The sequence below is a fragment of the Apteryx mantelli genome, chromosome 3, assembly GCF_036417845.1.
Source record: "Apteryx mantelli isolate bAptMan1 chromosome 3, bAptMan1.hap1, whole genome shotgun sequence".
NCBI lineage: Eukaryota > Metazoa > Chordata > Aves > Apterygiformes > Apterygidae > Apteryx > Apteryx mantelli.
Window position 1 is genome coordinate 67,838,381 of NC_089980.1, and position 144,179 is coordinate 67,982,559.

Below are 144,179 nucleotides of genomic sequence, written 5' to 3' on the forward strand. Positions count from 1 at the left end.
TAAAGACTGAAGCAAAGAAGGCATTCAGTAACTCTGCCTTCTCTGCATCCTTCGTCCCCAGGGCACCCACCCCATTCAGCAAAAGGCCCACATTTTCCCTAGTCTTCCTCTTGCTGCTGATGTATTTGAAGAAGCCCTTCTTGTTGTCCTTGACATCTCTAGCCAGATTTAATTCCAAACGGGCCTTAGCCTTCCTTGTCGCATCCCTGCATACTCTGACAACGTTCCTATATTCCTCCCAAGTGGCCTGTCCCCCTTTCCACTTTCTGTAGACTTCCTTCTTCTGGTTGAGTTTTGCCAGGAGCTCCTTGCTCATCCATGCAGGTCTCCTACCTCCTTTGCTTGACTTCCTACTCATAGGGATGCACCGCTCTTGAGCCTGGAGGAAGTGATGTTTGAATATTAACCAACTCTCTTGAACACTCCTTCCTTCCAGGGCCCTCACCCATGGGATTCCTCCAAGTAGGTCCCTGAAGAGGACAAAGTTTGCTCTCCTGAAGTCCAGGGTTGCAATCCTACTTGGTGCCCTGCTGCCTCCTCGCAGGATCCTGAACTCCACCATCTCATGGTCACTGCAGCCAAGGCAGCCCCTGACCTTCACATCTTCCACCAGTCCTTCTTTGTTTGTTAGTACGAGGTCCAGCAGCACACCTCTCCTTGTTGGCTCCTCCACCACCTGGGTCAAGAAGTTGTCACCAATGCTCTGCAGGAATCTCCAGGACTGTTTGTGCCTAGCTGTGTTGTCTCTCCAGCAGATATCGGGGTGGTTGAAGTCCCCCATGAGAACCAGGGCCTGGGATCGTGAGGCTACTTCCAGCTGTCTGTAGAAGGCCTCATCGACTTCCTCATCCTGATCAGGTGGCCTGTAGTAAACACCCACAACAGTGTCACCTCTATTAGCCTGCCCTTTGATCCTTAAACATGCTCCGCATTTCCGTGCATGTCACTGCATTCTCACCAGTGCAAAGAGTGAAACCAAGGGACAATTGGGAACATCAGAACATGTGCAATACTGGGGTAATGTAGTTACATGCCTTTTCGGATAGCCCCTGCTAGTTCAGAGCACAGGCAGAGAAATCGCAAGCCTGTCTTGAAAGAAAAAAGACTCTACAGTCATGCCTTTAGCTACAGCTACACTGAAGCCTTAAGAGCTACCTGAGGACTATGAAGACTGGTATTATAAGTAAACAGAATCTTCTGGACAATCGCTTACCAGTTAAGAAAGGATCAAACTATGGTACATTGGCTCAGGCCTGTTTTGAGTCATATCATATTTATATCACAAGAGTGTAGACTGGGGAACGTACTCCGGCAGACCCACAGTAGCAAATACCAAATTTCTAGGTTGCAATTTTTTGTTCTGTTTCATCATCATTTTGTAGGGAAATGAACTCTCCAGGGTGCAGAAAGATTTAATAAAACTTTTTTTGTGCTGTTGCGAAGTAGTTTTTTTCCTTTGTAGTTGTTCCCAGTGGTCATTGAGTAAGAGGACTTTTTCAGAGGTCAAGTCTACTGACTCAGAGAGTCTTAGCTTGAAAGATGGTGAACTATTCTTGAAAATATTCAAATCTGTCATCAGCATCGCAGGAAAAAGGTGATGGAAATCAAGAATTATTAAGCAGCAGAGTGTAGTAAAATTGTACAATGTTTTAAGATGACAAATTTTAAGTCACGCAGAGCACATAAAGACAAGCAAGTTATTGAGCATGTTCTGTAGTCCCTTACCTAAATTCTTCCTATTATCTCTCATATCTGCTGAATGTTATTCTATGTTTCTTGCACATTATTTAAATTTTGGCTTAAACAGAGATGCCACTTCTACTCTGAATTCTAAATGAGCTGAGGGTAATGGAGGTTTAATGCAAAAATGGTGCTGTTGCTTTTTTATCTTCCTCAGAGTTAATATTTATTATCTAAAAAACACATCCAGAGTAGAAGGACATTAAAAATTGAAGCAGAGAAATCTAGTTCTGTATAGCAATTTTGCAGCAGCTGATATGGCAAGGGATACTGCAGCATCTCTAGACCAAATTCATATACAGGATATACAGTGCCATTGAGGGCGTTTTATCAACGGAAAGAATCTGGTCCTTCACATTTTTCAGCAACACAAATACTGGCTTAACTTACAAAGATTTATGGGTCAGTTTCTTGCCCACAGCTTTGTATCTCAGTCCGGCACTGAGCTTCTTTCAGGGCCCTTAAGAGCAGGCTTGAGGAGAAGCCTTTGGATGTGCTTCTTGCTCTGTTAACTTTTAAAAAGATAGGCTAATCTTCTGGCCTTGAACAAGCCTTAAAAATGGTAACCAAAATACATGGTGTAACTTCTTTTAATTTCTAAACCTGCATATCTTTACTACCAAGTATACAACTGGCTTCTGGGAAACTGTGATATTGGTGGTGACCCATAAAGGAACACCATGCTTACACTTATACACCATTTTAAGGTTTGGATTTTTGAGCAGCTAATTTGCGTCGTATTGGATTAAACACTTCCCCAGCTACTGCAAGACACATAATAACAACAGTATGTATTTTCCTTGTAACACTAGGTTAGAATCCGAAAGGTAGTCCAGATTATTTCTAGTTTGTATGTTCTTTTCGAGAAATAAAGGGATGGCATGCATATTCTACTTTTTTTTCTTTCACCATTTTTGGCCACAAGTTTATATAAACTCACTGTTCAACAAATGTGCTTTCAGCATAGATCCCACAGTAATTTCTGTTAAATCCTGGCTAGAAGAAGATGGCATAGTGTTTCTCCTCTCCCCTTTTCTGAAGGGCTCTGAAGCAAAGAAAAAAGCAAGAAAAAAGGCTAAAATAGCTTTCGAGATTTTTTTTTTCTATACTTGAAAATATCATTTATGTTTTCCACATATTTTTAAAAGTTATCAACAAACAAATCTTTGAAAGTTGTGATTGAATAAAGTTAGAGATTTAAAAATAATGTTGAAGAAAGTATACATTCAAATATTGAAAATGGAACAAAGAATGTCATTTTCAAACTGCAAATCAAAAATAAACTCAAAATTTCAAAAATACTGGTACAACCTTCCTACTTTTGGCTAGCTCCTATCATAATAGTTTTTAGAGAATAAAAACAAGTATTTTATGCCTAACATACTTTGTATTAAGACTGAATAAATTAGCCGTGATTAAACACAATAGTTACATAGGCAGAAAACCCTGGAAATGAACAATTCTTTAATCTTATTCCCTGAAGTTACAAGTTGAGCTGGTTTATAATAAAGAATTTATGTGAATATGTCAATGTCAACATTCATGAATATTTTTGAACTTTCTGATTTTTATTTAATGATGAAATGATTCCTCTGGAAAAAAAATCTATTAATTTCAAATCCAAGAAACTAAAACGGATTGGCATGTAGGTGACAGCTTTCTCCTTCAAGCTTATAATTCTTCTAAACCCATATTAACTTATACACTTCACTTATTCAGGACAGACAGAAAAGCAACATCCTCCTCCTCACCACAAGCATTTTTTACCCTCTGGAGGCCCACTGCACAGCTTTCTCAAGTCACAGTTATTCCTTTCATTGATTTAATTTTTTGCACTTTGAGTGATACCTGTATACTCTAAAACACCACAAACATTTTTTTGCCTCATTAGCAGTGCCAAAAGTTTATCCTGGATTTATAACGTAAACTTCTGTTTTCATCAACTGCATATGTGATGAATAGATGATAGATTTGGGAGGGCTGTACAAGTAACCATCATCTACCTGCAGTAAGAAATTACTTCAAAGGGTGAACTCTGTCTCAGAAAGAAAAATGAGGAACTTTGTTACCTCTGATCTTTACTTGCTCTCAAAGGTGTTTGAGGCATGAGATGAGCCAGGTTTTATCATTAATAGACATCCTTTTTCATATTTTTTATTGATTTAAGTAAACTAGTTTAAAATACTACCAAATTAAAAAATTAAACCAGTACTGTTTCTTAAGTAGGCATGCCTTCACATTCTGAAAAGGGTTATTTCTTGTTTGGGCACCAAGCATCATAGAACATAAAATGCCATTTATTTGCCTTTATTTACTATGAGAAGGTATTTAGGTAGGAAAAGACGCAGTCCAGAATTTGGAGTCAGAAACTCCAGGCTGTATTTGTAACTGAGCCACTGCATGACCACGGACCAAGCATTTCATATCTCAGATGCTTTACAACACTCATCTCACTTGTGAAATTCTTTGCAATTTACAGGTAAGAAAACATTACACATGACTTAGGTATTGTTATGTTCTATTCTACACCTGGTTTATGTTCCAATAAGCCAAGATCGTTCTAAAAACTATCTCTGAAAAAAAAGGTTGTGTTGTCTATGGATTTGTTTTGTTTAGTGTGACCACTCAGAAAGAAAATTATCCAACCATCACCTTCAAGAAAAGCTCATGGAGTTCATGAATATTAGTTTTCTCCAGTCATATGTAGGCAAAGATGAACCTGCAGGTCAACGAGCTGCATCTCCCAGAAACCAAGCTGTTCATTGTGCAAAAGTAAGCATTAACTGCCTTACAAATCAGTATTTTTCAAAGTTATTATGATCTAGTACATTACAACAGCTTCTTTCTCTTTGAGTATTTCCAGAGGAAGGACTGCATATGCTTTAACTTCTTAAAAGATGCACAAGCAGTATCTTTGATTGTGGTTGCCAGAATTTATGAAATTGATATGCAAAATAATAATAGAAGACCTTTACTTTGCTTCAGTGTCAATATGTATGCTAGGACATCTGAAAGCATTTTAAAATTAGTCATATTCAAGAGTGGCAAGTAAACATAAATTGACGTGCTGAGTTACTGTCTATCGCAGAAACTCTGTGAAAACCTTGCTATAGTGAGGATAAAGGTGGTCTGTATGAACAATGAAAATCTTCCTCTTGATTTAAACTACCAGGGAAGAGAACCCTTCTTCTGCTGTGATATACAAAATAAAGCAAAAGAGTTGTCTTTATCCCATTGAGCAAGTCACCCTTCAGATTATAATCTACCTGCAAGAGTGGTGAGAAAACTTAAGGATATTATGAGTACTGACATGAAAATGTACTATGAGTATTAACATGGTATGAATATAAATAGAAATATTAAAAAGTGTATTCCTCAACTATTGCATGGTTAATTTATAACAAAGTGATGGGACTTTGGTACCTGTCTATGGCACCAAGACTTCCTGATATACACAGAGATTTGTAAACCTATCTTTATTTTGAAGTGTTTATAATGCACGAATTTCAAAAATGTATACAGCAAACCAACTACAAGTGGAGGGCTTCTGTGAACAGGATTTTAGTAAAACTGAAACACATTCTACGTATTTACTTTTGCACATTTTGGTACAGCGTGAGAGAGAGAGAACAATGAAGAGTTACAGAAAACATTTGGAAAAAATAACTAAAAGAAGAAAGTTATTTTTTACCTTTCCTTGCTTAGGTTTAATTTTGTTCTATTACGTCTAGTTTGCTTGTCAATAAAGACTGTCCAATACTATCAAAGTATGTAAGATACTTACCCTATAAAAACTTTTCTAGGCATTCATTTCTTCCGGCTTTTAATATCTGGGCAGGTTAAAAAAACAATGACAAATGTAAGACAGGAAGAGGGCTAATACTATAATGTTAAGTTAGCATTTGGTATATTTGGAGGACTAAAGCCTAGATTTATATTCAAAATGCAGCGATATCTATCAGTTTAAAAAATCTGATCTGTCAACTTCCCCATTTCCTAGTTTTTTTTGTTTTATTTTTGAAGATATCTCAGGGAATGGCAAAATATGGCAAAATATGGCAAAAGTTTTTCCTTGCTGGTTGGCCATAGTTTTTGGAGTGACAATTTGGTGTTGCTGGAGACGTCTCAAGATATTACAGTACCAGTCATATTCAGTATCTCACATTCCTTCCTTCTTTATGGAAGGAAGCTGAGCTTTGCATGAAACTTTTTAATTACAAAATGAACATATTCACAGTTGTGTGCAGCATCTTCACAAGACCATACTAATACCTCAACCTGATGGTAGAAGAAACACTAAATACATCAGATAAATTATTTGTCAAAAGTTGTATCCATCAGATCGCTGCAGACTGTTATTACTTTGGGTTTTGGGTACTATTTTACTTCATAAGGAGGGATCTGCTTCACAGGAGTCACCGTCACAACTGAGGGCAGGTGCAGCAGAGAGCCCGATGTGCTCGGAGGCAGACTGATGTCTCACCCACAGAGGAGGCCCTTCCAGGATAGGATTAAGGTATTTGGACTTGACAGCCTATAGAAATTTGTACAGCTGTGCCTCTGCCATGTCTGTGGTACAGATGAGGGATTTCAGTCTCCAGGTGGCCAAGATGGTAACTCTTTGAGGCCTTACATTTGTATATCACATACAAATAAAGAATCTATAACTGCTACTTAAGAGATGGGAGGAGATCAGAATAAATATTAACTGTCTGCTTTTCCAAAACTCTCTCTAAAATGTATGCTGTGAGCCTGTAAATCCTGCAGTATTCTTACTAATTTACTTACCATTAACATACAACATCTTACATTGCCTTTACCCTGCTGCATGAATTTTCCCTATTGGAGTTTACATCATGACCCATTACACAGTCACGATGTGCCGTAAAGAATGGTAGGGATGTGTGAGCAATGCACAGATTTTCTTGTTTTTGTACTGGCACCTGGATTTTTCATCTAGGGGCACATAAGTAAACGTATTGCAGAGAGTAAACATGTTATTCTGTTGCCTGGTTTAAGTATTTTTTAGGCAACATAGAGCTTTTTAATTTTAAAACATTATGTATATTTTTACAAGCAGCTGGTGTTTAAAGTGTGTTTGTAAGCAAATTACAATTGATGTCTTCCCTAGTAATTTGGTACCCTGGGACAATCTTGAAAATTAGATCTGCATATGACTAACAAAAACTTAGTTTACAGTGTAATTAACCCAACTGAGGTAGGCCATCATAAAATGACACTAAACATAAGAGGTAAGTCTCCAAGGTCTTGTGTCATAATGTTTGCTTTAAGATTCACGCCTGAGCAAGCAACCATTTAAGTCCCTTGCAGTAGTTTTCATCACTTTTGCAAAGGTGTACTGCGCACTCTGGTGGAAATAGACACAAATGCAGAAACCTGGAGTTTCAAGAAGTAATATTCTTGCCAGTGAAACACAGGCATAGCGGTGTGCACCATAAGTCTCTCAGTGAGACGTAGTAGCCATCCCAAAGCAATTCCCTTCCTGAAACATGTAAGGACTTCTGAGCTCAGACCTTCTGCCACACTCCTCCCAAGCAGTGACCTCCCTGTGCTGACCCACACAAGCAGCTCCTCCATGGCTCTCAAGGTTCAAACATACCACAGCATGTACACAGTTAATGCAAACAGCAGCTATGGACAGTCTGAACTGTATCCAAACACTGCAAGTATTTTTGATCAGAGCCAGTTCTGACCTTTGCAATGCTCTTGGCGGTGGATCCTGCTTTGGCTGAGAAAGCCAGAGTGACCAGGCCATTTAAAGCAATACCAGAGTCTATAAGTACAGTCCTGGTTGGGCTATAAGGTAGAATCAAATGCTACCAAACTACTTTTGCTTTTCAGCCACCAAAACCACTGGCAAACTGTTGTATTAGTTACTGACAGGCCTTAGTCCCGCACAAAGAGCTCTCCCAGGCCTTGCAGCCTTCCCCAGCTGACTTCCCAAACTCTTCCTGCACTCCCCAGACGTACCAGGGCTCACCCCTGCCCCAGATGTGCCACTGTCCTCTGCAGCTGCCTCCCCAGCCCTGTCCCCAGCCCCACAGTGGCCCCCATGCCGCCAGGCCAGCGGTGGGCACCACTGCCTCCACCAACGGCAGCAGCACCTCTGGCACCTCCAAAAAACTGTGTGGCGCTTAGGACGTGGGCAACTGGGGTACAGAGGGATGTGGGGGTTCCCTCGCTCGCCCCGGCTGCAGGCCCCATTAGCCCATCGGGCCCCCTTGGGGCCGTGGGGCTGGCCCCTCTGCTGCAGTTGGCCATGGGCTGCAGAGGACACCTCTCAGGCCCTTGTCCTCCCAGCGCTAAATCGACATCTACAGAGTAATCAGCAAACATGGGTCATTGTATTTTTTTCATGTCTTAATTTCTCAGAATATCTCCAAAGCCCTCAGCTTGCTGGAGTGCTGTGCTGAGGTACTCTGAATGCAGTACTGAATGCAAAAAGCAGAGCAACGCTAAACTTTAAGGGACAAACCCTCAGCTGTGAATCATCTCAATGGCTATTATAATCTACAAAAATGAATGTTGCTTTATTTGAACCTTTGACTATTTCTGTGTGTGCCTGCAGGCTCAAGTAGACCCTTGCTTTTATGTCATGAAAATCAGCTCTATGCTTTTCTCTCTCTCCCCCATATTCCTTCCAGAGGATAAACAACTCCACCAAGGTAACATTAAAATGCAGTGAGTCTGACATGCTGATTTGTTCATCCTCAGGTAGAAGACTCCCATTCCAGAAAACTCCCATCTCCGTAATTCCTCATTCTCCACTCCAATTTTTAAATATATTAGAGAGAATCTTTTCTATCATAGGAAATCTATTCCAGAATCATGCGTGTATCACAGAAACTGCCCATTCCTGTGTTCAGCTAATGGGATTTCAGACCAAGACACCAACTCCCCCCAGTCTCAGCAGAGTCAATGTTGGTATGAGGAAAGAAGTTGCCTCGTGTATCCTTGCTAAGCCTTTTAGATATTTGGCAATTCAGCACCTTCAGCTTCTGCCAGAAAACAGAGCTGGTTCACTCCATAGCAGTCACATACCTGTTCATTGAACGTAAGTAAGTGAATCAGAAACACTCATCAGGGCAAAGGTCCACTCCCCGCTCGCTCCAGAGGGGTGCTGCGCAAAGGGTGAGAAGCAATGGTTTTACGAGCCAGCTCTTTGCCCTTTGCCTGCAGCAGGCCTCTGCAGCTGCCTTGGAGTCACAGCTTCCCTCTCCACTTGTCACTGCTGGGGCACCAGGATGGCAAAAGAAATGTTATGTTTTTAGTGCAGCCAATCACTGTTTGAAGAAAGTATGTGTATTTACCAGCAGGATAAAGCTTTTAGAGAAGGAGCCTATATTTTATCAAGTGTAGTAAACAATTATATGTTCTACACAAATATTTTTGAAACAAATGTTAGAATCAGAGATTGAATACAAGGCTTGGGTTTTGTATGTTCAAGTACAGATTTAAAGCAATTAACCTTGATAATAGTAACTGGAAGGATAGCCATATTCAATGCTTACAAAACGGAAGTGGAGGAAATATATTCTTGATGAACTCAGCAAAAAGGAAGTTAATCAATCTGGCTTCACGCAGTGTTTCAAGAGCACCATCTTGTGGCTTTCCCTTTCCAGAACATATATTATTTTTTAAAATCTCTACGGTACAGCATCATTTCCTCAAAGGGGATGTCAGTCTTTGGCTTTAGGTGTGGATTTTTTGATAGGGGGAGGAAAATCTTTTCATAATCTTAATCTAGATTCCTCTTTTAAACTGTATCAGCCAGGGCAGATGGTACATTTTTATCATGAAAAATTCTGAGTTTTTTCAAGAGTAATAGCTGCCACAAATCTGCATTTTAAACTTCTTATCAAATAAGCTATTCTAACATTTTAGAATGTAGATTCTTTGTAATGGAGCCCTCAACTAGTGATAGTATCACTTGATATATACTGAAGTTTTGCCATGTGTCAGAAACAAGCCTCCTCGAAAAAAGTCAGATAGATTGTGTGCTGTGCTAAGGTGCCAAATGTTGCATAGTTCAAGCAAGACGTTGTTTTTCCTCTTTTGATTCTTCCTTGTCTCCTAGCTCTCACAGCACAAAAAGCTACTGCCAAAGGATAAATCACACTGCTAAGTACATACAAGCCTGTCCTTGTTTTTACCAGTGATTATATTATCAAATTAATCATCACCACCTGACACTTGTCTCCAGCTTTTCTGATTGCTGAGGTGGGACAGCTGAGATAGTTATCATCTTTAACAGTTTTCAAAAAGGTACAAGCACCTCTTTAAACTGTTCCGGTAGTAGCTAAACAGGGGTTTTCAAAATGGCATAAGTGCAAGAGAGAAGAAGACTTGCAAAATATTGATCTTTTGAGTCACTATTGATTTCAGAAAGTCACCTCAAGAGGTAAATCCCTGTCTTTGACTCCTTTACTAAGGTTGGGATAAAGTTATGGAGTAATCTGTCAGCAGAGAGTTTTTCAAAACAGGTCAAATGGCTGCTAGCCATGGCAATTTACAGAACAGAGAAATATCTCTTGCTTCCTACTCATGTAGAACCATGCTTAGAGATGACCCAGGGAACTACAGGCCAGTCAGCCTCACCTGCATCCCTGGAAAGGTGATGGAGCAGCTCATCCTGGAGGCCATCTCCAAGTATGTGGAGGAAAAGAAGGTGATCAGGAGTAGTCAGCATGGCTTCACCAAGGGGAAATCATGCCTAACCAATCTGATAGCCTTCTATGATGGAATGACTGGCTGGGTAGATGAGGGGAGAGCAGTGGATGTTGTCTGCCTTGACTTCAGAAAGGCTTTCGAGACTGTCTCCCATAACATCCTCATAGGGAAGCTCAGGAAGTGTGGGCTAGATGAGAGGACAGTGAGGTGGATTGAGAACTGGCTGAGTGGCAGAGCTCAGAGGGTTGTGATCAGTGGCACAGAGTCTAGTTGGAGGCTTGTAGCTAGCAGTGTCCCCCAGGGGTCAGTACTGGGTCCAGTCTTGTTCAGCTTCTTCATCAATGACCTGGATGAAGGCACAGAGGGCACCCTCAGCAAGTTTGCTGACGATACAAAACTGGGAGGAGTGGCCGATACGCCAGAGGGCTGTGCTGCCATTCAGAGAGACCTGGCCAGGCTGGAGAGGTGGGCAGAGAGGAACCTCATGAAATTCAACAAAGGGAAGTGCAGGGTCCTGCACCTGGGGAGGAATAACCCCATGCACCAGTACAGGTTGGGGGTTGACCTGCTGGAAAGCAGCTCTGCGGAGGAGGACCTGGGAGTGCTGGTGGACACCAAGTTAAGCATGAGGCAGCAATGTGCCCTTGTGGCCAAGAAGGCCAATGGGATCCTGGGGTGCATCAGGAAGAGTGTTGCCAGCAGGTCGAGGGAGGTGATTCTCCCCCTCTACTCAGCCCTGCTGAGGCCACATCTGGAGTACTGCGTCCAGTTCTGGGCTCCCCAGTACAAGAGGGATGTGGCACTACTGGAGCAAGTCCAGCGAAGGGCTACAAAGATGATTAGGGGACTGGAGCATCTCTCTTATGAGGAAAGACTGAGAGAGCTGGGCCTGTTTAGCCTGGAGAAGAGAAGGCTGAGAGGAGATCTTATCAATGTGTACAAGTATCTGAAGGGAGGGTGTCGAGAGGATGGGGCCAGACTCTTTTCAGTGGTGCCCAGTGACAGGACGCGAGGCAACGGGCACAAACTGAAACACAGACGCTTCCATGTGAACATGAGGAAAAACTTTTTCACTGTGAGGGCGACAGAGCACTGGAACAGGTTGCCCAGAGAGGTGGTGGAGTCTCCTTCTCTGGAGATATTCAAAACCCATCTGGACGCAATCCTGTGCAATGTGCTCTAGGTGACCCTGCTTGAGCAGGGGGGTTGGACTAGATGATCTCCAGAGGTCCCTTCCAACCTCAGCGATTCTGTGTGATTCTGTGTGATGAGCAAGTAACTGGGCAAATACTCTATTGCCCAGACCAGTTAGGCAACCCTGCCAGTCTGCATGTATTTATCACCCTTATCCTGTAACATCACTCTGGCTGCTGACGGGTGAGTCTGAAAGCTGTTTGACAACAGAGCTATAGCAATTGCGGATTACTTTTCTCTGTATAGAGACATATGTCTCTGCTATGCTATTGTCTTATGCTAGGTGGGACTCTCATGTTGGTTATACATGTAAGGCAGTTTGAAGATAGGTTCAGTACAGACCTTAACAATATTCTGCCTTTACTACTATGTTCCCACCTTCAAAACATAAACCCCTCTCCTAAGCATTGACCAGGGCACCAGCAAGTACTAACAAATAGCGCTCTCACTCTCTATAAAGAGCTGCCTTGTCCCTCAGCACTATATGCTGCCAGGCCCCAGGAGGGGACTGATTGCCCACTCCCTGTTTTTTTTTCAGCTGCCTACAATTCACCTGTTTGTTAGGAGCCCAGTATGACAGTAAAATGACTTTCAGGAAGATGCATACAGTTCATATACAGTTTCGATGCTAAGCATTGTTGGGCAACATTTCAACTGTTGGGCAAGATTACTATAAAGGAAGAAATACCTATCAACACAGATCCTCATGCTTCTTTTTAAAAATTTTCCATAAGAAAATTGTAAGCATAGGTAACAAGTCAGGGTCCTTAAGGAGCAGTCAGAAATGGACTACGCTGGTATAGGAAGTTCCCTATTTGCAGAATGAGCTAATTTAGGCTGAGAATTGCCTAGTTTGCAATAGGCCAGGAGTCACGTTTTACTTTTAATTCCTTTAAAACACAGGTTGTTATTCAAAGCAGTTTGCCCATAATTATTTTCCAGACTATCAGACCATGTTTTTGGGTTAGGATTCACAGAAGACTATTTCTTTCCAGTAGACTAACTATCTACCTGTTGAAGGTTGCAATCTTGAATGGCTGCCCTGATTATTAAGACTTTTAAGCAAGGCTAAGAATCAGGATAAGACAGACTCTAAAAATGGTTTGGCAAGAGAAAAGAAACGACCACAAAAGTTAGCAGAAGAGCCATTACAAATTGGCAAAAATATCATTAGAAGTAATCCAACCTTTACCACAAGGTTTGAAGCAGAAGATATAATAGAAAATCTGCCTTAGACTGCCTCCTATGCCTCAAAAGTTAATGGAAAATGTAACTACCTGTTTCTTCACATTGCTTGTCTCAATTCCATTGAACTTGTATAAGCTGATTCTTCCCCCTTGTTAGGAAAGATCAGTTTCTAAGGAGAGAAAAAAGCAGCTGTCTGTTGCTTTCTCTTTGTACAAATTGTTAGACCTACAAGTGAGTGGGAATAGTTTCCCTTAGTCTGAAACACAAAACAATAAATTTGTTAGTTTGGAATGCCCACATTTATCTCCAAAACAGGCACAGAAACTTTAATTCAAGATGTATAATATTCTACAACACTAGTCTAAGGCTGCATGCCTGTGCCACATTTCTAAAAAAACAATCTACAGGAAAGGGCAGGTCTATTGAACTTGCATTAGGATATCTGTGCTGTTCAGGACACAGGAATTTCAGTAGGCACAGAAAAAAACACCAACTTGTTCACAACATTTCTTACGTATTTGTTCTAGGCCTATGGCTTACTAACAGTCTGATCATAATTAGTAGTAAATCAAGTCACTGATCACTGGCTATTTTTCATATCTCACAGAAGATACTGGAGACCAATACCCAAGAACTGAGGGCTGTTATCCTCCATAAAACACCACTCTTCTTTTGGCCTATAGCATGGGACTGGTTACTGAAATTTTTGTGGCCTAATAAAACAAGGTATAACAGGATGGAAGACTTTTAGCTTTCACAATTGGATTTTGAGCATGTCCCATAAGTGGACTTAAACAGGCCACAGCTGCATGAAATGGAGGTTCTTCATAGTAGTTAGTCAGGTTCTTATTTTAAGTCTCAGATTTTAGTATATTATTAAGTTATCACCTAACTGCAAAATGTTAATGATTCCACACAACTGTTTCTACCACCAGTGTCATGAATGAAAAATTAACAAGTGCAGAAAAAGATGCAATGCAGCACTTGATAGTGCTCTACCAGAAGTTCAAGGAAGAAGTGACTACTCAAGTAGGACCTACTAGGCTGCCTTCTTCAGTCTGTTATCTGCTTACTCCTGACGTAAACAACAAAAACGAATGAAAAAAATCAGCAGTCATTTTTGACAACACAATCTGTGCTTTCCTTGAAAACTTGCCCTTCTTTGCCATGGAATACCAAGCACAAGTTTACTGTTAGTGGGTTGGTTCTACAATAGGACCATAAATTCAGTCCATAGAAAATTTTCCACTGAATGCTTGTTCAGAGACTACAGAAGTTTACTACTAAAAGCCTTTAGGTAAGCTGCAGGGTCACAGCATGAGAATGGTTTTACACAAAAACAGAAGAATCTGTCTTTGTTAGTCAACATTTTTAAGAATCACATACTGGGAAATAAGCATGAAGAGTAAACTTTTAAGATTATAAACAAAGTCCAGACTTATCAAGCTGTTGAAAACAGTAATTTATTTTCACATTTACAACACAAACACATGAAAATATTTAAAGTGGTATTTACAAATATATACAAATAGTTAAAATGTCTTATAATTCAGAAAAAATAGCAAACCAAAGGTTTTTTTTACCAGTATAGCCAAGATACAGTACTTTTTTCTTTCTCTTTTCTTTTTTTTTTTAATTGGAAAGGATAGGATCACAGTGGCTCTTGAATGAGTGAAGAATGAAGGCACAGCAACAGAAGATTCGCATAAGGCAAATCATCAGATAAAATGGTATTCTGAACTCTCACATTTTAAAATTAAGGCAAAGCTTCAAAAAATAGTAAAATCTAGAGTCCCCGCACAATTTTATGTTAAAACGGACCTCACCCACCTTACTTTAAATTTTCACTATAAAAGCTTTAAAAGACTTTTGCAACAACAAGAGCAAATACTTTTTTTAAAACAAAATTTATGCTTTCCCCTTTTGCTATTCAGAAATTGCTAATGTCACACATGGAAGGCTACTTGCCAAAGATGATTCTCTTTCTTTGTTCAATATTACTGTGGGCAATTTTTGAAGACTAGAACACTGCAGATAGAAATTGTCAAGACTATATTTAAAATGTTATTAGAATCTATATCCAGAGTTTTCTTTTACACATATTAATTGGTAAGACATTTTTAAATGGATATTTGTGAAAATTCTCAGGAATTTAAACAAGACCAAATATTAAATTACACAATTAACTTTTTTTGTTTTTTGAATATAGAATAGCAGGAAGCATTTTCATGTTTGGTATTCTTCTTGGGTAACTTTTATATCTGAAAGAACTTTTATGGCTTATCTGTCAACCTGTATTAGGATGGATCACAATCGCTGTAGATTCTGTTTGCTTTTCTTAGTCCCGGGAAGCGGCCCTAGCTTAGAGTTTGGTTTCACTGGTTTGCCACTCATACAGTCACTGGAGCTGTGGTAGTTGCACATGCACTTTGTGCAAAAGTCAAAGCCACAGCTTTCACGGTTGCATATTGCTCTGTGCAGATAGGAGTCATACTTCGCAGGTGATCCACAGCGATGGCAGACTTTAAGGCTTTCAGAATTTTTCAAGGTCTTGGCGGCCTATTGGAAAAGTATAAAGAAAGTTATGAGTGGAAGATAACATCAGCGAATGCTTGAGGTGTGCGTTTATTTAACTACCACAGAACACATTGTACATTTTAACTTTTTTCCCACTCTAGAGAAATAAATTACAGATTTAGTGTAATTGTTTTTATCAAATTCCAATGAGATTGAACAAGAATAATCAGTCTATAACTGCAGATATTTTCTATTGGATTAGAGGTAACCAATTTAAAATTATTACTGTTTGTACGGTTACAGATGACTGGATAGACAGATTAAATGCAAAGCAGTAAGAAAAGTAACCCAGATCTAACTGCTGAATTCTCCAGACCTCATCCAAGGATGGGGATTTAGTTAGCTGCTTTCATTTAAAAGGGGGGGGGGGGCGGGGGGAAATCAGTCTGAACTCTACTGAAATTACTGTCAACATTTTTGAAAAGTGATCAGTGAGTACAGAATTATCAGCTGTGGGGCACTGCCTGAGACACCAGAAATGGAAAAAATTCCTAAGCTTCTCAAATCCATTTTTGACACAAAAATGGATCTATCCAAAATTATTTGGCATTTGAAAATTATAGATCTTATATATAACAGCTTATATTACTTAATTGTTAAAAGCAAAATATTTTTATAATCTAAATGTGTGCATGGGCACGCACACACACACATATTTTCTTATCATGGCAAGCAAAAATTGAGACTGCTACTTTAGTTTACAGCTGTACTTTCAGATTCGTAATGCTACAAAGTACTGTATATTTGTTCTAGAACAGCTTGATCATACTTTCCTGTCTGATTGTCTCTCGTCTGTTTTATAAAGCTTGCTACAAAATGAAAGTCTGCAGCCACTTCTAAACTGACTTTGTATCTTTTATCTCACCAATTTGCAAAACAAGATTTTTGAGCTTGAGTGTAAGAACTGCTTTGCTAGTTGGAAATATACCTTCCTTATTAACAGTGACTTTCAACTGACATTTTAAAAAGTCTTGTAATACCCTTGCAACATAGAGCTGCACCTAGATGTGAAAAAATGCTTAAGAAAAATAACAAGGTGAAGGGAAATCCACACTTCCAGTGTTTCTACTTCTGTAAAGCAGTGCACCTTGCTGAAATCAGTTTGTAAACCTAATAACTTATCTGTGACAGTTGTGCCCATAGCACTTTGCTCTATAGGAAAGATTAGAAAATTATAAAGTCTTTGAATGACAAAGTCTCTATCTAAAAAATTAGTTATTAGCAGTTGTTGACTAAGCAACAATCTGAATTAAAACTCCAAATTTGGGACACATTTCAAATATGTAGTTAAAAAAGCTATTTCAATTTCAGAAATTAACTGAAAAAGCAGCATAACATGAACAGGGGGAATATTCATTTCAGTTTTCAAAACTAACTACTTAGTCTTTGCCCTTTTTTGAAAATAGAAATTGACCATCACTGTTGAAGCAAAATTGACAGCTTCTGGGGACTATATATCTGGAAAGCACCAGATTCATCATAAGCCTACGGAAACTAAGAGGAAATGACTAAACTTTTTCATGTCTGATCCATGCCAAAATTTAAGCACACACACACAAAAAAAAATCACTAAGCCATTTTGATGGTACCTAAGCACTCAGGAAAAAAAAGATATTGAACATCCCAGTGTATTAATATTCTCCAGTTAGTTTTTGACAATTTTCTAAAATTGGCTCAGTAAGAAAAAATCTGGTAGCCATACATATAAGAATTATAAGCATTTCAAGCTGAAGATACTACTTTTAGAAATATGTTTTACAAGCTGATCACATGCCTGACAACATGTGAGTAAAGATGAATGAAAACATCAGTTACCTCAGAAAACTCCATGAGCCTGCTGTGATTCTTGGATGCTTTGGATCTGGTGCCTTTTTTACTAAAGTTGTTTGGTGGGGTGGCTTTCTGAACAGAAGCTAAAGCTGCTCGGTAAAGAACATATTCCCTTGTTGCAGCATGTTCTGATGTTTTACTGCCATCCTAATAAAAAGAAAAACATGAATAAAATTAAGAGTCAGAGCTGTTAACTGTTTATAGAATATGAAATGACTTTTTGTTTAGTATGAGCTAACAACTTATCTTTAATTCCTCCTCTGGCTAGAAGGTTTCTAGTAATTAAGTGTCATAGCAGGTATTATGCTACCAATTTTACCTTAGCTTTCTCAGCAACTACTATTGTAAATGAAGAGAAAGGACCCCTGGTTCAGACCACCAAAACAATTATCTTCTATTATATAATGAAATTTGATTTCATATTAACACATCACAATTATTTAGACAGAGCATGCAATTTAGTCATTGCAGTGTTTTAAAGCACAAAGCAAAATTTCTGTTTCTTTATGGTGAACAGGAATGCTTACACCTTTTCCTTCTGAGTCAATTCCTTCCCTCCCCTGATATTCCAAGTTTGCACTTCAAGTTAAACAGAATGCACAGTGGCAGAGGGGAATCAAACTTGACAGGATGAATGTTCCTATCAGTGGTGTCCAGCTGTTCCATCCCAGACTAGCATCATAAAGCACTATAGAAAATTGAAGTTAGTAACCACATTCTGTGCAGATTCTCCATCTGGTTTCATTGTCTTTCCATCTCAGGAAAAAAAAACACTCCTAGTGTTTTAGAAGAGTCCTGCCTTGGTAAGCGTAATGCTAGTGTAGTTGGATCTTCTTTTATCATTTTATACAATAAAAATGCTGGGCATTAGGCGTGGCTTATATGAAAAGGCTTTTCAATTATCTGTAGCTGACATTGCACTTCAGAAACTGCTGCTGGAAAGCACAAGTAGAGGATCCAAATCTCATTGTTGGCTGGTTAGTTTCTCTTACTCTTTCTCTTTCTGGATGAGTAGCCATGCTGAAGTAAGCAAGCCATCTGCTGAGAGGGTCCATGGCTTACCCAACAGGCAGTGCTGGAGCTGATGCTCTTTTTCCTTTTTAATACAGGACATGTGGAAGCTCTTAAGAACATCTCCTTGGGTAACCTTTTCAGTCAACCATCTCTGAACTCCAAAAACAGTTATGGCACTAAAGATGAAGTGATTAATAATGCTTGAGATAGAGCATCCTAACAGGACAAATTCAAATACTCCAGTGAAACCAGAGATCTCTTTTGTGATTGCTTAAGGCTAGAAGTATTCCTGAAATAACAAAAAACCACCACTGATTTAGGCTTAAAATATCCAGCAAGTGCAGAAACTTACAGAAATGTTTTTCACAGCTTTACTATATGTTTGGAAAGCCCATTTATCTTCATGTAGAATCTTCTTCCATGTTGTGCTGACTTTGGCAACACTGTAATGAAAATACGGACATGTCAGTTACCGTCTAAGAGAGGGGAAAAAAGGTACTATTCAACAGTAGGAACAATTTTGCAGTTAGGTGATAACTTAATAATATACCAAACCATTGAGCAAATGTTCCAGGCCTCATATCTAAAATATTCTTAAGGCTTCTGATTAGGTTGTTTGCTTTCCCCCCAAAATACCTAGAAGATCAATATACTTACTTTATTAAATCCATCTCATTGAGGTGCCTTAATATGTTTGCTAATATATGCTTCAGGTTCTTTTGGAAGAGTTCAGCAAGAATGTCTATTCCATCTAACCCCATTTTCTTTCCAATCAGGTTATGAAGTTCAAACTTCCCCCTAAAAACAATCTTGTCTACTGCAGTCCAAGACTTGAGATTTCTTTTACCACTTTTTTTCAAAGTTGAGCAAATCATTTCTTCATAATGGATTACTGGCAACAGAGTCTTCTTTGAAAACTGTACTTGGTTTTGGGTCTTCATGAGACAGTGCTTTGGTGTGCCACAGAGATTTCCAGCCAAGGGTATACTATCCTCATGTTCTACTGGATCACTGTATTGATTGCTTAACATAGAGGAGTAACCACTGTCATCATTAAATTTACTATTTTCCAGTGCCTCCATTTCATAGACACCTTCATCAAGTCTCTGGGTTACTTGTTTGTTTTCTTTGTTATGTACAGGTCTTCCTTCATCTTCAAGATCTAAACTTCTGGGGACTGCATGGTATGATTCACTAAGGAATACTTCCTGATGCTCTTTGGCACAGTCTTTACAAAACCCTTCCTCATAACTCGAGGGGCAGGATTCTTCCAGTCTTGTTTTTTCCACAGCAGACTTTGACGGTGTGAAGCCAGTGTGAAGAGAGGTACAATTAAAATCACATTTCATTTTGAAAGAATGGTGAAGGTTTACTTTCATTATTTTGTTTGTATCCTGCAACAACAACAACAGCATTAATACAAGGCTACATAAACAGCATTACAGTCTTTTTTTTCCTTTTAAAGAAAGGATCGTGTCTTCCTTCTGCAAGTATGAATTTTAAGCTTTATCTAACTGACCCTCTAGTGCCTAAAACACAGACAACTAAGGATTTGAGTAGCCACGCACTAAACCTATGTGAGATCTTCTCAGAATAGGAGGTTTAGGCTGCATATAACTGGGCTGAGAAAACTGACTGGATCATTTACATCATCTCCATTCCCCTAAATATAGATTACTTTTAGACACACCATTGACTTTACTTTTTGCCGTAAACATAGTCAATATACCCAGGACATTTGCAGTCACTGCAAGGAGCACTGATAAAAGCCATTTCTGTGGCCCACGAATGATAGCAGAGTGCCCAGAAAGCTCATGTTGGGATGGCCAGGACAGAGCCACCAGAAGGATTTGTATCCAAGGCCAGAGGCAGTGTTACTGATGCAGCCAGATATCTTGCAATGGCAGGGGAGAGGGGGGTGGTGCAAGGAAATTGTATGCATGCTCACTCGTACATGTAAATTACAAGGGAAGGCAGGGACCATTAAACAATGATTAAGGTGAAATATAATAAAACAAGCATGTTTTTAAATGGGTGGGAGAAAAGGACCCCGGGACTGATATAAGGAAACAGTTTTTCTTGACCCATTTCTTTCCCCTCCCCCCAAATGTGGGGCTATCTATATTAACAATTGTGGGGGGATGGGAAAGCGCTGAAGAGGAAGAGGAAGCCATCTCTGTTGTATTAAATGTAAGGAAAAGTAATTTTCAACATGCCTTTGCAATCTGAATGCAAAATAAGCTTCCTCATTTGAGCAAGTATTTTAGGGGATTTAAGCATTTTCAATAGTGTTGGAAAAAGCAGAAGAGAAATGGAGGCATTTCATGAATGCTCCAGAGAAAAAGCCCCTTCTTACCGATACTGGATGGAATAATGGAGAAATATATTTAGCTTTTTGGGCACTGTGGGTAAGACACAGGGGAGAGGTATAACCCCTTCCTAAACCGCCTCCTTCTCCCCTTTCCCTCCTAGGACTTGGGAGCTGTGAGCAGGGGAGCTACTGGGCTGAATCCGCTTAGAATTAGAAATTAATCCCCCACCTCTACTCCATGTTTTTGAGGTACTGCAGTTACAGCAGAAGCCTCAGCCCCCTTTAGCGAAATTTACTGAGGTCCAGGGGCTTTGCGCTGTCAGGCTGCTCCCCGCCAGAGCTCACGATGGCCCGGGTCCGAGGCAGGTAGACAAGCTTCGGGGACCCTGCCAGCCCCGGGGCCGCCAGAAACCGCGCTCCGCGGCGGCGGGCTTTCCGCTTTCCCTCGCATTTGAGGCTTTCCCCCACATTTGAGGCTTTCCCCCCAAAATGGTGGCCGCGGGGCGGGCAGGAACGCGCCGGGGGGATGCCGCCCTCCCGGCGGCGTGGCCCGGCGGGCGGGAGACAGCGCTGCGCGCCGCCGCCTCGGCCGCCGCCCGCCGGCGGCATCGGCGCCCTCCGGCCACGGCGGCCCGGCCAGGCGGCCCCGGGGCAGGGGGCTGGTGGCGGGGCGGCCCCGGGGCGGGGGCTGGTGTGTGGGGGGTCGACCCCCATACGGCCCCGGCGGCGGGGCCGAGCGCTCCCCGCCGGCGCCCGTGCGCCACGGACCCGTCCCGCCGGCGGGATCGCTGCCGACCGCCCTCCCTCAGCCTCCCCCCGAGCCGCTCGCCTCCCCGCACGGCGCCGCCGGCAGCCACCCGCCGCCCCCAGCCCGCAACGGCCCCTTCCGCGGGGTCCCTCGCGCCGCACGGCCCTCCGCGCCCCCGCTGGGGCGGGCAGCCTGCGGCTGACGGGCCCCCCTGGCCTGACCTGGCCTGGCCTGGCCCGGCCCGGGCCGGCCAGGCCCGTTTCGGCTTGGCTCGGCTCGGCACCGCCGCCCGCTCTCACCTGCATGGCTCTAGCCGCCGCGGTCCGCGGGCAGTGAGTGCGCGGCCGCCCTCGCCGGGTACTTTTAAAAACTTTGAATTTGGTATCCAAAATCGCGGCGGCCAATGGGGCGCCGCCGGCGGGGGCGGCGCGGCCAATGGGAGGCGGGCAGGAGGCGGGGGCCAATCCGCGGCGCCGCGGGCGGAGCCGGCCCCGCTCACATTTTCCCTCCTCGGCCGGCGAGGAGCGAGGCGAGTGGCCGCGGCGGTGGCGCGCGCGCGCTCCGCGAGGGGGCGGAGCGCGGGAGACCGCGGGGGCGGGGCCTCTGCCGCCGCGGCGCCCGGCGCTGTCAGCGGCCGCCCGCGCCGGGACTGCTCCCGGCCCCCCGCCGCCCCGGGCTCTCCGGCCGCCCCTCGTCGCCGCGTCCTGTGGGGAGCCGCCCCGCACTTACCCCTGCGCCGGCTGCCCCGGCGCGGCAGCCCCATCCCGCGGCGGCGAGGCGCGTGCTGGCGGTCCTCCCCGGAGCAGTGCAGGCGCTACTGTAAAAGAAAAGAAGAAACCGCATTGCCCCCGCTGTCGTGGACCCGGCGCTGCCTCTTTGCAAACGCCCGCCCGCGTCCCTACGGCGGGCCCCAGCTATTTCACAAAGCTCCTCGGAACAGTGTGCGCGATCCTATTTATTCCTGTAACTGCATCTTGCCTGCGAAGCGCTCGGTGTCGGTGGAGAAATGGCTCACAGAGAATGCAGGTTTAATGGTGGAAAGTGGTAATAGGGCAGAAGAAACTTCTAAATTCACACTGAACGTATGTATGATCTGCCAGGCAGCTACTGGCAAGCAGTGCTAGTTTCTCATCCATTCCTGCACTGCCTTTTCCCATCTCTTTGTATATGATTAATCTCTTGCTGAGTTTATCTAAAAGAATGAATTGATTCTGCATTACTGGTATAAGACACGCAATTAGAGTGCTACCTGATGCCTACCTATACTTACGTTTATTTTCAGATTGATATGTTTGGGATAGACACATCATTTTTTGCACACTCAGTGTCAATACCACGAGGGGAAGAATTTGTTAAGTGTGGTGGTGGATCATGCATCTAGATTCCCTTCCATGGCTGGAAGGCAGTTCTGTTAATGCTTGCAAGAAATATATTTCTTTTTAAGTATAATCAACATTAATCCTTAGCAGATCAATTCTTCTGGAAGCTAAGCAAACTGAACCTAAGTGGAGGTATCCCATCACACCTGAAAATACAATCTTCTCGCAGTTCAAGAAGGCTCCGTTATTTGTGAAGTCACAGCTTTGTGAGAAAACAAATCTTTCATTAAAATGAATACAGAGCAAAAAAGAATCTTCAGGTCCTTAAGGAGTAAAGCTTACCAGGAGGTACTGTTAACTGTAAGGTCAAAGGGCTGCATTCACAGGACAACTTAAGGTAAAGAAGTCCACCTTGTACAACACTGTCAGATGACAGTTTTGGGATACCTCTGTCAGTCTCCTGCCAGAATCATGTGATGGTGTCTGGCTTTTCTCACACTGATCCAAGGGTGGCCACTTGCTAGGCAAGGAATCATCTAGTGTTTGTTTAAGGGACAAACAAGAACAGGGATGCGGTGAGCCAAGCAGAAGCCGGCCAGCAAGCCCACCAGTGAAACAATAGGCAATGTCTAGGGTGACAGAAACACTATTATGTTTTATGCAGTAGACGTTGGTGATGTCCCTTATTTGCTTAGGGGAATATAAAGCTAAAGTTAGACTGAAGACATCTCAAACTCCTTCCATCATCTAGTGTAAGATAAATTGGCTATTAGTAAAGTCAAGAAGAGTGTGAGAAGTGCTCTAACGTTTTCTGGTTACAGCACTGATCTGGCAGAGATGAAAACCTCAGTCCTAGCTTCTGCTCCAAAGAATATATAATTATTTTACACAAAATTCATCAGCATTTATTTTTATTTCCTGATGTGCCAGTTGGACTTGTAAACCTGCTAGTAAATCTACACCTAAGGTCTCACACCAACAGGATATATGTGTATCTCATTTTATGCATACGGGCACTCCTATGTCTTAATGTATGCATCTTTAATGTAAAGATTTGGAACTTAATCATAGTTACCATGCAGTATTTCCTAGAAAACGAAGCTGATAAAAGCAACAAATGATTCTATACATGCTCTTTTTTTTTTTTGCATGGACATTTGTTCCAAATACAGACTAAAATTTAAGAAGAGAAGATAATTATGAACCTGATAATAATCAGTTTTGTATTTGCATTCCTTACTGGATTTTATACAGGATTTTTAAATAATGCTATTCTATAAGTCACCTGTAGCACACCCTGTTGCATTTACTTTGTTTCTACTCTAATTTTTCCAATTGATTTTATTGATTTTAATTAAAGAGAAGTCTGAAAGTAAACTGTACTTGTGGTAAAGCTCTTCCTTTGGTTCTGAGTATTTATTGGTATTTATATTTTAAATATATTTTGGGTGTGCATATATACATGCATATGTAGCATGCATGATGGAATAGCGTGGCATGAAGGCTGCAGGGTTTGTACTACTATATATTTGGGATTGTAAAATACAGTCTAATATTAAAGTTAAAATTCTTATTTTTCCACTGATATAAACATGTACACATATATCAGTAGTTTAGAAACTCAAAAGTTTTACTTTGCTTTTACAGATCAATTGATTTAAGATGCTGTTAAATAGAAGAAAAGAGTCTACAACAATAAGATGTCATTCATATCATGTAACCTTTAGAAAACTAATAAACTGGACAGCCAACTAAAAATGTAAAGCAGAATTGAAAAACTGAAGCCAAATAGAGACTGAAATCATATCAGTCTTCAAGACAGCCAAACTATATTGTAATTTTTCTTTTCACTTTTGTCTCAAGAACAAAAATATTCTTTCCCAAAGTAATTCACATAACTTGTCCCTTGGCTTCAACAGCTTTTGTTGGAAAAGGGAATATTCCTAAAGAATTCTTCTTCGTGTTTTTAGTAAGTGCCACAGGGCCATGAAGACATGAAGGAGATATACTTTGAAGAACTCCCTCTCCCACGCCATGTGTGATACTAACATATGTTTTGTGAAATCTCTGGATCAGTACTAGAGTCACTCATTTATCATGTTCTTTCAATGATTCTAACAAAATAACTTTTTTTTGCTAACTCAGGTAAGCTATTTGCTACTGATGTCTAAACTATTGTCTGAATGAAACCTGGGACTAGAAATAGCTCAATTATTTCTGCCTACCTTTTGAGAGTGGCGTGTCAGTATCTTTTCAGTGGAGAAAGTAAAAACTGCAGGTACTTCTGGACCAGACACATTAACTTTTTAACTGTACTACTGCAGCAATATTGTCTCATATAAAGTCTTCTACTCAGCAAGTAAGAAAACTGTTTATCAATTATGAGGAAACAAGTTATGTTGTCTTTCATGATCTGAAAAGCAGTTCCATCTTCTGGATAGTGCTCCAACAAGCTCTTTGGTAGACAAGTACCTGTATCTGCTGTAATATGATCTGACAAAGAGCAAGGTTCAGGATGGATTTATTTTTTCACTTTCTGAAATAATTTCCATTAAAGATTCATAATCAGCGTATTCCCTCAGGGACTGTATCATTTCATCTAGCATGTCTTCCCCTAACATGAAACATTCAATATGATGCACGGATCTGCTTATCCTGTGATCAGTAATCCGGTCCTGCGGAAAGTTGTATGTTCTGATCTTCTCTGATCTTCCTTTAGTCCCAATCTATCAAACAAGAAGAAGCAGTTTATGATCACAGTTTTTTTATACAAAGGATGAAATATGGATTAAGCATCTGAATGCAATTTTTTCTCTTCCTCCCATAAATACACAAAATCTGTTATTTAGTACTAAGACGAGCTCACTAGTTACAGTAATTGTTTTTAAGTACCTAAAAGAACAATTTTACTATATCTTTCTCTAACACTGTTCTGGTTATTCAAGCTCTAATCCAGTTTGTTTCACTAGGCCTCTAGAATTTATATTCTGCTGACCTAGAAAGTAATTTTTGTTTCTTTGTCTCTCAGAAGTCCTTTTTGGACTCCTGTTCCACTACAGTTCCATTTCCTATTTGCAGTTCAACACAGGAGTTACCCCTTACACATATGCACATACAAAGTTATGTCTTTGCAAAGTAAAACTTACCTGAATCTTTCGGACACTGTTTCGCTTTTTGGTTTCTTCTTCCGTTTTGAGATTGTATAGTTTAGCACAAAGCATTTGCATAGCCTTCTCTTTGTTTCTTATTTGAGATCTTTCTTGTTGACATTCAGACACGATCCCTGCCAAAAATATCATGAGACTTAACACTTAACAGGAACACATATGAAAAGAGTTTCACAGTTTCTGTAAAATTTTTGTTATGTTAAAGATTAAAATAAACAGCTTCTTTCTTCAACACATATTTTGGAGATTGGGAATGTAAAAGTCCCAACTTATTAATATCTAATGATAGAGCTTGGAGGATAGGTGAGGGTTGAGTTGTACAGGTCTTGTAAGCCATAAGACAAGAAATTTAATTGGATATGTTGGACAACAGGTAAACAATGAAATAAAAGCTACGTGATGTGATCTGACTTATAGAAGATAGCTTTAACATCAGTAATTTTCGGTCACAATTTAAGTAAAATTAGGAGTTAAGGAGCAATATTATACACTAGATAATGAATATATGGAATATGATCAGACTATACAAAAGTTGGCAATTTGTTCCTCAGAGAAGGTGTGCTTTCTCCCTGCCAAAACCTACAATTCAAGTTAAGGCAAGAAGCAAACAGCCTAAGAAAACAATAGGAAAAAGAAATACAGCAAAAAGATAGCACAAGGTAAGTTGCTATTTGGATTTATTGCGAGTAACTCTGGTAAGCTTACAGTATACTAATATAAGTTTACATAATATGACTCTATGAAACAGTTGTTTACAGACAAGTTTTTCTGTCATAATGAAGGCCTGTGAACAGAGTTAATCTGAGAGAAATAGAAGAAGTAAAAGAACAGTTATATAGGAACGGAGATGAAGAGGAATGAACATGGGAAAAATGGAAAATGTCAAGAGACAAGGTGAGATGTAAAAGCCCTCTGAATCATTCCTAATGCATTAACACAAAATTTTTGCAGTGCATTTTAAGATTTCTATAACAAACACTAATAAGTGCCTTCAGCAAAAACTAAGATCATTTGGGATTTTTTTACAAACATGCAGACAGTCCAAAATTTTTGGAATCTAGAGTACTTCTGTGTCACCATATTTAAACAGAATTCTATCAGTTCCACTCTTTACTTTCTACTTTACTGAGGTGCTGCAACAAATGTAGAATAGATTATTGACTTCTACAAATATGAAGAAATGGGCGGCAAAAATCTGGATATGTGGAAACAAAGAGGACTCAAGATTACCTTGAGGTTGTAAAGCCTGACTAATATTTGTGATAGAGAAGAGGAAGATTTAAAAAGCAATGAAAGTCAGAGCAGTTGTGGTGGATTGCTCAAAAGGAAGTAAAAGGTTTAGAAATAGCAATAAAAAAGATATGATAGCTCAAATCAGGTAGCATTTGAGGGTATATCTTATACCACCTACATCTTCTAACCTGAACCCTGGGAATGGGCCTCCTAATTATGTCTGTAATCTATGGGAAAGGAGCCAGAAGACAAATAGAATACTGAAGAGACTCTGGGGTAGATAGTATTTAAAAAGAACATTTTAAGATGGAAATAGAGCAATCTCCCTTTCAGAGACTAATCAAGAGAAGGCAGGTCATCGGATTCTGATCTACTCTGTTTTTTCAGTTCCTTTTCCATTATTTAAAAGCTTAAATACAACTTTTTCATGGAAATTATTTGGATGCTTTTAGAGTGTAATGTTAAATGGCAAAATGAATAGCTTTCCTGCTGAAGTAGGTAGTAGTCACAGTCACAAATAAGGGGTGGGCACAGGACACTGCCATTAGAATACTATGAAAATTGTTTGCATGTATGAAAATTATCTGTTCTACTGTCATCCAGGTTTGAAAATAAAATAGTTGTATCAAAATAAAAAGCTGTTTTCTAGATAATAGAAAGCTCCAAAAACTGAGTATTGCAAATGTCCATTTTTTGGCTATTTTTATTTGTAGGAATAATTATTTTTGAGATTTTGGTTGATAATGAATAGGACACACCATTATCTTGACAGTCTCACCTAGAACTAAACACATAATCTTTTCTTTTGTGAAGTATTATAAAGATTAAAAAATGATAAATTGTAAAAGAAAGATTTGGAAACTATTTTTCTATACTTGATAGCTGTCCCAGGACTTTTCAGTCTTGATTTCACAGAATCACAGAATGGTTGAGGTTGGAAGGGACCTCTGGAGATCATCTAGTCCAACCCCCCTGCTCAGAGCAGGGTTACTTGGAGCATGTTGCACAAGATTGCGTCCAGATGGGTTTTGAATATCTCCAGAGAAGGAGACTCCACAGCCTCTCTGGGCAACCTGTTCCAGTGCTCTGTCGCCCTCACAGTGAAGAAGTTTTTCCTCATGTTCAGATGGAAGCGTCTGTGTTTCAGTTTGTGCCTGTTGCCTCGCGTCCTGTTGCTGGGCACCACTGAAAAGAGTCTGGCCCCATCCTCTCGACACCTTCCCTTCAGATACTTGTATGCATTGATAAGATCTCCTCTCAGCCTTCTCTTCTCCAGGCTAAACAGGCCCAGCTCTCTCAGCCTTTCCTCATAGGACAGATGCTCCAGTCCCCTAATGACCTTTGTAGCCCTCCGCTGGGCTCTCTGCAGTAGTTCCAGGTCTCTCTTGTCCTGGGGAGCCCAGAACTGGACACAGTACTCCAGATGTGGCCTTACCAGGGCTGAGGAGGGGGAGGATCACCTCCAACATTCAGTTAATTTTTTTGCATACTTAAGAAAAAAGAACTAGACAATTGTTCTCAAAATTTTGGTAGTTTCGTGACATGGAGATATAGTCACCATCATATACATTTATATACAGTTTAAAGACATTTTCAGAAGTGAACTGCTGGTTCATCTTACAGTGCACTTATTTTTGTATGGTAATTCTTATGAAGAAATTCAGAAAGTCAGAAACATAAAAAGATGTTTTTACTTTTTAGTTCTCTTGATAAACAAAATATTTCATTGTAATTATGACAGTAGTTCTAAAACGGAGATCGTGTACTAATGAAAAAATTAAGCTACCTGTTGGAATATGAATTATCCGTACAGCACTGTCTGTGGTATTGACATGCTGGCCGCCAGCTCCACTAGCTCGTTTAGTGTCTATTCGTAGATCTTTTGGATTAATTTTCAGCCTCATCTGTTGTGGGAGACAAAAAAAAAAGAACACATCTACGTTCCTTCTTTCTAGACAGATGTCAAATACACATACTTGCTTTATTTTATAAAGCCTACTCAGACAAAATCAAGCTCTTTTAAGTTTATGAGTGGTAGCTCAGACCCACTTACAACAAATAAAACAAAACTTTGTAACCAGATTGGAATGCAACAGGGTGAAAACAGGAAAGTCAAAGAGTAGTTTATGACATAACCATCCCTTAGTGACAATCTTTCCTCTCTTCTGAAAGCTCTGCACCTCCTCACAGGAGAGTTAACTAATATTTGAACTTGACCAGGTAGGTTTTAGCTAAAATGGAACATATTCCCTTGTCTGGACCCTGGAAAGGAGTGATGTTTTCTGGGAGGAAGAACTGAGACAACTTAGGGAGCGGAGGAAGGAATAACATATTCAGCAGTTTGTGAGGTTAAAAAGAGACAAAAGCCACAACAAAGCTCTGATTTCCAGTTGTTGTTAATCAAGCAAATAGGGTAAGAAAATATTATCAGCCATACATTTTGGAAGAGGAAAATGTGGATACTATAAAAATGGGAAAGAGGAGGTGTTAGAAAAAATCTCTATGAGCTCTCTAAACTAATTCAACCTTTGCTACTGTGTCAAAAACCTAAAGTTTTCTACAAAACATGCAAGGCAAAGTTACAGTGAATTTTTACGGTATAGTGAAGTTAATTGCCAGTGACTTTTTTTTGGAATTAGGATTTTGAGGAAATCAGAAGTTCCTTATCTCAATCCCCTAGACAAAAATGGATAGGAAACATTTTGTGTATCAGCAAAACGGCAGGTAAATTATTTTTCATGGTAAATCAGTTATAGTAAAACACAAATAGTACCTCAGTGGGTTGGGGTAATATTGCGACAGTCATTGTGCTGGTGTGAATGCGTCCTTGTTTTTCTGTCTTTGGTACCCGCTGAACACGATGCACTCCTCCTTCAAATTTCATATACTTGTAAGCCTCAAGACCTGCAATACTGGCAACTGCATGTCTTAGGCCACCTTAAATACGAAAGAAAAACAGTTGTAGAGCTGTAAAAAACTGTTGGTGCTATGCTAATTCTAGCGTTGTATGTAGACATCACTGTCATTTGTTTCTTAAATGAAATTAGGAATTCGCCATTTAAATGCTTAGTCAGAATTATATCCAAAACGCAAGAAAACTCTAAACAAAAACAGACACACATACTTGTACAGTTTCTCAAACAAAGTACTGTCAAATTCATTTAACAGAGGCAAATTCAACTTATTTATATACATAAAAAGATTGTTTATGAGCCATGAAACTTTGTATGTACACATACAATCATCCAACCATAGCAGAACTCTCACTAACACCAGCAAGAAGTTTACAGAAAGATCAAATTTTGAAAGCCACCTTCAAAAACTATATCAAATTTGTTTACTGTTAGTTCAGAACCTTATCACACCTGATAACATTAAGACCTTTCAAAAGTTCAGAACATTCAAAAATTTTAACTTAAGGATGACTATTATTTATACTCTTCACTCTTCCCCATTCTCCTCTCTTGTCTTTGCTCTTCATTTTAGTCTGTTGCTCTTTCAGAATGAGCAAAACTCCAACTTCTACCCCTTATGCATACATTCAGCAAAACACTTGACAGCGATACAGTAAAACCTAGCAGTAAGCTGTCAGAATTGGAACTTGGAAGTAAAACTCAATATAACTGTAGTTTCTTGACAGAAAAGAGTATGATGCGACACGAGTTTATAGTATTCTTGCTCTACCTTTTGTGCTGGTGTGCAAACCCTTCTTCATTTGTGCTAGTATAACTGTTTGAGGGATTAGAGAACTGATAGGACTTTAAATCAATGTAGTTTTTTTGCCTCTTTTGTTTTTTAAGCCAGATAATTCCTTGAACCAGTACTCAGTACAAGGGATGGTGTGCCATGAGAACAATCAAAGAGGAGATAAAATACCTTGAAAGAGTATTGCCATTGAACTCTTGCAACATGAAACTACAGCTGAGGAAAACAGGGGGCACATATTTCTCAGAAGTTTTAGGCTATCTCCAGACTAAGTAAAGCACCACAGCATCAACAACCTTGTGCCATAGGGACAAGATAACAGCTGTTTAAAACTGAAAGTGAAGACAACACAAAATCTGAAAAAGCCATCCAGAGCACAAGAAAAATCATCAGTCAGGATGCAGGCCAGGTTTTTCACCTCTACTGAGCAGGTTTGCAAATGTTTTTGTTCTACTTAAACTTAATACTCCCCATAACTTTACTAAAGCATGTTTCCTTTTAAAGTCAAGTTTCTGGAAAACAGCCTGTATTGCTTCTTACTTCCTCTTTCATCTCATTTTTGATCTTGTGATTTTTAAAATTTTGCTCCTGCTTGTACAAATCTGTACCACTTTGATTCAAAAGCAATGCTCAACATACCTACTGCTTCAATGATTTCATTTATAGCCATTGTCTACTACTAATTCTGTAAGATTAATCTATCCTATTTAGAATAAATATGACCATAAAGCAGGTATTTTAACAAGTAGGAATATCTGCCAATATCTGCAGTTTAAATCAGTAAGTTTCATTCTGAGAGGTACTGTAAAATCTTTCTACTATTATACAAATACCATTCCAATGAACAAAAGGATTCTTCTTTACACTGAAAGAATCTTATATAACCTAAAATAATTTATGTAGTTGACTACAATGCTGGTATTGAAATATAATTACTCCTTTACATATAAAAGCAAGTACTAAAAAACCATAATAAGCAACCTCTGCACATGAGGAAGAAGCTAGGCAATGTCAGAGTAAAAATAATTTCAAAGTCGGCAATGCTATGGCACTACTGACAAGTATTAATTATGTAATAAGCAGTTCATAGCAACAGCTAATGTTCTGTCTTTTCTCTCTCACTTATCCTGGCATTGACATATATATCATGGGTACAGTCTGTCTTTTGAGCTGCAGCCAAATCTGTGACATGTTTGAGAGAATTTAAATTTGTAGTGATTATAGTGTGTTTGTAGCACTGTGGTGCTTAGCATGAGATGCCCAAGAAATTGGTTTAGAAGACATATAGTTAGGCCATATTGTTTCAGATATGCGATTACCAGCATATACGGTAAACTCATCATTAGTATGAAATGCAGTCAAATCCAATGAAATTTACATAAACCTTTCACTAAAAGGTTTTTACAGGGCAGACACATCATAGGCTTTTCAAACATATTTTTTTAGCTGCTGCCAAGTGTATGTTTGCCTCTTTCAATTAAAATGTTCCTCTCTATCCTGAAAAGCTGATGTGCACAGAGCAAGGTGTGAGTTTGCACTTTCAGTTTTTTCATGCGACAGCTTATACCCGGACTGAGACAAAGTTCCACATCTATGGCTCTGCATGCCACTATAGGGCTGGAAGTAGTGGATAAATAGTGATGTAGGTTTGTGTTTAACGTGCATCTTAAATCTTGAATGTGTTACTTTGCACAAAGACATTCTTTGGGGTAGGGTAATAATGTCACTTAAATGTGGATCCAAACTGATTCTTATTTACAGCTTTGCTTCACATCCACCTTGGCTACACACGTTCACATTCAGCTTTTAGTTGAATTCTGGAGATCTCTGAAGTGAGGGAGCTTGACATTTTAATGTAGGACCATGCTTTTGCTCATGCAGTTCATAAAAAATTGACCGTGGATGGGACACAACAGCCTAGCATCACCAGCAAATATCCTTAACTCAGTTTTTCCTAAACACAGCAAAGACACTTTGAACCTGAGGGCTCAGCCTGGAAAACATGTCTTTCAGTGGCAGTGCTTCCTATAGTCCTGTTAGAGAATATCAGACTGAAGCTGTCTAGAATTAATTGCTTAGCATAACTTGCTTAGCATTAGTAGCTAAATTTGCTGAAGCCTTAGGCCTCAGGCTGTGAACTTTTACTTGGATAAGTAAAAGGGGGTCCCAGAGCCGGTTCAAGCTGGAGGGATAAAGAAGTTACACAGACAGCAAGAGTAGCCAACCTTGAAGATAAGAAGCAGCCTGCCTAGAGACAATGAAGGGGCCCAGTGAAGAAGGGGAAGAACCCAGACCTAGCTATTACTATTGGTCCAAACTATTGCTTAAGGGGTGGGGAATTTAGATTGTAAGGGTATAATTGCCCAGGGATTTCTTTGTTCGGGGTCCCTCTTCGGAGGCACCCAGCTCGAGCTGCAATTACCGCACGTGTATCATTAAATTTTATTTCTCTCCAATCTGACTTCGAACTTCTGCCTCAGCAGGAACCTAGGGTCGGACCCTGTTATGGAGGCTGGCGAGCCTGATTTTCCATAACAGTCCCCCTACCTCTCAACTTACTCCCAGACCCTCAGTTTTTGATAATATGTAGTCATGCAAGTGAGTAAGATCAGAAAATACACTGCAGGGGGCATACAAAGGATAGAGCTGCCTTTATTTTCCTCTAAATTGACATCCTAGCTTCCTAAAAGTTCATCTCATTGCACAGGCAAGCCGTCAGCAAGACAAAACAGTTTACAATAAATATATATCCATTCAGAAACCAACAGTTTCAAAAAGAAAATACGGCAGGATGTTAACTAGGTTAACGTATTACTCGAATTTCCAATTTAAGGTATTAAATGCCTCGAAGGGTGTGGGTTCATTGTCCATCTAAGAATGAGCTTCCACCAAAAGGGTAGTCAAACACCACACCCTTTCTCTTGCAATCACAGATCTGCAAGTTGAGTCAGATCTGACTTAAAACTATCAATAACAATAGATAGATTTTAAGCCAAATCAGCTGATTGATCCAATTAGCGCTGTGGTCTCAAAATCACTAGAGCTGAAAGGAACATAAGGCTGGCAACTGGAGGGAAGGTGAAACTGCCCTTGTTTAAGCTGACTGTGAAACTATGCTCTGAAGCTGAAGTTGTACGTGAGAGCTCTGTTCATCTGATCTAAAGTTTGCCACCCCTGGAAAAGGTAGCTCTCCTTTCCTCTCCACACCCCCTTCTTGGGCATATGAAATGGAGAGGACTCAGCCTCTTCCTCATAAACCGTTTAAGCTTATCTAACCTTATTATGTTAATTCAATTTGCTAAAAAGTTAATAGACTTCTGCAGGCTTAGTAGGTTGAATTGGCTCAGGTTCTGCACGTGTTTGTCTAGTCATAAGTAAGAATAAATACGACTTTCCCCTTTCAGCAGTGAGCTGTGCTGTAACTTCATCTTGTCTCTATCTTCACTTAAACTGTGCAAAGTTTACTTAAATGACCTCTTGACCATAAAAAAAGTTTACTAGTGATAACGAGTCTACATAATAGATGATAGTAAATTCAAGACTCACGAAATTTAAAAATGTATTAATTGAATTAACAGCAGCCACTGTAGAAGGAGATTCTGAAATGGTGAAATACAGAGCTCTGATTCAAAAAGTTGAACTTGGAATAAGTTACCTGCTAAGAAGAAATCTAAAGAAGGTTACTGTTTAAACAAATTTTATACACTTGCATATATAACTTTTTTATTAGATTCTATTATGAGTTTTAAAAACCCAGAAGTGTAAGTGAAATCCATATTAAAATAAAATCAGTAACTCTATCTTAATTATAATCACTGAAAAGTAAGCCAGTTGGCTTGACAAAAGCATGTCTGTATACATAACAGGTAAAGAAAGGGGCCTCCCTTTTCTGAAGTGTGAATATAGAGAGCAAATCAAGCCTGTACTTAAATTTTCAAGTTCCCAATTTGTGATATACTACTGTATTGCCCCATACATACCAATTTTTGAACGTTCTCCTAATCCTCAGTATGTAACAATGAATCCACTTATGTCAAGAAAGGTCTTAAAGCATGGGACTGAAAGATCCTCACTAGAAGTGGACAAGTAGCTCAATGATAAGAGAAGTTTTGTTAGAAAAGTTGTGGGTATTTATTTTTGTGAATTTCTACAGGATAGAAATAGAAAAGATTCAGAATACTTGAGAGCACCATTAAGTCCAAAATATGGCATAAGCAAACAGATGAGGTGTTAGATGTTTCCTATTTCTCCAAGTTTTCTAAAATCTCTCTGCAACTATGTTAATACCATTAAGTGAAAAGAGATTTGAGTTTTTCTGAAAGATTACACATACTAACAACTTAGCTTTTCCAATTTCACCTTTGACAAAATTTCACAGGCAAATTGTTTTCCAAAAATAAGTCATTTTTTAAATTATTACTTCTCACATTACCAATTAGGTGAATTCAAATTACATTTCATCGATACCTATTCATTAGAAGTATTAAGAATCAAAGCATTAACTCTTATTAAAACTAAAAATGAACTATCCATCAATATAAAAAAGAAAAAAAGATGCTGATGAAAGTACAAATGCAGTTAAAGTTTCCTAACCAGTCTGAGGTAGGAGCAGTAAACTGGACAAGTGCCCATTTACTCATCCATACCTATTATAATACGTGTATTCCTCCACAGGAAAATGTAGGTTAGCATAATGTGCCAGCTTTACTAATGAAAACATGGATATCAGCAAGCATGCAGATGTGTTAACACACACAGACTCAGCAAATCTAGCCTGTTAAGAACCAGAGCTGAATATTCAATTTGTCAGTCAGAGCCTGAAACCCCTGTCACCTCATCTTCACTGCCATGACTTGGATTGAAGTTTCACAGTTGGTTATAGCTGATCAAAGACTCTTGCTGCTGGAAGAAGAGGTCCTGATTTTCTCACTGTCACCACTAGCAGCCATAAATTTCAGCCTCCATTGCCCCCCCATGAGCATTTCTCCTCTTCTCTTGTGCTGGATCACCTGAAAACTAATCACATGTTTTTGTGTGCTGTTTTCCAGTCAGATTAACTTGGTGATTGACACTCTACATAGCCACACAATCACAAGTGCGAATGCAAAGGAGTCAGAGGAACACAGCAACAGGACAGCAGCCTGATCTTTGTGAAACAACCTTGCAAGCTAGCTTGATTAAGCTACAATTAGTATGTTAACATGTGCCATTACCAGACTTTCATTTGTTATGTAAACCTACCAAAACTCATCTTTGTAAAGATACAGTTTCATGAGGTGCAGTAAACTAACAACAGCTCATCATCACAAAAAGACCCAATTTTTCACCTCTTGCATCCATCCATATGTTGCTGCTTATCTTATGCTAGCTCTAGCACTCATGAGAACTGACTTGCCTTATTAACCAGGCAAAAAACTATCCCAGGCATAAAAAGAATAATCTTTGCCAGTCTAAGTGAAAGGACATCAGAACAGATAAAAGAAAAAATGGTAGGACTCTTCAGACAGGTGCAGAGGAAGTAAGGAAGAGGGGAGAAATGAAAAAAAAACCCTCCTTTCTACGCTGAGAATAGTTTTAATTATAGTTTTCCTCTCTCTGCCAAGGAACCCATAATAATGAACAGACATTCAGCCTGCCACCAGACTGATCCATAAGCACCAGAAATATCAAGTAACTAAAGAGAACAACATATGTGCATCTAATCTGTATTTGTGAAAAGATAAAGCTAAAACATATTCACCTCACTTTCTTAACTTCCTCAATCCAAACACTTAATTTCATTTCTACTTTTCTGAAGCTACTGAAAAACAATTTTATTTTTTTGTACTTCAGTATTTAGCAGTACTTTTCAAATGAAATTTCATTCTGAAATACAAGAACTGAGGAAAATTGTGTTCATACATTCAAATAATCTTTGATTCTAAAATCAAATTAGGGCAAATTAGTTTCCTGCAGTCAGGAAACTCAAGTGTCATATCAGTAAAATGTTTCAACTGAAATTAAAGTCACAAATATTAAGTATTTTCATTACTGACCTATTTCACTGGGAAAGTATTCTAGTATTTCAAATCTCCACTTCCTATAGGCAGCATATCGTTGATACATATCAAATATCTCTGAGGTGAACAACATGGCTTCCTGTCCTCCAACTCCAGCAGTTACTTCCATAACAAGATCATTGTTGTCTGCTTCTTCTGAAGGAATCAAAAGCAATACTATCTGTGAATACAAAAATACTCATCTAAGATTTCACTCTGACACCACAATCCACCACTGAGATGAAAAGCCATGTAATGCCATCCAAGTCTGTAATCATTCAGTGTGGCATTCTGCATTAACTCATTGATTCTCCAGAGGACTGGGTTCCCAGTGCTTTCTGATGCCCCTTGCATTAATACAGTCTCAGGAGGAGGGAGGAAAGATGCTGCTTGCTGTGTCTCTTTGCGGTAATGGAAGTTTTCATTCAAGACCTACAAAACTTTACAGAACTTTTCATTATTCAGGAGCACTGTACCATGTTGTACACCACAGGACACACCGATGCTTGCAGAAAAATGGAATGTCTCCCTTCACATCAGATTTCCTTTTAACCCAGTCTCAGCTTAGGAATGAAGAAGGTGTGTGTATATATACATGTATGTGTATATATATAGATGTATATATATATATATATACACACACACACACACACACGCACACTCAGTATATTCCTTCAACAAGAATTCAGCTGTAATTATTTTCTTTTTAAATGAGAGCTGGTCTTATATTGATCTGCAGAACTGAAAGATCCACCAGAATATTAGAACCAAAAAAAACCTGTATAATAATTTTACAGGCTGCATTTAATTTTGGATGATTTGTAAATGTTTTCACCCATCTTTCTTTACTAGCATTAGGTGAAATCTCTTTGTACAGACTTCTCTTTCTTCTTTTGGTAAATTTTTATTATAAACATTTACAAAAATGCTTATAAAATGACTGTTGTACTGTTGCTAAATTGAATAAAGTATGTGAAAATACCAGCTTCTACTTCACCAGCAAATTTAGGAATCTGTAACAATGTGTTTATGTAAAGAGAATTATTCTGACACAAAATACCATAGATACTATGTACAGCCTATATAAGCTAGCAGGTCTGAAATAGGTACATAGTTTTAAAAAGTCTGTTTCGAAACCAATCGTGTGTGATACAAGTTTAATGTTACCAGTAGCCGAAAGGTAGGCATCTACAAACATACACTAAGACAAGACAAACTACTGAACTTGCTTATCAAGTTTTATTGATTCAAAGAATTTCAGGTACAAGTAGGCATTTGCAGACTGTCTATATGGTCTGCATTTTTCATTTTCCTTAGACAATGGACACTGGTTAAGGACTACAGTTGGGAAAGGGAGGAGAGGGAGGAAAGGGAGAAGAGGTTTACATGCACAATCATATACATCTTATTTTGATGAGAAGACAATTTAGCTTTGCAAATTTAAGACTGGCAAGGAAACAAAGGCTTTTCAAAGGACTCTAACCTGGTGTTTCAGATCAGCTATCTCTTCTTGACAGGAAATGATTTCCTGTTCTGCAAGCTTCCGCAAATCTTCACTCTCATCTGGAATATTTGAGTATGATTAATCATCAGACTTTAAAATCTCAGAAAACTCTCAGAAAACCTGCTGAAAAATATTGTATGAACAACCTACTCTGCTTACCAAATAAAAAATACACTAAATCTCTCAGAAAAAAAGATTAATAATATGATCTGTAAAAGAAGATGAACAATATTTGTTAAGAGTGTTTTCTGATGTTGTTCAGGTACCAGATATGGAAATGTCTGAATACAGGAAATTCCTGTTAAACATAAGAAAAAAACTCTTTTTTAGTGTGAGGGTGGTTGAACACTGGCACAGGTTGCCCAGAGAGGTTATGGAGTTTCCATCCTTAGAGGTATTGAAAACCTGACTGGACATGGTGCTGAGCAACCTGCTCTAGCTGACACTGCTCTGAGCAGGGGGGTTGGAGAATCTCCAGAGGTCCCTTCCCACCTCAGCCATACTCTGATTCTATGAAGTTACTTTCTGTTTTCCAATGTGGTAGGAACATCAAAGGTTTAAAGAGCACAGAAGCCCCACAACTGACACTCTTCATTAAAAGGACTATACCCCATCATATGTAAAACCCCAGTAATTTCAAGTATTTTTATCTCTGTCAAGTTAAGCCAGAACAGCTGCAAAACTTCTAATGATATCTCATCACTAAAAACAAAGGTATGAAAAACCTCTTGCAATAATAAGAGGAGTATGATATTTTTGAAGCATTACTTGACTGATCAACACTAACGCTTTATGATTACAGCTGTTTTTCTATGCTACAGTTTTAATATGTTAAACTGTTCCTTTTTTCTGGTCACTTCATGGCTCTGTTACAGCTTTGAACAACAACAAAAAACGGCATTCCTTATAGTGAGGCTGTGGGTCGACATACATCCTCCAGTTACAGCATCAGCTTAAGCTGTCTCCTATCTGCACTGATTCAGCTTTTCCCAGAAGATATTTCCCAGAAGAAAAACTAACCTCCAAAAGGAGAAAATGGTACAAAGAAAGCGACACAACTGCACAGTCAGCAGCAAGAGAGCTAGACATCTCCCTTTTGGGTACAGCAAACTTCTATGAGTTCAGCTGAGACTGAAGGTTCAGTCTCAGAGTAGACACATACCTTTTCAGTACTCTAACTGCAACTAGTTACTAATACAATTTTAAAGAAAACTTTGACTTTACAGATCAGGTTTAATATTGGTGAATTAACCAATATTTTTTCAGCTAATTCTAGAAGAAGGAAACTGAAAACATAACTGTGTGTAAATTGGCTTAATCACAAACATGCTTTACTTATAGCAGGCTAAGAGCATGCACAGTTGACTAGCTGTAACACTGTAAGCATGCAAATTTGGTCATCTGCAACTCTGCCTATATTTTTAGAATAACCAGTGACTGATCAAGGGCTAGTCATTAATATAAGGCCGATAGCAAGAAGGATAAAAATTAAGGAATTACAAATTTAATAGTCAAACTACATATCTATGATGTAATTTTTAAGAAATAATCCATTTAATTGCAATTGCCTATTTTAAAGTGTAAACATAACATATTTTAAATCAGTTAATACATTAAAAACATTTTAAAGGATAAACTACAGAAGTGCTCAAAGTTACTACTGACCAAGCACTTGTAATCACTTTGCTGAAGTTCTAAATCAGGTGGGACTAGCTTCTTCAGCAAGTTCTGAAAGGAGAAAAAAACCCCTTCATTCCATTTTATTTAGATCAATTTATTATCAGGTCAATGATTAGGTTTTTTTCCAAAGGAAGTGTTTCTCCTGCTTCAGTCTGAGGTGGGAGACAATGAGAAGAATAACAAAAAAAAGATTTACTTTCAGATGTTGTTTGCCTTCTGAATCAGCTGAAATAACTAACTACTGTTAATTCTTCTTTATTTAACCAATATTTAATGAAGCAATAAGTATTAAATGATCTAGTAAATATTTAATGATCTAGGGAATGCTTACTGGTCTGTGTTGTTTTACCACATTTTGATTTCTATGCAACTATCAAAATGCAGCTTGATACAAAGTAAAAAATATTCACTGTGTACTAGAAGCGTGTTGCTAGTATCACAATACGAAGTTAAATCACGGTGGGGATGTAGCACAAATATTTGCTAAATTTTATGACTTCTTAAATGAATGACCACAGGTGTAGTGGTCTTTCTTCACAGCAGCAAGTAAAGAAAAAATCTGCAACAAGAATCAATTAAAAAAAAAAAAAAAGGATTTTAAAAGTTTTATATCCTAATAGGATTATCCCAATTTTATGCAAAATCGATGGTATCACGCTGCTCTTCCTTCAAATGTCAGTGGTTTCCATCTGTCTCCACAACATCTTTTATATCTGTAGATGAATCTTACCCACTCACCCTAGTTCACACTTATTTGCATCTTTTCCTCTGCTTATGAGGTTTGCTTGCTTTTGTCAAGGGAATGTAAGAGGAAACTGTTCTGAATTTTCCTAGCTTTTCTCATCTCCCTAAGAAGCAACAGCCTTCCAAAGAAGGTGAAAAGACCACTTAGAGAATTCAGTCTTGTTCGGATGCAGTAGCAAAAACGGTTCAGCTACGGGAACAGGTTACCAGCACCCCAGCTTCCAGCCACTGCGGGCCACAGACAGGCCGCGCACAGCAGTGAAAAACGGCAGCGCCGCCACGCACTGCGCTTCGGCTGTGCTCCTGGTTCTCACCTCGCACCGGGGAGAAGGAGCAAAAATGCGTGCTTCTAGGGAACATCACTAAAGACCTTACAGGCAAGTATTAAGCTCCCTACATTTAACCGTCATTGCACCTGTAACGTACTCTGCAGGGCGCGCGCCGCCACAGCCCCACCCCGCGCGGCGCCCCACCTCTCCCCCCCCCCCCCCGCGCACGCGCAGCGGCGCTGCCAGCCCCGTACAGGTGCGCGGCGCCACGTGGCCGCCTACGCCCCTCCCCCGGGCACTCCTCCAATCACGCCCGGCCTATGTAAATCACCCCCTCCCCTCTCCCTCGCCACCGCCACCCGCCTGGAGGAGGCTCCGCGCCAGCGCGGGTCCCCTGCTTCCACCCCCCCTTCCGCCCCCCAACCAACGCCGGGCCGGAGCGGGGCGGCCGCGCAGGCGGGGCCGGGCCGGCTCACCTTGCCGCGCCAGCTCCTGCGTGTCACGCAGCTCCTGCTCCTTGTCGCGCAGCCGCTGGATCCGCGCCGCTAGCTCCGGCCCCGCCCCGGCTCCGCCCCGCGCCCTCTCCTCCAGGAGGCGGTGTAAGGAGGGGGCGGCAAACAGCTCGTCTAAGCAAGGCCGGGCGCTGAGCGGGCGCCGCGGCTGCGGCCGGCATGGCCCCGCTGCGCTGCCCTCCGCTGGCGCTGCTCGGTAGCTACGAGGGGGAAGCGCGGCTGCCCGGCACCCTTGGGCCGCGCGGAGAGCCCGCGAGAGCAGCCGCATGCCGCAGCTGGGGCAGCAGCGCAAAGGCTCGCGTCGTCCTTCCCTCGCCAGCCTCCGCCGCGCCGGAGGTAGCCGAACGCGGTCGCCTCCCTCCCCCGCGCTTCCGGAAACTTCCGAAGAGGCTCGGCGCTGGTTTCGAAGCAGCCGGAAGGGATCGGGGCTCCGCCGGCCGCTTCCGGAAACAGACGAAGGAGTTCGGCTCCCCTGCGCCTCTGCCGCGGGAAGGGCAGTTGGCGGGCCGGGGGCGGGCGGCACTCTGATTGGCCGGCCGCAGCGGGGCGGGACCGAGGGGGTGGGCCTGGCGCGCGGGGAGCGCGGTGCGTGAGGGGAGGTGGGCGGTGGCGGCGGCCGCTAGACCCTTTCGGCGGGGTGTCTGCGCTGTATCGAGGGTCGTCGCTCCCTTCGCCTGTCCGGCGCGGGCTGTGCTGGCCCTCGGGGGCCTCAGCCAGGCCTGCGCAGAGCAGCTTCCCCCGGCAGCGGGGCAGGCGGCAGGCAGTGCTCTGACGTCCCCGTCGTCTCGTGGGAGACTGAACTCGACACAGAAATTGAGTGTTTTTTTTTTTTTTTTAATTCTAACCAGAGCGGGGCGGGGGGAAAGCCCTCCCCAGATCCTTCATGCAATGTCACAAGTTTAAAAAGGCTCCCTGGGATAAGAGCCCACAAGGGTGCTGAGATTTTAACTTGTACCGTTAAGTATCTTCTTCTTCCGTAGCCCGCCTTCGAGGCAGTTTGTGCAGAAGCACGTGTGAACAGCTTCCCTCTGTGGTCCGGATGCCAAGTTAATACCACAGTGCTTTTCCTCTCCCTCTGGAAGAAGTTCTTGGGACTAAACTGCTGTGAGGTGGTGAAGGAAGTTGCAAATACTTGTGAAAGCATATTTTCATATGCATGCTACACTGAAAGCAGATGAAAAAAATAAGAATTTAGAGGAAAAAAATAGAATTAAATGTGTTGTCAGAAGTAAAAAAAAAAAAAAGGCAATTCACAGAGCCTTTAAATCAGAGATTAGTAATTAGGCTGAAAGACTACCTATTTCTGAAATACAAGTCATCTGAGTACAATTTCTGGTGTCAAAATTTTGAGCTGGAATGGAATGAAGATGGAGTCATTTATTTAATAAAGGTGATGTGATAAATACTGTAGGATAGTCTTGACAAATCATCTCTGGTGTCCAAACAGCCTGACATATTGGCTTTCTTTTAGATAGTGTCAATAGTAAGATTCTTGGCTAAACTCAAAACATAGTTTAAAAATATACTTTATAAAAATGTACAGCTATCCATAAAACTGTATTAAGCAATATTTTATAGTACAATCATTCAAGGAATTAGGTGTTCGCTGTTCTTCTTTTCTTGTTCGTGTCTTAACAGAACCAGATAATAATACTTTACGACTAAATTAACATACACTGATGGAATAACAGTAACTTCTCCCATATGTTACATTAGCAAATTGTCAGTTTCATAAGTGGCATGTCAAAAGTCAGGGTAATGCTTATGCATCTAAGTTGTTTGAATAGTTGGAAATTAAACCTTTGGATTTCCAAAATGGAACAAAACTTGCAAGTTATTATGTTCAACATGAGAATATGTTATTTGAAGTACTGAATATTAAAATGAATGTTTGATTAAAAAGATTTTCTAAACATTGCAGGTGCACCACTTTGGGCAAGATTCATTGACAAAAACCACTGTAACAATAAATTAAAATTACACTTGAGGGTCTATGTGGAGATTATACTGTTTTTGCAGCTAGTCTGGCATTGATAAACAGCCTAGAGCATTGTTTATGAAATCTTACTCCCTGAAAGTTTCCCTTAAACTCACTGCTACCTACCTGTCCATGAAGCTCCCTAAAGTGTGATGGATAATGTAACACAACACATCTTTTTTTCAAAATGGTAGAAAAAACTGATCAAATTTACACTGACTGATTGTCAGCCTTTGAATCACCTGAATTGTATCACTGTCTTAAATTGGAAGGATGGATTTGCACAGTGATAGTTCATGGTTAAAGGAAGGGGCAAAATCTGGCCTTTGGCATAAAGTTAATGTAATTATTTCCCCCAAATGCAGACAGTGCTAATGCCAGCTGGTTTTGGCAGCATTATTGCATTGTTCTTTCATCCCACTTAGGTCACTACTTCTGCTGGCAGAAGTATTCAGGACACGTGTGAATGGAACTGAAGTTTTGTCACTGCAAACATACTCGATATGGGTGAATGGGATGAGAGTGTTGTCGTTGCAGCCATGTCCTAGGATGCTCTAAAGCCCTGCTCTTGGATGCCTCTTTGAATGCCTCCAAAAAGCAGCAACATTAGGGGTTGAGAAAAATCTTGTTTTGAGGATGATAGTCAGACATGGTTCCGATCAACTCAGAACAGATGTTGCAGCTGTCTGTGTACATGCAGCCTTAATTTTTTGCCTTGTTGGATTTGGTAAGGACTCGGACAGTTGTTGGATATTTTAACTCTGCAAGGAGCAGGCTCACAGATACTGGCAGGTGTGAACTTTATTGCTTATGGTATAGGGAGTCACTGAAATTAAGAGACTTTCTTGTATCAGCTTGATTGGTTTTGAATCAATGTCATGGAATATATATCCTGAATAGTTTTTACAAGCACTTACTGAATATGAAAGCTGCCAGTTCCTTAGTGCTCACAGCATGGTCAATCCAGCAAGCTGCTCTCACAGAAAGAGCTTCCCACCTTTTTAGATGCTAGTTTCACAGGCAAATGCTCCTTGTGCTCACATTTGACTCAAAGGGGAGCAAGTCTGGCATCATGTGGCAGTTTAAGTTCTGATTATTTAACTTAAATGCAATTCTACTATATTTTGTCAGCTGAGAGCGCAACCTAGCAGACACTTATGCATGCTTCTAAGTTAAAACACAACTGTTGTTAGTTTAAGTATGATTTCTGTTAACTCTTATCCTGTGAATGGTTTGTATGGATTGCACTGATGTTCAAGTGAGCTGTGTATGACCTGTGCATCTGGGAGCAGCATAGCCACATTTGCATGGTATTGGGCTGTCTTAACTGGTTCATATGGGTACAAGTTCCAAGATCTGCACTTCAGTTACTTCTGTCGCTGGCGTTTCTTTTCCCCAGCATATCTTCATTCTCCTTCGTACCATATATGCCTTCATTCAAATCTAAATATTCTCCATTTTATCCGTGGTTTTGTTTAATCCTGGATAACCCAAACTACTATTAGTTCAGTTATTTGTAAGTTAACTGTACACAGCTAAATTGAACACATGCTTAGTAAAATATATATTCAATTTCTTTAAAACCGAGAAGTCTTGTTATACCCAAGTGCTGTGCTTATTTGTGGCTATTCAGGATTAGGCCCAATCTGACATGTAAGATTTAAACTCTGGACAAAAATAACAAAAACATTACTCACTTTCTGTAGTGTACTTGCTATATACATTCTCATGAAAAACTGAAATACAAGTTAAATACATACTTATTTTATTCCAGGCTATAGAATAAGTGTATTTAGGCAGTTTTTCAAAGTGTATTGTACACTGCATGCACAGTAAATCAGTTTAATAGCTTGACTGTTTTACATTTTGTGTTCAAAGAATTGTATGATAGGCAATGAGATCATGTTATGGTCTGATTTGTTGTCCATTTGGACCATATCCATTTATTCATAAAATTTTCGGAAACCCAACCTGATAGATGAAATGTATATGAATCATTTTAATATGAGCATTTGCTCTGAGAAAGAAACTTCATAAAAGTTATGTTCAATTTATAAATCTGTCCAAGTAGAGGATTTAAGAAAAGAAATTTTGAACGTGATTTCATTGCAGTATTACACTGAAGAGGGTGTCAAGAGGATGGGACCAGACTCTTTTCAGTGGTGCCGAGCGACAGGACGCGAGGCAACGGGCACAAACTGCAACACAGACAATTCCATCTGAACATGAGGAAAAACTTTTTCACTGTGAGGGTGACAGAGCCCTGGAACAGGTTGCCCAGAGAGGTTGTGGAGTCTCCTTCTCTGGAGATATTCAAAACCCGCCTGGACGTGATCCTGTGCAACGTGCTCTAGGTGACCCTGCTTGAGCAGGGGGGTTGGACTAGATGATCTCCAGAGGTCCCTTCCAACCTCAACCATTCTGTGATTCTGTGATTGGTGTAATATTTGTCAAAATGATGTAACAGTTTCCAAGTACAGATTTTGGAATCTTATGATAGAAAGAAATCAAGATAGTATTTTAGGGCCCATACATTTAGCTTTAAGAATGTCCTTGAATGGATGACTTGTCTGTGTTGACAAGAATTTCTACCTATCTGAAATATCTTGTAAAGATAGCTCATGACTAGCAGGTCACCATCAAATATAGAATCGAGAATATTTAAGTCTACATTTGTAAAGACTTATGCATGCAGTTTTGCCTCTTACACACTGTTTAGATGTGTGAATCAAATGTATTGTGCCTCCAACACCAGCAAACTTGAAATTACACAATGTAAATATATACATATCTGATGCTGTATATGTTTACCATAGTAAATATAACTGTAATCAAATGCTAGACATATGTAGGACCATAGTTAAATTCCAATTAAGAAAAAAAGCATCTTTAAATACATTATTCTAACAGTATTCACAGTAGAAGGAGGCAGTCCTTTCTCACTGAATTTTCCCCCCTCTTCTCAAGATTTGTAAACATCATAGCTATTATTCTATCAGTATAATAATTAAATATTTTATTCATAATGGTAAATAGCTAACCAACATGAATAAAGTTGTCATAACACAATAACACTTTCAGACAAAACAGGTATTTATTAAAAGAAACAATTATAAATATTTTGTCTTGCATTTTAAACTACATTTTCATAAATAACAATATTTAAAAGTGCTGAATATGGTAGGATAGTCAGCAACGCCACTGTAAACAGAATTGTTTTCCACTTTGCAGATTTTTTTAGATACCATTTTGTCAAACACTACAACAGTTAAAATATTTGCATAGGGAAGAGAGAATAGCCCTTTTAATCATCTCCTGAATTCTATATAAATTACAAAACCAAATGAGTTTAAGAAACAGTTTTTTAAATTGTTCGTATATATCCAAAAAAAGCACACAGGTTTCAAGTAAAAAGAATGATTAAAAAAATTCCCCAGACCTGCTATTTGAAGCATGTTCAATAAATTAAGAAAATGAGAGGTAGTAAAATAAAGGAAAAAAATAAGCCCCAGAAAATAAACTAAGACCTACATCCTGCCAGTTACTGTATAGAGGCAAAGCAGTCTCGGTACTAGTGACTTCAACAAGAGCTGACAGAGACTGCCTGCAAGGAGTAACTTGCTGGTTGGAGCCAGATATGTTGGGGCTAGATTCCCCTCAATTACACATTTTTAAAACCATTCAACCCCATCAAAACCAATGGGGCCATGCCATATGTAGTCCTATGTAAGTGAGAAGAACCTTGCCTCTTAAGTCTTAGTGTAAGACCAGAGTTATCAGTATTAAATATACATACATACATACATACATACATACATATATATATTTAACTTGTATTCAAAGCCATTTTATGGTATATCTTTAACAGTTTGAGAGGGATGCTAACACATTTTTCTTGTATATGATAGGTATGAAGAAGTTTTTTTGAGTTCCAATTTACTGTCTCTTTAAACATCAAAATGCATTCTAAAATTGGACATTTTTTGATAAAAAGGCCAAGCAAACACCTATTAAAAATACCATGGCAGCAAAGTGATTTGAGTACTGTGCTGCCTTAGCTCTGGTTAAGGGCTCAGTACAGGATTCTTTACCCAGGAAAGACACCCGTTGAGTTTCAGTAGGCATTTTGCTTGGGTAAGGACTGTAGGTTTAGGAGCCCTTGAAGTTTGGTTTAATATTACTCTCCAAACCCCTTGTTTTCAAGGAGTTACTCAAAATCAATGAGGCTAGAAGCTGAGGTGAGTCTTCATTAACCCTCCACCTCGTAAAACATTACTTTGTTTAAAAACATTTTTTACTGGATTTAGTTTTCAGAAAAAGAAAATCTTGCAGGACAGATGCAATTCATCAAAATATTCTAAAATGCTCTAAAATGCTACATGTAGGCAATCTTTTATTAAACTTCTTTATTCAAAAAACTAAATTATCAGGCTTTTTGTGGTTTTTTTGTGTTTTTTTTTTTTCTGAAGTACATAGCATTATACAACAGTGTTAGAACTGGATAACCAGTTTTTAATAAATCAATTACAGTATCCGACATCAGAAATGTACATTGAAAATCTTTGTTCTTTTAACAATTAAACAATATCAGCGCATAGATTGTGTCATCCAGATACGGACCCCTTTAAGTGGTTTGTGCTTTTTTTTTTCTTCTTTTTTTCTTTTTTGACATTGCAAACTCTGTAATGAAAATGCCACAGTTTTGGCAGTGAGCAACCAGAGGAATCCCTCACTTGATTTATTTTAAATAAACAGTGATAAATAGCTCTTTTTTCTGTACAGAAATATTGGCTTCAAAAAGTCAGTGTATTGTACTCAGTAGAGCATGTTGAATAATGCTACACCTTAAAAATTGGCTTTTTCAGTTAGTGATGTTAAAAAATGCAAGCCTCTTTCTGGTTTGCCACAATTGTATGTACCATAAGACTGTATTGCACAAAAAAAGTTCTTAAATACAGATATAATTTATGTTATTGGATTAAATATTGCAACAACTACGTGGTAAGTGAAGCAGTTTTACCTTGCACATGCAGTGTGAGAATACACAAGGAGACTGTTCATAAAACTACAAATACATCATTGCAATCTTGACTGTAGTTAGGTGAAAGGAGTGTGAAACAAATGTATTTTGGCAAATCCATTGTTCCCCTCCCCCACCATCTCAAGCAAGGAGGACCTTGGGAAAAATGTAGACAGAGACCATACTATGTATTTGTTTTCTTCACAGTAGCCTGAGTAGTGCTAAACTGTAGTTCTCCAGGAACTCAGCTCCAGATGTTATTAAACTACTTTTCTTCCACCCCGCCCACCCCCCAAAAAACAAGTTATTTTATTTGAAAATGAAAACTAAGTTTCAGAAGTAGAGCCTGTAATATTTTCAACAAGAGACTTATAAATCTGAGAGTTCAAAAACCTTGGAAAAGAGTCTCTGTGCATGAGGGTGTATATCTGGAGCTGGGCATCTTCATACATATGAGGACTGGGATCCAACAAGTTTCTGTTGATCACTTCTCTCACCCGGGAGTCAAGACTAACCTGAAGAAGATGAGAACAGACTAATATTAAGCAGTAATATTGGAAAGGCTGTATACATATGTTTATCTCATGGGGTTCCACAGCACATGAAGAGTTTATCAGTTTCTTTATTCAGGTTATGTTCTGTGCTTCTTTCAGAGCCACCATTCCAAAGTGTGTATGCAAAATATAGGCTGAGCCTATCACCTCTAGTTTGGTTTTGGCATCGTCACTGCATTTGTCGTAAGCTCTCTAAGATGAAATGTGCTATATAACAGAATAAATAACGTGCAATGAAGTAAAGCTCTGAAGTAACCTGGATTTCCCAAAATATATTATTTTACCCTAAAATGTTTTGCTTTTTACATACATACTATTTAAATATTTCTCTCAGGGGAATTTTGCATGAATTTCACTCAACAAGGTGAAATTTTTTTTCTGATCATTTGCAGCTAATTTTTTTGATGCCTTCTATTCTACATTCTCATTTTGTTGTCCTGCAGATTTTTTTTTCTTTTTTTTTCACTTATTACTCACAAATTACCCAAAGTTTGTTGGTTTTGTGTTAACAACCCCATTAATAGTAAGTGTCTTAAATTTGCTCTTCCCTTTAAAACCCTTTAGTATCTGGTAATTTATTCTTTCAGGATATCAAATGTTCATATTGAAGTTGGTAGCAAGTTTGCAAGTTTCCATTTTAGCTTCTGATTTTATTTTCCAACTGTAATGAACTCTTGTACCTAGTTGGAAAAGGGCATATTACACTTGGGATGAATGCACAGGTTATTTTAGAATATCATTTGGAAGTTTCAGTGTACATCTTATCCACAAAATGCTCTAAAAATGATAAAATGAATACCTCCCAGATTAAGCAAAATGGCAGTATAATAGGGAAAGCCCACTGGGACCAGCAGGAGATTACTCAGCTAGGATAAAAAGGCTAAAATACTGAATTCAGAAGTACCAAGCACAATGGCTGGCATAGACCAGTTATGCTATGGTCATTTAAAACAGATTACAATCTGGCCCCATAAATCTGCAAGTATATAAATGGGTAGTCATATTGTCTGAAGGGCTGTATTCAGTCCTGGAAAACTCCACATACCAAGATACCTTGATATGTGAAGGACGCTAGTAGAGATGGTTAAATATTGAAAATTCAGAATGTGCATGGAAGTGTGAGCTTGTGTATCTGTATATGTGGTGAAACAAAGTCTTTGAAATACAGTAGTACAGTATAGTATTGAGGACTCTGCATGCATTTTCATTATATCTTCAGTACCAAATATAGAATCTAGCATTTTGGGGGTTTGTGGTATATTTGTGTATGTTACTGTCATAACAGGCAAGCTCTTTCTCCTCAAAGAGTCACTCTGCTCCTTACTTATCAGCCACAAGACAGCATTATGATGCCAACTAACTATAAATTCAGGCAGCCTGTTTATGCTAGCAGATTTTACCTATCACTCCAGTATGTTCACTCTGCAGAATGCCCATGACGTCTGTTTAATGCACACTCTTCATCTAAATGCTGATTGCATTGGCTGCGTGCAGCACCACAGGAGATGGGGCGCGTCGGTCGTGGCCTCGGTGCCGCGCCGGCAGCGGTGCTGCTCCAGCGGCGTGAGCAGCCTCCATTCCTTTCCCCAGACGTGTGCTCCCACCCGTGCAGTCTCCCTCCCTCCCACAGCTGTCTGTGCAGCCCTACAGCTAACCGAATTAAGGAATCGATCCATCTGAAAGTGGCATTTTTTTCTGGGCTATTTTTCAACCCACTCCTTTTTCTGATTGAATGTGTTGTATAACTGGCATAACTGAACGAGCACACTGGACTGCACAGCAGTAATGAACTGATGCACTCTACCAAAGACTAACTGCTTTTAGACACAACAGCATGCAGAGATAGAGTGTTCTGGTCATTCTGAGAACCAGTGGTGCAGCCATGTGTCTTAGGAATTTATTTGAATAGATTTCAACCCTAGACCATTGCATATCTGTAGAATAAAAATGACACACTGAGATTTAATCAATTCCCCCCCCCACACACACACACATATACACACACACAGGTACATATCTTAGCAAAACCAGTTTATGGAGCTAGCTAATTTACCCTTTGTTATCAAATATAATGGCGAATTTGTAAGAATTTTTTTGCCACTGAATATAGTGAAAGTCAATTGCAGTTACAGACTCAAAAATTCACACTGTAGTTTTTCAGTGACTCAGTAAAGCAAGCTGGCAAAGTAAGTTGCAATTATTAAAGTTATCTGTTGGTAAACAGATGTATACGAGGTATCTGGTTGATATACTAAGGCTTTCTGCCTTGGTAACTTCATCACTGAACAAATGATGCTAAATGTTTCAGCTCTTATGCCAAAAGATAACATATGGAATGGGGTGCTGGGATGAACAAGAACTTTTCAGCTCATGTGCTCAGGGAAAGGCTTGTAAACAGTTCTTGTTTGCCTCATGAGATTTCCACTAGGGGCAGGAGCCACTTAATTGACTGCATCCACACATGTCCAATGCAATAAGTTTGTGAGCAGTTTTGTTAAACACAAAGCCAAACAAGACTTTTGTAGTGCTATAATTTTAACTACTGGTTCATGCTGCGTTAGAAAGGTGACTGAGTATTTAGGCCACATATATTTGTACTAAAGATACATATATACTGTAAGAAATACACATTATTAGCTTGCTGTACTGGCAGTTATCTCCAGAACAGTACACACTATGGTACTAAAGAAGATAATGGAGTTACAAATTGCCTTTGGCTTCATTCATGTGAATGAATTTGAAAATTACTACAAAAAGCAGTGCCAAGTTAAAATGTAGAAGGCCAGATCCACAGTGAGCATAAATTAACATAATGCCATTGAGTAGAAGGTATGATGTAATGCATGGAGACAAGGAAACTGATCCCAAAGTACTTGACATGGCCTAAGAAAGATTCTTCTGTCTATTCCAGAATATGATTTGATAGGTAATGCTTTTTATTCACTCCAGGTAAAGATCATTCCAGAATTTCTCTATTTCAGTTTGAGGACTGAAGAATATTTTATCTAATTTCCTAGATGTTATAATACCTGTCCTAAGAGAAAATATCTGATTTCAATTCTGATTTCAATTCAATAGTTGATCTCGCATGGGAATAACCAGTGCAAATTCTGCTTTGCTCCCAGACAGCAGTTGCAGCAAATCAATCTATAATGATTTTGATTCAAATTATTTTATGTTGTACAACACATAAACTGTGAACATGTTCCATGTTTTGTTTCCTGTGAAAGGTCAGGCATGTGATGTTTCATATGATGTTGAAAATTTTGGTGCCATTTCTCTGAAAGTCCATTTCCCTCACTTACTGCCTGTCCTTGGTAGGCATGTTTCAGCACTAAGGAAGTTTGCCCATTTCCTTCCCTTCTGATTCTGGAGTTTCTCTTTTATCTCTCTTACACAGCACTTGAGGAATTAGGGCCAGTGAAGCTAAGTGGCTCGGCACCTGTGTCAACACTTTCTCTGTCCTTTCTTTCTTGGTTTAACCTTCCATATGAAGAATTGCTCTCATCTGACACATCAGGCAGACTTTATGTCCTACATCTGGCAATCCAGGTATGACATTTCTGCTCTGAAATGACAGAAAATGAGAATGTAATATTTCCAGCTTTACCTCTTTTGGTGAAAGTATAGAAATGTAATCTTCATATATAAGTCTTGCTTTTTCTTCAATAACTTTCTTATTCTGTTCCTTCTTTAGATCTTCACATGCGAGCCAGAAGAGCAGGTTCTCTTCACTGTACTCTGTTCGAAGAAACTCTCTAAAAAGGTTCCTCCCAGCTGGTGTTTTCATCATCTTGTCAAAATTCTGAGCCCAAGACAAAATTTCATCTGCAGTAGGGTTTTGGCTGCAAAAGCAAAGTATCGTTACAAATATGCTTCTATTTTTGTAACAGTGTTTTCATACATTTGGCCAAAAATTCTCCTTTCATTTGCACTTTAGTCCAGAGTGAAAATGGGAAGCAATGGGGCTTCAGCAGTGACAGGAGAATTTTGTTCACTCTTCACTTGTGCATTCATTATCCCAATAGCCCACTAAATGTGTTTAATACTAAGTGACACACCCTTGGCTTTCTACAAATTTCTACTAGTATTGTTAGTTACCAGACTCAAAGAAAAACCCAACAACAGAATTTAATTACAGTTTCTGCAGTCAAAGGAGATGAGATTTTGGGAAGCTGACAGTAGATTCTCTTTCATGATGGGTTTAGATGACACCTGGTGTCACTGCTTGCTTCTGATGGTGTTTGGCCAATCACTGGCTGCCACATGATTTGATTCAGCAAGGACAAGAAAAACAAAAAGGCTCTTGGCAGCCAAGAGCATACTAATGAGGCCAAACAAAATACTAATTCAGAGCGCTTTTAAATTAGCATATTCTCTGTGCTTGTACCTAAGTGTTGCTAAGCTTCTTTCTGTTTGGTGCTATTGACCTGAATGATGATCTGTTGGCCCAGGATGCAGTGGATGCTGCTGGCAAAACTGGAAGGACAAGAAATGTGAAAAAATTCCCTATTCCCATTTTCTGAAGGAAGCTATTCCTGGCTTGTAACAGTGGATGCACCGGACAGATGATCAGAAGACTACCTTGCTTCAATAATCCATTAATATACAAATGAATAGCTTGAGAAGGCAATACACCAACTTATTTAGGAATAATTAAATATGGTTTCAAACTTAATAATGGGTGCTCATCCTCTCCTTCCTGATAGGATCCAACACAAGAGCTTTACTAGCTTTGGTTAAAATTTTCTGTATAATCATTTTGCACAAAAAGTGACATTTGGCCATGTGATTTGTCTTCAAGACCGTTTATCAACTCCTACTCTACATGCAAGTCAGACTGCATGACAAGAAGCTATTTGTGATAGTGTTTTGGTAGACCAAAAGATCTAATAACTGAGAAAGTGTTTAACATTTAAACTATCCTGAGCAAAATAATTATGATCTGAACCAAATAGTATAAGCATACAGATTTGAAGGTGAATGGCTTTCTCTCTGAGGAGATTGAAAAGAACCTGCTGGAAATGGATGAAGCTGACAAGCAACCTGTGCTCCCTGGTTGTCTATTGGGAAGTTCTTTTTAATACAGTAAAATGTAGGTTAAAAAGATACAGGATGAGGCCATTTGGATAGGGTTTCATCTATTAAGATGTTTTACAACTGTAAGATATATCATTTCATTAAAAACTAATTTCCTGCTTCTATTCCCTAAATACTAGTTTCCCGAGGAGATTTGTGAAAATTAGTTCTATGTTACATAGCTAATGATTTTCAGAGGAGAATCAGGTGCGGAATCTCAAATTTGATAAACTAAGGGTCATTTCTCTCTAAATAACTCATCTTGATATTAGGAAATAGAAGGAGAACCACTCCTTGTTCAAAGTCTTGGTTACAGCAAACACCAAAGCTAGCCTAAACACCTAACCCAAACCCAAGCCTAAACACCCAAACACCTGTGGAGTAGTGTCTAAATATTCCTTGTTCCCAAGAATATAAAAGAAGAGATAGACTCTTAAAGAGGACATTAGAAAGGCTAACCTTAAGTGATGGATGTTAACTGCCACAAATTCCACTAACAGTGAATGGAAAAAGATAGATTTCTCCATGGGCTAGCTTCAGGTGCTCTGAGTCACACTATGGAGGTATTACTCTCTCCATTGGATTACAGAAGAATCATAGGTTGTGTAGGATACAGTTAGACAGAAACAGAAGCCCAGACTTTAAGTACGTGTAAGCCAGTCTTTCAAGGTATATGCTTCCTTGGTTAATTTAGCCAAAACCATAGTCCAGGCTATTTTACAAAAAGTAGCCATGTTAAAAATCTGACTGTGAAGTACACATTTGCCCAAGTCAATTTTTCTTGTCTGGGTAGGCAGAATAAAATGATTTCAGAGTTAGCAGAAACTTCTTATAGAGATCCATAGATTTATGGAACCACTCATACACCTTCCATTCTTCCCCACCATTCTTTCCCCATAAATAAGCTGCTGTAAGTAAATCTGGCTTATGAATAGCTCTCTTTTGTTACCAGACCAGATTTTCTTCCTTTTGCAGAGAAATTTTAGAAAGAAAAGTCATTAAAACACCATTCCAGGAGCCAAAAATGAAGGTAAATCTTAATATTAATTATAGGCAAATTAAGAACATATTTACTGGAAGACAATTTGAGAAACTTACCATTCTTCTATGACTTGGATACTCTCCATTTTGGTCGTGTGTGTTGGCCTTCCTGCATTGTCTCCTCTATCTTCATTCCTAACAGTGAGGCTGCAATGTAGTACAACACTTTATTTTGTCTAGAGGAAGGTAATTTAAAACAATGACTACAGTAATGTAAACTTTTAAAAATTATAAACCTATGTAAGGTGTCATTTTTCATTATTGCCTCTAAAACTTAGACCTACAGGTTGGAGAGAAATTTTTGATAACAATTTTTCCCTTAATTTTGGTGAATATTAATTAGCAGGCGCTGTTAGTATGTATAATTTTTTACAAGTTCACAGCTTATCCACTGAAAGACTGACACAAAGTTAGATGTCACTTTTGGAGTGATTTCGCATAGCAAATTGAGAATAATATTACTAATAAGTAAGGCTAGGTAGGATAAGAGTATCTGAATTAGACATTGAGGAGGGTTGGTGTCTCACCAGTTCTGGATATTTGTTCATTCTTTTATGAATATTCTCTTTTTTCTCTCCCAGATAAGATCACAATATATGGCTGGGATAAAAGCTTAGCATGTTGCAGCTCCGTATCATTTCCTCCTTTAACCCAAATTTGTTTTTTAATTCCAGTAAATAAAACTTACTGGCTTTTCAACAGGAAGGCTTCCATTACCCTCATATTACCAGAAGCAAGGAAAAGAAGGACTTCCTTTATGTAAGGATCTATTTTTTGCTTCTCTTTTCAGCTGGTAACTAGCATCAGTTATTTTTCTGTAAATGCCTCTTTAATTGGATTTCCTTCACTGGGAGCTGCTTTGTCTCTGTGGGCTCTCTATGAATGCTCTAGAACATGATATTACCAGCAAAAACTTTTACAGAAACACAGTTCCTGATAACTACTGTAATATAGCACATTTTGTATGACCTAAGGATTTGTATAGGAAACCTGGTTACAACAATTAAGCTTAAGAAGTGGAACATCTTAAGCAGATGGAAATTTCCCATTATCAGATGTTCTTTATGTGTCCAATGGAGAGAAAAGAAGCAAACAAGCAAAAACCTGTCCCCTCCCCCAATCTCAACAAAGCTTATATTTTGAATATTAAGTATTCATCATATGTTGATGCTCTCAATCATCCTAAGTGGAGATATATAAAAACATGTTGATACCATAAAGCTTTTCCCTCCCCCACTAATCTGAGTGCCTTCTACTCAGCTCTGAGAAGAAAAGCCAATGTTGAGACATTGTTAACACAAATAACCTTTCTTTCTAGCCCCTCTCTGTTTATGAGTTTTACTGACATTTTTTCATGCGTTTGGCAGAGTTAATAGGTGATCTCAAATACACTTTTGAGAATTGACAGTTTAAGCTCCCAAGTAAAGCAGAGCACGTATTCAGACTTAAACATTACAAAGACATACACTTTCAAACAAAGCTGTTTGATACTGGTTGCTCCTTGACTTACCTGCCAAGACCTTAGTTCAGGCCCTTGGTCCTGCTTCCCCTGCTACAGCGTAGGAAAGCAGCTCCAGTGCTGCTAAGGTGTTAGGGTGCCATCAACCGCTGCAGGAGAAACAACACATCCTGAACTCTGGGGTTGGCAGGTAAAAAGCCTTTCCGACTCCTTTGGCCTGTTGCTTGTCAGTCTATAGAGGGAGCACCCACCAAAACCAATGGGAGTTCCATATATAGAAGGAGGAAAAAAATGGGACCATCCACTTTCTGTCTTGTAATCTTTAAGTCCACACATGTAACCGCTCAGGGTCACTTTGCAACTGGTTGGAGCACAATCTTGGGGCGAGCGAGAAGTGGGAATACACAACGCTTCTCACTCCCTGCTCTGCAGCCCTTGCATAGGACAGCATTCATGCCCTCTGCTGGATACGGAGAGTTTAATGACCTTTTGCTCCTTGGAAGAGTAGCAGAACAGAAGCAGAAAACAGCTTGTGTAGGCTGGCAATGTGAAAGGATGTTCACCCAAAGCACAGTCCTTCCACCAGAGAATGAAACTGCCTGTCTTCTCTGCCACATGAGCAGCAGCTATACTATACTGAGCTAATTTACTTAACTGGACAGTAGAATTCTTCCAAGCTTTGGATGCAGATCCTCACTGGAAGTAGAAGGCGACTCATCTGAGAGCAGATACTACACTGTTTATTTAATGTGATGTCTGGGGTTAAATATTGTTTGTTTTGCTCATGCAAAATCTCTGCTAAACTTAGGAAAACCAGTATTGACTGACGAAGATGGAATCCAAGTACTGAATGGCGAGTGAAAGAAATAGGAAAAATGACAAGAAAGCCTTGTTGACTTCATTTCACTTTTTTATCAAACCAGTAGAGTGGGCCTGTGCGTTCTGATTTTTTGCAAGACTGCACTGTGGTAGAAGGTTCTGACAGTGGGCCCTGAATGTAGTGTACAGTTTTCTGCTATTTATACCAGTGTGATAATGTGGAATATGCTCTTGGCCCTAATTCCTTCATTTCACCATTCATAGTTTGAGTTCAGTCGTTGAAAGTTTGTCAGCTTTGCAAAACAGGGAAGACTCTAAAGAAGCATTATACTTGGTTGGAATGATTTCTCAAGTTCAGGTATTGTAGTTAGAGCTGTGCTAAATTTATAACACACCTTGGCCTAAATTCTGCGTTATATTTCCAGTGACAAACAATAGCAGTACATTTCAACTTTTATTTATCTACATCTGTCAAAGACTGGAGTTCCATCGGATACATTACTTTTGATATGTTTTTCCTGTGAAGGAAACCATCATTTTTATACAGAAGTACATTCAATTCAGACATGATTCTGTTTTTACTCAGGGAACTGGTTCATATTGTCTTAGAAAAAAATTAAATATTTACACATTTGTGACTGCAAAGCTAATTTGAAAGCAGCCTTTAAATAACTGTCATCACAGTAACAGATTGCTACCTTTTACATCAAAAGGACAATATTGCATTGTTATTTGCTGTGTTGCTATCTTCAGTTGAAAATACCCTATCAGTTCACATTTCTTCATGGAATTCAAGCAGTCCACAGTGGCAAAAGCACCCTGCATTCCCTGAGGTAATATCCTTGATACATCTTGGAAGCTAGTTTATTATGTCAGAAGAATTATGCTGTATAGTGTAAAACTAACCAGAGTAGAAGCAACAGGATAAAAATCAAGTAAATAATCTTACTTGTTTGAGCCTCTAAGATGAGGAAATTGCTGATTTGCCTTATCAAGAAATAGTTAAATAAAAATGAGGTTTTCTAGAGAGACATCTGATGTAAATTAACACATATGATGCCATTATTATTTATTAGTTAGAGTACATCTTGCTGATATCTTTAAAATTTAGAGATGTAAAATATCCGTGATGAAATTGCAACAGAACTAATCATACCTTGAAAAGGGGGAGTTTGGGGTGTCTAAAGGCAGAGCTTAAGTGGAAAGCACAAACAGTAGGTTGTGTTTCTGTTCTTTTAGAAGGTTTTCTCTGCTCATTTTTATGCCAATTTAATTGCTCTGGAGAATATGATAAAAAGTACTTCAGTAAGCCCAAGAGGCTTGACCTTGATGTGGATTTCAAATATATCTTTGGTTCCTGACTTCTACAAAAACAATAGCTATTTTAACTATGACAACCACTATTATGAAGAATAATTAGTTTTCTGTTTGGAACTTTGGGAACTTTAAAGTAAAAATGTTAATGACCAGGGACTGCTAGAAGAAGTATACAAATTTAAAAAAGCCAGCTATATATAGAGTTAAACTGGTCCAGGTTCCTTGCTGATGTGTTTTTGGAGGAACCACTGGGATTCAGAAAGAGCAATGTTTATTTATTTAGCTACAGTTCTTCAGCTGTTAATATTCATGCTCAGCAACTAAATAGTTGTTCTGCTGAGTAACTATTTTGCTAAGTCAGTATTGCAGCCACTGCTGCATGGTAAGGCAAAAAGGCCAAGCTAATTGGATAGAATCATCAAGAGAGTTGGAGTAATTTAAGAGCAGAAGTCTCAAAGAATGTCCCTCAAGGTATATCAGCCAGTGGCTTTAGCTGTTTGGAAAGTTACCTAGCATCCCTACTGCTATGCTTATCTTCTACTGCCGTTAAGAAACTGAAAATCATTTAAAACTGGGACCTGATCTTCATTTTCCATATATCCAGCACATGAATGGACTTTAATTGTTTCCCAAGGGTCAGATTCTCATGTACCAGTAGTTTAAACCTGGTGAATAAGTGAAATTACTTCTACTGAATATCACTATGGCAAGAAAACCGTGCCATTGTATCAGGTGATACGACTGATATTCTATCCATACATGGCTACCACCAGTTACTACTTACTCAGTTTTTTTTTTCAATTATATGCGTCTCCAGTACATCATCACAGTATTTTGTAATTATATCTGGCATTGAAGACAATATGTCAGTTAAAGCCTGTTCCCCTAGAGGTTTTTATTCTGTCATGAAGACAGGGAGTAGAAATCAAACTGGGACACTGTGATATAGTCAGTAGGCCACTGGGTTGCCGTTCAGGAGATCTGTGTTCAATTCCTACCTCTTTTCTGAATTTTTTAGAGGGTAGGCCCTTCAGAGCAATGATTACATTTTACTCTGAATCTGTATATGTAACACAGTAGGGCCATAGTCCTTCTAGCCATCACTGCAGGACAATAGCCTTTTGTATTCCAATCTGAAGGTCACCTAAAGTCAATTGCACACACATAATCTAAAGGCAGAATTTGGTTCTTCGGATTAAAATCAGTGTACAGCTAAGAACCTCTGGATAACAGATGTTCTGACATATTTCTTTCACTCATTTACCACCTGAAAGAGCATATCTCACTTGGACTACTGTTTACCCTATCTTACTCCTAGGAAGTTTAATTGTCATCAGATCAGTAAATAGAATATTTTTAGGTCATAGGTCTAAAAGCCAAGGAGGGTTGTTTTGTTGCTTGAGTCCAGCTTTCTGTATAAGCAGGCCACAGGAATGCCATAACTTAAATAATGTAGCTTTAACAGATGTAGCTTAAATGGAGTATTTTTTAAAAAATCCAAACAGAAGAAAAAGAGCAAGATAGCACAATTTCACTGTGATTTTAAAATTCTGCTGACAGATTAGGTAGTATGGCCCTTAACCTGAAAATGTTGACAAATGTTGGTCAAATTTGCCAAGTAAATTCTGTTGAAAATACTTTTTCAGGGTATTTTGGAGGAAAAGAAGCCCTCCTTTAAACCAGTAGGTTAGTGTGCTCATCTGGGATTTGAAACTCCCTTACTGTGAGACTGTTGTGGGGTAGATGACTTTCAAGCTGCTCTGCTGATGCTATTCCACTTGGTAAAAATAATTGAATACTCATTATGCAAAACAGAAACAAGAGACTCTAACTTAATGCCAGATCTTGGTGTGAAGAATACTTAAGTATTTTAAATAAGAAATATATTATACATTATTGACAGGAAAGCCTGGAAACAAGAATATATGATCAGATTATATGATTTTCCTGAAGAGAAGGGAATGTGGTTTCGAATACTCTGAGACAAAGATGGGATCTAACCCTAGATCTTCTACCGGCTGGATAAATATCTTAAGTCCTCAATACAAAGTGCTTGCATCCCTCTCTCTCTCCAAGCTCTTTGATTCCTTCACTTTTATTGTAAGTGTCTAGAATAAAACATTCCATATGAGCACAAACATATTTTTTCCTGTTTTTAATTTGGATGCAGAAAAAAGTGCATGTCAGTATTGCTTTTCACTTTCATTTCAGATCAGTCTGAACGGACTTTTTTAAATAGTTCAGTTTGACAGTCAGTCATTGAAAAATCAGTTCTTTGCACAGCTCTGTTCACAAGTGACTCCTACATGCTGAGGAAGACTTTGGTAGAAGTCAGAGATTAATATGGTCCTGTGATGTTGTATGGCACTTTAACAGACAATTACATTGACATTTTTTAATTTCTTCTGTGAAACAGAAAATGAAATTCTGTCACTTTGTTATTCTGACAGCTGGAAGATTTGAGCTTGAAGCCAGTGAAGACTGGGTAGGGCCGTGTTCATTTATGGACAGAGAAGCATGATGAATTTGCTATTTTATATAAAATAGTAATAATGAAAAATAACTGAAATATTATGATCCATTCATAAAGAACAATGCAGCTATGTTAATCTCAAAGCCACTTAGACAGAGTCAATAATGCTATCTTTCATCTCCCCTTTAACTTTGCAAAAAATATGCATTTATCAGAATGAAATTTTACATGAGCGATATTATTCAAGGATAATTTTTCTTTATTTTTTGTGTAAGTAAAGGATAAAAAATGCTAATATCAAAGTTGGGAAAGAGGTTTGTTTTCATTACAGTAAATAAATAAGGTCCAGAATAATTATTTTGAGAAAAAACTGCAGCTAGAGTTTATTGTTTTTTTATGAAGAAGTAATGCCTCGCTCTAGTTATTTTCATGGCTCAGGTAAACTTGCGTTATATCCTGCATGCCACTGGAAATGGTCCATCAGCCATCAAAGTCATGTCTTGTGGTCTCTTATCTCTGATATCTGAGAATTTAAAATAAGATACCCTCCTGTGAGTAAGAATAACAAGGCAGAATAAAGTATTTTGACTGCTCTAATACCAACTTGTGCAAAGCATAGAAGGGCAGAGCGAACTTCAGCCAAATTAGTGGAACTGAAAGAATTCTAGATCCCTGGCTTGCACGGACCCCTGGAGGTCTGCAGGGCCAGCATAAGTGATTTGCAGTTAGTCCACAGAAAGAGATGAAGCAGTAAAAATCAAAAACTTGGTATCTTCAATATGTCTGCATTGGTGGTCTGCAAGAAACTTTAGGGCCAGGCAGTGGTCTGCTGGTCAAGAACCTTGGAAAACATCTACTTAAAGTGGTCAGAATCTGGTCTGATTTGAATCAGCTGAATGTGATAAATTTGTGTCAGGGATAACATAAAGAATCAAAGTTCCTTCTACAGCTATGGAAGAGTTTTGTTTCAAGAGCTGCAAATTAACGATATGCAAGTGGCATGTCTATCCTTACATCTTCTGTTTAGAGGACTAGTAGATAGTTTTACAGCCTTTTCATAACACATACTATCTTTGTTATAACTATATTAAATTCTTTGGGTTAATTTGGAGAATTATTCTTCCAAAGAAGAAACAGATCAAAAACATGTGAAGGAATTTTTTTGGAATTAATACCCATCCCAGTTCTTTAATGAGATAAGATTTTCAGATCTTCACTGAATTCCATGAAGAAACATAGGATGCAAAATTTTATACTGAATACAAATTAGAATTTTAGTGAAAGATAGCTCCATCCTTTTCTGAGGAAATGGATTACCTCATGCTTGAAACGAAGTGATGGAGATTTGTGTTTAGTAGACTGACATAGGAAAGCAGCCTGTTGGGGAGAAGCCAACAATTACCATAAGGCTATAATCAGCCTACTTGGCAGTGTCCACTGAAACTATAAACTCCTTTCAAAAAGTCCAGGTACCTGCAGTGCTAAGTTTCCTGAGTGCCAGAGTTACTTTTGCCTTAGGTGAAAAGATGGTGCAATAGACCTGTATAACCAAAATAGTAAAAAAAAAAAACAAAAAAACCTCCTCCTCAGCTGTTTTAGAGAGTGAAAAAATATATATTTACAAGAAGAGTTTCTAAATCTGAGGTTTGATTCTGCAAGCTTTAGCTCACATTAGAAAAAAACAAGTGTTTATTTTGTTTTGTTTTTTAATTCATGCAAGTATTTGCAAGGTTAGCATCCTAGACATGTTAAAAGACTGCTAAAAAACCTCCTATATTTCAGAGGTTCAGAGGGGGAAAGGAATGCGCAGTCACAAACCTCCCAGCTCTTGTGTTCCGCTTACATTTTTGTCCCATCATTCTGGCCTGTAACCATACAACCCGCAATGATAACTGGCCTTTTTTGTCTTCTCACAGATCACAAAGGTAAAATAAAAATTAAACAAATGATAAAAACAGATGCTTGGTATCTTCCAATGGCTAGAACACATTCAATTTCTTCCTTTCCAATTTTCTTTGGTGGTATTTTTTCTCCTTGATTCAGTTTGCTATGCTGTAGTTTAGTATAATTCAGATTTTTTCCCTTTTTCCATCTCTTTGTTTGAAGAGCATACAGCTGAGAAACAGTATGTAACAGACGGTTGGGCACTTGTTTGTGCAGAGAATGTGCTTTCAACTGAAAAGCTTAGTGCCTGCTCAAGATCCAGTAATAGTAAATGCAGGCAGACTTCTGGCTCCCATATGCACCTTTCTGCATACCATAAATCCTGTGGGCCAATGAGCAGCACAAGGTGGAAATTTTCTGGTCTGATTTTTGCTATCCCAGAATGGATGCAGAAGCTGTTTCACAGGTCTTTCTACTGTGGTGTTATAGACAATGTAGCTGTTTGAAACTGAGTTGTGTTCCATACAAATTTGACAGTTAAAAATAATTTAATTCTGTATTGGATTTAAAACCCTGCACGTTTCACAAAATAGTGTTTCTGAAAGTTTCAGATTCATGAAATTTCGTGATTTGTTTTGATGCTTTTAAAAATAATTCTTTTCAAATTATAAAATAAAATAAGCAGGAATCTTGGTTATTCATTGTTAGCAACTGGTATTCTAACCACCCTTGTAATTAATTTTATAACTAGTGAATATAATCAAATAATATATTTAAACAACATATTAACTTTATTAAAGTGCCTAACTTAAAAAAAAAAAACACTTAAAAATTACATTTTGCTGTAGCAGATTTTTTCCCAGTGAGCTTGCTGATTACAAGAAAAGAGATTTTCTAATAGTAAAATAGTTCATCAGAAAATCCATCAGCAATAACTCTTAATTTCATATCTGAAGTTTCTTAGAACCTCATCTCTTAGACCCCTGCAAATACTTAACAATCTCACCTTTCACTTAGAATCACTTTTATGCTCAGAATTGTGGAGAAAAACTTGGGAGTGCAACCTTAAAGCATCAAAATCCTAAAACATAACAAAAATTGCACTTGTTTCTTTGATTTTTTTGAAGTATCCTTGCTTCCCTAAATCAGTCTTGAGATTTCTAGAAGAGTGGAGTTGACAGAATGCCTGTGAAGTGTGTGGAGCTAGCAATAAAGAGAAATTTGTGAGAAATTTGAAAGTTCAGAAAGAAATACACTTAAAAATACTACAAATGAAGAAGGTCCTGTCTTTCCTTATGAAAGTCTGAACTCAGGTTTGTTTTTGTTAAAAGGCTTGTGATAAGACCAGCCTCTTCATGGTTCAGAATTGTGAACTTCCCCTTGAAAAATAAGAAACTTCTCAGCTTAATCTGAGATTGGATGTTTCTGGCACATTTTGAAGGTGGGGGAGAGCAGGCTGAATTTCTTATTGCTTTTGCAATAGCTCTACTTTCTTAATACTGTGCTGGGCTCAGTGTAATTGGTCAAAGTCATTACAGATTTAACTAGGAACAATAAAACAAAAGGTGATTAATGGAAATTAAAGTTTAAGATATCTGGAGCATCTCAGGCTATTAAGGTCTAGTCTGTTCTGATATTCTTACTTATGTTGTGCTACTCCTCAGCTTGAGTAAAAGCAGAATTGAACCCAAGTGATCTAGTGCCTAAGAATATAATAATCTCTTTGTTAATGGGAAGTCTTGGCCAAGATTTTGGAGTTTATGTAAGATCATTATATAAGGTTATTAAACTGCATCCCACATGCCACTGTGAAGGTAAATGATCCTTACTAAAATATGAATGCTGAGCTAAAGTAAGTCGTAGAGGGATGTGTTCAGTAAAGCAAGTACCTAAAAAGCTTTTAGCAAATCTACAGCTTTCTACTCCTTTTACTGTATATTTAACAGTTTAAAATGTAATAGATCTAAAATCTGGAAACCTTTTCTGTTCATAAGGGACAGTCACTCTAACAGTCCCTTTTTAAAGCCATGAGCTAGATCTTCCTGTTGTATTTCCCATAAGAGTGGAGGAGGTCACTATAAATTTGGCATGACTACATACATTCAAATTTGTCCCAACTCTGTATTTTCCTTTTGGACCCCATGAAGCATTTGAAAGCAATATCCTGTAGAATCAAAAATCTGTGTGTTGATACGTGTTTTATCCCAGATTGCTATTTGTGGTTTGATCTTTGATACCACTTCTCTAGTGATTCTTTCTTCTTTTAGGATAGGTCTAAGAGCTGATTGGTAGTGGAGAAACCAACCTGCTAGAAACCCACTGACAAAAGGGACATTCTTCTAAGGTACCCACAAATATAACCACAACTGATTTGCAGATATTTAAGATGTGAGTTTAATCTGTGCCAAGTCAAACACATTTATCAGGATCATGTTTAAAGAAAGATTGCAGTTGAATTATAGATTTGGGGGCTATTTTAAACAATGTAACAATATTTACACTTCAGAATGACTTATTTTTCCTGGGTGAAGGAGGGAAATGCTCTCAAGGGCAATAACGGTAAATGTAGGCTTAAAGGTATGGGAAAGCAGATGGGTTGTTTGAATGGACAGCCTTTCAGAAAGACCAGCCTTGCTGAAAATGCTTTCCTCCTCTGCTCGTGCGCCTGATTTAATCTATCTAGCTATAGATATTGCAGCTCAGCAGGTATCCAAAGGCATATGGAAACTACTTGCACTGTACTTGAACTTCTGAAATAAAGGATAATACTTTCCTCGAACTCGGACTACCACTGAGCAAAAGTTGCAACTATGCAAGAGAGGAAAGATCTAGTGATTTAAAGCAACTGACTTTCCTAAACTCTCCTTTTTTCTTGGATATATTTTATCCTTCCCCAAATTTATGATTTAAGAAAACATCTTTTCTGCTGGATTCAATTTCAAAGAGACCATATTACTTCTACATAATGATAGTCACACCAGAAGCTATTACATCTTTTGGAAATTTTGAGGCTCCTCCAGGACAAATTTTTGAGATTTTGTTCTCAGATGTAGAATGTCCTTTCTCTATAGCTAAGCAGTTTGAGTAGGTTCACCTACCACTGATTCTTAATGGAATTATTCTATCTTTGTTTTGTTACTGTAGGGCTAGTTTCTGCTTTAGGCAAGATTCAACTCAAGGGCGTATTTCTCTTGTCAGGTCACCCAACAGGTCACTAATCTAGCTGTCAGCTTCATTCCTTCATTCAGAATAATATTACCATTCCTATTCTGTCTTGTACAATGGAAACTTCTAATTGCTAGACAATCTGCAGTGTCCTTACTCCTGTCTAAGACTATTTTGCAAGCAATTCCTTCATTCATTTGAGACAATTAAAAATGGCAGTTGTCTAGTGTTCAAAGAAATAGAAATTATATTGTTTGAAATTGTGATTGGATGAATAAAAGCCCTCCAATCCTCTGGCAAGCAAGCCTAATAATCTCAGTTAATTCTGATAAATAGGCCCAATCTCTGTTTCCTTAGTGTTGTTGATTATACTGGGTTTGCAAAAGTGGAAATAGCAGCATGAGTAAAGAATTGAGCCTGACTAGAATTGCGCCTACTATTACTTGTTTCCTAATGGGAAGAGACCCATGGGAACATTCATACTAAATTCACACTTTTTATTCCATTAGGTGTTATAAAGTTCTTCAGTTAAAGAGGTCTTTCTACTTTTGGAGAGTATAATTCCTATCACGATGTTTAAGAACACCTTTCCTTATGAAATTAACCTGGACTAAACCAGTGTGCACTTACCAAAATTACAGTCAAGTGAAATGGGGCATCTTTCCTCGGCAGCTGTCCACTTAACAAACTTGATTGAGAACTGCCCTCCCAGGCTGTATATAATACAGACAGGCCTCTGTTTGGATGGAAGTTAACTGCTGCTTTTCAAATTTTCTGCTAGACAAGGCCCTGAACTGGCAAGTGCTTTCACCATGGATATCAAAAGGAGTTGAAGGGCCTGTTATTCTCCATAATGGGTGCTCAGCATCTGGCAATATCAGGCCCTAAATCAGCTCCTTTGCAAGAGCCAGACTTGCCATCTAGACAAATGTTTGTGCTAGGGAATTACTAAGGATGACTAGGCAAGATTCTCATCTCCTTTGCCTTTCTGCCTTACATAATGGATATCTGACCCACTTTTCTAGTGAAAGGATCTCCATCTTATAAGTGTTATCTACTAGGGGTGCAGACTCATTTCCATGATACATTCTCATTTTTTTCTTTTGAAAGCCCTAGACATTTATTCCTGTTTTAACTGACATTTTAAACCGATTTGGAACGATACACGGTTAAAAAATAAACCTTTGTAAGATGGAAATTTTGCTGCTAACAGATTTAAGTAGCCTAATTTTTTTCCCTTTCAGCTTGGAATTATAGGCTACATTTATTCTTGCAAGTAAAATGGGCCGGGAGAGTTCTTTGGCCCTGAGGCTAACTGGCACAGCACAGCTCAAGTCCATAAAGCCCATCTCCAAAACAGGGTTTCTGCATCTGTGACAGGTCATTGCCTGAGACTGTGCACTTCGGCACTGTCCAAAACTCTGCCAGGGAGTTAACATTGCTAACCTTAACAGTATGGATGATTGTCTGAGCCCATACTGTACCCTGAACCTGTTCAGTTTACTAGTATAGATGTAGCCAGTGTGTTTAATTTGGACAAGATTTTTGTTTGTTTTTGCATGTTAAATGTTAAAGTCTTTATTATACTCCACAATGAATAAAATTCTGAGGATTTGCAAAGCTGTCTTTGCTCCTTTAAAATGACACCATCTACCAACATGTCTTATTTCAGCTTTTATTTTGATCTAGACCCGTTTTGAACTCTTACCCACTTCTACATTTTTGTGTCTCTCTACAGACTTTTAAGTTAATGCATCTCAGTGTAAATACATAACTGCCAAATTTGGAATAAGGGGGAAAAAAAAAAAAGAAGAACCCTGAACCCTGTCTGGGGAGCTGTCATAGGCTCAAAGCTCCTAAAAGCTCAAAATCACACAAACGGTAGTGTAAACTGGACTCAGACATCCTCAGCACTCTTGGGCTTGTTTTTTTTTTTTGTTTTTTTTTCACAGCAAAAGCCAAGCTGTGTGCTAGTGCCAGAAAATCTGTCATGACATGACAAATCTTTCTTCAGCCACTGTTCCACAGGCATCAAGCTGAATAGCACTTTGGCACAGGCAGGTGGGAAAAGGCAGTGAGCGGCGAGGGGGAGCCAAGATGCTGATGTCCTGAAGCAATCCATCTCTTCAGCAGCTCTGAGGAGTTATCAAGTTGCTTTACCCTGTGGAGGGGATTCTGCTGTTGCTTTCTCTCCCCCTGGTCTCCTCAGGAGCAGCTGTCCCTGAATACACTCTGCATGCTGCACCAGGGCAGAATCAAGATCATTTTCTAAAGTTAACTAGATTTAGGTTGCTATCTCCTTCTAAGGAGCTACTGTCAGCATCTTACATATGGCTGAATTAGAATGAGACTTGTGAAATCCCAAATCCCTGCTGAGCTTGTATTTATTCTTCAGTTTAGGAGGACTGCGGTTCTGATCTTTCTTTGCATTCCAATTTCCCTTGCAGAATTTTTTGCTTGAAATAGGCCTATTTTCTGCAGTTAGATCCTGCTTTTAGACTGATGAAGGTTTCTTATCTTAGCAGTCAGTATTAGACACATTAGAATCTATGCATTTAGTTTGTGAAGCTTCAGAAACATTTATCAAACATTCGCTAATATATTATGTTTATGTTCTACCCATTCTCTAACCTGCTTGTGTTATCACAGATGGGTGAAAATGTCAGTAAATACATGAGCCTCTAGCTCTTGCTCAAAATTAAATGAACTTTCAAAGTTTAAAATATTAAGGATCAAGTCCTAATACTAGTAAAGCTTGGCCCAGAGAGCCCAGTGCTCTTCTTTGTGTTAATGATGATTCTACCACTGGCACTTAAACTAAGTTAACTGACTAGGTGCAATGTAAAATATTATTCCATTCTTCACATCAGACTTCTATTTTGTTGTGGGGAGAAACAAGTTTACCTCATACCTCTGAAAATAGAAACATTTATCAGTTTACATGGAGATAGGCTCAATTTGTAATGTTAAAAGTTTTTTTTCAAACCAGAGTTCTTGGCTGAAAAATTTATTTTAAATGTTTTATATGCTGAACATCTGCTTAGTATGTTGGACTGGCCCATACAACCTTTTCTGTTTCCATCTCAATTTTACTGTAGATCAGTAATACCTTAGTGACTACCCCTTTGCAGAAACTTGCCAAAATATGTGCAGTATGTAGCTTACTGCTTTTTCCTAGAGGAGTGTATAATCTTGATTTACTTCACATGTTCCACAAGGCAATGACCTACACCAAAGTTGCTTCTGTGTTGTAAATGACCCATGGAAACCTGCTCCTGCTGTGTAAAGCAATGGCTCACAGCACCTACACCTGCTCCAGAGGTGTGCAAGAGGTTGTGAAGAAGATAAGAGGAAGATAGGAAGATAAGAGGTGGTGGATGAGGTTGGAAACAGGGTTTGCTGGGCTGTTTTTAGACCAGGAGAGATCAGATGGACTTGCTTATTTTAGAGTAGGGCTCCGCAGTGACCCAGGCAGGCTCTCATGAAATATAACAGGTTAATTTTAGCTAAACTTCCTTTAGTCGATATTACATTAAACTATGTTTTTGCACATTTTATTTCTGTAGTTCTTTTGGCTTGCTGGTAGCATTTTTACTTCCTGCACTCACATCTTATTCTTTAGAAACAGCTGCAGGAAAAATTACAGAGGAGTAGCTCACTGCATTTAATTAGTATGCCTGAGACCTCATTCATGTCATGCCTCTGCACCTTGTGGTATCATTTATGTAGAAGAAATGTGCTCCTCTCTTTAGAACGACAGAATTTCATACCTGCTTCACAGGGAGGTGCAGGAGGTGGTCAAACCTGCCTTTATTTGCTACCTCTGAAGTTCTGGGATTAGACTTGTACTGAATCGTATCTGAGACATATTTGTGTTCTGGCTCAAGGAGAGGGCAACCTTCCAGGAATTATTAGGCTAAAACTGACAATCTGGCACAGTGTCACAGAAGGGCCCAAGCCCAGAGGTTGGCAAGTCAGACTGTGATGCCCCAGGAGAGTTGTGTAAACAAGCGTGCACAGAGCCACCTGTCCCCATCTTGCCCTGAAGAACAAAACATCCATAAAACTGGTAAAATGACTTGCCCTGTCTGCATTATAAAACAGAGTGAGTCTGCTAAATATCATACCCCTTAGGAAGGCAGGCTTCTCCCCTCTGATTTTTTAACTTTAGAGATCATCCCTTTCCTTTGCTTTAAAGGGAAAAGAAATGCTTTCTTTGCGTATTATTTAATGAGTATTGTTAACATAACTTATCAAAGTATGAAAAAAAAATACTTGACAAGCTATTTCTTCTTAGAGTGTCTTCCGCTTGTTTTTCCAAATGCTGAGAATTTAAATTTCTTATTTTAAGTAGCTCAGGGAACCTTGAGAGGACCGTTTTTCAGGATGAAGTATTTAAGTCTCTGTCCCAAACTCACCCCATAGTGCATTGCAATGTGAAAAGCAATGTTTGCCAGGGAGCTTTCGCTCATGGCCTTAGAATGTAGAATTAGTGCATTCAGAGACAAGATGATCTGAAGAGAGAGTATCTGGAATACCACTTTTGTAGCGTGTGTGACAGGTCATGTAGTGAATTTTATCCAGCTTTAAATTCTATGTGTCAGACAGTGGAGCTGCTTTCCTAAGGAAGCACCAGTGCTGATCATTACACTATGATTACCTGGGGCAAAGCAAGTGATACTGTCCTATACAGGTATGAAGTCCTGTGCTAGTTAAGCCCACTATCTCTTAGAATAAATTATTCTCCAGGAAAGAGAGAGAATGTTTTCATCTTTGACCTCTGTTACACAGTCACTGAGAATGATAAAAATTGAAGGAACCTTCTAAGATTTTTCAAAGCATAAAAAGGCTCAGAATGGAACATCTTTTCCTGCTAAATATATTTTAAAATATTAGCTTCTATTTCAGTAAAATATGGTACAGTTCCCCGTACTTCCATATGTTACTCTAGAGTACAATAATTCCCAGCATACTTCTCCATATTTGCTTTTCTTAGGTCTGATGTTTTGAAAAAGTAGAATGCAGGGAGTTCAGTACATCTGTTTGAGACATGTTGTCTTATGTGTTCAGGGAGGCAAAGAATAAAAAAAAAAGGTCTATAAAAAATAATTTTGTAAGCCAAAAAAGTTTTTCATAATGAGTGCTTTCTGTTTCAAAGATAAAGAATTTTTTTCTGCCTGCAGAAAGTTTTAAAAAAAATCCTGGAGCTTCGGTGAGCCTTTTTATACAAGACTGCTTCTAGTCTACTCCTAGTGTAAAAGCTCTGCTGTGGACAGGCGTGGGAAACAGAATATGGATTTTGTTTTCCACATATTTCAGAACATGTGGCTATAATTTATTACACTAAATTGTTTTTTGTTTCCATCCTTTCTTTGTTACCCTTTCCTCCAAACTTTCTACCATAGTTAAATAAGATAAAGCAGCCGTGACTGTAACCCACAGGAGTTACCTTGTGTAGAGTCATGCAAAGCTTAGGCATACTTTTTCTGTGGCAAACTAATGCTGAATATGTTAGAAAACAATTATTCATCTCAAAGTACTAGAGAGTTGGGAAGAGTGAAAAAAATGATTCATTTAGATCACCATGCCCCACATTTGCAAACTTATATCCAATTCAGATGTTTCAGCCAGCTGCTAATCAGGCTTCAGAAAATTTACATTCTGTCCTGTCCTGAACAAATTAACCCTAGCGGTGCTATCTCTATCTGTATGTTGGGATGAGGAAAACACCGAACACCATAAGAGGTAAAATATTAACATAATTTAAAACTGCTTTTTAGGACGAAGTCTGTCATCTCGTATTAATGGCACAAGTGACAGGAATATCTTTTTATAGGTCCAAGCCAACTGCTAACCCCATGCAAGGAAAATATTCCCTTTAATAAAGACAAATATTTGTGTAACAAGGTCAGCAGGAAGAAGTTTCAGACCTCACTCACAGCAGTCCTAGGCTAGTTATAAGAGCTAGAGCGGAGAGGTTTCTTGCCAACAGCAACTCTTGTTTACTGCCAGGCTGGCAAACACCCTATCTTCCCTGGGATCTCTTGGGTGTGGGAAACTAGTCATAGCAGGGTCACATCAAATCAAATGGCAGGCATAACTTTTGTACAGGGTACGGCTTGGAGCTGCTGGACATGCAAGTACCTTTGCCTCTTCCAAAGGGCAGGAATTCTCTCAGAGTCTTCAGTGGCTGATTTAATGGTGCCCTTTAAGGGAAAGGCCTTCTAGCTTGGACATGTGAACCAAGTTACTGAACAGAGTGAAGTTGTGTGTTCAGCTTAATTTATCCCAAGAAACACTTTTCAAGTCTCCCAGATTCATATGCTGCTAGGATCTCCTGTAGGGCAGATGTTAGATATCTTCTGAGCCTTCTGTTTGTAGTAAAAGAAGAAGGATTATCAGGCATTAGAGTGTCCCAGAGGTTTAAAACACACTCTAGCATCTTATGAGGGGAAAAGAGGATGAAAAGATCCTGATCCTGCTCTGGGTGAGAGACATAAAAGGAAACAAAATAAAATTGGCAGAATAGCCAACCTCCCTGTGTTAGTTTGGATTTTTTTTTTTTTTTTGAAAAATGTGATTTAGAAGTATCTGCATTAACAGGCCAGAGAATGACTGGATTTATGTCTGCACAGGAAGCTGAGCTAATGGACTGTTAAAGAGTTGGTGGGGCTTATCACCTTAGTCTATGAAACTGTGTTTTTTCTCTTGCATCTCCAGATGGATCTCAAAATGGTAAAGCCACAGTGCTAAATGCTAATAGCACAGCTCTCTGGAGACACTGTCACTGAGGAAATTAAAGACTATCACATTAGGAGTCTTACTGCAAGCTTTGCAATTCCCAGGCTACCCAAATCATTTAAATTATATCTAATGAGAAGGTCCTTTCTTCTGTCCTCTATGCGAGTGTTTTGTGGAAGCCTAAGACATGAGATGAAATTCAGTCTGGCACCTTAGGCACCTGACTTGTGCCTAAATGTTAGATGCATTAGTGAAGCAGGCTTCCTGAAGTAAGCACTTAAGATCTATACCTGGTCAACAGAGAGAGGAAGATGCTTTAGAAGACCTCAGGAGGGAAATCTTATCCACCACTGAAGCAGGCAGATAAGCTTTTCCTGTGGAGGAATTCAGAAACACTTTTCTCCGCTAAGGAGGGCTGCTTCCTTGGCTACTGATGCTCAGGCACCATTTCAGGGCCTAAGCTAGCTGGACAACATCCTAGCCATACTTATTCCAAAAAAATGGCCAACTTAAGGAGACAGTTTATTGTCCACTTCTTCCAATTGGAGCAAACCTTGGTAATCAGCCCTGGTTTGTCCTTGTAAGCTGAACAGTTAATGGTCCTTAAAATCATCAGTGCCGGTGGAAAAATGCTTCAAATGTTTTTTTACCTTTAAGAAGGAATTATTAGAGAAAAAAAATATTTCTATTAGGATGTACTGAATAATTTTTGGATCCCACCTGTTGCTGTTAGCAAGTTTCTGTTAGTCAAGGTACTATTTCCCCAAACAAAGGTGTGAATATTTGCCTGTGCTGTTATGCAAACAGAAGAATTAATGCCTTTTCTGATTTTAACAAAGGGTGGAACAAAAGAAAACAAACATCACAGGATCCACAAAAGATATTTTTAGAATTGCAATGCATTGTTTGGAGATATGAACGAATGAACTAGCTCTTCAAAGAGATAGAAGTGATAGCTTCTATTAAAAACTACATAATGCCATCCCCCAAGATAAGCAAGCTGTAGGTCTTTTTTTTCTGTGAATAGTGAGGAAGTTGAAGCACTGAGAAGTTAGTGACATAAGAGTTGTCTTCAGTCACACAGGCTGGTGAAAGAACAGAAAAAAAGTCTGCTAATTTTAATACTGGCTGTTAAAGCATTAGCCTCACCATTAATGAAGCGAGCAACATTTCCAGACAGGTGCCTTGTGAGAAATTTATGCTACTCCAAACACAAAAACCTATGAAACTAGGGAAAGCATGTAATTACACTAAGGTCAGAAGAGTCAGTACGATTATCTGTTATGCCTTCCTGTTACATGGCCTTAGAGAATTACCTGCCTAGAATCACCTATACAGTGAGTAACTGGTCAACTTTATTATGTAGATTTTTAAAATTATTTTTGTAATTTTTTTAGTATGAACAATTGAGGCAAGAGCAATAATTTGTATTTCACCTAGACAAATTTGGCATCAGAACAAATTACAAATTAACTCAGATTCCGAAAGGTTTCGTATTGACTTTTTCAAAGTTTTGTCTAATCTCTTCTCTATCCCTGGAGCTTCAACTACAGAATCATAAAAGACAGAGCTCAGAGACTTATTAGATCATCTGTTCTATCTTTTTGATTTTAGAAGATGCAAGTGGTGTCACTGTCCCCTTTGACCCAGGTTTCTGACTTAATCCATAAAACTACTTAAATGGTTGTGATTTCTCCATGCTCAGTCTAATCTACTTTACCAAAAAAAAAAAAAAAAAAAAAAAATCCAAACCACCCTGCTCAAATCCCACAATGCCAGGATATTAACAATAAAAAACAATTACTAAAGCAGCTGAAGGGGCACCCTACATTTTAAAGCAATAATTGCTCAAATATGGATTAAATAGGCCTAGGTTGTACAAGTACATAATGGTATTACATATCACTGTGGAGGCACTCCAAGGATCAAAGAGCTCTTTAAAGCTTCAAAACAGAGTATAATTGTCAAATAAGCATTCTTGAGCTATAGCATGCTTAAAAAATAAAATCTTTAAGTTTTATAAATCAGACTGATCCTTTTATGGCCGTTCATGTTCCAGTATGGAAGGGAAAAAGTAACCCTAGCTATTCATGCACAATGATGGACTTTATTTCCACTCAGTAAAGAGATCTTGCAGTCATGATGGATATGAAAATATCATCTCAGATATGGTTAAAAGGCAAGCAGAATGCTAGAAATTGGTAAAAAATCAAGAGCAAACAGAAGACATTGCTATGCCACTGTATAAGCTCATGGTGCACCCATGTCTTGACTACTGCAACACTCTGGTTGCCCATCTCAGACTGGAGGTAGTAGAATAGGTGAGGAAAATAGCTAAATACAAGGTAGGTAGATAGACAGAAGAGTGGTGAGGATAAACCAGGGTCTGGATCAGTTTCTGCATAACAGAGATTAAATAGACAAGACTATGGAAGAAAGCACAGCTGAAGGGGCATATGAGAGAGCTTTATAAAAAACATGGTCGTCCTTGGAACAGTTATTTGCTGTTCCTCGCAACCATAAGAACAAGAAAGCATCAAATGAAATTATCAGATAGTAGTTTAAAACAAATAAAAGGGAGTAATATTTCACAAAGTGCACAATTAAGTTGTAGAATTTATTGCAATGGGAAACTAGATGCCAAAAGTTTAGGTGAGTTCAGGAAGTCACTTCAAAAAATGGTCAGGCATATTAATGAGAGAAAATTCCATCAAGAGCTGTAAAACACACAGATATAACCTCTGGGTCAGGAAATCCCTAAGCAGCAGATTGCCAGAAGTTGTGAGAAGTATTGCTGGGGAAAGGACTAGGATGTGCATGCCCAGTTATTTTATCCTTTCCTTGTAGCATCTGCTGCAGGTCACTTCCAGAGCTAGGATACAGAGCTAAATGGACCTTTGGTCTGTAACAGGATATCTGCTCTTACTTTATGCCCTTGTCACAAAGCAGAAGACAGCAGTGGCAAAAAAACTCTCCTTTCTCTTTCTGCTTAAGACACTTTCACTCCTTTTCTGCATGGCATGAACACATTGTAAAGTGTCTCTGTGGAATCATGACCACTCACTCATTCTTCTTCCAAATATCCTCTGTCTCCAGGTGAAATTGGAAGCAACAGATCCGGCAGGTCCACCCTGGTACTACTTCTGCCTCCAGGATGTGGCAAGGCAGAATCATGGAAAAAGCTGCTCCTTCTGATGTTTGGTGAGTACATGTTGGTGTATATTTCTAGATATATTGGGGACAAATAGCGTCCGATTTTAGATTGGGGCCAAATGGCTGATTCAAGTGAAAGTAACAAAGATGTTTGCAGGAGTGGTCACTCCAAAACGACCAAACTGTGTAGGTAACTGGACGCAGAGGCTCTGAACAGTACTACATGTCAATTACTTAATGTTTCAACACTAATTGTGTTCATTAAAATAAGAAGTAAAGACTTGCTCTCTCTCAAGATGATGAGAATTTAAAGCTATTTCTGAAACCAGTTTAAATTCTTTAACTTTCCAAGCTAACTCTCTGTTTAGGAAGAGACAAGTAGCCACAGTTCTCTAGCCTTTTTTCCACTAAAATTATGCTTTACCAGTTAAAAAATGAAGTGGAACTTAATGCTTATAATCTCAGATTTGTAGCATGTATCTTACTTAACAACTAAGTAACAAAACAGGTGACCATATATTCACATTTATGACCATTTCCTTCTCTCCCTCCTGAATGCAGGGAACAGCAATAAAAAAAAAAGCAGGAAAAAAATTTTGAATGCAAAATATAAAATGTTCAATATCAAGTCTCTCATCCACATATATTGGTTTTATGAATGAAATTTTATTTAGTTATGGTTTAAGTAAGGTAAAGATAGCTTGAATTTACTATTCTTTCCTCTTCCCCCTTACAACATGCCCAATTAAATCAGGGAATGTTTAGTAAAGTTTTTGTTTGAAATGTTAAAACGTGCCTCTTGGGAGAAATCCTCTCCCAGTAGTTTGCATTTTCCCAGTAGCTGGCCCTTTGTGTTCTCGTTGTTTACCTGTGTTGAATATGGAACCAAACAGACTACATGACATACCATGAACAGCTGCAGCAACAGCACCAACAGAAGCAACATGTGTTGTTGGGCCTTTGGTTTTCAGGTGCTTGAGACATAGCTGATGTTCCTTCATTTTGTGACTGCTGCCTCTTTCTCATTTCAGCTACTTCAGTGCCCAAGCAGCTATAAGAACACAGACATAAGAGATGTACAGAATTACTACACACAGTCATAAAGTACATTCACATTTCTACAGTAATCTCTAATTCTACTAATTCTCCCAGCTTGTGGCAACAAAAGCACATGACCAGCGACTGTGCTGGCTAAATAGTAGTTCTATTGTGATCAAAACAGTGTCTGGAAGACCACATTTTAGTGACAAGCTTATGCCACAGTGCCTTAGAATCACAGCTGTTCTTATCACTTTGACTGGACTTAAAGAGCTGTTTATTACCCTTCTGAACACCAAGCTACACAGCTTGTGTAGCACTTGGTAGAGACTGAGTTAATTACCATATGACTATCACAGCTTTTTCCATTGCACTAAAAATATAGCAAGTGGTTATTCACTTTAAATATGAGCTGGAAAGTGATCTTTTTACTTTAAGTGAGTAGTGACTTCACTGGTCAATGCTGGACCAATGAAACTGAATTAAGTGATATAAAAGTCAGGGCCAATAATTGCTGTATGCTAATAATGAGCCAAGATTATCATAAATGTCATAACTGGGGGTTTTGTTCCTTGAGAGTTATTTTCTGTAAATTCAAGGAATAATAAATAAGTAATTCCAAAATATTTTGCCAACTTTGGGGCTGTTTTCTGGTCACAGAAGATTTTCTTTTGCTCATTGCCAGTCTTTCCTAGGTTTTATTAGGCCAAGAAAATTTTTTTTCCAAGAGCTTTCAATATGCAGCTGAAAGTAATATTCTATGCATTACTTAAAGTTTTCAAAAGAAATTAAAACATTCATTGCTAAGTTATTTAGCAAGGTTTAGAAGTCAGGATTCTTCTAATGGTACACATCTCCTTTGTACAAAAACTTTCAAGTTTCCCAGAGTAACGGTTATTACAAGCATGTGTGAATTAGAATAAATTTAGTACTTTTGCCTTTGAAAAATATCTAAACAGCTTACTATGGAGAGCAGCCCAGTTTTAAACAGAAGTGGGTAGAAAAGGGCCTGGTGTGAGCAGCATACACTCTGCTCTGCACCCTCCTGGGCATCATGCTGCAGCCAGGAGTGCTGGGGAAGGGCAGGCTCTGGTTCATTTGCACAGATACCTGAGAGATGGATGTACTCAGCTGATATGCATTCAAGCTGCAGCTGTGAAAGTTTGGATTTACATGGCCTTTAAAACTCCTGAAGTTCTTTTCCTGTAACAGTATCTTCATACATAGTTTATGCACAACCACATATAACAAGACTATTAAGCTTCAGTACTCCAACTCATGCTGCAAATCTCAGGGTCAGTGGTCATTTCAGCTTCTTGTGTAGCTAGCTGACTTTTCTGATTTCTTCACTGTACACAGTCACTGAATAGAATCAATTAATTTCTGAAGTGTTTGATCAAGTTAAACAATGAACAACCATTTTATGCTGATTTTAGGTGGAATGATCTGGATTTAAGTGAAATCAAACCCCTACTACTTCTACCATTCAGCTAGGCTTTCAGAAATTAACTACCTGTGATGAGGGCACCTGCTAATGTTGTTAATATTACTTTTTATGGTTTATACTTGCTGAACTCTTGAAGATTAAAATGACTGTTTTTTAAATTAAAAAATCTTCATTTTTCTATGAACTGTAAACACATGTTGTTAACACTGGATACTTTGATGTAATTGAAAGAATGCCCTTATTTTTGCAAGAGATAGGAAGGAAAGGAAAAGCACTGCAGCACAATATGTAGCTCAAACAGTGACAGTGTAGAGTCACTTTCTCCAAATTACAGTCCTGAACTTTGCTGACTATGCTTGATGCAGTTCAATTATTTCATAGATAGCTGTGTCATGCTGTGAATGGTACTTGCTTCAGCAGGTGCAATGACTATGGGTAAAGGAATTGAAGCCAGCTATTGTCACAGGGAAGGTTTGCTGCTTGTAGGACAGAGATTCTAGAAACATTTGTACATAACCACAAAATTTAATAGTCTCAGAAACCAGTGAGGTTACTCATATTTAGGTGTTTGTAGAACCAGAATCTTAGTCTTTCAAGAAACACTGAGCTGTTATGCTGTCAATTGAATTTTACAGAATGAAAACAACCTGTGTGTTCCACCTGTGTACCTAAAACCATGCATTTCTTACACTATTTTAGCTACATCCATAAAATGTACTATTACCATTATTAAAAAAAAATGGCTAGAATCTGTTGTACTGTAAATATGAGGTGGCAGGATAATGGTCATATGTACAGACATAATGAAGACCATTGGTTGTTGTAGTTTCACAATAGCTTTAAGCCAGTATAAGCTGTCACTGCACCTGAAAGAAATGATTCTCTCTCACTTTTCTTCCCCCACAGTCCACAGTCACTCATTCCCTCACCTGTGCTGCCCTGTCTCTGCTCTGCTGACAGCAGCATTTGTGCAGGTACTTAGTGAATTGGATAAGAGAATTGACATCATTTAAAACCAATCCAGAGGGTTAAAAAAAGAAATTGGTTTTAACTGGGTTCAAATCCCAGTCTGGTTGGCCCTGGAACACTTGGGCCAGAGCAAGGGAGGAAACAGAACAGTAGCACAAATACACAAGCAAGAGAGGGGAGAGCAGGGATAACATTTTTCAGTCCCTGCTTAAACTGGCATGAAGTGATGATGAAGGTGATGGAGTTGCTCAGCTGTGTAAAGGTAAAATCTGCCGCTGCAATTCTCAACACAGAGCACAGGGCATATCCTGCGGCAAAGTCAGAGACGTGATTCCACAGGAGTGGTCCATGTCATCAGTCCTGCTCAGCAACTTTTACCACTCCAAATTCCCTGGCCATTCACCTTTTTGTCATGGGCAGCAATGGCCAACCATTTCAGAGGTTTGCAAGTCTGGCAGTATAGTATTTACATCAAAAGGAGTTGTGGGGAATGTGGGCCTGCACTGTAGAGCATTTCAGGAGGCATGGTTTCCTCCAAGGCTGCTAGAGCCCACAGGCTAGCCAGTCTTTACAGTGGCACTACTCCCTTTCCTGTGCTCTAGCTCTGCTCTGGAGTATATGGAGGGAGTTGGCCCATCCCTTTCCTGACAATGCAATCTTTGGAGGAGGAAGAAAAGAGCAGTCTTTAATTGCAGGTGTAGTTATATTTATCTAGGCTATATTTGATTGGGAGAAAAAGAAAAAACCCTGTGTACTTATTTCCAGGGTTAGTTTGCATCCTAATGCAATGTTTGGCTAATTTAGGTGAAAATATATTTATGTTTAATACAGTGCTAAAACAGCACTATAGGGGCTTATGTTTTGAAGTGAGCTGATAGCATGGATAGATTGCACATGCTGTGTAGTGGAACTATACCTATCTTCCCAATATAGTGAGCAAAGATCTTATTGGCACAGTGGGACAGAGTTCTATATAATCCATTGCGGGTCCATATTCTGTCTTTTTCCACAACTGAAGCTGGTGTTCAGCCTGAACCTAGCTGTATCTGACAATACAAAGTGTTATCTAGTTTGGCGTGACTGGCAACCTACTCAAAAAAAGTGCAAGACTGAAAATCCAAAAAATGAGATGGTGTTTGCAGTAAATATGTGAACAGTGTTCACTCATCTGGCTTAACTATTGGCTGAAATCAAAGTTATCAGCCCTTTTCTTTTGCTAGCATTAAATTCTATTGGGGAGCTTCTAAGCTGAAGTCTACAAGAAATACAAAAAATACATCCTGTGGTGCAAAACAACAATATGTTTACTGAGCATGAAGTAGGGTGGGTGGTAACTTTAGTTCCATGCTTACTTTGATTGGATTTCATGTTTCATGTTGCATTTGCAGATATCAGACATCGTCCATGCAAAACTCTCATTGATTCCATGAGATTATTTAGGGTGCAGGAGCAGGATTATATTAACTCTTGGCTGTATTTACGGCCTGAACTGTAGACAGAGGATTTGTATTTGATGTCTTGGTCCAAGGTATGACAAAAAAATTTAAAATCTTTAATTCAGCAAGTCAGTCTGATGAAACAAATTATTCTGCTGGAACTAAGTGTAAAAGTTTGTATGTAACTATGAAGGAGTAGAATATTGTGAGCTGACATTGAACAGACCTTCTAGGACAGTGGTACAAACTGCACCTGCTATTGCCAAGATCTGAGTTTGCCCTTTAGCATTTTGCATGTTTTCATTCTTCCTGGGATCCTTTAGCTTGGCAATAATACTGGGTGGTGAAGGAGTGGGTCTTTGTCCAACAGAAGTAATATCCTTGGTATTCTAGATGATGTCTCAGACAATCACATCACAGGTTTAAGGTCCTTCTGCCGGTTTTGCCTCTGGTTCTTTCCCTTCATTTGGTGGCATGGTTTACTAACAAAGTTATGATTTCCATTTGTGCTGGTAGGAAATAAGAATAATATTCTATTTTGCTTGACTGACTCATTCTCTTGGGGGTGAGTAGGTATTACAGCCCTGTGAGCAATCCTGTAATCATGGAAGGATTTCATCTTTCAGAACATCTGCTGTCTTACTTTGCAGCTGAGGAAAGGAAACCCAGGGTAGATACAGCAACTGTTTATTATACTTGTTAAGAGACAAATAGTTCATATAAGCTGCAAAGCAAGAAAGTCTGTACTGCTCTGTGTGTATCTTCAATCTTGTAATACTATAGGAATATGAAAACTGAAAAGCCTTAGAAATTTGGAGTAAAGCTTACTGTCAGTTGTGGAACTGATAGCATAAAGGATTCTATTTCTATGTTTAGACAGTGTAATTACCACTTATTCCACTGGGTACTCAGGAGTAATTATCAGAGAAATCCCTTTGTGCACAGAGGAATATCTTGGGAAGAGAGTGCAGAAATGAATGGAAGAAACATTTGGTTTATTACACTTATATTTGGGCAGCCTTACTGAATACTGACTGCAGCCATTTCAAACTCCACACAGTGCCTCTAGAAGAAAAGAAGGTAATTTCCAAGCTGTTCCACCTCCCTGTTCCTCCACCCCTGACAGGACTTGTGCTTAGGTTTTAGAAACTTTTCTCCAGAAATTCCCAGCCTGTTGGAGATGGCACAAAACACAGGCTGCATCACTTCAATGATTCTACTGATGCCTATTCTCTGATGAATCAAGACCACTTTTTTTTTTCCTGGCCTCAAAAGCCGAACATAACTGGTCCACAAATTATCTGGACTTTACTTTTGGTAAAGTCCCATGCTAGTTCTGGAGCTTTCCACTCCACAAGACTCTCCTGTAAGCATTTCTGTTTCCCTTTCAGGATCGAGAAGGCATTCCTTGGAACAGCTCAGGCACTGGGAGGCCAGAGAAGCATCCTGAAACTCCATTAGGGGTTGAGAATTTCTTACTGTATCTTCTGGAGCTATTACCAAACATCTGTTTTGAAAGAAAGCTATTGTATAAGAGGGTGCAGATAAAAACACACTTTTTTTTTTTTTTTGTACAGAAGGCAAGTGGCATTATGTCTTTCGTTGCAGGTAGGATACATAATGGCTTAGCTTTCAGAGCAGAATGGGAGCAGAATCAGTTAAAGCAATCTGTCTTTTTTCAAACTTCTGCAATAGGAGAAAAAAATCACCTTGCATCAGAAAGGAGCAGTCAATGACTTAAGGATATCAAGGGTGATTTACTCTGCAGGCAAGAAATTCAGCCCTTAAAATACTTTATTTGGGTGATCTAGCACATCAGCTCTTCTGCATTGTTTTGCTTCCTTTAACGTTGCCAATAAAGGACCAAAACCTCAACTGTGAAGCTAACATAAATTGAAAGCTTGTATGAGTTTATACCAGCCCCAGATGTGGCTCTAGTGATCTCTCATAACTTTACTTCATGTTTTCTCTGTCTTAACTGGCATTCACCAGATACATGGAGTCCTAACAATAATTTTTTTAAGTTTAGGGATGTTGAAATCCTTCATGCCCTCAGCATTAAGGTAAACACTATTAATTTAAAACACCATTCAGGATTTGTTGTATGAAATAAACACACAATGAGGAAGGCTTTGTATGCTGTTTATGGCCTCACTCAGGATTCAAGCCTTCTATCATTTTAGATTTTCCACATATTTGGAAAATCTAGACATTATTAAGAACAGAGTTATATTAACACTTCCTTAATTTTTCAAATGGGTTGCTATGGGATAATCAGAGTGCACTTTACAGGGTTTTGACTGGTTGATTGTTATCAAAATTGAGATTCTCAGCCCTTAACACTGTATGCAGGGAGTTGCCTAAAACAGTCAAGGGCAGAAGTTAGTGACAGAGATGTCTCTGAAATCCTATTTTTTTATAGGAGTTAGGTGCTTTACTGGATTTTTAACATGCAAGACAGCGTTTTAACACAAGACACTAAGCGGAAACCCTCTGAGAATGCCATAAGGTGTTATTTCTAATAATCTGTGATATACTATCAGTTTTAAAATTATTTTTAAGGACAGATTTACTGGTGTACCAGAACAGTGCAATGCAGCTTGGATGCACTTGCCAGTTAAATTTTCTCACAGCTTGTGCTGCTCTGGCAAGGCAAAGACAGACCGAGCACAATGTCAGTCTTATTTGTGATGCCTTCATTCATCTAAAGGAATGTGTTAAGGGAATGTGTACATAGTAAATGAAGATGCACCAAGAGATTTTATCAAATGTCTGTGAGCTTTTAAGATTTCCATAAACTCCTGACAATGCTGAGTAAGCAGTGAAATCAAGGGTGCCAAGGGCACCCTTTTAAGGCCTGTTGACCACCTACAAAATCTTTATTAAAGAGAAATGACATTCATACTAGTCTCTCTATCCAAGAGAAACCTTGACATGGGTACATTCTCTCTTATGCCACTGAGTCATGACAGCCATTCAATATTTCACAAATAAATTCCTGTAAAGTATAATAGAGAAGAGGGAGTTTACCAGAAGTAATTAGGTGAGCTACCTTTGCTCTCATAATGGCTCCATTTACTTATTTCAACCTATCTGTAGTCTATTGCAGAACAATTAGAAACTATTGGTAACAAGAGAACTTAATTGTGCCTTAATTGCTTTAAATATAGTCTACATGGAAATTTTCAATTAATTGCAGTAACTAACTAATTGCATTAACAGTATGGAAAGTCTGAAATGTTTGCATTGTTAAGAATTTGAGTTTTGGAAGGAAAGATCAATGTAAAAGGCAATTTTTTAAAAAACATTCTGGTTAATAGTAGTCATGCTAGTATTTGAATTATAACTCCAAATTTTAATAGATTTACTTAATTAAATTTTTAACAGATTTTTGAGAAGAGTGAGAAGCTCTGAATACCTGAATTAAAAGCAAAGCAGAAGCTGTTTCGTAATGCATGAATACCTCATATTGACGGACTGTCCAGGCCAGTACACAGTCTCTGAATTCAGCCAAAAAAAGGGCATGCATATGTTAGAGCTTTTAATCTTAAAAGGCTAGCTGCCTACATCAAGCTGTATGAGCCATTGCTTTTAACTGTGATGGTCCCATTCTGATTACCAAGCTGGCAGAATCATACCATGGAAGCAATTTATTTCTCTATTAAATAGCTTGAAGCACTTAAGACACCCCACTGCCTCCATTCCATCATTCTTCTTGTATAGAAGGCAGACCTCCTGTTGGTAGTAACCTTTGCAATTTTATTGTTCAAATACTTTTTGGCTCAGAGAACAGGTTATTGCACCCACTAAATTTTTCTTTTGGGGGATTGGAGACTTGAGTGTCTACAGCAAAACCTCTTGCTCTTCTATTAGTTACTGCAACTCAGCAAAGAGCTTCAGGACATATATGTTTCTTCTGTACATATACTTTTCTCCTGTCCAGTCTTCTAATCTGCAGACATTTGACTCTTTCTAAAGCCTAAAGAACAAACACTACCACTTAGCAGAAAGCGTTCAGACATTAAGTGTTTTATTAGAGTAGAACACTGCCCTGTGAATGTTCATTAACTTGAAACTGTGCAATTTGGCTGAACATTATAAAAACCTTACCTTGTGTACAGTAATATTCTTTTCTTGACTTTGCCAGACAGCCTGTGTGCTCATAAGGATGTCTGAGATTTCTTTTTATTATTTTATGGTAAACTGAGTATCCTTAGGAAATCCTGCTTAAGTCTCTACATTATCAAGTAGATATGGATTCGTACTTCTAAATCAGACATTACTGTTCACTAACAAAGCATTAAGCCTGACAGTAATGTATTATTGAAAAGTTTGAGTTGCCTGCATGTGGTTTTTAAGGAGCTGTACTAAAATTATGATTAAGAGCACTTTACAGCCTTTAGGAACATTTTATAAAAAGCAAAATGTAAAACTCATCAGGAAACCTTTTATCTTTTTCAGGCATACTGTTTTTATTTGTATGTATTTGAGAAACATCTGAGAATCCCATTTTGCGCTACAACTGTCTGTCTATTGGTTGTAGCTAGCATGGTTGCAGCTGACTTAGATACATGATGCCACTACACTGGAGATAGCTGAAAAGTTATTTTCCTCACAGAGGGGAAATACAGAGCTTGACATATTGCTGGAAAATTAAAGAAGTATTTGTTAAAGTCCATGACATTCCCCATAAAGAGGACACTCAGAAGACTCTTGAGAACAACACAGAAAGCTTTACTGCAGTTGTCAGTGTTGTAGCTTCTAAATAAGCTTTTCTGTGTTCAAAGCCAGCTTTCTGTGTGAAAAGTCAAATCTTGTTTTGAGTTATGATCTTGTGAACTGCACAGATTCTGTGCAATTTCAGCAGAAATTTAAGAAAAATCATAAGAATAAGGCCAGTGCAAGACTTTGTAGCTAACATAAGGAAAAAGATTTGCATGTGCAATGCAAGTATCAGAACAAGCTTTAATGTTGGTGAACTACTTTCACTGCACGTAAGACCTCACTGGCAAATTTCCAGCTGTGGAAATGGCAGCAAATTTGCATAAATGACTACAGCATTTAATCAGAGAAATGCAACAACTTTCATTTAGTGTGCACATGCTACTGCAGACTGAAAAGCAAAGGAGGGCATTAGGAAAATGGTTCTGGTATAAAAACAGATTTTCTGAAACCACCTTTCATGTGATTCTACTTTCTGAAGTGACAGAATCTACATTGTTCACCGTAAAATGAATGTTTGCATCCTCTACTTCTGAGGCACTTCCTTTTTTCAGATTTACATCAGAAATAGAAGTTACAGCTCTGGACAGAAGTAGCCTTCCGTTATAAAGGCCTTTTGAAGTAAGTGGAGATTTGATTATCATGCTGATTTTAAGTTCACTGTGCTTATGACTTACTTCTGAGGTATCCTCCAACAGGATCTGTGTGTGCTCCAGTCCTCCTTCCCACAACCACCCTCAAAAGTACAAAAAAAGGTAAAATAAACAAAATAAAGAGATTAGTATTGCAGGAAAAAGGTACTTGATTAACAGGGTAAGAAGGAGGAAGGAGAGGAACAGAAGGTGGCATGAGGGAGAAACAGGTTTAGAAAGGTAGGGTCTTTCTGGATATCTTGAGATGGTGGAAGAAGGTTAGTGTGAGTAGCGACATTTGGATAGGCTTGGTCTAGAATCAGGAGAGGGAGAGAAAGTACTGCAACAGCTGCTTCCACCAGTAAAGGCAAGGGGAGGGATCGCCCAGATATGCTCTGCTTGCTTGACAGTATCTATGAACTTCATGACAGTAGAACTAAAGTAATAGTTACCATTCACAGAAAGCACTCAAACTGTGTAAATACAGGTCAGTTCTCTGTACCTCTTCCTAAGACAGTGAGGAATCTCTTCTTCCTTCCTACAAGCTACACTAATTCTGTCAAACTCCTGGCAAGTTGCTCTAGATTTTCATCTGATATTTCTGCTCCTCTAGTTAGTGCTATGCTTGCTGACTTGAGGGATGGTGGAAGAGGCTAGTGTCTACTCTGTGCAAGGGACATGCCATCTCCCACCATGTTGGCCTTTTGAAACATAGTGGTGAAAGCCTTGACCCTTGGTAGCGCACTGCTATGGCCAGGGTTCTTGATTCTCCCTTGTTATTGTCTCCACTCTTTTACCTCTGTGCTACTGCTGGGAAACACATCTGTCCCATTTCTTCTGACTTAGCAGTTAATTGAGGGTTTTCAAGAGTTTCCCCAGGATTTGTATGGCCCATCGGTTTGTGACACTTTCTACTACCACTCCACAGTTGCCTTTGCTTTTCTATCTTCTGCTGTCATCCCAAATCTGTAGCTGCTTCCTGTGACTTGCAGCCCACTGCAGCCTGGGCTTTTGGTCTCTTGCCCTTGCTGTTGGTGGCCATCTGCTCACCTGTATAATAGGTTCATATTTATGCCACTTTTATTCCTTAGCATTCTTGTAACGGCTTCAGGCATTTCTTCATGTGTTTGACTCTCACAGGCAGGTCTCTAGCTATCAGTCTCTGCAGTGTTAGAATTTAGTACCTGTTAAGGTAGAAAGGATGATTAAGCATGATGTAGGAGGGATCCCTTACAATCTATTCTTTATCATCTGTCAATCTCTTGTTTATCTTTACTTCTGACTAGGTCTTTCTGTTGTTTTGTGACTGCCTAAAGATGATTTGTGCTCAGATTTGGTACTATGTCGTGGGTGCAATCTATTGTAGCATATGGAAAGTACTGTGTACTTAGCAAAGAACAAGCTCCTAATCATGGTTTTCTAGAATTCATAGAAGAATATCTAGAAGATATTCATAGAAGAATATCTTCTAGATTGCTTCTTCATTTCTGGGATGTGGACTAATAGTCATTCTTATCATTAAAAGCACACAGGCATGTTCTTGACTTCTTCCAGGTTTGGCTGCAACTTCCTCAGTATTTCTTCCTATTAATTGCTATGGTTTTGTCAGGGGTGTACAAATAATTATTTTTCACTTTAAGTAGGTATGTTAATCTTCCCTGGATGATTCACTGTCATGATTATTTTAGACTGTTTCTTTAGGGCGAAATCTGTTCTGTCCCCACCCAAATCTTTGCCATAAACAGGTATCCAAAGTCCTCTAAATTATGTGTTTTTTAATTGGGGAATCTTGAATGGTTGCCAAAATTACCAAAGTTCTCATGAGTTCTCATGTCAGTCTTCTTGTCTTGTAATGTGTCTGTTCTCTCTGTGCTTCTGCATGTTAGGTAAAAATAAATAAATAAAGAAATAAAACAAAACCTCTTGCTTTTTTTTCTGTTTTTCAATATCACCTGTTTCTGTGTTTCAGGCATTATTCTTGTCAGTGATGTTGTAGCCTCTTCCCATCTTCCCTTTCTCCTCCCCACAAAGATAGTTACAAAACTTTGCCTTCATTTTCTCATTTTCGTCTCTCATGACCAGCTCTTTACAGAAGCAGCTATTGCTTGCATGCTTGGAGAAGGTTTGTTGTCTTGAAATCGCACATTTCCACTGGTCTGACTCTTTCCAGGTGCTAGTTTGCTCTGTTTTAGATGCTGCTTTGTCTTCCTGTTAGTCACACTTCCCTTGTAGTGACTCTCACTTTACCATCTGCTGCTACCAAGTTTCATGTCCTACATGCTGTGCAACATGAGAGGATTACCCACTTATTAAATGAAAGTGGTTCCTTTATTTATTAACAGAATGGTTTATGAAGATGCCAAAGCTGCAGTGAGTGCTGTAGCCACATGCTGCATCAAGGCTTCTTCAGATTCATGTAATTTGTGCACTTCCCCTCTATTCCCCAAGCTCCACACCCTTGACTGCTGTTTTTGAGCACTAGCTGGAACTTCAGCAGTGCAGAGGGAGGTAGAAGCCACTGATCACAGCTGCAACCACAGGAGAACCATTGAGCAGGACCTATAGAGGGCTCTTTTCTCCCCTTCTGCTATTCATGAGCAAACAGCCAGTTATCAGGAAAAACAGGCATGAAATAAAAAGGGGAGATGTGAATGGTGGGAAAATGGAAGAACAATGAATACTGAAGACAGAAGATGTAGCTTTCACTGACTAAAACTTGGGTTAGGCTCATTTTGAACCAAGGAATTAGAGTGGATATCTGAGAGATGACAAACTATGTCTTGAAAACCTTCAGTGGGAGACTTTTTGGTATTTGTCACAGAGTTATAGAAAAATAAGACGCACAGCTTTCAGTTCCTAGGTACCTTGAAGGTATATGTAGGTATACCTTAACAAAGTAAACATTTCAGCAACAACATTTACTTTGGCCAAAAATATAAAAATCCTGCCTAGATCTCACAAAAAAGTTGAGGCAGGCCCCAGGTCTGACACATCTCAGGGCAGTGGAAATCACTGGTTGAAGCCCTGGAGCTGTTTTCTTCTAAGATTTCCTGACAACAGAAAAAAAGCATCGCAGAATTTTTTACAGTGATGACACTGTGCTTTCATTTGCTTTCACCAGTAACAAACCAGTGCAGTGGTATAGGCTGCACTCAACCTGCAGCAGAATAAAAGTTTCATGGGACCATCTGCCTGCTCCTGAGTTGCTCCAGTGTATTAGCTCAGCTCACTTTCAACAGCCTGCTTTCCCTTCCACTCCCAAGGACACTGGCTTTTGCTGCCTGAGATGTCTGACAGCTCTGTTGTGAAACTGGTAACCTGCAGAGCGATACAGGAGGCAGATGTGTGTGTCCAAGTCTTACACTGCTGCAGCAAGACTCACTACAACTCATCTGTCAAAGCCACTAGACAGCACAGGAAATAGAGAGATTTGTGGGGGGGAAAAAACAAAAACAAAAAAACAGACTTCCAGGTAGATCCCTTTGTCATTTCAGGAGCTTTGTAGAACTTGTTCACTGTCTTTTCAGTGAAAAGAAGCAGGTTTAGTTTCTCCTCTCTTGTCCTTGTTTTATCCCTTTCCTTGCTGGAAGGATTCCCACTTAGAGAGCTGCAACCTCCTTTGTCCACCTCCTCCGCTTGAGCATCTGCCTCAGCTGCCTGAATCCTCATTAGCTTGTTGTTTGTTAGCTTGTCTGAAAAATTGAGTTTCTCTGGAGCTCCTCACAGTTCACTTCCACAAATTAATGTGGCTGCTGGTACTTTATAACATTAGTTAGTGGACGTTCATATCACAGTCACTCTTCCCCTGAGCGTGGAGGTAAGATGCAAGGGTACAACAAATTCAGCTATAAATGTCTAACAGATCCTAACAATCAAACTGATATCTGTAAGTTCATAGAGATTCCCAAAATACCACACTAAGGCAGAGGGTTTGAGACATTTTTAAACTAGTATGAGGAGTCTCGAAAACTAGTCAGCATATTGTGTGATGGGAGGGATATATGGAGTTACAGTGAATGAAAACAAAAACAATTATGATTTCTTCTTCCCACCTTTTCTCCTCCCACAGTCAATTTTTCATCTGTCAGTTTCAAAAAATACAGATTTCTAACTATCACCAAACAAATTTTCATAGCCAGCTGATCATGTATTCTTTCATATTCACTAACAGCAAAGAATAAAATATGCCTTCCTGCAGAATCTGATAGCTATTGCACTATGGAAGATTTTCATTTTCCTTCAGAATGAAAAGAAAAAACCAACCCCAACATAGCAGTTTAGCAGTTTTTCTTCCTTTGTTTCCCCTATCAAGGATGTGAGTTTACTCTTTGAACGTTTATATAAATACTTAATACAAATCTGAGTAGAAAGAATCCAACCTTTTCTTCCTTCTAGGAAAGGATATTTGAATTTGGAAGATATAGAACAAGAGCAAGTAGTATTCCAGAAGTTAATTTATTCCCCCTTTCCCAAGTATAATGCTATACTTGCAGCAGTATGTACTTAGGGAAGGCTGTGGTGCTACTACATTTGTTTCAAAGCTTAAGAAGCGAAAAAGAGTTGCAAATCATTTGCTACCCAGAAAGACCAAAGAATGTCCAAAGGCAGAGAAATCTTCTGGAGGCCACTTATAAGGAAATTACAAAAAAATGTTATATAAAAGGTCTATTTTTAATACCTCCATTTTCTAAAGTTTAAAGGATGGAACTTTAAACTACTCTGCAGTGATATAAATTTAATGACTTATCATAATCCATGTCTATTTATTGTACCAATATTAAAAAATCTAACGTTCAAAGGCAAAGGACAAGAAACATGCTAGGAAAACTGGAACCCTTTGAAATCTCTGGATACATGCAAATTTTAGTGTGAAAGTGTTGCACCTAGTCAGATCTGTACATTTACCAGCTCTTTAATTTTATCCTGAACATTAGCACAAATTACAATCATGAGCTATATTACTGTACAGCAAGGTATTAAAGTAATTCTTCCTCCTGAGTATGCAGTGGTATAGGGTGAACCGACTTAACTTTGATAAATAGAGCCCTAAAGATCAGTAAATGAGACTTCTTGGCATGTTGTCTTCACAGATTACTGAACGAAGCTTGACATGAATGTCTGGTGTATCACCCCTCTTCCTATAAAAACTCTGTTCACTGTGCAGTGCAGCCTGTTTAACATCCTTATTTACTGCCACACACAATATTGGTTTCATGAGGGCAGTTCATCAGCATCCTTTTATCTAGTACTTCATAACATTAAAAAAAATCAAAGAGCTTTGTATAAAGAGGTATATTTCCTTCCGACAGTGGAATATGATTAGGTAGTTTTCTTGCTGAATTTTAGAAAAATATGTTTATAATGATAAGAGGACACGGTAATATTTTAATAATCTAAAAGACCTGTACAAGAGCTTTGGGAAGCCTGTCGACTATGTGTTAAACAATAGCATTAAGCAGATTAAAAAGAACTATGGACACAGCACAGCTGGCCTAGCCAACTATCCGCAGGTTCACTTTTCCCCAAATCTCCCCTCTCCCATCCATTAAGCAGTGTAGCAACTTGTGCATTCACTTTTGTCCCAAATTCTCTTCAGAAAGAGGACCTTGCTGTGGCATCTGTAAGAGGACAGGGAATGAGGGAACCTTGAGAGCAAGCTCTGCATGTATGAGGGCCAAATTTTACTGAGGCACCCCCACAGATTCTCTCTGAGTAAATGTCATATTCTGGATTTACACAAGTGAAACAACTGTGTGACCACTTGAACTAAAAAATCCTGGTTTCCTAAGGGTTATTGTCTTGTGACTTGTTGCGATATCTGAGAATCTCCTCTGTGAGCCATTATGGCAACTTTTCCAGCAGCTGAGGGATTTATAGGAATTCTGTGTTGGTCAGTAAAAGTTAAGCTTATAGGCCAATCTTTTCTCCAGAAGAACATTGATAGGACCTCTCTCCTTCACTTGACTGCTGTTTTTGTTTTTTTTTAATGAACTTGCAGTAATTTTCTGTCTTTGAGACGGTCTTTAGACCTGTTATTTAGTTGAAATCAGCGGACATACACAAAGTTAGTGGAGAAGGACAGACAGGCAGGCAGACACAGCATAGTCTCACAAGCATCATTTGCTTAGGAATCCAAAACAAAAAGTCAGAAACCAGATGAACATAAAGAGCTTTGAGCAGTTTGGCTTAGAATAGTCTTCAACTATAGCTTAGAACAGCCTCATACTGAATGATAAATTCCTGTTCTCCAACCACAGCTAGGATCCATACAAATGTTCCTTGCAATTCATTCATCGAGTCAAAGGTGCAGAACCACTGTGAGGTGCTTTGGGTTTTGGGGAAGCGTGTGGAAGGAGAACTGTGCTTATTGTCTAGCTCAGCTATATGGAGTAAAGCAGGGCCAGACCCCACCATAGTTTAATTTTACGTATCCAGCAGTATTTTGTCTTGATCTGGTCCCACTATTTATGCAGCTTCATCTCATGCTTGATGGAAGGGAAAAAAGTTCTACAGTAAAACTGGAAAATGTGATTAAAGCCACAAAGCTTGGCAGCAGGCTAAGGAGGAAGTTTAGTATTAGAAACTACTTTGGTCTCAATTTGAAAAAGGCAATGACTGCTAGAAAGAGGGTGTCTTTAGACTTTTTGCTTTTAGTCTCATAAGGAGTAAAAAATCCTTTCAAAAAGGAGGCTGAAGGGTCTTATCCAACTCTCATTTCAGCTCTAAATTTCTAAGCCTATTTTTAATGGCCTCACTTGATTCTACTGAGATGGGTGTAGATTTCTCTCTGGAGTATGGCATTCTATAGTACTTATATGTTATTAGAAATACAGACATATAGCTTTAAAATCTCTACATGAGCTATCTATAGTATCTTTCCTTTCAAAACTCTTTACAATAAAAGAATAATGAAACCATTTCTAAGATAGAAATTAGGGCATATGATAGTAGCAAACAAAGCTTGTTATGGACCAGGACATATCTCTTCTGAAAAATACAGCATGTTCTGTATGATAGGACTTTCAAAAGCATTCAGCGGCTGTATTATGCTTCTACCACTGAACCAAGTCATAAAAACTTCTCTCATTTGAAGCAAAGTGAAGATAAAGCTCTCACTTTGAAGAAGGTGAACATCTCTGAAATATTCTTACTTTTAAAACCTGCTTGGGTAGAAAGGATTTTTGGGACATATATTTAAAAAATGCATAAACACAGAAAACTGCGTGAAATTAATTTTATATACTGGAAATCTATCCGTGTTCTAAGTATTAGACTTAAGGTTGCTTATTATGGATGTTTTTTAAGGTTACATAATGTGGATCAGTGATTCCTCTGGCACTGTAACTCTTACTAAGCAAAAAACAACGTTACGCTTGCTACAGCTAAATAAGTAAGACTATTCTTTGAGGCAAATGATGAATATTTAACAGATCTGTGCAGCCTCAGAGATCTACTGTGCGCCTCTCCTTGTTGATATCTGAATGCTGTGCTACTAAGTGCAGCGCTAAATAAGAATGGAGGCTTCACAGACGGACATTAAACACAATATTTTTCTGTAAAAGAGGCCACTACTTTGTTTCAAGAGTTCTCAAGCTAAATGATGCTTTCATGTTGTTTTATATTTGACTCATGCCTCTTGCAAAGTTCTGGCATTTTCAGTGAATGCAAAACTGAAAAAGCAAAACTCAGCATTTATTCCCAGCAAATTTGACACAAGGCAACATGCCTAATGCCAGTCTGCCATTCTTTGCTAGTTCTAATAAACATCTCTTGAAGTGGCTTCATTCCGCAATATAGACAACACGAATGAAAAAGCTCACTAGAGTTATGCAGTTACGTTAGGAGACAACTGGCTGGAATAACTGCCATGTGCTGCAGAGAAGAGCTCACATATGTGGAAACAAATGCGGGCCAGTGTGAAAAGAAGATGAAGTACTCTCAGAGGATGTGGGGCAGAGATCTCTGGAATACCATTCCACTTGATGCCACCTGAAGTCTCTTTTGGAGAAAGGACAGCTTAGGCATAAGAAGAAAAGATATGACAGATATTAGACCTATCGGGAATACTTTTCCTCACAGAATCCTGTGGGGGCACAAGTGATATCTTTTCTGTTTATTTTTTAGCTGTCCTTTAGTGGGGAGCAGATAGCTTTGGAAGCCATATTTCCTGTTCACCTTTTACTATCTGTTACTTTTCTTCTGCACTTCTAGCACTGTACTGATTTGTACATCAGTATTCAACATCAGATAACTGAATATTCCATATATTTGCAGTTTATAATCCAATCATCTTTTGTTCCAGTGCTGTCCAGGATGGTTAGGAAGAATTCTTCTGGGCAATTGGTACATTTGTCGGCTTATGTCCATCAGACTCTCCTGAAGTTTGCTGACTCTTTCAAAGGGGATATACCAAAGCAGTTCCTACATTTTTTCCAAGTTGGGCAGCCATACTTGTGTTTTTTGCAGGGTGCTGCGTATGGTAGATTTTGAGTTCTGAATGCTGTTCTACTTCAAGTCTATTTTTTAATTGCATTTTATATTTTTCTTTGTTGTCCATAGTGTCATGTCCTCTTCATCATTCAAAACTTGGTCAGGGGCACTTCCTTTGCTCATCAAATTCTAATCATATTGTTAAAAGTTAATTCTGAATCCTCTATAGGCCAAGGGCTTTGTCCCAGATTGCGGTCCTAGTCTGGTCTTGTATCAGGGACTCACTTTCCCAGAACTACCTTTGAAAGTTAGACCAGTCATTAATTCCATTTTTAATTGCTTGTAGTATCTCATTTAAGAACATACTGCCTCTCGGATTCTTTTTTATGTATGCCTCAGACTTTGAATACAGTTTCATAGTTAGTTTTCTTTGCCCGAGTTAGCAAAAATAATAACAACCCCCCCGATTTTTTCAGTACAATCTATTTTCAGAAACAAGAATGCTTCTGCCTGTCTTCTTTTTCAGATAGCACCGATTCCTGATAAAATGAAAAAAGGTCTGAAACTTCTCCATTAGCTGTCCACATTTCCAGAGTTTCAGGTCTCAGCAGAGTGTGATCAGGAGTAGCCAGCATGGCTTCACCAAGGGGAAATCATGCTTAACCAATCTGATAGCCTTCTATGATGGGATGGCTGGCTGGGTAGATGAGGGGAGAGCAGTGGATGTTGTCTACCTTGACTTCAGCAAGGCTTTCGACACTGTCTCCCATAACATCCTCATAGGGAAGCTCAGGAAGTGTGGGCTAGATGAGTGGACAGTGAGGTAGATTGAGAACTGGCTGAATGGCAGAGCTCAGAGGGTTGTGCTCAACGGGGCAGAGTCTAGTTGGAGGCCTGTAGCTAGCGGTGTCCCCCAGGGGTCAGTGCTGGGTCCAATCCTGTTCAATTTGTTCATCAGTGACCTGGATGAAGGGACAGAGTGCACCCTCAGCAAGTTTGCTGAGAATACAAAACTGGGAGGAGTGGCTGATACACCAGAGGGCTGTGCTGCCTTTCAGAGGGACCCCAACAGCCTGGAGAGATGGGCAAAGAGGAACCTCATGAAGTTCAACAAAGGCAAGTGCAGGGTCCTGCACTGAAGGAGGAATAACCCCATGCCTCACTACAGGCTGAGGGTTGACCTGCTGGAAAGCAGCTCTGTGGAGAAGGACCTGGGAGTGCTGGTGGACAAGAAGTTAAACATGAGCTAGCAACGTGTTCCTGTGTGTGGCCAAGAAGGCCAATGCTGTCCCAGGGTGCATTAGGAAGAGCATTGCCAGCAGGTTGAGGGAGGTGATCCTCCCCCTCTACTCAGCCCTGGTGAGGCCGCATCTGAAGTATTATGTCCAGTTCTGGGCTCCCCAGGACAAGAGAGACATGGAACTACTGCAGAGAGCCCAGAGGGCTACAAAGGTCATTAGGGGACTGGAGCATCTGTCCTATGAGGAAAGAGAGCTGGGCCTGTTTAGCCTGGAGAAGAGAAGCCTGAGAGGGGATCTTATTAATGTGTATAAATATCTTAAAGGAGGGTGTCAAGAGGATGGGGCCAGACTCTTTTCAGTGGTGCCCAGCGACAGGACGCAAGGCAATGGGCACAAACTGAAACACAGACAGTTCCATCTGAATATGAGGAAAAACTTCTTCACTGTGAGGGTGACAGAGCACTGGAACAGGTTGCCCAGAGAGGTTGTGGAGTCTCCTTCCTTGGAGATATTCAAAATCTGCCTGGATGCGATCCTGTGACCCTGCTTGAGCAGGGGTGTTGGACTAGATGATCTCCAGAGGTCCCTTCCAACCTCAACCATTCTGTGATTCTGTGATTCTGTGAACTACTTTCTTCCACTACAGCTATGGTAACAGTTTCCATTACTACCCTGGCTGCCCTGGAACCAGAGTCTGGCTGAGGTCGGCTTCCTCCCTGTGATCTGCCTCACCAGCACTTCATTGCACAACCTCTCTGGTGCTTGTTGAATGGTCCCAGCTCCAGCCCCAGCCCCCATAAAGATGCAGTTCAGCAGAAGGAACTGCAGGAATAGGCTCCTCCAGTATGGTCTAATAACTGAGATAACTCCATAAACAATTCTTGCTGCAGTAAGAACATGGCAACATGAGGGAGATTTGTTTTTTGTATTTGTATGTAAATACATCTGCCATCCTTCCCTATCATGTAAAGACAGTGTTTTTAATGAGACACAAACAGGAAGTGGTTAAAGGAATGTTTCTAGGCAATTTATTCAAGTTGATTAATCATTACAGATAATCTGAATGTAGTTAATGAAAGTGATGAGAGCTCAGAAGTTGAGTACTCCACTGATACCATATACACCAATATAAAAACTAACTCAGCTGAACAAAAAATGACTTATGAAAAATTGTGTAGGTGATGTAGCTGGCTGCTCTGTACTAATTGTTCAGTCTCTCATGAATTCTTCAGGTATCCTATAATCTTATTCATAAATAAGACTTCCAAATAACCTGCACTATCCTGAAACACTTGGGAATTGCTTGATAATATTCACAACTGCCATTATATTTCTACCCAGAAAAATAAATATAAATATGACAAGCAAAATAAATACAAATTAAACACTGATGATGATAGTAGGTAGTAAATAAAGCTTTTTCAGAGATATTTTCAAGTTATATAGTTTAAAAATTGCAATTGAAAGGATTCTGTAGAAATAAACAGTTGTGTCTTGCTGCAAATTATTGAACAGCATTTAATCTGATTCTGCCAAGGACTAGTCAGAGTTTCTCTGTGACTGCTGGAAAATGGCATTTTTGGATCATTAAAGGTTTCCAGAGTGTGTGGTGGTGGTGATGGTAAAAATTTGCTGGTTGCATTCTCAGTTGCTGTTTGAGGGAATCCTTCCCCCTTTTCAGTTTTGTTCAATTACATATTAGATTGTTTCTGCCACTGATGCCATGATTCATCAGTTTCCTAAATCCTGGGGAGCATTTGCTAGATTTATCTCCTGTGATGAACCGTTTTCCCCTCTGCCTAAATCACATAATATATCAAGTCCCATTACTGGAAGTGCATCGCAGGAAACATTGTCTGGGTAGAGAAGATCTTGCTGCAATAGAAAGGTGCTATTCAGCAATGAATGCTTGAACTATTTTGATCAGAGTTGTTCAAATGATGTTTCAGTATTTCTAAATCAAAGTTCAGAAGCTTTGCAGAGTATTTTCAACAATTTGAGATGAACAAAATTATTTAAAAAACAGACTTCCATTGGATGGAGATTCTCATTTTTGCTCAAGATAATTTCTGTCTCAGAGACAAAAGAGGGGCTGAAAAACTCCACTGGCATTTGTATCAGCTTTGTAGTCTCTGCAAATTCAAATTAAGCCAAAAGAATAATTTTGCTGGAGTGGGTCCTTTTTTACTCACATCACCTATTATGGATTTTCTTGCACAGATCAGTAATGTCAGCCACTCAGTAATGGCACTCATGCAGTTCTAAAGACTTTTCCTCTGTGCCTAGCTACTTCTCATTCAGTAGTTTTAAGACTGCAGTATCTATTTCAGTTAGCCTTTTGGTAGACATTAGTACACTTGAAACAAATCAAGTTGGGGCTGGATCAAGCCATTTATAGCTATTACATTCCCCATATTCTTCCTTCTCTGTCCACTCCCCGTTCTCACTGGCATTCTTAGAAATAAGATGAAGCAGAGAAGAGTTTTAATCATTATATGGGAGTTGTTAGGATTCTTGTAACACTGACATTCATGTCCTCTTTCTGTCCTCAAGTCAGGAAAGGGACATAGTAATATCCTGTATGTTCATTTACCTTTTGAAGCTGAGACAGTGATCTATTGCCCTCTTGGTAAGTCTAGATCTTCAATGTTAGTAAGACCTATGCAGAGGAGACTTATTTTTATTATTACAGAAGAAAGAAGAAATTCTTCTGCCACCATGCTAAAACCTGAGAATTCTCCATCTTTTTTACAGGCCCCTAAAATTCACATTGGAACCAGGTCTGTTACAGTGAATTAGGTATCTATGGGAGCTCTATCCATTCTGTTGGTTTTGCTTCAGAATTATACATGATGCATTCCTTCTCAAGGAGAATTTGTTTTCTTTTTAATGAAGAATTATTCACCAAAGATTCCAAACATAATCTATTCAGACTCTCTTGAAACATATTGATTTGCATGTTAAAAGTGAATGATTTGTAGCAGTGAATAAATCCCTCCTGGGGACCAAAGGTGTCTGCTGAAGAAGAGACTTGGAGAGTATCCCAATGCATTCTCAGGTGCATGAGGAAAAGATTAATTATCTCTACCCCCAAAATGTCTGTGGCTAGAAAGCAGGAACTGCACAGGGAGATTGTAATCAGTATTGTACTGTTGTGCTTTAGCAGGTAAAAAAGAAGAGTGGATGGAATGAAAGGGTTTTGAAATCTCTCCAGCATCTCATTTCCCCTCTCTAGGAGTGCAGAAATTCCCACTTGTTCCCTACTCGTACCAGCCTCCTTTGCTACTGCTCTCATCACTGCACCTTTTCCACCTCCACTGGTACAGCTCCTGCTGCAAATCGTGCTGCTGTCTCTGTGCACCTTACCACCCCCTCTGCTAGGGAGGCAGCTGTGGTAGCAGCTGCAGTGACTGATGGGAGGTGCTGCAACACCAAAGAAAACTCCCATTTTCTTCTGAAAATTTAGCCTAAAATGTGGATGTGCTTTAAAAGCAGGGTTAACTTTTAATTGACAAAGTAGTTATTCTGTTAAGATATTACAATAGGAACGTGAAGCTCTATGACTGTGTGTACTTAGACACTTTTCTATAGCCCTGCAATTAGCAGAAAATAAGCTGTTCAGTAGGCATTCACCTTCCTCACTAAGGCTATTCCATGGAGGAAAGGGAAAACTTGATTAGATTTTTTTTTTCTCATGAAAATGAGAAAATGGTGACTCCCATTTCCCCATGAAATTTCAACTTTTTAACCACTGGCACTGTGCATGTTGAGATACTACTGCCATGCGCTGAAAGGGACATATTAATAAGTGCAGATGCTTTCAACAGTCAGGGCATGAAACAATCCCAGTTTGGCCATGCTAGTTCCCCTTGCTGTCGCGGCAAACAAAATCAGTAATGCTTTATACACACTATGAGATTTTTCTGGGAACGAAGTTGCCTTATATAACATCACCTTAATTTTATGCCCTCACTCCACAGCTTGCTTTTCTTCCTTGGGCTGTGCAAATATCATATTTCTTTTGCAAAGTGTTCAACTGCTAGCCAGTTCCCATGTCAATCTGGAGTAGGATTGGTCAGGAATTTTTCAGTTAAACATTAATTAGAAAAGTCTATGTTTGTCAAAACCAAAACTGACTGCTGAAGCGATTGTTTTTGACAGATGTCCTCTTAAACATTTTTTCTTTTAAAGAAAGTTTGAAACTTGCCAAAGCATCTTGCTGATGTGGTCTGGGGATTTGTTTTTTTTGTTTTCTTTTAAATGGAAGCCAGTTTTTCATTTAAAGAAAACTTTGGTTTGAAATGAATCAATTTATACTGGGGGTATAAAATAAAGGGATCCTAAAAAACCAATGTTTCAATTAATGACCAAATTTCCACATTTTCTTTTTATGAAGGTTTTTTATGTTTGGGAGACTTTTTCTCCCAGTCCAGGACAGAAACATTTTTGGAAATGTTAAAGATGTTCATGGGACAGGAAAATTGTTTCTGTCTCCACTTCTAAACTGGAGCTGTTCAGGAGTCTATGTGAACCAGTTCCTGGAAACTCCAGCAAGTTAAAAGTAGAATGCAATACTTTTATGATAATATCAATTTCCCACTTGCCTATAAACCACTAATTTTCTAGATTTAAAAGTTGTATTCTCCTCTGGAATCCAATTTATCTTGTTTTCAAGCAGTTGTGCTGAAAAAACCCTGAGTGTTTCCACATGAATAGGGAAAACTGCTGTGGCATGATTAAAAAGGGGAAAACAATTGAGAGGAGAAATCAGAGCTCAAGTTATAGAATTTGTAAATAGTTGGTTGTGGAAAAACAAACCAATATTTAGAGAATACATTTAGAGTGCATCTTGTACTCAAACCATGTTGGCTTGCTTTTCATGATATGAACAAATACCATAAATTTGGCTCTAATTAACTGATCGCTACTTATTCAGTGGAGTATACCTGGTTATTTTACAGCAGAAAACAGTGTTGCCTCATAGCAAGTTAGGTATTTAACTTAAAATAAATACTATTACAAACAAAAGCTTTTTAGGTTACTGAAGCTTTCTACTTAATAAAACAATTCTATGTGCCTGGCAAACAGTACATAAAAAGGCATTGTGTTGTACTCCTTTCTCTAAAGCAAATATATAGTAGCTAGGAAACAAGTCAGTTACTCTAAGTATCTGATAATGACAAGAAAAAAAGAATATTTAGACATTATGATTACTTAACTTTTTCCATTGCAGCCATCTAGCATAAGTCTACTGATTAGTTCATCCCCTTTTGGGTACATCAGTAGACAAGCAGATGATTTAACCTAAACAAGTAGAATCTTGTGGGCACAATGGGGAAGAGGAGTCAGAGCTTCGCACGGCCAGGTTGTTAAGTAGTGTCAAATAGTCAATGAGTGTACAGAGAACTATAATGCTTGTTCTGAAGTGACATTATTTTGGACAGAAAAAGCAGCATGGCAAAGGATATGGTCTTTTCTCCCACCTTTAACTCCCATAAAGGGTATGGTTAATATGGGCCATACTTACTAGCATATGCTTTTTGCTTTCCTTTAGGGACTGTTTCATTTACCTAGGTATTAGACAGTGCTTAGAGTGGCAAAAGTGGTTTGTTTTTACAATGACAAATTTGACTTAGAATTTGGCAGAGTTTTTCAAGTCACAAAGACGACCTAAAAAACTGGAGGAAGAAAGACCATCATTTCTTTATGCCCCAACTAATATGGTTTGCATCAGCATGAAAGTTTGTATCTGTCTAGAGGGAGTATCCTACACAGCAGACTAGCAAGTGTAGCCATTAGTGCTGATTTCAACTTTAATTTTTAAAAGGTAAATGATAGGTAAATCAAATATCAGTGGGAAAGATATGTTTGACTAACATATTGCTACTTGCTCTTGCATGAGATCAGACTTGCTCAAGAAGTTTACTTAGTCTTTAGTGATAAGAGAGATCGCAAGGCACAATATTTATTGGCTAACGATAAATCAACAGTTAGTACTAGTTGGACTGCTTATATGCCTATCAGAGACAATAAACTTAAATTATTCCAAACTGGCACAAAGGATTATTCCTAGCATTGCTTTACATGCCAAGATTATTCTGAAAATCAATTTTCAGTGATCTTGGCAAATGAACTGTAAGACTGTATGCTCAGGTTTTAGTGTTGTTTTCAAATTCTACAGGTAAATCTGTGTAAACTGAGTTCTTCTATTCAAAAATAATAAGATGCATATAGTTACTCATGTCCATGCCAACAGAGGCCAGAGGAGTGACCATGATCAAGTTTACTGAAGATTATAATAAGGTATTTAGTCCTGATTACATTGCAGCACATGAGCTGTCTAGAAGGATTCCCTCTGTATCACTGAATGGGTGAGGAAGGCAAAACTGAATGATACACAGTGACTGCTTCCTGAAAAGTTCTCTCTCAAAGATTAGGAGATTTCAGTAGTACTTATTTCATGAGACAGATACCTGTTATTTGTATAGCTGCTTTCTAGGGGTGTTGATAATAACATCCACATCAATATTCATTCCTTTAGTGTTATACTGGGAAAGCCATATAAAATGGTGTCTTTAAATGAGAAAGTGAATAGTGAGCAGTGAGCTTTTACATAGGCTGATGGAGAAGAGGCATAATTTAAAGAGAAGCTATAGTGTACCTCAAAGAGTAGTCATTTTAACCAGTGAAACAATAAAGCTGCCTAGGTGTGATTCTGATTTAACTCCATCTTAGCTATTGTAAAGCCACTATTTATTTTTACAAGAAAGCACCTTTATGCACTACACCTCATCATTTTGCACTTGCACGGAACTTTCATCAGCTTCAAAGCACTTGAGATATGAATCAGATTTCCTAATAACACTGAAAGCAAAATGAGTTTTGGTTTCCTAATGCTGGTCACATTCACATAAGTGCAGGTGTGGAAGGTTTTTTTTAAGGGGTGGGGTGGGGGGAGGTTTACAGAGTTATACAGGAAACCTATGACAAAGGAAAGAAGGTCCTTGGATTTCCAAAATTTCCCCATTTAGAATCTTATACACTTGATATTAAATATATAATAAAAGATAAAGAACTCTTTTTTTTTTAATATTGAAAGCGAGAGGAGTGTGAGGCAGTACAAAGTTCTTAGTTTGAAATGGACAGCCCTTGCTTCTTTACTCCTATGAAGAATGAGGGAATGGTATAGGACTCAGATTTATGCTTTTATTTGCTTGATAGTCAAGAAGCTTGATATTGACCACTGAGGTGTCAAATTGCTATAGAACAAGCAGAAGCAAAGTGACTACTTCTGTCAAAAGCCAAGCAATAGCTTGGATACATGGTGTTTCCGAAATGATTTGTGATTACTCCTGGGCAGACGCAGAGGACAGTTTACAGTCTATTCCTTGCTCAGGAGGATAACATATGCTATGATGCAGATGTTTACAGGTATTCACACTGTTTTCCTTTTCAAAGGCAGTTCAGTCTCAGCTATTTTCTACTTCCTTTTCCCTGTGCTCCATCCTCTCTTACAATTCTTCACTGTTATTCAGTAAGTGCTTTTACTTCAACCACAGAGATATCTACTCTAGGGCTCTAGCGGCAGTCTGTAGCCACTTGGCGCAAAGAAAGATGGGTTATACTTTATCATCATGTCAGGAAACTGCTATTTGAATCAGTGATGTTCAGAAGCCATGTAGTTTTAATTGACGGACCACAGATTTTGGGAATAATCCCAGTCTGGTTTCCTGCAGTAGCTATTTCTTTCCAGTAGTTTAGCTCTTGAAAGTCCATTAGCTCAAGTGAATTTATAGAGGCTAAGCTGCAGTCAAGATAATAACACTCTGGTCTTCAGCAGCAAGTCAGATTCTGTCACCAAAATGATATGAAAGACATTCAAGGTCTTCCATTCCATGCTAAATGATGTACACTGTTGTTCCCTAGGGCATTTTCTTCAGTGACATCTGACATTAATCATCTTGTGAGCGCACTTGTAATTTACATACATTACTTTTGCACACTTGCTTTGGGCAAGGTAAGAAGACAAAGTTTTTTAAAAACTCCCTACATATCATACCTTCTTGAAAGGAAGAACTTCTCTAATCTGGAGTATCTAATCCATAATTTTTCATCTTCAGGTGACCATTATACTAATCCAGAAACAGACTGATTGAGGACTCCTTCAGATACAGAGGCTGTTTTTATCATATGTGGCCAATATATTATTTTTTAGTTGTGGCACTCAAAACATAAACCAAAGGAAATCAGAATCTGCAATAGATGAAGAAAATGAAATAATATGTAAACAGTTAATCATTTTTAGACATGTTTGGCAAATTTTTCTGGTAAGAATGCTATCACTCTGGAAGATAACTTAATAGAGAGACAGGACAGGAAAGTCGGTTTGCTCCTAATGGTATTGCTGTGGTGTAGTGGTGTTGAGATGGCTATGTTCAAGACTGATGCTATTATTTGTTCTAGTTTTACCATAAGTGACACTATGATATTTCCAAAATCAAGCCTGAAAGCCCATTAAAAAGACCCTGTTGGCCTGACTCATAATAAAATGCAGGAACTGGTTTTCTGTATCCTGCTGAATGGAGAAGCTTTCAGAACATTCAGCCTGATGATTCCTAGCTTTTATGACTTAAAGTACAGGCAAACTTAGTGTTCTAGTGATATGCTTTTATCACCCTTTCCATTTTAATGGTATGTCATTTAACATAAAAGTTACTGCAGCAATGGACAGGAATGTTGCTTCCCCATTTATTCATTTTTTCCTGTTTTTGTGCATTTGTGTCACTTTCATGGGAGGCTTTCAAAAGTTACTCAACATTTGTTAGTCTGGCAGAAAGATACTTGCATGCTTTTCAACTGAAGAAATGAGTTCTGTGCTCCAGGTGCAATCCTGATAATTGAAATTTAATTTAACATTGAAAGCTACCTCCTATTACACTTCTGTTTTAACAGTATTCCCTTACATTATTTCTTATTGTATTGCCATTGTATTGCTTTAATAGACCACACTGAATTTTATTTCATTTGTCTTTCAGTGTTCATCACTGCTTTCTTGGGTCCTTAACCTAACAGTGTACAAGCGAGATGTTCCTTTCAGGAGAAACAGCAATACAGAGTTACTGTTTACATTAACTTATTAGAAAATCTGCTGATGGAGATGAGGACACTTTTTCAGTGTGTCCAACTTTACATAGAAGGCAGCACTAAATCCTGCTATGATTCACATCTGGCAGTGTGTCAGCAGATGAGCCAGGGACATTTTAAAAGTAAGTGTTAAGATTGTACAAAAGAACATTGGTGTTAAACCTTCTGTGATAACTGTCTACTACTACTTTAAGAAGTAATTAATAAAGGAAGCTCCACTAGTGCCTAAGTCAGCCACCATACCTGACTAATCAGAGATATTCAACAAACTAGAGAGGAAAGATGGTCCCATAGCTGAGGGCTATCCTAAAATTTAGGAAGCCTGGCTTAATGTCCCCGTTTGTGGCTTACTGTCTAAAGTCACTGCCTTAATAAGAGTTGGACACTGTAGGGTGTGAATTGATGTATTTCAGTTCTTCATGTACAAAATAATTTTCCCATTTCATCAAGCATATTGATGACTTTAATGTCTCCCCAGTTTTGAATCAAGAGTGACTCTAGACTTCTCATTTGTGCACAGGTCCCATCAACGTGAAAGGTACTTTCTGTCCTGCAGTCAATAGTCTCACTGTTAGTGGATATAAAGCTAGGGGATGCAAGAGATCTGGGTTTGAGTCTCTTTTCTGTTCAGTTTGGACTTAAACCTTGCTTTCTAAATCCAGATGGAAAAGCAGGCAGTTAGGTGAAAAAAGAGGAGACTTTTCTCTTTGACCAGATGGTCTAGCTTGGACTCAAGACCTTTTTTGATGAGATTGGTAAATAATTTGCACAAAAATGCTAGCCTAAGATAGACCTGTGTTTTCTGATAAAAATTTTTATACTCAAATTTAATTTCCAGGCCTATATTATTGTTAAATATATAGAATTATAAGATAGTGAGGCACTTGGACAAGATGATAATTAGAGATATATAAGAAATGTAGATATCCAGAGAAGAACTTGTAAAAGTTGTCTTTTTCCATTTCTCTAAGCTACTGTGCAGGGCCATAATAGGTATAGCGGACCTGTCTGCGTTAAGGAAGCCCTTGCAGGAATTATAAATGATGTTGTACATTATTTGTTTCAGCCCTATGGTCACTTTTAAACAATAGTTTTGAGCTCCCATACATAACTCCTGTTGTCATATTAATAATTTTTCAAAGTAGGACAACATACAGACTCTTGCCTCTTTCACAGGTCTCTGGAGCAGGAGCTGACAGAGAATTCTGAAATGTTAAGTGGAGTTTCCTATATCTATCTGCATTCAGCATGGATCCTGACCCTAGGAAATAAATTCATTACAGTTTGCCTGATGTCCCTGTGTCATTCAAAAGGTTAAAAACAAATGGACTCTTCAGAGAGCAAGAATTTTGAAACTGTTTGACACAAATCTTGGAAGAACTCATCTGTGCCCAGATCAAATGCTGTGTCTAGAGAATTTCTTAGAAAAGGCCTGCCTTCAGTGCCCTCTCTGTCCAGCTTTGGTGAAGATCTTCACCGAGATGAAGTATCAAAAGACTTCATTATAGTGTAAATAGAAAAAGAAAAAAGGAAGAAACGATCGGTAGGGAGAAATGAATTTGCTACTTAGGGATTTAGGATAACCACCTTGCTGCAGAACTTCTGTGCAAGGATAAATATCTTTTAGGATGTCTGGCCACATTGAACATGCACTTAATAATAACTGCAGACCTTTGGAGAGACCTTGGCAGGTATCTGTTGCATATAACATTTATTACAAGTTTAGTTTTTGTCTCAGTTAGGGACCCCGACTTCATTGTTTTTAATGTGCTCTGTAAGTACAATTTTTATTTGTTTGAACAGCAGTTCATAAGTTGAACAACCCCTTTTTAGCTACAATATATCTATGGATATTTTGATTCAGTTATTTGTTATGTGTTAGTTACATTGCATATGATTATATATTTTTTTAAGATAACTAAAGAGGTGAAACACAAGCAGAACCCTGAAAGTTAGAACTGGGGCCCAGTAAAACTAAAGCTCCAGGAGAAAAAGAAAAACATTGCATAGTTCACATGGAAATTATTTACAAGATGAGGAAATGAGAAAGTCAAACCAATGCCACCTTTTGCTTTTTGTGCATTGTGGGGAGTACTAGGTTCCCCACAGCTGGCCTAGCTCAGCTGGCTTGCAAATATAAAGCCTGAGACCTCAGGCTGCAAAGACACAACGAGCACTTTGATTTTGGTGACTGCCTCCCAGAAAGGAACAGCCATGTGTAAAGTACCTAGGCATCTGCAATACCTCGGCAGAATTAGACACCTCAGAATGAATCCTGGGAGGCCGGCACACCAAGGGCAAGAGTCCGTGGCAGTTTAGGCCAACTTAGGTCAAAGCTGCTGGTCCCCTGACTCTTCCGATTTCTGGTGATGTGTTTCTACCATGTGGAAAGTCAAATCAAGTAGCTGATCTGGCAGAACAGTCACTCTATAGAAACAAATGATTACTAGCCAGATAACCTGGAGAGCTGGGTTAGCTCTCTGAACTGATTCACTGCAGTCGCTCACACATGGCGAGTGGAGAGTTCTGACTTAGATTGGCTTAAGCTGCTGTACAACAGTACCAGTAGAGGAGCGGTGACCAGAGAGAGTGCTTTATACCCTGTCCCTTTTTGGGATTGAGAAACCCAATCTGAACTGCAGAATGACTGAGATTTTCAGCCATGACCCCTCTCCTAGATTTATGACTCTGAATCACTCATTTTAAAAACACATAAAGCACCAGGATATTGTCTGAAATGGGAAGTGGTGGATGTGCTTTCTTGCTTTTATTCAATATCCCCAAGATTAAATAATGTGGCTCCAAAGCTCGCTTCAATGCTTAGACTAGGGCAGAAACCAAGGTGTTCCTTTTCCCAGGTGTAATGGTGGGCAGTTTGCTGCCTCTCTGGCTAATGGCTATTTAAGTGTTTGGTAGGGATTCTGCAAAGCAGCATAACATCAAGAGGAAGAGTGGAGAGAATTTCTCCCCTTGAATATCTTCTGGACTCAGTACTGGTGATTAGGGCAGGCTTCCTGTGAGTGGGAAAGGTAGATCTGAACTCCCTCAGATTAACACAACATGGAACCCAGGTTTCCCACATCTGGGGCAGAGCTGTAGCTTTTCCATTATTTTATGAAAGAAAAATGGAGAAAATGGCAGCAGCTTTGGTAAGATCAGGAGGGATTAAATAATCACAGAATTTACTTATGACCAGCCTCCTTCTTTGGCTGTGCCAGTTCATTTGGCTTTTGTTTTGTGATGAGCTCAGCTATTTCAGGAAATGAGAAGCACACTCTCAGCATGTCTTCTGGACTGAGCTCCTTAGGGATCTCAGGCAGAAGAAAATGTCCTGATGAGAGCTGGTTGCGACTTAGTTGGAAGCAGTTCTGGGCATGTCTACAAGAAGAATAATAGGCACTTGGGAGACTTCACTGGAGACATTTAGGTACCTAAAGAGTGCATGGGGAGTGGGATATTTGTGTTCTTGGATACAGAGGACTGAAATCCAACTAAATACTAATTTGGATGCCTAATCCCTGTGGCACATCAGGGCCTAAGTGCAGACAGCAGCTACAGCCATCCCAGCTGGAGTAGATAAACAGTCCCTTGCTTATTTCTGTGCTAGGCTAATTCACCCTGTACACAAATATCTCATTCTGGAGAGCTGCATGTAAACTGGAGTTGTGAGAAATGTTTCAATTAAGTTAAATCTTTTAATTAAATATTTTTGTTTCTTTTTTGTCTAGAAAAACATGTTTTCCTCAAAAAGAATGATGATTGGTGATTCCTCCAACCTGAAAAATCTGGAGATCATAGATTTCACACCAGAATGTGTATTTAAATATTACTGAAATGGACAATCACTTTCTGTTTACTGGATGGTTAGTACTCAGGACACCAGTGGCACCAGTGGTGCCAATAGCTATGCTGGTATAGTATTTATGTATCTTTTATAGAGAAAATTGATGAAAAATAATATTAGGAAATTTTTGAAAGGTGATTTGGAGTTTTTCCTCAAAACAGTGGAACAAAATCTAGTTTGAAATTTCAATGCTGTTGCTTAGAATACAATGCAATTTAACTTAGCTCTAACAGCAATAAAATATTCTGGAGACTTGCACTTGGTTCAATAGTACCTTTTTATCCTTTAATAGGAAAGAAAACATGCTGTAGACAAGAAAGTCCTCCATCTCCTTATGAATACTGGATATCGCGGGTGCTACAAACATCTTCTAATAACCCAAAGCTATTAGAAATCAGTTTTTATTTTAAAAAGTGACAATAATACATTTCTTCCATTCTCTTCAGTCCTCATTATAAAATTCTTCAGCAACTCCCGCTTCTTTCTCTGCTTCTTTCCTGCTACTTTTCTTTTTCCCACAACACGTTCTTTTACTGCCTTATTTCTATGCTGGTATCTTCATAGTCAGCTAACGGTCGGTGAGACTGCACTCTGTTCAGCCCACCTGTGAATGGCTTTCTCCTGCTTGATGTTGCAGTGGCAATTTAAATTTGGTGAATAGAGAGAAACTATCCTTATTTCCTCCTCAAAATTTCCACTCCTCTCTGCACCATAATTTTTCCAATCACTTTATTCCCAACCTTTTAGACTTCAGCCACCATTGATTCCTCTGTCCTTTACTTATCACATAATCTGTTGCAAAATACTGTCATTCATTTTTCTCAGCTCTAAAATCCATTTCTCCTTCCCATTTCCATAGTAAAAAGCCTTCCTCTGCCCACCTCTCTACCACCTTTACTTTTCAGTTTCCCGCTCTCAGGGTTCCTCCTATTCCATACCTTCAAGATTTTATTACTTTAGCTATTTAATTAATCTTTTCTTCACTAACTAACATCCAAACTCATACTCTCACTTACCCTTTATTGCTGTCTACCATTGCAATCTTAATACCTGTTATGCCTTACTTTCCCTTACTTTCTCACACTTTGAATGCCCCCTTAAAGTTTCCATGTTCTCTCAGTCTGTGATGGTTACTATTTCTGCCCTTGCAGAGTTGTTTGTTTTCCTGGAAGATCAGGATATCCAGTTCTGAGGTGCACACACCCTCTACAATTTCCTATAGACTGTCTCTGTCCATATTTCAGCTTTCCTGCTCCCCAAGTTCAGCAGTTCTTGCCTCAGGGTGTAAGCAGGGAAACAGCTGGAGAGCCAGAGACAAAGGCTTACACTGAGTATAAATGACTGTGCCATAAAAAGTTCTTAAGATCATATGGAATGGCTGTTTGGAAGGCAAACAAGTAGTATTTTGCATCTCAACAGAAGATTCAGCCCACTTAATGAATGAGATAAACTTCTTTTCTCTGCAGAGCTGACTCAAACAGTTTCTCCTGCAAGAAAATTTTTGGTAGTTCTGTGGAAAGAACTGGTCAGAGTTAAATTGAACTGTCTGCATGTTTGGTCATAAAGTAAGATTTTTTCAAATTTTTGTGCCTGGGTGGAGGTCTGTGTTCATGTTCATTGTTCCATTGCACGGAAATGTTGGAAAGAGTTTTGCCTTGCAATTATTAATTTGGACTGACATGTTTCCTCACTGGGGAAGACTCATGGGCAAGTACTATGGTTCTTTTGCGGGGAATATTCTCAATTCTACCCTTCAGGAGGCAGGAGTGCCAAGCACTTTAAGAAAGTATAGGTCTGCTCCTATTGTCAGAAACCATCTCTGGACATTGAACCTCTATACTACTACAGATCTACTTCTAACCTCCCAATTCTCATTAATATTCTGGAAACAATTATGGACACTTCTCTAAGGCATTCTAAATGTCTCAAAACTCCTTGAAGTTGTTGCTCTGGCTTCACTCTGACTTACAGCATCATCACTGTAAATGTGCTATGACCAATTTCTGGTGGTTTCTAGTGATTTCTGGAGAGAAACTGACAAAGATTAGATATTCTTGCCAACAATATTCTGTCTAAATCCAAGTCTGAAATTTTGATTCTGGGGAGCTGCAGATTCGTTTAGAGTCTTAGCAGGAATAAACATGCATTGTGGAAACTTTGTTTCTGCCTTTAAGAAGCTTTGCTTACAAGGGAAAAAGAAGCACAGGTTCCAGCCAGCTGTAAGCATGACTGGCTCCCACCCATTTCATGGTCCACGTTGCTGTCCTGTGAACAAGACAGGGATTTCTTGTGCCTCTGTGTGGCAACATGATAGCAACAGGGTCAGGTAGGCTCAGGCACTCAGGCTGGGGTGGGATGTGGAGTGCCCAGTGGAGTAAACAACCACTGGACACCCAAAAGATAAGTGCTCATCCACAGGCACCCAGACCAACTCAGTGTTGTCCCCACAGGTTTGTAATGTGGAAATCTGGGGAGTGTGAGCTCCAGACCAGCCTTAACAAACAGTATATTGCACAACTGAAGACATTCTTGGTGGAGCTGCTTTTTCTGTTCAGGGGACTCTTTTCTGACACATGCAGACAATACTTAGGGCACATGTTGCCCTCTCATATATCATCCATGCAGTGGATGGAAGTGTTTTCAATGTGCTAATAGCACTGACCTTTGTATTTCCATTACACATCATTCAGAGGCAGTGACAAAGCATATGAAATCTGAAACAGTCTGAAAGTCAAATTTAGATGGTTTCTAAAAGGTTTTATGTTTATTTGTAGCATACACTTTTTTAAATATAAAAAATGAATTGAGGTCATATTATAATTGCATTTGCTGGGAGAGTTGCTGCCTGCTAATCCTATCAGATGTTGTCATTGTTCATAAACCAAGTTTGGGCCCAGCCAAATTTTGTTTCCTGCTGAGGTCCCTGCCTTGAGATAGGGTCGTGCATGGTCATGGCTAGAAATAGCAGAATGGCAAGCAGAATAAGGGGTATGAGGTAATTATTGTCAGTTGGAACCTGTTCTTTACTTGGATGTAAAGACCACTTTTAGAGATGAGAATGAAACCCTCAAAGAGCAGCATGATCTGTTCTTGTTCAAGTCTGCAAGTGGGTCAGCAATACCATAACAGAATTGAACTCTAAGAGTAGTCATCTGCTAATTCATGCAAATGGCCCACATTCTTAATTTGCTTGACAACTGTTTAATTTTCTCTTGTGATTTGACTTTTCCTTTGAAGGTGACTCATGCAGCAACAAATCAAAGTGGACAACATTTTTTTTTGTCCTGTGCAATCCCATGCAGGTGAACTAAAGCATTTGCACCACACAGTTGTTGGAACCCTGTTCTTCTAGGCCAATATATACTTGTCTACCTTCATATTTTGTTTATTTATCTAGATCTACAAGATGCCACGATTGCGATGCACATGATGCATAGTTAGAAAGGGCTTATGAGTAACTTACGGAAGAGTTTGCTGAAGGAGTCATTTTGTCTGAGAAGAGAAATTACACTGATGCTGAAGCTTTTCATGTATCCAGATTAACATAGAAATGATATCTTGGTGATTGAGGGAAAAAAAAAGAAAATTTTAGGCCCCTACAAAACTAGTAGTAACCAAGAATAAATTTGGTTTCTGTTGGGAGAGCAATATAGAATTCTATTATACCAGAACTTTTGCTATTAAATTAGTGAGATCTTGTTTAGTTGCTTCCTTTATTAGATTTGAAATAACTCCAAAAACAACTCTATTGACTTTTAAATAAATTACATCTATTAAAGTTACGTGAAGTCAGCAGAGCTTTGCTACGTTAAGTACATTTTAAAGACTAATTAAAAATGTGTGTTTTTTCTGAGGAATGTATTATATCTATATTTTCTCATTTTTTCTTTTTATTTCTTGCTTATTTTCATTTTAATTTTCAGAAAATTATTGTTTTACATTCAAGGTAGGGAAAATGCATACAGAAGTTAATGTAATTTTGTGTCTTTTCTAACTACTATGACACATGGCATGTCTTCCTTTTTCTTTCACATTGTTTAACATGGGATGGAAGCAGTTATTGGTCAGCCCTTACCACCTTTTCTTCTGGCAACTAGTCACTTGTTCACATTAATAGTGGTATCATCATCAGCTGCCTCATCCACAGGATAAGGTGCAACATCATTACAAATAAATGCCAGGATATGGCTTTCAGTTAGGTCCAGACTGCAGAAATTTATATAGGTGAGTCTTCTCTTACACACATCATCTCATGTGGTTTGGTGCCACTATTCACAGTATGGACTGCACTGAGTCATAGCACTGAAAATCAAGCAGCACACTTCTAAGATTTCTTTAGGTGTTAGCTGTACTTTGAATACTCCTTAGAATGGGATCCCCCTTACACAAGTGGGAGTGAGAAGACATTGATGCAATAGTCACACAGCCTATTACATTCCTACTACAGAGAGCTCCATGGCTTAAGTTATGAGGAGTAAGGGTTGGGGGAGGGTTTTCATGATCGGAAGGAGTGCTGTTGCCATGGCATTTGAGCCCTCTTTCTCCACAAGATATGAAGATTTTACTTTCTGAGAGTTCCCTCCATCTTCTGAGGTCTGTTTGATCTGAGGAGCATTATTGCAATCAATATTTAAAGGAGAGGGAGATGAGTGTGTCAGGTGGACAAATGGAACGGGAAAAGACTGATTTAAGATGGATGATTGCACAGGAACAAATTGGGAAGAAGCTTTCTTTGAATAAATTTGTCTGGAAACGAGAAAAAGGCTTTCAACAGGAGCTCTGGAACAGCCTTTGAATAAGAATAGAGGTAAAAACTTACTTGCCTTTGATATTAACTTGGTACAGAAAAGGAAGGAAAGGTAAGAACTGTTTTTTAGAAACAGCAGGGGATTTGGATTCAATTAGGCATGGTGTTCCTTCCCATCCACGTTCTTATTTTCCAGTGTTCCTAAAACTACTCCTAAACCACCTGCTGGAATTGGCCATAATAATAAAAAGCAGTCCAATCCAGAGAGCTGCTGAGGGCATTCTGCCAGACTGGTTCAATAGCAATTGATTTGCTTGGCTCCCTGCTGGATACACTCTGTACCTTAGAGGATAGGACTGTAGCACAATTTAAAACAGTCTCTCACCTAGATGGCTTGGGGTTTAACACAGAAAGAAAGTCTGCTGTATGAATATTACTCAGCTTAGTTTTAAAACATAAAATACTGTCTTCAGGTATTCCCATCAGTATCTCACAGAGTTGGGTGCAGTCAAAGGAGTTCAGGGTGCCTCTGGCATTCAACCACTTTGCTGCTGTCCAGCAGTATAGTTTCTACTTATCAGAACCTAAATAGAGGTCTTGCTATTCTACATGTTTGAAATACAACTGATGGCCAACGTTGCATGTAAGAATAGTTTCTGCCATAGAAGTCCATTGGAGTTAATGGAAAAATGCCTTATACTTTAATAGCAATTGAATTATTTGGACTCTTATGAAACTTTATGAACCTTAAACCAACTGAATTCCCACTATTGATGGGTCTGTAATATAGTACACTTCCGGATAAATTTAGTTTCCTTACATTAAAGTTCTTTTAGATCATATTTACTTGAATTCAGAAAGACCTTTTCCCTCCATCATTAAAGGGACGTGAAGTAACTTTCTTTTCACTAAGGAGTAAACTACCTTGTATTTACTTGGGCTGTCAGCATACTTCAGGGCAGATATATTAGAGCAGTAGACTGGTAGTAAACATATGCCACAGCTCATGCATGTGTTCTGCCACTGTGGTAAACACAAGGCAATTAACAAAGTATCCTCGGCTGAACGAATTATAAGTAAATATATATTAGCATATATAAAATATATGCTGATATAGACTGATTAAAGTATCTCCCCTAGACCAACATTAGATAAGCCTAAGAATCTATAGTGTTGTTAAGATTCAAATCTTGGGTTAGAATAGGTATGTTATATTCAACAGCAGAAACTGGCAAGAGTTGACTAGTTAGTCCACTCCCCTATCACTATCTGTAAACACATTTTGTTGTGTGTATTATAATTATAAAGGGTAAAAGGATGTTTCATAGGATGTTCTATCACAAAAACTGGCAATAAAGTCAAAAGAAATGTGCATAAAATTATTTTATGCTTAATTTGCTAAAGCTAAGACAGGTGTTATTTGACTGACTTTAACTGTATTGGAGTTATCTCATAAGAAGAAGACAAATCTATAGGCAATGGCTTAATGAATCACAAAAAACCTCCAAATTTTTCAAAGAACTGATCTAAGATGAGATGAATGTCATGAGATATATGCAAAAAGTATTAGATTGTCTAATATATATTTTCATTCATTCTTCCTAATTTGTAAGACTTAGGGCCACATTGCTCAGTTATCAGAGCCATCATATTTTTGAAGTCTCTTGCTCTTTGCTTTTTCATATATCATACTGATATACAGGCTACATATTCAAGGGCACAGTGTAAATATGTTGGGTGGAAATGCATGGGCTTTGTTCTGGTCATTTTCAGAGTGTCTAAGAATATGTGATCAGAAAGACTGACTTATTCAACTGCAAAATCCCATTTTGGCGTGTAGATTTTCTGCATGTTAAGCTCTCTCGGATGTTAAATTTTGGCCCTTCGATTTTCGCTCTTTATAGTCTATTTCTGGATCTGCCACTATTTTACTGTGTGATCCTGGAAAATCACTTTATTAATATGTATCTGAATTTTCTTTGCTGTAAATTGTTTACTATGTTCCAGCATGCAGAGGTGCTGCTGTTGTTTGAAAAGTGAACTTGTAGAAAAGGTGGTATGATGGGACAATTATCTTAAAAAACCTGTTAGAATTGAAACCCAGAAAAAAAATCTGGAAAAACAGTAATAAAAAGAATTGACTTTTCATAATTTGTTTGATGTTTGTTCTCAGTATTTACTAAATCCTCAAGATAATAATATGAAGGATAGTACCTTTCCTTTTTTACTGATGGCTTTCTGGATTCATGATTTTCTTAAAAGCTCCTGAAATGTCATCTGCTTTTAAACATAGTATGAAAAGAGGTCACAGCATTTATCATACCATTAAATGCCTGGCCAAGAAAAATGCTCAGTAGAAGCAAAGTCACGCAAAGTATATTTTTCCTATTGTATCATACACATAGGATATAAGCCACTCTCCTTTCCTAAACTTTACACTTTCTTGCTTAATGTGCTTGAACAGTTCTACCTCCTGTTTTGTATGAAAGAAATGAACACAACATAAAACCATACCCACTGTATCCCACAGATGTAAAAGGATATTAGTAACAATAAACATATGAAAGACTTCAAGGAAGGCAATATAATTAAAGCCATTCAGTATGAGTTATGGTAAATAGAACTTTTAAAACTAGATATATTTTAGACCTATATGAGATGTATTTATATTATATTTTATACAAGATTAACAGTTTGATGGCTAAAAGTGACATTGTGAATATAAATCCTTCGATTTCTGTTAGTACATGCAACATTTTGTTTGTAAATGAGCCTGATAAGAAATCAATGTGGTAAACATTAAATACATGGAAAACTGACAAATCCTGGTCTGCAATTACAAATGTGCACTAGTTATTAAGCAGGTATGTTTCTATCTATCTGGTTCATACAGGAATATGTTCTTCTAGACACCTTGATAACCTTCTGCTCTACTATGAGTGAATAAAGAAACCATATAGAAGAAACTATAAAAATCACTAATGCTAACGTCTGAAGTAGGCAAATATTGAGGGAACAATATAAGCTAAAGAGGAAAAATCACTGACTTAAGGTGATCTGGATCCATTGCTAAATAAGGTACAGCAAACATGGATTTACTTTGGATTTGGATTTACATGGATTTGGTTAAACCTAAAATCATATGTCTAGGAAGAAAGAATGCAAGCCAAAGTCAAAAGCTGGAAACTATATCCTGGGAAAAGATGTATGTATATAGGTAAACTAAGCAATTCCATGACTTGGCTCTGAGGCCAACTGGCCAGTTTAGCTATATTCGTATAATTAGTCTCATCTGAGCTGCATAACAGGACAGCCTCATGCAAACAGCTTATTGGTAATAGTCCCTGGACTAGGCTAAGTTCCCAGTCAGGTTTGGGACCATTCTAACAATTTAATATGTAGATGATCAAGTTATAGGGCCAGGATTTTGTTATTTTACAGAAACATAACCTGGGAATCTAAAAAGAACTAAGAGTCATGGCAAATAAAAGAAGTGCTCAGTGCAATCCTGCAGCCAAGAGGTGTACTGCCTTGGCTATATAAAACTGAAAATTTAAAGCAGGCATATAAAAGTTATGCTACCTTTGTATTTTTTACTGACTGCTGTTGAAATGCAGTTGTGATGTCCTCAGATAAAGAAGGATATTGATCAATTGAAGCAGGTTTAAGAAGAGCTAAGACAATGGTTGAAGGAGTATGAAACATACCTCATTGTAAATGCCCTCAGGAGCCATTTAGCTTAAAAAAAAAAAGAAAAAAAAAGAGTTGAGGAGTGGCTTGATCAGCTCCTGGGTAGTCCTTGCAGGATGCAAGATGTCATACAGATAGCAGAGGTAAAATAGGGTCACCATCTTGCACAGGGTTCAGTGCTGCTTTAACTAGATTGCTTCCAGTACTCAGCCTATGTCAGATATCTCTGCAGTACACTGTGACTGGCAGTGTAGACATATGTTTGGAGCAGACCTCAGGACAAATCCCATAAACAGATTTCTGTACAGTAAATCATTGTACACTGAATCACTGACCAATGCCCAGTCATACATGAGTTGTCAGCTCTAAGCTGCCATTTTCATAGCTCCTGCATTTGAGAAGTTTCTGCATTCCCTAGGTGGAGGTGTTCCCCCTATCCTTTTCAAGATCCTCACCACACAGAATACATATTTGACTTTTTATGGTATCTCTGTGACTTGGTTTACATATAAAATAATCAGACATAGGATTTGAAAACAGCTTTGTCTATTCTGGTCAGCATGATGCTTATCAAACAGCTAAGACGACTTTTTTTTTTTTTATGTTGTGAGGTTCAATAAGTGTTTGTAAAATTTTTGAACACATATAACAAAGGGAAAAATGTTAAAAAATTAGATTCCTGTTACCAGATTATCAGATGTATCAAGCTATATCAGTTAGATTATCAGATCATTATCACAACTGCATTCCAACAGTTTAGAGATAAGCATGAAAATAGTTTGTGGTTATATTTTTAAATCATTTTACTTGAATGATAAAAAGTAGCTTGCGCATCTCACTCCTCTCTTCCCAAGCCCATTGTGAAAGCTATGAAAGTATCTGATCAATGTTTTAGGATTTTGCCATTTCTAAAAGCATTAAGACTTGGAAATACAACTACCTTTTGGACGCTGAGTAATTAGGACCACACTTCCCACCTACATTAATTAAAATAGGGCTACTTGTAAAGGAAGTTATTACTCACTGTTCTTGATTTTCATCTGACGCAAACAACTGACAAAGCAACATCTACACCACTCGAAGGTCTGGTGTAATACGGCTATTGGAGACTGAGTCCTGCCTGCAATGCTTTGGTAATAAGGTGGATCAGATAAGCAATTCCTGATTTCAGAAAGTTCCTTTCATCACATAAATGATAAGTAGTAACCATGCTATTAACAATTTATTATACATTTTTCTCTAATTAAGGCTTTTAGGAGATCAGTGTGTATTGTGATACTAGCTGGCGAATGATACTGCGAGAAACCTAAGGACTTCCTTCAGCTCCTTGCCTTAAGCTGCCGTGTGTCTAGGGATGGTAGAACAGACTGCTTCTTGCAGTGCTCTGGGTTTTGAGATCTCTCATCTGAAAGCTCTCTGAACTGCAATAGGTATAAAAGTGTTGTGCTAAGGACACCGTGACAGCCTTCATCCATGATTCCTGTGGTTTAATTGCTTTATCTTTGAACTTACAGTATTATTTTACTGTAACTGACATGAGTTGATGATAAGGGAAGAAGACATTGTTAGACCATAGGCTAGAGCTATTTACAGTGCAGCACTAACCAAGCTCCTTCTGTCCTGTACTTCATTTTTATTATTATCATTATTTCCACCAAAGACAAGGATTTCATAATATAACAGCATACCACAGCATAGAAAACTACACCATAGCAAAACAGCTTAAACAATATTCAATCTTCCTAAAACAGAATAAGTCTTATAAGAGCAAGTCTTGCTTGAAATTGCACTTAAATAAACTTACAGAGAAAGGTGGCATATTCAGTTGCATTTTATAGCAGTGAGCAACAATAGAGTGACAGTCTCCCTTTAAAGGCAGTAGTTTCTCTGGTATACTCTCTGCTGGGCAATACAAATAGAGTTAGGGCTATACAGAGTGGTCCGGCTTGTGATTTCTGTCTCATATTTCAGTAGGCACAGGGCTGGCATCACTGAAGAAAATACCCAAGCTAGCTTTAAATGAAGCTGCTTTGGTAGCAGAAGCTGCCTAGCTTGCATAGGTGTGTTAATGCAGCACTCACTAATTTACTCCCTTTCTCACTAACAGAACTAGGCTAGATTTTGGGGTATTTCTGCATGGAGATGGATTACCCAGTGCAGACACAGTGTTTAAGATGTTTGAGTGTCTTTAAATATAATCTGTAACTTGTAACACTTGGCTTAAGGAGGAGCCCCATACGATTTTATTACTCATTTATTTCTGTTCCACATCCCTGCCTGTAATTCCCAATGTTCATTTTGTCTAGAAATTTACTGATTTCTATGAGCTTATTGCCATTTGCTTACAAAATAATATATGAAAATTTTGGTTGTGTGAAAGGTATGAAGCATTTCATTTATGTTTTATAAACAAGGAACCCAAAGACAAGGATATCACTTAAAACTTAAAAGAAGATATGATACAATCAATCTTAAATCAGTTTGCACTACTTTGTTTTTTTCTTTTTTTTTAAATTTGTTTTAAGCACAGATTTATCAGTATGTCAGAACAGCACAAATTATTCAAAGCACACCAGCCATTTAAATTGGGTTTACATCTGGTTTGCATTGCCAGAACAGTGCAAAGCAGCTAAAGCACGCTAGTGAATCTAGTCCCTACTTTGGTTTAGAGGACCCACATTTAGCTTAAACCCACATTTACATGGTGCCTGGGCAGGAGGAAGGGTGTAGATGCTGAGTTCATGTTTCTGTGGTTTAAATGTTTCCATCAGTTCCTGTCTCAGTTATACTGCATGGATGCTTTCTTTGTGCGTATTAGAGACAGCAGCAGTGCCAGAGGAAACCTTCTGACTTAGGGTAGAGGCACAAAATCTCTGCAGAAAGGAGATTTCTGAATCAGTTAATCTGCCAGTGAAATGGAGTGACACATGCGTCCAGCCCCTCATATCACAGACTTGCTGTAGCCAACTCCTGCAGAGTTGTCGCGATGATAAGCTGAGTTCCCTCAGAGTTGCAGGACCCCCCCAAGAGTCATCAAAGCTACTGACACAAGCCTATTTACAGCCTGTATAGTTATAGCCATTAGCTATAACCATGCATAGATGAGCTTAATTACAACTTAATAAATTCATTTTTTTATACTCTGCACACAGGCTTTTAATTAATTAACACTATGGAAAGTTTGACTGTGTTATTTCATTATTAAGACTATTCAGGACAAACAATAGGTCAATAGAAATGCTGAATTTCTTGAATGATTTAGTTTTTAACCAGTTTGAACTCAAGCTAATTAGCATATGAATTTATAAGCTCATAGAAAACTCATTCTGTATTCACAGAGTAAGCACTACAAGTAAGGTGAGGATATATTTTTCATTAAAAAAGCTGAGGTTGAGTCCTTGGTACAAGTGCAAAATAAATCCATACTTTAACTATGGAGTCATGATGTGGAAAGCTGTAATGCAACTGTGATAAAAATCTCTATAAAAGCTAATATTGTTTCACTCAGCACACTTTTAGAGTATTCCTAAGAATCTCTGTATGTTTCATATTTAAAGGCAGGCATGCAGCAAACAAGTGATAAAGTGGTTTCATTCATTCACTATAGGAGTAGAAAGAGTCTAATTTTATTTAAAAGGTGCTAGGATTATAGAATTTCTTCAAGCTAATGTATTGTAATTGAAACAAAGCTTATAAAAGTATATATATATATGCCATTTATAGGTGGCAAGCCATCCTCACGTTTAATGAGTTTTGAGACTGGCTTAAGTCTGAGACTGGCTGACATCCTTTCTATCCTGTCTTAATAATGATGCCACTCAGTCTCTTCTTCTTTTAGTCTTTTGGAAGATGAGAATTCCAGCATCTGAGTGTTTTTTTTTTTAATGTAATTTATTTATTTTCTGAGTATTTTATTTTTTGTGAAGGGTTTCTCAACTCTGCTGAGTTTCTGCTGTTCTCCACTTGCCCACGTTTTGCTGTGGAGAACTGTGTTGTTTCAAGTTGTGTTTGCTGCTGATTTCCAACTGTGAGAACTTCTGGGTCTTTAGGTCCTGTCCATGCATTTATAGTTCTCTGGTCTCTTGTTCCTTTATTGTTCTTATGAAGAAATTAAAGCAGGGCTACTGGTGAGATTGGGGAAGACTTCTGCGATATTAGTCTGATCAATACTTGTGCTCCTCAAGTATGATTCCAATTCAGCACTACTCTTGGGGAGGATTTGTGTCACAAGCCCTTCAAAATCATTTAGATGTTGTGGGAAATTTACACTTAACTTTTGAAACTATGCACATTGTTCAGCATGCACATTCCTTAAAATGAACCCTAACACAGAGCAATTAGAAGTGATGCTAATTCAAATGTGCACAGTTCATAGATAGACCTCCCTTCACATGTAGCTTGTATTTTGTATTTAGTATACTTCCTGAAAATGAAAAATTGCAGTTCAAGAATAAGACCTTTCATCTTCTTTTCAATGTAGTAGAGAAGTGGATTAGGATAGGGAATTTTTCACTAGGTGGTCAGTCAGATTTTGATTCAAATCAATAGTGCAGGGAGTTAATTTTCACCAGACAGCTTTTCAGTAGCCTTTTTGAAATGAGTTCATGGGTTCAGGGCAATTCTTTGTGCACAGATGTCCATGTTGCATAACAACTCTCCCACACACTATTCTTATCTGTAATTTTCAACGTATAGACCAAGGGCATTGGCTTCTACACCCCTAGGCAGACCTCCTAACTCAGTGTTAGATATAATAAAGGGACTTGAACTTCCAGTGCTGTACCTGCTCCCGTGTGAGAGGACACTGATGCCAGGCTAGCACCTTGTACAAACACAGTATGCACTCCTTGTCACATACAAGAGCTAAGGAGCACTGAATGAAATTATGAGGCAGCAGGTTCATAGCAAACAAAAGGAAGTACTTTTTCACACAGCTCATAATTAAATTGTGGCGCTCACTGCCACAGAATGATGTTGAGACCAAAGTATAAATGGGTGAAAAAAAGGGAGTAGAGAAATACAATAGCTTACTAAATACGATGTTCTGGAGGCAATCCCCAGTTTAAGAAATCCCTGTACTACTGATTGTTGGAACTTGAAAGGATATACCAGGAAAGGATCATTGTATACAAATTCCACTTCTTATGGTTTTTTTTTCCCCTTCAGCATCTGCTAATGACTATGGTCAGAGACAGGATATTGAACTAGATGTCCAACTCACTATAGCAATTCTTTTGATCTTATGCTTTTAATCAAATTATGTTCCTATTTTGTCTACTTAGAAGGATCTAAAGCCCTGATTGAGAAAGGCATTTAAATATCTAACTCTCACAGATTTTAGAGAGCTAAATATTTATGCTTACCATGGCCTTCACTTCTTAGGCTGTAAACTTTTTGGGGTGGGGCAGGTATACCTTTTTAGGAGACCTTTGCTTATTTTGAATTTGGAATTAAATAAAAAAGATCTTGGTAACAGGGATAACAGTGTATAACACTATTTCTTTATAAAGGTTAAATAATCTGCTTGCCTAAATGGCTTGTGCCACAGCAAAGTCCTGAGTGATTTATGTAAGAATGATGACACTAACATCCACTGATGTGAATAAGAATTAACTTCCTTTACAAAACTCCGCAGATTTGTGATGCATGTATATTACATTTGTAGAAAGCTATTTATCACCTGTTACCCATAATACTATTGCAAGATGACATGTAACTTACATTTACCTAGCAGGCTATTTGAGATTTCATCCATTTTGCAAAAGCATCTGGCCGCAAACCTATGACACACGTTGGTGAAAATCCAGATATGAAAATGAGGAAACCAAATACCAAAAATCTCAGATCTTACCTCTGCCAGTTCTAAGCCTAACAGTGCAGTGAAGGTTCCCTTATAAATAAACAGGAAAAGGTAGTGCAGTATGCAGAGAACGGTGCAATATAGGGTTGACAATAAGCTGACAGTTAAGCAAGCTAGACAGCCTCAGCCTTCCTCGATTGCCAGTGGTTTTTATCCCAAGGAGAGGTAAGGAACCTCTGGAAAAGCATATCGTGGATGGCAGAGGCTGGGAAGGATTGCAGCTCCCCCCCGCAGCCCGGGCACAGCAACAGCTGGTGTTTCCCAGGGCGCGGGGAAGCCCCCGGCTGCTGCGGCCGGTGCCGGCTGCGTGGCCCGTCCTGCCCGGGGCCGGGGCCGGGGCCGGGGCCGGGGCCGGCGGTGGCGAAGCGGGCCGGGCCGGGCCGGGAGCAGTCGCTGCCCCGCCGTCCGCGCCGGCACCTGCTCCCGCCGCCGCCCTGCCTCCCCGCCCGCATCCCGCCGACATTTCCAGGGAAGGGGCGGGAAGGAGGCGGGGGGGGAGGACGCTGCCTCGTCCCAGCGCCCCAGCGGTGCCGCAGAGGGGCGCGGGGGGGGGGGGGGGCCGGGGAGCGGCGCGGCAGCTCCCCGCCGCCCCCGGGGAAGCGGCAGCCCCCGGGCAGCGGCCCCGCCGCCGCCTCCCCTCGGCCCGCCCGGCGGAGGGCTCCCGGCCCGGCCCCGGGTGGGGGCAGCTGGGGAAGGGGGCTGAGGAGGGGAAAGACAGAGGGGAAGGCAACTCTTCATCTGAGAGCAAAGACTCGCTTGTTCGCCCTCACCTTCCTCCGGCTCCTCGGATTAAAATAATAATTAATAATAATAATAACAACAATAATAATAACAACCCCCCCGCAAGTGGCCCGGCGTTGTAAGGAGGAAGAGGGGAAGGTCGAGAGGCAGGAGGAGCCCTGCCTCGTCTGCAAGCCGGCGGCTGTCACACCGCCAGCCCATGCACCTCGGCTTCCCCGGGGGCGGCCCGGTCCCTCCCCCCGGCCCTCCCGCCCTGGGCAGCGGCGCCCGGCGCGGCGGATGCGCGGCGGCATCGCCCGGGCCGGTATCGCCCGGGGCCGGGGCGGCGGGGCCCCTCTCCCACCCCTTTGTGCACCGCGGACGCGGAGCGACGAGTGCGGGCGGGCGCGCGCGCGCGCGCGCACACACACACACTCCACCTTGCAGCCTCGGCGCCGCAGCCGCCGCGGCCGCCCGTTGTTGCACACACACACACACACACACACACACACACAAACACACACTGACACACAGACGGTCCCTTCGGTGAGTGCATTTTCAGTCGCACTCTCCACCGCCCTCCATCCATCCTCTCTCCCACCTCCCTCCTCTTCCTCCCCCTCCCCCTCCCCCCTTTTTTCACTCCATGCATCGGTATAAAGCAGACATTTTGATGCCATTTAACAAGGTTCAGGCTTAAATAAAAACGGACTGCCTTACCCACCCCCGCCTGGCTGTGTATACTTGGCACTGAGCGATCCCGGGGAAAGGCTTGTGCAGCTCGTCCCTAGCGGAGCTGGTTTGCTGCCATCCGCCCAACTTCAGCACCCAGCCGGCAGGGAGAGAGAGGGAGGGAGGGAGGGATGCGAGGAGAGGAGAGGCGAGGAGAGGCGAGGAGAGGCAGCGAGCGCACATGCGCTCTGCCACCGGCGCCGGAGCCCGGCGGCAGCGGGAGTTTCCCCGCTTGGCCCCGGCGGGTGAGTCACGGCGCGGCGCGGCCGCCCGAGGAGCGCCCGGCAGAGGCAGAGGCAGCGGCAGCGGCGGCGGGGATGCTCCGCCGGGCTCAGCCGCCGGCCCCGGGGAGGTCCCCGGGCACCACGACCTCCTCCGCGGGGGGAGCGGGCGGGCTCTGCCGGGCCGGGGGCTGGGGAGACCCCCCGAGGGGCCCCTTCGCGCGGGGCTGTGGCGGCGGGCGCCCCTGCGCTTGGCCTGGAAATGTGTTATGGCAGGGAGGAAACCGCCTCGATGGTGAAAAGTGAAACGCTAGCTGTGCTGGGTTCCTGCCTTTTTTTTTTTTTTTTTTTTTTGTCCCCACATTGGTATGTCCAAACAGGAAAAAAAAAAAAGGTATATAAAACACCACCCAATTCTTCATTTTCCTCAGTGCAGATGACAGAGATCCAGGGATTTAGTGGCTGAGTAACTTTTTGATGGCAGGCACCTGAAGCTCAATGCCCAAATAAAGAACTGGCATGGATCTGCCAGTCACGGTCTCAAAAATCAAGACCAGGATGTTCTGAAAATCTGTCTTTGAATTCTGAATCCTGTCAGATCTTGCCAGTTATTTTTTCCCAGCTTTCCAAATTCCAGTTTCCAAATTTTGGCTCAAGAGAAAACATTATATAGCTTTCCTACTGTACCTTAAAAGTCTGGAGCCTGATATGCCTCAAGGCAACAGCATTGGAAAAATACATATTTGGCATCTGGATCCTGTCAAATCATGCCACAAATCCAGAAATGTTAATAACTCAAGAGAGAACACATTGCTGCATTTACCACTCAGCCAAAACAATCTGGCAAGGTGGTACAAAAAGACACAGGACTGGATTAAGGTGGTACTGTGCCCTGCCAAAAACCCATATTAATTCTGTTCACAAAATTGGTCTAGGCTCCTGTATACATATATTGGGTCTGTATTACATATAGACCCCCCAAAGTGCTAAAAAACTGACACCGAAACTGCACAGATGTTAGTAGGGTTGAAATTAAAGGGATTAAAAGCAGCCTAGAAGGGCTACCCCACAGGACACCTGTAAGAGCATAGGCAAATCCAAAACACCTCAGCTCCCAAGAATCTATCTTCAAAGCATACTTAACTTAACAGTATGGTGGTAGAAGTTGTATAGCTTATTTTTTTACTTCTGGGAGAAATGCTTCAAATTTCTAATCATAAGGACCAAAGTCAGTGTTAACCGCCTTGAAAGTCACTCTTCACAAAACCGCCACTCCTATTTTCTTCTGTCTTAATCCTCATGGTGGAGAAATCTGAGAACTGAAACTCATAACTCTGCTTGATACTAAAAGTTACAAGCTAAACAAAGACACTTATTTTATATCACATTCCTATCCAAGGTAATCCTTCAATTTTACACACATAAACTTTAAGTCGATCTCCTCTTTGTCTTACAGGTGCTCATATCTCTTCCCTGGCAAACACCCCCCTCTGCTCTATGGGTATCAACAGCCCTCTTCTCTTGAATTGTCCAACTAACATAATTAAACTAACAGCAACTGCTGTTTAGCTTGATGGTTAAGCTTCTGTTCAGGACTTGAGAAGCTTGAGGGCCTGAAAAGTTGTTTATTCCAAATATCTCATGGGTCCTAATAAAAAATGCTACATACATGTACAGTTTTGTCCTCAGAAAATCAGGCCATTTTTAGTTACATACCCAGATAAAGAGGTAAGTGTAACTGAGAGTTACACATCTGTCTGAGTAGATGGCAACTTGGAAGTCTTTATTAAAATTTGGCTCCCATTCTCCTTTAAAAGGAGAGCCCAAAAGAATATTAAAAATGATAAAAAATATTTGTGGAAGTGTTAACAGTGTTGAATGTGCCTCAAATGCAGCTTCGTTGTTCACAGAGAATTAAAGGGACGTTAAAACTGTCTTACCTTTATGCAGTCCATACCCTGGATTGAAGCTGGATATCCCTTCTCTTAAGAATGTGACAAATGTGTATATTAGATTTTCTTATCCTCCAAGAATACAGACCCATAGGAAACACTCAGAAAAGGGCATGCTTTGCTATCAAAAAAGTCCAAACCAAGAACATGTATATCAATGAAAGGAAATAGCAAAAGCAATCAGAGGGTTCATTGATGAATGTGTTGCCTAAAGTGGGTAAATATATGCTAGTTTCCTGCTATTCCCATACTGATGGCCATTCAACAGGCTGTGTTCTGGAGAGTACAATGAACATCAGATAATGTCTTTATGCTGTTTGTTCTTTCCTCTTTCTGGAGATTTCCTTGACTAGAGAAAGATAATTTTGTAGTCTGCCAAACCAGGGTTTTGAACTTTGCATATATTTTTGCAGATTTTAAAGGGAAAAAATAAGTTTAATTAGACATTGTGCTTCAGAATGACTGGGAGTGAGTGATGAAGGACAACAGGAAGAATGACTGTTCAGAATTTCATGCTTGTTCCATTCTGAGTTTCTTAATAGGCTGTGCAAAGTGGTGATGCTTTCATAAAGAAAATACCTTATTATTCTTTAGGTTATTTGTTAATTGTAATTCTTAAAATCTGTTTAGATACCTTCCTACAGCTTTAAAGAGCATCAGTTCTATTCTAAGGCCTCAACTCATGAAAGCCCCCGTTTAGGAAATATTCTTAAGCCCTGTTTAACATTAAGCTCATACTTTTGAGTTTATTGACTTTATGCTGAGGGCATTAAGCCTTCAGTACGTGCTTAATATTAGGAAGAGAGTTTTGCTCTGAGAAAAGCTGTGAAACCCATCAAAGCAAGTTTCCTCTCCTAAAGATTTAGTAAGTCCATAGAAAGTATATGTGAACATTCTAACTAAAAGGGATAATGGATAGGAATGAAAGGATTTTTTTTTTTTATCCACGTATCAGAAGAAAAAAAATCACAGTTTAACAATTTTATAAGCTAGAAAATATTGTGCGTAAAATGTTTAAATTAGTAAAAGACTTCAGTTTTCTATGACTCTCTTAATGTTTCCCACAACTCTGAACAAGCCCAGCCATTCATATTTACCACAGTTTCCTGCACTTAAACCATTCCTTGTTGTTCTTTGAACTCCTGTTTATAAATCCCATTACTTTCAATAGCTGTTCAGTCATTCTGTTCAGACCACTGACTAATCCTTGTGCCTATTTTAGACCCCTGCAATTGTGTTCAATGACTTTTTTTTTAATCTTCCAGGTCTTTCTACCCTCTCTCCCTAGTTCATGTCTCTTGTTCCATACTTCTTTGCATATCTTATCCCCAACAATTTCTCGTGAATCCCTTGCTTTTTTATTAAAACCTAAATTCATCTTTTTTTTTCCCAATGAATTGTCACTGAGTTTGGAGAAAAGGGGAATGGATGGGGCAGTGTATTATGAAAGGGCTTGCAAAAATGTAGAACACCGTGAAAGTGAGAAGGCTTTCTGATATAGAGATTCTATATAAATCTAACAAAATTATTTTACCTACAATTTAATTCTCTTGATGTCAGGATTCCTATTGACTTTAGTGAACATTAAACTAGGTTCCTTATTTTTCAGTATTTAGTCTAAATGATTGGATTGAAGTTGACTGGATAACCATTTTCCTATTTTACCTGTAGAAGATAAGACATTTAGAATTTTTCATTGTCATTAAGCCTTTCAGATTACATTCTGTTAATAGTAGTCTCTGCCCATCTTTATCTTAAAAAAAGGCTATCGTTATAACAAAGCAATAGTCAAAGTCTTGAAATTGATCGGAAAGTCATGATCTTCTATTTCCACAACATTGCTTCAATGTACTACAAATTTAATTATTTAAAATGAGACTGAACCATTGATTATATAATTCTTTTTTCTCTGCAAGCAGCAGTGTAGCAACAGCTCAAAGATGCTTACATTTGTACCATCAACTAGGCAATGGGTTACAAAAGTCTGCTGTGATTACAGAGGTGACTGTATATTTATGTGTGCTTCACGAAAACACTGGTTTGAGTTTTTCTTGACTATGTCTGTGCAACACTGCGGTTCTTTTAAAATCATGACAGTGCTTTTAACTATAATGGGGTCTAATGCTATTTGACACTATTAGGAAGAGTTTAAAGAATGAAATAGACCTGTCTATGCTGCTATCTAGAAGACCTAGAAAATTAAGAAACTAATCCTTTTTGGTGCAAAGTGAATAAGTTGAAGAAGTGATCATCTTGAGCTGGCTATTTGGATGGAAAGGTGGCCCATCTTTTGGGCTTGCAAAAGGTGAGTAGAGCCACAGCATCTCAGTATTACAGAGATTTATCTCTGCTGTAGCAATAGGTCAAACAAACTCACAGTCTATCTCTGAGAGTCCAGTTTCAGATTTCCCCAGGCAACATTTGTGATTTGGCTTGTTTATGTGCAGAAACAAAGGCTTCAGAAGTCCCCTTATTAAAGAACTGCTCTTTGCAGATGGCAGTGCACTTGTAGCTCACTCAGAGCAAGACCCAGAGATAATGACATCTTGTTTTGCAGCTGTTTCTGTTAACTTTGGCTGAGCAATCAGCATTTCAAAGGCTGGTATTATGTGCCACAGCCACCAAAAAACAAAAGTCTACTCAAATGGGAAGAAAAATGTCACTAGCACTAAACTAGAGGGACCAGACTCTGAACCACAGCTCTGGTGTTTGAGATAGCTTCCTGTTGGCTTGAGTTATCCTGCAGGTCCCTTGATCCCTCAGTAGTAAACTGGTATTTTCATTTTACCCTTTCACCAAGTATATTCTGTCACAAGCTAGACAAAGACTGCTAGCACTATTCCTAGAGCTAAATATATTTTATCATGTTATTGCAGACTTTCCCCCCTACCTTAACAGGTAGACTGGCGAGATTTTAAAAGATTTCATTGCACAGCAATGTGAGATGGAGGTTTGTCCCAGTAACCTAGTGGTCTGAGCATTCTGCACTGAAACACTTCTGGGCTTTAAGTAACGGTGAACAGAAAGGGCCAGCAGAGCAGTCAGTAATTTTTTAAGGCTAATAGGCATAAAAGCCACTTATATCTCCTAAGAAATGCCATTTGGATGGTAGGAAATATGTAGTATTTTGAATTTGTCTGCTTGTACTGAGTGATAGTCATGAGGTTAAGAACGTTAATAAGTTAACAGATAGTCAAGTTCAAGTTTAGGTGCAACTCATGAAATACTGATTTTTGCTTAGCTTCCTCATCCATAAACTCTTTAATGCTCCTATGTTAGTGACTTTGGACAAGGAAATTTAGCTGAAATCACTCTACCTTACTACAGTATCTGGCTTTTCAAGAAAGTTTTCAGGAAACGTAAATATTTTTTCTGTCTTTCGATTTCAAACTGCTCTCATTAATCACAGGATAGAAATATGAGTTCTATGCCCTCTGGGCTTTGTGGCATCTCTGCACTTCTCCCAGGTCATGCTCCAAAATCTGTTTCAAGGAGCATTTTGTGTGTGTGTGATTTTAGGTTTTAGTTACATTGTGGGTTTTTTTCAGTTGTGAGTTGATTGAAAGGTGTGGGGTAAAAAAGACTGGCAGGGCTGTGAGTTTTAATTTGTCTGGTAAAAAGGTCTCTGAGAAAGAGATGGTTTACTTCACATTTTAAAACTTTTAAATTGCCTTTGCCTGCTCTCTGGAAGTCCTCTGGAGTTTGGTCATTGAGGCTTAATCAATTTTATACCCCTTTATAATTATGCCATCCCTAATGTAATTTTTTCAGAGCTGAACTCATTGTTTTGTCTGAATAAAATTGAGTGAAACTTTTAAAGTTTGCTCCTTAGCCATGTAAGTCTTTAAACACGTATTTTCTCTCAGTAAATGGGATTTAGATATAGATGTAAAGGTAACTCCATACCTGAACTTGAATAAGGACACCACATACTTGTCTGTGTTCTTGAATGCAAGCCTGTATTATCTATTGTGCTTTACATCATTTACGATCTCACATTATTTCTTATAGGTAAAATGAAAGCACAAAGACTTATGCTTTATATATTTTGTCTCTACTTAATTTATCTACTTCATGCTTCCATTAAAAAAAAAAAAATTAAGCTGAAGCCAGAGATGAGAGTGCAAATAATAATAGGTAAAAATCCCCTCCAAACTCAGAACACAACAGTAATTAGATAAGTTTATCTTGTAGCAACTCAGAAAATTCAGTTATGGTTAGATTTAAAACCTCCAGCCATTTGAAACCAGAGAATATGGGTGAATACAAGTGTCTAACCCACTTCTTAAAACAGTAAATATTTCAGGTGGAGATCTGTTGCACATTTATAGAACAAGGCAGAAGTGCTGGAATAAAACTGGGTGTTCTATTTCGTGGAAGTGTTTGGGTAATATCTGTTCTCTATTACAGGCAATGTGTCCAGTATAATGTGAAGAAATTAATTTTGTGTTCAGTAATTAAATTTAGTCCATTTGGTTTTATTGTTATTTTTATAATATAGATACTTCTTATGCTAGAGCTGTTAGCAGCAACCAGAACTGGGGTCAGAAACTCACATGAGCGTCCACCTAAAGTTTCTGAGAAAACCAAGAGAACTTTTTCAAGGGAAAAAAACATGGAACACTATAGCAATGATATCTGGAAATAAAGGGAAATAAAGAGTAACAATATATTTTACAAAGTTGCTTAATTTGTAGCTTTTGAAACTCATGTGGCTTTAATGCGGTACATGTTTGTTATGTCAGGTTTATGGTATCTAAATGGCAGCAAGGTGGTGAAGGTGTGGGAACTCATAAGAAATTTTAATATCTACTTGAGGGAGAAAGAAAGGCATGCTGAGGCTAACATTGCCAGATCATCCAATGAACCAGTCCCATACTTGTATCAGCCTCATGGGACAGTGGAATACCTGGACCCAGCAGGAGCTGCTGACATTTGCTTCCTCTGATCTGTTCCTCATACCCTCCTTATCCTCATTGCTCTATGTTACATAATACAGGTTTGGCAGGTCTCAGCCTCAGAGATTTTATTATACAACTCAAGGAGCTGGGTAAATTGCTTCTTGTGCTGTGGATGGCATGTGAACCTCTCCTCCATCCCCACTACATTTGGCAGGGATTTATTAATTCAGCTCATAACCTACCAGTTTGAACATCTGATAGGCAACAGTCACAGGCTGGTGTAAATAGTTAGTATATTCCCACAATCCTGAGATATAGCGTCTGATCTCATTTCCAGACAGCAGCGAAATGCCGTGTAGTTGTCACCTGAAGCTGCACCTCTCAGCCCAACAGCAGTGATTCAGCTCTGGTCCTTTTTCTGCTGCCACCCTTGTTGACTCCAGCAGACAATGTCATGTCTCCTGGCAAAGGCACTTCTATATCCTTGTTCCCTCTTTGTCATTTCATGTTGAAGAATCCTCCCAAAGTCATATGTCTTTTAATAGCTAGAAATCAGTATCTGATAGTAACTTTGAACAGAATCCTTTTCACAGACTAGATGCCTTTTTCCTCCTTTTTTGGATTGGCTCCACAACCTCCCCACTTCACATGTACCTGTGGTTATGGTGAGTCTCAGAGCAGCAGTGGGAACAGTCTGGGAGAAAAAGCTTGGACGAATGAATCTCTGTATCCAGACTCCCCTGTTTATTATAGCACAGCTATCCTCCCCTTTTGAAGCATCCATTCACCTGGCATTTGGGTAAGCAAAGTATCCAGATGGAAAAATCTCAGCTGGCTGTCCTTCCTCCTGTTCACCAAGAGATGGAAGCAGAGCACTCCCTCTCTAGAGTGTGAGGCCACTGAGCTGTACTGGGACCACTTGGAACAGATCAGACTGAGAACAAATAATCTGATGATTTGGTTCAACACTTGATTACTCATTGCTTACAAACATAAATGCTGGGAGGACATCTGTCTACCGATGCTTGTATTTGTACATAGGCAACACCATTCTCTGCTTGGTACTAGCTTTTTCCTCTTTGCTGTTTGTAAACTGAAACTTTTTGAGGTAGAGGTGGTGTACAGCCACAGAGGAGAGGCAGCACAGGGTGAGTTAGGTAAGTAATAACATAGCAAATGTAACAAAGAGAATAGTTAATAGAGTTCAGAAATGTTCAAATGTGGCTAACTGTCCTTGTGAATGATGCCTCAAGTATTCTGTAACACATCCTTTTGTGGTATCCCTTTTCAAACCAATAGTAAATAGTAATCTGAACTTCATTCTTTGGTAAACTTTCTAGAAATACTTTGAAATAACTTAATGTGTTTAAACTGCTTGCTAATAAAATCTGACAAAGTGATTGGAACTTTTCATAAAATCACAACAAATGGTCTAGAAAAGGATAACAGGGGATTGATTAGTCTGTTCCATAAGGACTTTTAAGGCATTTCCTGGGTCATTTTCTTAACCGATTGCTTTTGGCAGTATGTGATGAACTTACCTGAATAGTTGAAAAAAGATGTCATATCAGCATTTGTATATGATGTAAGAACACTGAGCTGGTTACTGTCCTGGTTGGAAAACCTTAAATTTGCATAATTTAGAAGTAATGCTTTCTATTTGAAAATATCCTTCTGATAAAAATTATGAAAACAAAATCCATCAGTCCTTCCAGATCAAGGTCTTTAACAACCTCCCAGTTCCCAGGTTGGCCAGTCAACAATAAATTCTGTAAATGGGGACAGATCGGGCCTTGTGAGAAGCTCACATGTATAGCAGAAATTTATTATCCAGCTACTTGAAAGATAATATCTTCAGCAAATTTAATCTCCTGCAACCTCACAGAAATGGATCAAGAAGGAAGGTGGAAAGATATGCCATGCTATACATTATCATATGTATAGCATATGCTTTAATGGCAGTCATCCTCCAAATAATCTTGGGCCAGTGGTTTTTGGTATTCATTCCTCTTTACCTATGAGAACTTTTTTTTTTTTTTTTTCGCTTTTTGCTTTGACTGAGAATAATTACCAGGGAAACTAATATGAAGCAAGCTTTTGTCAAAGCTCCACTAAAATTACCATTTTGCTTCAATTTAAGTTTTCTGTAGGAAAATGGAAATTTAGTGGCAATTTCCTGATTTCTAAAATATTCTCTTGAAAATCAAGAGACAGTTTCCCTGGCAGATTTTCCACTATATCGGTTTAGCCTTTAGTCTTCAAAAAAATTGTCTGATCCAAATACTTAGAGATCAGGACATCTGTGACCTCTGCTTTTTTCTCACGAAACAGTAGCATATGTTGACTTATCAGTGATATATGCAGCTGATCAGATAACAGTGCTTCTAAACTTTTCTTATTAGAGGAACCATCTAAAATTTTTTGAAAACAACCCCATGACTCTGTGCGGTGTTACTACACCCAGTTTAAAATTAGCATAAATTCTGACTGCTCTTATATAACTTGCATTTTCCCAATTTAATTTGTTTTCTTAAATGCTGGTGTTGGGTTGTGCAGGATGTGCTCTGTTTCCTTTTATTTTTCCCCAGCCATTTTGTGGGGCAATGCCAAGCTGAGAAGCAGAGGCATATGCCGCACTCTAGTCCAACAGCATCACTGCTGCTTTGGGAGGTTGCAGCAGGGCAAAACCAGGGCAATAGGTGTAGGTCGGGTAATTTACAAACACTAGTTTGAAAATATACTGTTTTGTGCACAGTATGGCTTTTATATGGCTCCATTTGGACTTGCTTAGCCTTTTGTTTGTGTTCTTGCCTCTTCTGATCTTAATGACCTCGAACTTAATGACTCCTTTGGAAAGACTGGAAACTGCACTCTGCTTAGCTAACAAGAGAAAGTGGTGGTTCTTTACTTCAGCTACCTGTCATTTTTAAATGCTACCAGATTCCTGAAGTGAGAGTGTAACAGCAGCCATGTTCAAGGACTGCTGCCAAGCAGTGACAGCTGTAACAACAGTGCTAAGCAGAGCAGCATGGCATCTGGCTCCGATGCTTTTAGTCTTCCTTCTTCATTTCTTTAGGACTGTTTCATATCCTAAATTTATAGTTCATTTAGAGGGGAAAAAAGAACATAGTTCCCTTATTTGTACACTGATAACATATACATTTGAGTATATCATGATTATGCCATCAATTCAAATTATAAGAAGACCTGTAAATTTGTCACTCAACTAGGCACCATGATTTAATTGGCTGAGCATACAACTGGGAGCTAGTAGGCTTCATGTAATTACTGTTCATGTACGGTTCTTATGTACCTCTCAAAACCCACTTCCCTGAATAGACTTCTGGACTAGTTTTTGTTTTTTTAAAGACTTTTAGACTAGCATATATTTATTTAAACAAGATAGAGCAATTCTGAAGTTATAACCAGGCAGCCACATAAGCTCATTATTTCATTTTTAGTCTCCCTCCCCTCCAAAATCTTCCTGTATCTTCTTCTGTTACTCTTGTTTTAAATTAACTCATCATTCCTTTTAAGCAAGACTCCGTCTTTATCTTCTAAAGCACAACATACGTCTACAGCACTATATAAAAATAGCAAAGAGCTTGCCATTGTGCCAGTTGTCTAATATTGTACTGTCTGATAGATACAACACAATACTTCAGTTGCTACTACTATTGATACTACAGTAATATTATATAGAGAATTGTGAACACACACACTCTTTGAAGAATCACTACGAGGACCTAAAATGTAATCAGCCAAAATTCTCTGTCTCTTTTGAAATTATTGACTAGAATCTAATCTCAGGCATACTAGTGTAAATCCTGAGAAATTCAATTTAATTTAATGCAATCCGGAATCACAGTGTGGTAATTTAGGTGTGGACACATCTTATATAGTAAAAGATAATTGTTAATCACTAGGAAATTCATATCTATATGAAATCAAAATCTGACCAACAGCTGCTGCTTCTTCCCCTCCGTAAATCACAACGTCTAGTCAACTATAGTTTGTCTCAAAAGTAAGAGAGATGGCACAGCAAACAAGCGGTTGACAACACCACTGTTTGCACATATAAAAACCCAGCTTTTTGAGACCAACCGCTTATTTGCTAAACCTGTCTGAAGCCTAAAATTCAATAAATGTTATGTAGCCAATATTGTCCTACAAAATACTTTAGACACAATAAAGAAGAGGTAACTGAATCTTTTTGAGAAGAATGATAGCATTGTTTTTGAAGAGCATTTCAATGCCTGTCACAATCCAGAAGGAAACAGACCAGAACTTGAACAGCAAACTTAGTCTGAAAACTGAATGTTTAAAAATGGCACCCTCTAACCAAAAAGGTCTGTTCCCTAGATATAATCAGAGCTATACTGGAGGAAAAGCATCTGGAAATTTAATCATGCTAAGGAACACTACAAAGAATTCCTAAGCATTACTCTATGAATCAAATCAAAGGGCATAAAATGAAATAACATCAAAGCATCTTACACTGTAGGGCCTCTTTTACACTGACCAACTGCTGTTTACAAGATTCAGGCTGTTCTCATGACCTGTGTGTTGTCAGAGACAGGTAGACAAGGTTGCCAACATAAAAAAAATCACTTTTCAGAAATGACTCATTGTTTTGGCTCAACAACCTGAGACACTCCAAAGCCTCTGATTTTTAGAGAAAAGGCAGGGGAAAAAAATGACCTGCTCATGACTTTCTGAAAGTAGACCTTTTAGAAATATCTTAAGTTGGTCACTCTATATTGCTTACCATTTCTTAAAAAAATCCTAGACACAGTTTGATCTAAATTATAATACTATAAATTAAAAAAAAGAAAGTTTAATAGAATTAACCCAGCAGTTACACTATGATAATTTAGATTAGGATAGGATTCACAGGACATTTTAGAACCTAAAGGCAGAAGTATGAAAACATTACTTTTTTATATAAATCCCCCAGTGGAGAATGACATGACCCAATAAAGGGTCTTCTGGAGTATAAGCTTTTAAGAAAAAACAAACAATAAACTCTTCTTTCTGTTAGCACTGGATTTGTAATATTTTCAATAGGAAGAAAATAGGACTACGTGCATTACCTGAGTATTTTAAAAATAATTTCTGCTCTGTTTGTCATAGTATTACACAAAGAAGCAGCCTCTGAGAGGCACACATAATCATTGGCTGTAGGAGAAAATAATACAAATGATACTGTGCACGCATGGATATGCAATGCCTTCGGTGCTGTGGACTTTTCAAGAAAATATCTTGAGGAAAAAATGACTCAAGCAACTGGCCAGACCATTTCTTTTAATAGCCTTTGGTAAATAAGGATCTTGGATTAAGTTGTTACACAAATTCAATCTGGAAGTCACTCACCAAATTCAGTTCTGCTTTTCAACAGGGTAATAAAGACGAAATTTAGTTCTTTGGGACTGGGCAAGCCACTTGATCAATATACTTCTGTGTCTGAAAGCACAGTGAGGTCTGTGCATGTTAGAAGTTGTGCTTCATTTTAGACCGTTTCTGTTTATTGATAAACTCCCTGTCCCCGGTTATGACCAAGGTTGACCTTGTCAGTGACTGTCCTCCTCGACAGCATCTTTTAGAGGTTGTTAGACTGCTGCTGTTTTGGAACTTAATACAAGTAAATGTGTCTGACTTTTCCAGTGGTGCTGGCAGCTAGAATGTCATCTGTAAGAGTCTCTGCAGCACTGGATACTCTGCTTGTATGCACAGAAAATGGCAGGGAAACTTTTAATTACCAAGCTCTTAAGCCCTGGCCCCATCTATCAATTTGCTGTGAGCCAAAGGTAAGTCCAAATGTGGGGAATATTGGAAAATACTGGTAGTGAAGCCAAACGCTATTGGATGTGATTCCTTTATAAAATATGTATAGAAAGTAAAACTGTGGCTCCAACTAATTTTACTATTAAGTGGGTCCCGTATTTCATTCCTTATCCACTCAAAGCTCCCCTGGGCTTTGCTATAGAATTATCATGTTGGAATCAGAACTGGAGTTTGTGCTTCAAAGTAAATAAGAAGGAAAGGACTGGGAAAATCGAATTTAAGAGAACAACAACATGATCTACATACAACAAATACAATTGTAGGAGTGAGAGAATTTTGCTGATGAGAGGGAAAAATGAGAGGGAAATGTATAAAAGGGCTTAAATTATATCAACCTGAGAGATTTCTTGATCACATTTCCAAATAAATGCATTCTGTTACTTGAACATTTTGATTTTTTTTTCTTTTTTTTCTCACTCCAGCAGAAAGGGACATGAGGCTGGAACCCAGCTTTGCTGCTGGCAGAAAGCTTGAAAATTCCATGTAGAGGAACAACCAGGGCAGACAGCTGTGCACATTTATACCTGGCTTACTGAGAAAGAGCTGCAATTACTGAAGTCTGGTACCCACCACTTACCAGGTCTGTGGTTAGTATGTTTACTGAAACCAGACAGGCCACAGAGTATATAACTGGAGAAAGGGCTGTTTCATTTTGCTTCAGGAAGCATTTTGCTTCTGCAGCATCCCTGCTTTCTGAATAGTAAAGATGAGCCATTTCAGTATAATGAGATGATAGCCTAGATCCCATTTGAATATTCCAGTATTCCTGGCAGAGATTTGTTAGTTAGTGTAGCAGGCAGACCACGTATGTCTGATGTGGCAATGGGCATTTTCCAGGACTAGTTCTCTCTGGTTTGTGTGTTACCTTCTCCTTACTGTGTGATGTCAGCATTTGCACCCACAAAATTTCTGCCAGTCTGCAAACCGAACTGTCTACGCATGCCCAAAGTGCCATGTGCCAGCTAATGAATTAGAGTGAGCTATGGTATTTTACATCAGCAGAAGGTCTGGAACTGAGGATGTGCAAGTCTGAATATTGGAGTGGACGGTATGGACGGTTAGAAATGCAACCATCTGTATTTGTATCTGCATTGTTGTGGATGGCCCAAAAAATGAATTGTTGCTCCAGAGTGCTCCCGTCCCATGGATTATTGTTTACTGTTTGTCTTTTACCAAAAACAATATAGAAAATTTCATTGTAAATTTTAGTAAACAATTCAAATTGTTAGAAGATGTCCTTTTCCTTAATTTTTTCTCTTCGATGCATAGTAATGATACCTTCCACTTACAAGTCCACATTGTTAGCCTTGCCTCATCTAGACCCCAATGTTCATTCCTGAAAGTTTACAGTAAATAAAAACTGGAGCTGGGGTTTGAAAATCTGTCACAAAGAACAGAATGTCAATAAAGCAGAAGCCTTTCCAGTCCAATGATAAAGCACATTTCTTCGACCTTTTCTTTCCCAACAGGCAGTAAATAAGCATGTCTGATTTTTTTTTAATATGCGTTTACCTTTATTGTTCATGTGAATATCACAACAACCCTCTCCCAGAGCATTCACATAACTTTTCTCTGTGGGGGAGGAATAGAGAGGAACTTTCACATGACAGATGTTACTCTTCTTTGTTTAGTTTTAATTTGGAAAAGTGCTCAGATGCTGTGATGATTGGCACAGCATGAATAGAAAGGGACAACAGAGTAATTCTGCTTCTTGTGACGCCCTCACACTCCCACAGAAGTCCATAGGGTATAACTGAGGGCAAAATTTGTCCAATCTTTCCTAAAATGAACTTCGATCTTCCTCCTACTAGACTTCATTGGAGTAGGCTTGTGATCTTAATCCTTCCTAGGATGTGATGTAAGGAAAAGATTGCTGTTTCCATGCTACAAATAGGAAAGGTAAGTTACTCAACCAAGAATGTAGTAAGATCAAGATCAAGAATTGTGCTCAGTCCATTAATCCACAACATCTACAGTTTTCCTTGAATCCCACTATCATTTTGCAAAGAATTTCTATTTGATTGTGAAATCCTGAGGTCTCCTATGTTGTATTATGAAAAAATTAGGAAGGTCTAAAAAAATTATGAGTAAGGCAAAAAAATATGGATAAGGCAAAAAAAAAGATCCTAAAATGTGCAGAATAAACCCTCCAGGCATGCTGAGAGTACATCTTTTGCTACATTTTAGCCACACTAACTTTAGGAGAAAAATAGTAAATTCAATAACTTCTTGTGGAAGACTTTTTTCTACCCTCCTCCCTCCATATATAGAGTGAGAAATGTCAATTCCTTTCTGACATGTTAGTGCTATTAATAACTCTGCACAGAGCTGTAGGGACTCTGCCAACTTTACAGTAAAAAAAAGTAAAAAACAAGTCTTTGTGACTACATAGAGCTCTTCAGATACTCTAACCCAAAATACTTTAAATAACCTATTTAAGTTCAGCATTGATGTCAGGTTTACCACCTGCATCTTGATCTTCTTGGACCATGAAACTGAATATATTATAGTCCCTTCAGTTTTGCTAATAGTTATGTTTCTTGACTATTTGCTGCAAGGTATTAGACATTTAATGGCTTGGTCCTGCCAGGCACCAAGTCCCTCCTCCAGGGTGCTGAATTCCTTCAACTCCTACAGCAGTTTGAGTAGTAAGGAGAGCAGCTGGGAAATAAAGTGTTCACTTTCTCAGTTATTAAAGCTGACTTCTTCTAAGCATTATATAGGCTATGCCCCATTTGATATGGTCTTTGCTGTGCATCTAGGGGTTGTTGATGGTAATAAATCTATCAGGCTTTAACACTATGAATTAGTGAAACAGTGAGGTGGGAGAAACATGCTCCCCTCCTGGGGCCGGAAAGAGCCCCAATACATTCAGAAAGCAATCCAAAAAGCAGACTGAGAAAAATGAGTGAAAGCAGCAGGAATTTAAAAAGCAAATGCTACATCAAAGGGACAGGAAGGAACTGCAATAACATTGCTGTGATTGCAACTGGGCACAGTCCCAGGAGCTTGGGGAACAAGCACCTCCAACAAACAGAGCTGTTTCTGTACCAAGTGCTTATGAAGCGCTTGTTGAAACATGGAAATAGACTCAGTAAAGGTGATGAGCATGCTTTTATTTCATCTTCACAAGTATTTACTGCTCAGTCATTAGCAAATATAAAGCCCAGTAGGACCCACTGGGCTGCCAGCATGAGATGTCTCTGCAAACCCTAGTACAAGGGTGCCCCCATCTACCAGTGCTAACCAGGCAAAGTCACTCTGATGTGCCAGCAGGCCCCATGTAAGGCCTGAGCTCAAGGGATAGAAATGGGAAAAAACACATTGGGCTTCCCCCGACACACACTTTATTTTGGCTTACTTCCTTCCAAGTTCATGAAATGACAAATGGTCACACGAACCATACAACACCAAGCCAAGCTACTATTTGACCATTCATTCTCAGCTGAGTACCCTGAGAAAAGGAGAGTATTTAATTCTGAGAGTCACCACCCAATCCTGCTTTGCACTTTGATGACTACAATGAAAATGACCAGTTGGAGTCTGTCATGGATTACTTCTCCCAGAGTATCCACTCCCCAGTCTCAATTTGAGAAACACAGGGGAAGAAATGCCTGCTTTTCTCTTTTACCAAAGAGGTATATGCCATCCAAAGAGGATGTGGAGCCCTCATAAAAGGGAAGAAAGGAGCAACCAGTGACTCTTATGGGCTGACTTGTATGGCTGCCCAGCAGAAGCCATGGCCAAACCCTCTCTGGATTTATGATGTACATACTTCAAGGTACCTGAAGGCATGATTCTGCAAACAGTTATGCATATGCTTTATTTTATATAAGTAGGCCATTTCATATGCTTAACTTTACATGCATGAGTGGACCATCTGTGACTGTAAAGTTTAAAATGGGCAAAAGAGAAAGAAGGCACAATATTATCATGGAAAAAAACAGAATGCTAAAGCTAAAAAAAATCATGGAATAATAATAATAAAAACTCATCAGCATAAAAAGAAGCTTCCAATGTTTTGGAAGGAAATGAACTGAAGAGGAAGGCCTTGCATTTAATTTTCAAAATAGTCACAAAAGGGCTACTTGCTATTCAACAACCATGTGGTGGGAACAGACTCCCTGATATGCGAGCGGTTAGAATGCTGATGTGGGATCCCTGCATGGCACAGCATTCCTTGGAGAGAGGAAGAGCAAAAAGCAGGTCAGTGCTGATCTTAAGCTTTATATACTCAGTTTCCCATCTATGAAGGGGATAGCAGAACTTCCCTGCCTTACTACAGGGGCTGGTGTTAGGCTGGGAGGATGTCTATACCGAGTCCTTCAGCACTGTGATAAAGGAAGCTGTGTAAGCACCTAATGGGAGGAGAAAGGAGGTTCTATGGTCCAAAGCACGGTGATGGTAATGTTTTCAGATGCTTCCTATGCAGATACATATTTTGCTATTTTGTGACTGAATTAGAAAACAGAAGCAATAAAAGGTTTGCAAAATGGCTTTCTGAATAGCTAGCAGATGAAACTGATGAAGAGCAAAAAGATGTGAATTTTCTTGTAGGAGCTCACTGAGCTAGCCTATTTTCAGAAGCCTCATTAGTCAAAGACATAAAAGAGTAGAACAGCATAACACAAGACTATTGACAAGTCAGAAGCAACATTCTCCCCTTTGATCTTTGCTCTAGATCTCTTATGTGTCATTTGGATATCGATCTACTGCACCCCCTGCACTTATTTGGTGTAGAATATGCAATTTACTGTGATTTGTGATGTTGATCAAAGAGATGCATTGATTGGGATGATTAAAGTAGGAAAGCAGATCCATGCATTTCTCTTTTGCACAAGCACACACCAGGGACAGAAATTAATCAAAACACTGTTAGAAGCTGAGGAAGCCTCATATAACCTCATACAAACTGCTTTGGTCTGAAGGACTGACTATGAGCGTAGAAAGAATATGGTCAGGCTCAGGAAAGTGAACACATGCCTTAGACCATTCGATTTTCTTATCAGCCACAGAAAAAGATTTGGTCACATGGCTCATAATCAAGGCAACAGGATCAGGTTAGTATTTCTTTGTTGCCTACCAAAAAGAGTAGTTGATGAGGAGATTTGTGATCAGTCACAGTGTCTTTCAGGAAGCTAGAATTACTGAAGAAAAATTTAGCTTTATGCATCTCCTAATGCATTTTCTATATAATTCTTGAAAGAAGATTATTTTTTAAATCTTTTTCTCCCCATTGCTACCTAATTTTTCTTGTATGATATCTTCTTTAGAGATTTGGTATCAAGATAGAAGCATTTTTCTTCAAATTTGCCTTAAACTTCTACATTTCAGTGAACTCCTTGACAGTTTTGATCTCTACTCTGCTTCATAGCAGTTAGCAAAGGCTGCATTTTTTTAGTAGCTGAAAGTAGCCTTCCTTATCACTAAGTTTAACTTTGAAAGGACAGGATCTGTTGAAATAACCACATAATACAACATGTAGGCAACTCACATCATAGCTCCTTACAATCATTTCCTACAAATCTGTCTTCTCATACCCTTTTTTTTACAGAAGAATGTGAATTTAATTCAATTTAATTGTGAGCAAAATAATCACAGTGAAAGCTACCAGTACGCAGATTTGTGCCTGCAATTTGGGAATACAAAAGAGACATTTTGGGCTTAAGTTCTTTACGAGTTAACTCTCAAAATTCTAATTTTTAAACTCTTAACATAAATGATTTATTTGCCTTTCATAATGTATGACTTTTTAAATTGAATATCGACACTCTGTAAGAAATCACACCTCATTGTGTGTCTCATTCCCATAAGGAGTGGGCAGTCTGACAACTGCAGACAGTACTTGTGCAACCCACAGAGCATCTCTGACATTCAGACAGAAATAAGGGGACACACAAGGAACACGAAGACTGAGAGGGACACTGTTGGTCAGAGTGGCTACGATCCCCGAGAATTAGAAGATAAAAAAACCCCCACACATACTGATTCTTGAAAATGGAGCATATTGAAGCTTTCTAACAACTGCAGTATTACAAAGCTCATGACAACTTTTTTTCACTCGACATGTGTTGAGATAACCCAGACTTTTTTCTTCTCCCTCCCCAGAATTATATTTCTTCCCAACACAGAGGAACAACAAACTCTCCATAGGTAAGCATTTAGGCTATGTTTAGACTTAGTTTTCAATATGTGCTGCAGTGGCTCCCCTCTCTAGTTTGTACTCGTGTTTCCTTTGTATGGAAACAATGGTTGTGAGTGAGGGTGGGACTTGATGACACCCAGATCTTGCTCCAGCACTGGATGAAGCCAAGAAATATATCTGGATCTGGGAAATGGGAAACAATTCTGGATGCAGTAAGATGAATGTGGCCATACAGATCTAGAAATTCATGATATAGCTGGGATGTAGTTTAGAAGCACAGGACTATGTAAATGTAAAGCAAAAATCACACCTACTTT

General features: G+C 39.1%; 3 protein-coding genes across 5 annotated transcripts; all 3 read right to left on the reverse strand.

The window, feature by feature from the left end:
* Nucleotides 1-14,267: 14,267 nt before the first annotated feature.
* FBXO5 (F-box protein 5) lies at nucleotides 14,268-21,641 on the reverse strand. Of its 3 annotated transcripts, none has more exons than XM_067293581.1 (5): nucleotides 21,593-21,641; nucleotides 18,892-19,628; nucleotides 18,587-18,677; nucleotides 17,206-17,367; nucleotides 14,268-15,372 (listed from the first exon to the last, which is right to left on the reverse strand). In XM_067293581.1, exons 1-5 carry the CDS (start codon nucleotides 21,596-21,598, stop codon nucleotides 15,121-15,123), a joined length of 1,248 nt encoding a protein of 415 aa, XP_067149682.1. In that variant the 5' UTR covers nucleotides 21,599-21,641; the 3' UTR covers nucleotides 14,268-15,120. The 3 variants fall into 3 exon arrangements, with proteins under 3 accessions (XP_067149682.1, XP_013813119.1, XP_067149681.1); XM_013957665.2 differs by lacking the exon at nucleotides 21,593-21,641 and adding an exon at nucleotides 20,775-20,785; XM_067293580.1 differs by lacking the exon at nucleotides 21,593-21,641 and having other exon boundaries at nucleotides 18,892-19,785.
* Nucleotides 21,642-25,117: 3,476 nt separating this feature from the next.
* Nucleotides 25,118-41,956, reverse strand: MTRF1L (mitochondrial translation release factor 1 like). The gene is made up of 7 exons (XM_067293582.1): nucleotides 41,429-41,956; nucleotides 38,239-38,318; nucleotides 36,753-36,936; nucleotides 29,786-29,949; nucleotides 28,799-28,916; nucleotides 25,759-25,895; nucleotides 25,118-25,338 (listed from the first exon to the last, which is right to left on the reverse strand). Exons 1-7 carry the CDS (start codon nucleotides 41,730-41,732, stop codon nucleotides 25,123-25,125), a joined length of 1,203 nt encoding a protein of 400 aa, XP_067149683.1. The 5' UTR covers nucleotides 41,733-41,956; the 3' UTR covers nucleotides 25,118-25,122.
* A 6,583-nt stretch (nucleotides 41,957-48,539) lies between these two features.
* On the reverse strand, nucleotides 48,540-77,173 carry RGS17 (regulator of G protein signaling 17). Its single transcript, XM_067294761.1, has 5 exons — nucleotides 77,055-77,173; nucleotides 55,194-55,283; nucleotides 52,627-52,861; nucleotides 48,856-48,977; nucleotides 48,540-48,618 (listed from the first exon to the last, which is right to left on the reverse strand). Exons 1-5 carry the CDS (start codon nucleotides 77,171-77,173, stop codon nucleotides 48,540-48,542), a joined length of 645 nt encoding a protein of 214 aa, XP_067150862.1.
* Nucleotides 77,174-144,179: the final 67,006 nt, after the last annotated feature.

Bases quoted from the DNA above. Each gene is read 5' to 3' on its own strand.
- RGS17 (XM_067294761.1), bottom strand. From the start codon at position 77,173: ATGAGAAAGAGGCAGCAGTCACAAAATGAAGGAACATCAGCTATGTCT. The intron at 55,284-77,054 runs GTATGTCATGTA...ACTACATTGCAG, and splicing joins TGTTGCTGCAGCTGTTCATG to CCTCACTGTTAGGAATGAAG. The intron at 48,619-48,855 runs GTTTTTGAACTC...ATTTTTCCCAAG, and splicing joins CACAGAGACTCTTTTCCAAG to GTCCTCCTTGCTTGAGATGG.
- MTRF1L (XM_067293582.1), bottom strand. From the start codon at position 41,732: ATGCGGCTGCTCTCGCGGGCTCTCCGCGCGGCCCAAGGGTGCCGGGCA. The intron at 36,937-38,238 runs GTTAGAGTCCTT...TTGTATTCACAG, and splicing joins TAGCTGATCTGAAACACCAG to ATAGTATTGCTTTTGATTCC. The intron at 29,950-36,752 runs GTCAGTAATGAA...TTCGTATTTAAG, and splicing joins ATACTTTCCCAGTGAAATAG to GTGGCCTAAGACATGCAGTT.
- FBXO5 (XM_067293580.1), bottom strand. From the start codon at position 19,649: ATGCTGTTGTTGTTGTTGCAGGATACAAACAAAATAATGAAAGTAAAC. The intron at 18,678-18,891 runs GTAAGTATATTG...TTTTCATTACAG, and splicing joins AATGAGATGGATTTAATAAA to TGTTGCCAAAGTCAGCACAA. The intron at 17,368-18,586 runs GTAAGTTTCTGC...TCTTTTTATTAG, and splicing joins AAGCTGTGAAAAACATTTCT to GATGGCAGTAAAACATCAGA.